We start from the raw sequence: 139,800 nt of genomic DNA, 5'->3' as shown, positions 1-139,800 counted from the left end.
GGACACTGCCCACCACAGACTCCACCAAGAGGATTTTTGGCATCACAGATCACAATATCGCAGTGGACAAAGAGCTGCGAGAGAAATTGATTGTCATTGCAATTTAGAAGGGAAGGAAAAAAAAAAAAAAAAAAAAAAAAAAAAAAAAACCCTTGTCAAGGTTACCTGGCCGTTCAAATCATCTTCGCCTTCTGCAAATGCAAACATCTGGACCTCAAAGCGCTTGAAGTGAGAGGGATACTGAACTCTTGAATCAGCCTGAACTGGATGGAAGACCACCTGGTATGTGTCCACTGGGTTTGGACAGCTGGAGAATTTCAAGGATAGTTACTCTTCAGAGGAAGTTCCAAACAACTCATTGCCTTGTTTGACAGGAGCACATGCTTCAGTGCTAGCTTTTAATGCAGCTGTTCAAAAATTATGCCCATTTGTCAAACACCCTGCTGCAACATTACCCATTAATGATCAGATTCCATCTGGGTTGGGAATTCCTGTCCTCATCCTGTGTTGCCCAACAATTTTCCAGCTCGAGCGATACTTTAGGGTTTGTAGACCCCATCAGCTGGACCTCAAAGTACAGTGGCTGTTGCAGATATTTTGCAATGGGATAGTCTTCAACTGTTTGGAATGTGCTGTAGAAGTTATCTGGAGACAGTATTATAGCAGGAGGTCTGTTAAAATTGACACTGGTATTTATTGCCCCATCAAATTTCTAGTAGTCTCCAATGTTTAGGGCACTTGTCCAACAGCCCCTGGTTATTTGAGGACGACAAATACTAGCCATGTTGTTAAAGGACAGGCCATTACACAGTTCAATGGCACAGTTTGCTCAGGATTACTAGACAAGGTATGCCTCTTACCTAAAGAGAGTCTCATTTCAATTTGTAGCAGGCCTGTTGAGTTTTCAGCATATGGTTCACTCCTGCGAAGTCTGGTGTAGAAGGCCACAGCATGGCTTGTGTTGATATCATAGATACATGAAATCTTTAACCTACATTTTAAAGAGGGTACAGTTATTGTCAACAGCAGAGTACAACTTGCATTTGAACTACAAGCTTTAGTTCTTTGCAGCTTTTAAAGCTACAGCTTGGTAGTTCAGAAACCAAGACTATATTAATCTTTTAAAAAAAAAAAAAAAAAAAAAAAAAAACTTAAGGGACACTCACTCATATTCTGGCTCCTCTGAGTCTGATCCTGGTTTCATTTCAAGCTCATCTGGTAGTGAGATTTCATTTTCATACAGCATGGAATCAGGCAAAAACTGCATGAAAGTAAAAAAAATTTTTTTAGAGCCATGAGTCACAGTAGTCAATGTTACCATCATAAAGGTATTCAGTAGCACAATACCTTCCTTGTGGTCCCACAAGAATTTACAGTGAACACAAAGTAAGCGTAGTGGTCGTCACTATAGACGGGGCCGCAGGTGGGATCTTGGAGGGTGAGCAGACGTGGGTTCAGAGCAGGAACAGAATCCACCTTTACAGCCAGAGCTGTCATGGTTCCATTTGGGAAACACTCTGGGGGGATTTTTAAAAAAAAAAAAAAAAAAAAAAAAAAAAAAAGCAGCCATTCAATACATCTACAAAGTTAATAAACCTCCCTCCAAAATCCACAGTAAAAAGAGGTAGGAAAGAACAAACCTGTCAGTCCAGAGGGAAAGTTGCAAACCAAGGAGAAGTCTTGAATCTCAGATTTAGTTTCTGGATTACTCAAAACCACATTAAGCCTGCTTCTAATAGATGAAGACTTCACAGCCTTAGAGATAGACAAGCATGCAAAGAGGAAAGTTAATCCAGTGATCATTTGTACTGGCTCCAGAATTTAGAAACGAGTCACACCTCAACTGCAACATCAGAGGCTGAAAATGGCACAGTAAAACTGAAGTGTGTTCCGTTCTCCATGTAGTTATAATGCTGGGCCAAACTGGGGGTCAACAGTTGTTTTCCCACTGTGGTCTGAAAGCGGAAGCTTTGGGATCCATATTTCACAAGGACATAGAAGTTTTGATGATCACAACCGCCAGAAACAGAGGGTGGTAATGCTGATGGAGGGAAGAAAAGTTTAGTAAACTTGTGGGGGGCCCTTTGGTTTAGTTGCAAGATTAATTTTTGAGTCAAAAGTAGGACTAAATTAGTCCAATCAGATAAGTACTGACCCATGTTTGGTGAAACAGCTTCCACATGAGCCGTGTGAGAAAATGTAACAAAACTATCCAGCACCAGCAAGCCAAAAGTCAAGTGAAGAGAGTAGGCGACAACGCCATCTCCCATCTGTTGGAAAACAGCAACCAAATTTGTGTCACATTTGATATACAAAAGTGATTGACACGAAGTTATTCATGCTGGCATGAAATCTTACCTTTGAGACAGCAGGGTCTGTGAAGGGCACCTGTAGGGCAAAGATCTTTGTGCTGCCGTTAACTGATATGTGCTCCATGATGTTAAAGCCTCTTGCACGGCAGTCGGTCAGGGTTAAAACCTCCGAGGGGAAGGATATGTTTATTAGAGCAACATCCAAGGCAAAGTGCCCCAGCACCAGTTTGAACACTTGCTCTGCTGGAACAGTTTCTGTTTTTTGGGGAGGCAAATGGAGATTAGAACTCAATCAGCTTGCAGTTCAAGATAAAAAAAAAAAATTATGATGATTAAACTCACCGTCGACAAGTTGGAGAGGTCGGGGCAGTAGGTGTGTTGCAATGTGAAAGAGGACTTTGTATCTTGTTTGCTCATGTGGGGAGTCTTCAGCCCAGAGCATCTCAAGCATTGGCTCAATCACATAAGAGACATGGTACTGATTTTGTTGAATATGACTCTAAAGAGGAACAGTTAAGAGTTGGTTCAGTTGCACAAGATTGGCATTTATGGATTATGCAAAAAAAATATAAATAGAATTTTACAGAAGAGTCTCAAATACTACAACCAGTCACCTTATAGTGGCCACCAACAGCCCCAATGGGAATTTGAACAACAATGTAGAGGTCATTGAGAGATAAAGAGTATTGTCGAGCATGCATCGTTTCAGCGTTGAGCCTTTGACCATCGAGTCCAAAGTGCACCTCAAGCAGATTAAAGTGCTCAGAGGAGATCATTGGGTCGATTTGCCGGGGAAGGTACCAGGTGATTGTGTCAGAGGTGAAGAAAACACTTCCTGTGTGCAAATTCAGAGACATGACATTTAAATATATCCAAGCCTGAAAGGGCCAAGCAAACTGCTTGCATGACACTGTACAGTTACATTAGCCAATCAGAGGGCACAGCTGCCAATAGATTTGGATTTCATTACCTTCCTTCATTGGGCAAGCAGCTGTGGCATCGATTTGACTTGCCAACCACTTCTTTTCAAAGATGATAGAAGTTTTGAAAACCCTCATTGTAACCCCTGCAAACTGTGGGGAAAAGTTGTGTACAGTTAAACGCTTTAAAACATAATGAGCCATACTGTGTAAACACATGCTCCCACCCTTACGAAAAGGTTGGTGAAGCAGCATAGTGCAACTTAAATATGCAGCCTAATAAATTTCAGTGTGCCTAGTCAAAAAAAAAAAAAAAACTTGATCACATTTAATCCAAACTCAGTTGATACCATCTCCAAGCAGCAAGTAATCTTATAGGTTAAGAGTCATTTAACCATAGTTCATTTGGATTTAGTTTAGTGAAATGCACCGACTCACATGTTGAGTGTACGTTTCTGGTGCCATCATTGGGCTTCGAAGAACCAGCCTCGTAGGAGTATTTCCAATCCCATACCCGTTTCTATGGGCATCAGCCACGCTCATCGTCTTTTCCCCGGCAGGTGTGAAGAACACCACTGTTGTCAGTCTAAATCCTGCATCTATAGGCAGTTTCTGCAAAGTAAACAGCAATGTGTGACTTTGCATCTAAACCATGGATCCAGAATGGTTTCAGAAAGTCAAAGTAATTAAAAGTTAACCTCTGCAGCTCGTCGAGAAGTAACAGATTGACCACTAGCCTGTGGGATGGAAGGTTTAGGCAGAGTGTAGTCATGTGGCGCTGCCCTTTTCACAGACACCTAAAGACAAAGCCATGTTGTCAGTTACAACCAATTTCTCTGCAATCAAGTCAAGCGCACCAGCCTCGACACTGAAACAGGCTTTAGAGCCATTTATGCAGACTGGAACATGGCCTTTGCTGCATTCCCTTACCTCCATAAAGTTTTGGTTACAGATGATTTCCCTGGAGGCCCAGGCAGTGTAGTGGCAGGTTTCAGTCACTTGGTACAGCTCATCTTCAGCAAAGCGGTTTCCGTGGACCCGAAGTTGTAGTGTGGTTGTGAACATTTTATCTTCCTACAAAGAAATTATTTTGAGGCACTTTTCTTAAGAGGTGCACATTTCATACCATTTGAAAATATCTAGCCTTATTACCACATTTTGAGCAAAACAGTTTGGGAGGGAAGCATAAATCATGGTGTTGCCAGGCTTTTCTGTTTTCACTCTGAAGCCACACTGAGATGCCAAGCTTGGCGTGATAACAACAACAGAGTTATCTGAGGAGAAGAGAAAAGAGGATTAGAAGTTTGCAACTCCTTCTGGGTCAAGAAATATAGAAATTAAGTGCCGTCTTACTTATGGAAGCAGCAACTTCCAAAAGTTTTCCTCCAAGAGGGCCAACATCCACACGCATGACATTCCCCAGACATATTGTGTCAATACCTGGGATTAAACAAATGTGAGTACCAACGCAACCAAATCAGAATTTAAATAAAAATAAAAATACTTACTTAAAGTGGGTTTTTTTTGGGTCTCAACATTTGAGAACAATAGCAAGAGAAAGAGCCACCTGAAAAAGATTGCAGCCTTAAAGAGCAAATGCAAACTTAAGTAAGGAGAAATGACTGAACAAGAAATAAAAGTACTCACCTCAATCCAAGTAAATGGCCCATGGTGCAATAGATAGGAGACTGTACCGCCAGAGTTCCCGTTTTAGTTTTAAGTTTTTCTTCGTTCACAGCTTCTGATGAAGTTTGTGCTGGACCTGAACTCTGCAGGCCTACTCTTTGGCTACACTGAGGATGGGTCCGGCTCACCAACAAATACAGCCAAAAACAGGTGAATCCAGTTACAGCCTGATGAGGATAATTGGGTGGAGGCCCTCATTTGCTGCCACGTTCAGTGCCAACAGGTGATCTAGGTTTCCAATGTTATGCCCATGGTAAATTTCAAACTCCTTGACTCATTTCCTATTTTGCACATCCTCTAATTCTTTCCTCACATTTTAGTCCCTCTCACTTGTGATATGAGTGGAGGAAGCAAGGAAATTTGCTTCCTCCAGTTGCTAAGCTCCAACATTTTTTACTCTCTGCGTCACACACCAGCAGCTCCTTTCAAGGACAAGACAGGACAAAATGAGCCAAAACAACAGATAAGACAATGCTCTGGTGAGGGCGCTGAGACAAGGACTGACCATGGAGGACAGCGGATCCAGAAAGAACCTGCAACGTCATCATCCTCACCCCAAGATGAGGAGTCTTCACCAGCCCCAACAGCCCAACAGGCGGAGTCTCCCCCAGCCCCAGTGAGAAACCCCCAGCCTTCGCCCCCCCGGACCCCACCCAGCCCCCAGCTCTCTCCACTCAGTCTGGACTCCTCACTTCTGGATTTCCCTGACAGGATGAAGAGCTTTCTCAATATTGGAATACAATTGACACCACGCCAAAATCCCATATTCTTCCCCCCTAACATCCCACCTCATCCAGCCCCTCCCATTCCACCACGTCCGTCACGTTGGAAACAACCCTCAAACAAAAGTCACCAAGCCCCCCCACCTCCTCTGAATCATAATATCTGTGAGTCTGACTGATATGTGCCGGGTCCAGGCTGTAATACTGATATCAAGAATGCTCTTCCCGGGGCGGTTGGTGGCGTAGTGGGTTAAGCAGCCGCCCCATGTACAGAGGCTACAGTCCTCGCTGCAGCTGGCCCTGGTTCGACTCCCGCACCAAGTGGCCCTGTACTGTGTGTCTTTCCCCTCTCTCTGCTTCCTGTCTCTCTCAAACTATCCTAACATTAAAGGCATTAAAAAAAAAAAAAAATGCTCTTCCCCAGATAAAGTCAGGGCCCTATGGTATTCAGACAGCCTTTTCAATCCCTGTGATGACAGGTAACAGAAAAGTGGTCAAACTGGTGAGAAATAAAAAAAGGTTCAGTTAAATCTACCAATCTATTGAATATAGTGTGTCAACCCAGAAACACACCAGTATCACCTGTTGTCTCCACGAGATTAGCCCTACTCAATATTAGATCACTAGCCAACAAATCCCTCTTAGTAAATGACATGATCATGACCTATAATCTCGACTTTTTATTTCTTAGTGAAACATGGCTGACTGAATGTAGCTGTGATACCATTCTCAATGAGGCAGCACCAACAAATTTCAGTTTTATCAATAAGTGTCGAAGTGGTAAGAAGGGCGGGGGAGTTGCCACCATTTTTAAATCAGTCTTTCAGTGCAAAGAAATTTGACTTGGTGATTTTAGCTCTTTTGAATATCTCTGTTTTTTTAGAACTTTCTTTGATGAGTTTGCTGAACTGCTGTCAGTTATCTGTACTGAGTATAACTTTTTTATCATAACAGGGGATTTTAACATTCACATGGACAATAACATGGACACAAATGCCAAAGGACTCTGCTCTCTACTTGACACTTTTGGCCTCCTTCAACATGTGAACGGACCCACACATACTCGAGGCCACACACTGGATCTGGTTATCTCTAAAGGTGTTGACATTTCTTCTGTTGATATCAAGGACTTGGCGCTCTCTGATAATTTCTGTGTGTTCTCTGACTTACAGTTAACTCCAAACAGTCAGTTAACCCGTGTGTCTGTTAGAAAAAGATACATAAATGAGAATACCAGTGCTAAGTTTATGGAAGTTATAGCTATGTCAACAACTGCGAGAGCAGAGACAGTTGATGAACTCTTAGATAACTTTAACTTGAAAATCTCAAATGTTATGGATACTGTTGCACCTGTTAAAAATAAGATGATCTTGAGCAAATCAAATCAAATCAAATCAAATAAAATTTATTTATATAGCATATTTCATGTACAAACAATTCAAAGTGCTTTACATAAAATAAAAGCATTGCAGCAGGGCGTGTAAGAAGCATTAAAATACATAAAATAATGTAAAGAGAAACAACTAAAATCATTTAAATTAATTTAAAAACAAGCAACAGTCTAGATCAGTTAAAAGATATGTCATGCATAGACACATGAGAACAGAAATGTCTTTAACCTGGATTTAAAAATGTCTACATTTGGTGAAAGTTTAATCTCCACTGGCAGTTTGTTCCACTTGTTTGCAGCATAACAGCTAAATGCTGCTTCTCCATGTTTAGTCTGGACTCTGGACTGGACCAGCTGACCTGAGTCCTTGGATCTAAGAGCTCTGCTAGGTTTATATTCTCTGAACATATCACAGATGTATTTTGGGTCACAGATGTATTTTGAGCAGAAAGCGGACACCATGGAGGAACACTATGATGGTAAAGGCCTTGAAAACAGAATGCAGGAAAGCAGAGCGTAAATGGAAAAAAACTAAACTTCAAATTCACCTTGACCTTTGTCTTTGTAATTTTAAATACGGGTTACTCCGGGCTAGACAGCAACACTTATCTGAAATGATTAATAAGAACATCAACAACACTCGTGCTCTGTTTGCTATGGTTAATAAGCTGACAACCCCCCCAAAACAGATAGTTTCAGAACTCTGTTCCACAGAAAAATGCAATGAATTTGCTTGTTTTTTCAATGAAAAAATCAAATCCATAAGGCTAAATATCAACATAAATGAGAAAAATAATAAAATGACGCAATCCTTAAAACCACCTAGGAATCAATCAACTATGATGTCAGAATTCAATACAGTTGACCAAAAAACCATAGAAGAAACAGTCCAGCATCTTAAACCATCGACATCCTGTCTTGACACAATGCCATCTGACTTCTTTAAAACTATTGTAAGCTCTGTCCAAACAGATTTGCAGCAACTAATAAACTGCTCACTTCAATCAGGCACGTTTCCTAAACCCTTAAAAGTAGCTGCCATCAAGCCACTCCTAAAAAAGACAAGTCTTTACATTTGCTCCCGGTCAGATACAGAATAGATTTTAAAGTTCTGCTGCTCGTCTACAAATCACAGAATGGTTTAGGTCCAGAATACATGAATGACATGCTAGTAGAGTATAAACCCAGTAGAGCTCTGAGATCTACTGACTCAGGTCAGATAGTGGAGACCAGAGTTCACGGTGAAGCAGCTTTTAGCTGTTATGCTGCACACAACTGGAACAAACAACCAGCAGAACTGAATCAGCCACAACTGTAAGCACTTTTAAATCCAGGTTAAAAACATTTCTCTTTCGGTGTGCTTATGGTTGTGTAAAGATTGGCGTTGTTCTTGGACATTATAAATTAAATAGTCTCAGTACTTTTCCATGATGACCTAAAGTGATCCAGGAGGGACACGAGACATGACCTTAACTGAGACTGACCCAGACAGAACAGGGGACCCTGAGAACCAGGTGCGGAAAGCACACACATTATTTGGGTTACTCAGAGACATTATTTGGCTTATGACGAAGAACCTACTCATATCCAATCATGTTTGATCAATAAGGGATCCAACGTGTGAAACAATGAGACATATAAATACAAAATGTTACCGGAAACGGGGACTCCTGCGAGAGTCCTGTCATACCGAGACCAGCGCTGAAATAGTTCACTTGTTGCCATCAATAAAGACTTAATTTTCACTTGAGTTACACCGGTCCGTTCTTGAGCTTCCAATTAAAAAACCGAATCTAACAGTTGAGTTTATATTTTTCTTTTTCCCCTCTTCTTTTGATTGCTTTTAATTTTTATTCTATTTTTTTCTCTTTAAATTGCTTGTTTTTATGCTGCTTTATGCTTTTAAATGCCTTGTCTTTATGTAAAGCACATTGAGTTGCCTGTGGTATGAAATGCGCTATATAAATAAAGACGCCTGGCCTTGCCTTACCTTGCCTATAAAAGAACCAAAATGATCACCAACTTGTACATGGAACATGGACTGGCCAACGGGACTATGCACTACAAAGAGATTTACCTTGTTTAATTTGGCTTTCACTAAGTTTGTATTATTAATCCAATGTAATTGGCAAAGTGCGTAATGCCCATGCAGTGGTAAGAATAAAGGAAACAATAAAACAAGCTTTGCCTATATGACCCTTTTTCTGCAAAGAAGGCAAAAATTGTAGATGAAATCAGAATACAAACACCCTGTATTTTATTGAAAATAGCATAAAGACCAGATATCAAACATTGACACTTTTTCATTTCAAATTTCATGCAAAAAAAGCATTAGGAAACTGAGTAGAACAAATCTGCATCTCATGGCTCAATTTGATTAAGGTGCTGTTTACACATACCCGGGTATTTTGATAAACGAAGACCTTTACCTTCGTTTGTGCCTTTCGTTTATACACAAACGGAGTTTTTTCCTCCGAAAACGAAGCTAAAAAAAAATTCTGGCAAAAGTGGAGATTTTTTAAAAACTCCGTTTAGCGTTTGTGTGTAAACTGGTTGAAAGAGACGAAAACGGGGTTTTTAGAATGGAATGCGGAGTTGTCGTCATAGTACAGAGCCCCGCCCCTATCCGCCATATTGGCAGGATGCTAGCGTGATAACGCCATTCTCTCCGTCCATTGTTTATCTGGCAAGCATGGAGGTACTAGCAGCAGGGGCGGATTGGCCGTCTGGACTTCTGGGACTTATCCCGCCGGGCCGGCCGGCCTAAACATAATGTCAACGGCCCTTGTAAGCCGACTGGCAGTACGTGGCTGGCAGCAGCAGCATTCACTTCTTCTTCTCCTCCCTGGTTCCCGTACCGCCCATATGCCCCCAGTATGCCAACTAGTGGCAATGCACAGAATACAACAAAAGGCTTTTATACGCTTTTAAATCTGCACTAGCATTAGGAGGTGGGTTTCACTTGACGTCACTTCCGTATTTTTCTAAGCGCGTGAACCCAGGTGGTGGGCAACCTGAGCTGGAGCCCATTGAAAAAACTGTGTTTTGTCTGCCGCTTTTTGCCCAAAATGCCTCAGTTTTGTGCCGTTTTTGGATGTTGCTTGCAATCGGTCTAACCGAGAGAAGGGAAAGGGTTACTATCGAGTACCTAAGGTAATCGCCCATAGAGGTGAGAAATGGAAAAAAAACTCACAGAACAACGCCGTAAAAAGTGGATAGTTAACCTACGTTTACAGACTGGAGGGGCTGAATCTGCAAATGCTCGTGTCTGCGGTGACCACTTTTCAAAGGTATGTGGGAAATCTAACTGTCTAGTAGTAGTGCAGTAAAGTATTATGTTGTTAAATGCCAATCAACAGTAATGTAATACGGGCTACGTTTGGGCTTTGTTTTGAAGGCTGCCCCAGCGCGTTGTTAGCTACTGAGTCAGTGGACTGGGCTCCGACGGTCAAGCTGGGTTACCAAAACACAGAGCTAAGACACCGTCATCGGTGTTTCATGCGATCTCTGAGAGTGGTTGATCTAAACAAAACAAATTTGTCAGAATCTTCACGTTTCAGTAGTATCCACAAAGTGCTAACAGCGCACATTAGCTCCCAAGTTCTCGACAACAGAATCGCTCACTCTCTCTCTCGTGCATTAGGCTAACAAAGACACAATGTCAGCATTTGGATATTTGGATCTCGGCATTTTATCAAAACATGAATGCCAACATTCACAGCTCGGCATTCAACATGTTAAGTTCTGCTTTACTGCCCAGCCCTGCACTACACACTGCATTTTCCATTGGGATAATGCACCATAAACAAACAAAACAAACTTACCCTGGCGAACACCAAAACACAATCATTCTGTAGACGTTTTACTCCGAGTTTGCTGATCCATCCGCTGTGGTAATAGTTGTATGCTTCCAAACTTTTGTGGGCCTTCATCTGTTGCTTGGTGTAGTAAGACGTCTGGAGAACCAGGTAGCTCGTCATGTCCACAGCCTCTATTTTCGGCAAATTGTTCCGGTTTTGCGAAAATTCGGACATTTTCATTAAGTATGTGTCACGCCCAATGTATTTCTCAACTAACGCCAAACATCTTTCCCTATGTGCCGGCTCCAAACCACTACAATATTCACTCATCTCCATATTCTCCATGTTGTTGCTATGCTGTAGTCCAGCTTCCTGCCCACCAGCTGAAATTCGTGCGCTCCCGTGATGACGTAACTGAAACCCCCTGTTACAATAGATTTTTTTTTGGTATGAGGCCGGCAAGGGAAAAATTGTCCCGGTGGAAAAATACTTCCCAATCCGCCCCTGACTAGCAGCATTTCTGTTGTTGAGAGCTATACTCGCTTGTGTGATTTTGAAAATTACAGTCATATAATGTATTGAACAACAAAGGCGCATTAGGGCGCGGGCAGAGGGCAGCAATTGCGGAGCTTCTGTAGCTCAGTCTCGCTATCAGCAGAGAGTCTCTATTATGAGGAGAGGGAAAACTGGCGGCTATTTCCGGGTGGTACTGCACTCTAGGGGCGCCAACGAAGCAGTGCAGAGCACGCCGAACTCTATGGTGGTACTATGAAATCCACCTTAGATGCAGCCATTGCTTTTGATAGAATTTTTTATATTTTTTCATTTTAATTTTCCTAAAGGCAGGATAAATTATCCTTTCAAACGGCACTTGGTTTGATTTTTTAGACTCACTAGATTTGTTAAAAATACACATTTATTGTCAGTATTGCATCCCGAGTGACGTCACGCATGTGGCATCACTTTACGGCATGGTCAGTCCTAGCGCTGAGCTAGCAGAGAGGTGTTAGCTCAAATAGTTACAGATTTCAGCACAGCCCTTTTACATACTCTCTGACTAGCCTCTGGTTTAGCTTTGGTTGTTGTTAGCGGCACCAGGTTAGCACTCTGGTACAGTGGACGAGTGCCGTAAAGCAGCCGGTCGTAATCAGCCGTGCGTTCTTCAGATTCCGTTAGCTAGATGCTAGCGGATACTGACTCGCAAATGCCAGACCTGTAAGAAAACAGAAAGCTATAACTCCCAGGTTATTGTACTTTCGATATAAATTCACATCCCTCTGTCAGAAATCACAGTATTATTTTCAGGTTTCAGCCGCTAGCGGGGACATTTTTTGAGTTATTAGCGCCAGCCCTATGGAAAATGGTCATTCTGCACTCGCTTGCCAGCGCCCCCAGAGAAAATCAACTGAACTGCAGCCAAATTTTTTATAATGGGGCGAATAGGAAGTGGAACGGCTGTCTGTAAAAGGGCTGTGCTATCAGTCCACACACATGAGCCTGGCGCCATATTTTCTTCTTGAAAAGGATCCGGAAGTTCTTCCTGTCAGCGGTTCTCTATTAGGCTTCTGATTGGCTTGTGTGGAATTCTCATTGTTCTAACACTGCCACCGTCAGGCTTGGCGTAATTTAACAGCTCCTGACAGCGTATTTATGCGGATCAATGTAGACGTGTTTTTTTTTTTTAAACGGGGCTGTGTGCATCTAGTTTTTTTTTGCAAACAAAGGTTAGAAAATGTGCGTTAATCAAAATACCCGGGCATGTGTAAACAGCACCTAAAAGGTAGTCTCAAAATAATAAAGAGTATATAGCCACCAGGACTGAAAATTAAAACTCTGAAAAGCATTTAAAAGTAAGGGGTCATGTACACAATCAAAATCAATCACAATCAAACAAATGTGATCTGAACTAAAGATTCATACAATTAAGCTCTTTGTCTGTCTAAAAATGTCTCACATGCGTTTGAAAGAACCAAGAAATAGTGTTTATTAGGTGTTTTACAAAGACGACATGAAAACATAAGAACAGAGATTTTGATACATAATCTATTTTCAACCTGTTTCAACTGCAGCAGACTCCTTACAAAACATAAAACTTGCACAAAAACTTAATTAGTTTATTCTACTAACAAGTTTTTCCTTGCGTGACGGAACACATTTTTGAAGTTGTGGGGTTTCTATACATTGTCCTCAACGAAGGGTATCAAAAATATTTAGCCCAAACGTCCCATATCCTGCAGTTTTCAGTGTTGACTCAGGATAATAGTGGCTGTGTAAACTCGGCCAAATATTTTCTTTGGGCATTTGGCCCACATCTAGCCCTTACAACACTTGCTGTAACCCATGTCAAAGCTGGCTTATGACATTTGGTCCACATCTAACCCACACAGCTCGTGCCCAAAATCTGAACTCATGACCACTCTGGCCACATCTGGTCCTCGTAACACCTGCTAGTGCCATAACTGAACCTATAAATATCAAAAGTAGCCCAGACTGAGCCAAAATCTGACAGCTATTTGTGTGGAGGAGACAACTTAGCTACAGCAGCCCATATAGATGCTGATTAAAATATGTGTGATTGACAGTTTGTCAAATTATTTCTTGGATGCAAATTTTCAATTGATTTTTTAATATAGAAAAAGATAGGTTATTGGGAGTTGTTTGACTCAACTTTTTTTCTTTTCTTTTTATTGTATGCTGTATTTCTCTTTTGCTGTCAAGAAGGGTATCAGAGCGTTTGGCCCTCAGCATGCCAGCAGCGCTTTAGATTAAGATGTCAGAGTCTGATCTTACTCCTCTTTCCGGTGTGCAGACAAGCTGCAGCTCTTTCACTCAAATGCAAGCCAAGATACACTTTACATTACACTTCAAGTGTTTGCAGGTGCAGCCTTCACAGAGGCACTCGTGAAGGGGGTAAAGAAAGCTTATATTTAGCTGTATTACTAATAAAATGGCAACATGAACTGTAGTCGTTATGGTGGGGGGGGTATCTGCACATCTTTGCAGCCTCCCTCCCTCTGCTCTCCTCTCGCCCCTCCCTGTTCCCATTAAAAGGGAACAAGCTGCCGCTGCGCCTCTGTCCCGCCTCCAGCTCCTCTTGTCCCGTCTCCGGAGCTGCGGCACCGCGCAGTACTTCAGAAGATTAAGAACACAAAACCAGCCGGATAAAAGTTATTTTAATGGAAAGAACGGCTCCAAGCACAGGTATGTTTAAGCTTTATATTTTATGCTCAGTTTTAGTCAATATCAAAGTGTTGACAATTAAGTATCAGTGGAAAAACCTTGGTTTCATCTTTAAGTCAGCACGCCTCGCAACCCAGCGACGGCTGGATGAGAGGCTTTTATACCCACAGAAAAATATAGACAAATGCACGTGCTGGAAATGAGTGTTTGCATTGCTTTGATAATGGATGTGTGGGTTTAGTTTCAACTTGTTGCCTCTCATTTCCTCTGAGTTAGTCGAGTTTACTCTGTAATTTGATTACTTTGGGGATAATCCTCCACTTGAGCCCTCAAATAAGTGACAGTACCTCACACCTCTTCTCCCCCCAGAACAAGCCATTTCCTGTGTGTTCTGTATTGATCTTTGTCCTACAGAGGATCAGAATGGTCGAAAAGACATCCATCTATGTAAATACACAGCATACGAGCCTGAAATGTTATCGGTTTTTTCATGGCATAAAAAAAAAATCAATAACAATGAAAGGCTTCACTCCTATTATGATGTTTTTGCATGTATCATCAGGACCATGGGATATGGGCAAATCCTCCACCAACGTGGGAATGAGGAGGACCAGGTCCATCTCAATGTGGGAGGGGTACGGCATGAAGTGAATCCAGACATGTTGCTCCGCTTCCCTCACACACGTCTGGCTCGTCTGCTGCACTGTCAGAGTGAGGCGGCCATCCTGGAGCTGTGCGACGACTACAGCCCGGCTGAGAAGGAGTACTACTTTGACAGAAATCCCCGGGTTTTCCTCTGCGTGCTCAACTTCTACCACACAGGACGCCTCCACATGATGGAGGAGTTCTGTGTCTTTTCTTTCAGCCAGGAAATCGAGTACTGGGGCATCCAGGAGCTGCATCTCAGCTCCTGCTGCAGCAACTGGTACCATGAGAGGAAGGAGTACATTGAAGACGGAGACTGGGACATCAGGAGTGATGACCAGCAGCAGGCCAGCTTAGATTCTTCCTTTGAAGAGCTCTCTGCTCTCGATAAAGACCTCGCCAAGTTCAAAGGTGCCTGGTGTGCAGAAGTGAGGAGCTACATTTGGCTAAGACTGGAGGATCCAGCTCATTCCACAGCCTCAAAGATCATTGCTGTAGCTTCCCTCAGCGTGGTGTTGACCTCTATTGTTGCCATGTGCGTCCACAGCATGCCTGAATTTCAGCGTGTGGATGACAATGACAGGCCCATCGAGGACCCTGTCTTCACCATCCTGGAGGTGATATGCATCGCCTGCTTCTCTGCAGAGTTCATCATCAGGCTGATCGTAACACCGTCTCAGAGGAAGTTCCTCTGCAACCCGTTAAACATCATTGATGTCGCTTCCATTTTGCCATTTTACGCCACTTTAGCTCTGGAGAATGCCGATGAGGTGACGGCAGAGGAGAGCAAGGACCTAGAAAACGTGGGGAGGGTGGTGCAGGTTATGCGCCTCATGAGGGTCCTCAGAATCCTCAAACTGGCTCGCCACTCCATCGGCCTGCAAGCTCTGGGATCTACCATACGCCACAGCTACCACGAGGTGGGTCTGATTATCCTCTTCCTCTCAGTCGGAATCTCCATCTTTTCTGCCCTTATCTACTTTGCAGAGAAGGACGAGAAGGACACAGCCCTGGGGACTATCCCTTCAGGTTGGTGGTGGGCCATGATCACTATGACCACAGTCGGCTATGGCGACACGTGCCCAGTGACACTGGCAGGGAAGATAGTGGCCACCTTATGCATCATTTGTGGCCTATTACTGGTGGCCCTGCCCGTCACTGTTATCTTTAATAAGTTTTCAAAGTACTATCAAAGAAACAAAGCCATGGAGGGACAGGGTATCACTAAGCCTGAAAGGCAAGACCCAGAACTCCCACATTATAACATCAGAGACTTGTTCACAGGTAGTGTTTATCCCTTTATAGGTAGCGTTGCCTTCAGGAATAGTGAGAGCAGTGGAGGGGATGTCACAGATGCCTCCAGTCTCCAGGACATCGAGGTGTTTGATAATGACACTTTTGAAAATGGGGCCGCAAAATGAGATTCCTGCCATTTCTCTAAGTACTTTATGTTCCTTTATGACCGCAGATCACTCCGTGCCTCAGAGGGCAGAGAGCTCCATCACTGGCCTTGTCTTCCTGCACTGTCTTCCTCCTTCAGTTTGACAGAGACATATGTTGGCCACGGAGGTCTTGTTTTTTTTTCTACTCGTGAAAATATACAGTGTTACTAAAAACCAGGAAATCTACAGGGAATTATCTGAAACTTGCTTGGAGCTTTGAAATCCCATTTTCTGCTTGAGAAAACTGCAACGATGCATGTAGGAGGCCATAATGTTAATGTTTTTCAAAGTAATGTCCTTCATTGATTTGTCTGCTCGCTGAAAGTTCGAACGGAGAGTTCGCCGTATGCGAGAGGCTGGAATGACAACACTGTTCGATGTTGTAAAATGCTGTTACAGATCTTTCAGTTGACTGATGTTACGCAGCCTGCATGACCAAATATAAATGCATTTTGAGAGCTAGTAATAAAAATAGTTGCATAGGATTGGAATAGAGATTACATGACTCTCTCAAAGCACCGTGGAAAGCACAGGTTGTTCTTAACCTTATTTTTTGGAAAGCTGTTTTGGCATGCTGGGGGGGGGGGGACTCGTGTGAACATGAAATAAAACTCAAAGGAAAGATGTTTCTTCTCTTTTGTGACAGTAAGTTTTAGATTCTGGTTTACTACTTTTACTTATGTTTATTCTGACAACATGAAAATATCTAATTTCTGCAGTGCTTGTAACACTTCCAGACAAAAAATACTCCAAAATCTAAGTAGAAATGGTCGATTTATGAGGTAGAATTCACTGAGAATGAATTCTTAAACTACTGACCCTCTTGTGTTCCTCACAGTATCGATTTCCTGTCCCCTGTTGTAATTTCCACTTGGATGAGCTGCTGCACTACAAAAAGCAAGTTAAGAAATAATAATGTCTCTACAGGGGTCATCATTGTACTCATGCAGTTGACTTCTCTCACAGCAAGATGTTACCTGAACAATTTGTTTTCAGACGGAATTTAAAGTTCAGCTGCTTGCCTGTCTCGGGGCAGTTGAAGAATGAAAGCTGTTAAAATAGTAGTAAAAGACACAAGAGTGGAAGTTGGGTTTCTGACTTGCAGGAGCCCACTTTCTTCACGTGGACAGATTATAAAGATAAACCCAGTTACTTTCAGGCTTTTCATTAACTTTCTGAAATGAGTTTCGATCCATGGGCTTCCTGTGTAAAGTGTGCATCATTTAGTAGATTAACATACTGCAAAATCTACATTTTCTGCTCATTGCTTTCGTCAGTTGCTATTTGTTGTAATGACAGACAAAGAACTGTAACTGTAACTTATTGATTATCAATAAAAAAAAACATGCAGGTGTGTTGTGCAGACAGTGGCTTCTCCGGTATGCCTTCCATATGCATTTTTATATAGATGTTAAAATGTGTTGTCTCAAGAAAAGTCTTAGGAATGGTATATAGCAAAATGAAGTCCTTCGGCATAGAATCCGATGGAAAAATTACACTTCTAACTCAGATTACTACGTCAGTGAACATTTCATAATTGTCTTATGGTATCAATTATTAATTTCATCATTTGTGGCTCATGATTACAGTTAAACAGATATAAATTAGGACACGCATTAGGACGGGGCTGCAAAGTGATTGACAAGTCACAGCCAAATGGAGTGCATAGTTTCAAGGCTTATAAAGGCTTCAAAACAGCCATCAAATGACCAAAAGCTAATGGACGTTTTCACAATGACTACGTATCTGGATATATTTTCTGATAATGCATCTTGAGATAAAAGTGCTTTTCTCACCATTACCCCCCAAAAAAAGCATTCACTTATTGTGGATATTTCATGATGTGTGTCTTGCTTTTCTCACGATTTTTCCACAGCAGCTGGTGTGTGTGATCTGACTTCCAAAAGGTTTGGTATAATCCCAGACCATACAAGAATGGGGACAAATTTCACTTTATTGCTTGATATACTCAGTGCCCCAACTCCAGAACATCTTTTACATTTTGTGAAAAGGAATGGGAACATGCCAAAGTGGCAAAAGCTTATTTTCTCAACAATTTTTTTTTGGAAAGTGTTGCAAGCCTATAATGCCAAAATGGATGTATATTTAGGGTTGTTTAAGTGTATTTGTGGTAGTTTGAGTTGAATTTAGATTTACTTAATTCACATTTGTGTAGTTTTTTTTTTTTTTTATGACAAAAGTGTTGCACCTGCAATACACAGTTTATTCTTGCACACAAAGCCTAAACATCAGATGCAGTCAGTGGCACATCCCAAAACTACATTACACAGAGAAGAACATTTACCATCAGCTCCAGACTCATAACAGTTTTTAAAATTCATTGCAAATTCATGGGTGAAACTTGACAACGAAGACACTCGGAGCTCTGCTTCAACCAGGCTATAAAGTCTGGGACTCAGCAAGTGAGTGTGACTACAAACAGCTGAGTCAATGTATGTCCCAGCTTTCCCAGAAGGTATATTTGACCCCGAATCAAACAATACAGCGCCCTCATGCAGTGTTTAGTTAGTTTAATTTGTAAAATGGCAATTACCTGTAAAGGTCACACAGAGTATAGGCTTTATTTTATTATTTAATTTTCTTTTGATTAAGCCACCTTCATTACATGAAGGCTAAAGAGAAGGCGCTTGCCTCAGTACTTCTGTAGGGTAAAATGAAAGCTGATTGGATGTGGTGGAGCATTAAACCGCCAAGATAAAAGATGTCACTGAACAATCGGCTTCCTGTCAGAAACACTGGGATCAAAAAACAAATCAATACAGTTTGTTTAAGCTGCCCCCCCCCCCCACCCCCCGACCCTCACCCTTTAGATTTATATTTGCATTCACCAAGCAGCATTTTGATGTTGATTTGATGTGAGCCGTGTGTGTGCAGCCAAGAGACAGGTATGTTTCATAGTTTGCAGTGGTGTCACAGGGAGACACGACTGCTGCGTCTGCTGAACACTGATGTTCAAAAAAGTCACTGCTGGCAAACATGGAAAGAGGAGAAGCAAAGCAGGCTTTTCCCCTTACCCATCTGTGCTCAGTACACTTCAGGTGTTTGAGGAGAAAACATAAATCTTTCCCTGAAAAGTCTGACATTTGTTTTCATGTAAGGTGTATGAACTTGTATATTACATAGAGCCTCAGGGTCTATAAAAGGCATTTGTCCCTGAAACTCACACAAAATAGAAGGTCACTGCATGCAATGATGAATGTGCATTTATGGGAATTTAGTTTTCAGGGGTTAGTTCTAACTTTGTGAATTATTTTGTTTGAGGTGTTTCTCCATAGTCGGCGTAGTTAATGCAGTGGATCGTGGTCGGCACGCTGTCCTCAGTTCAAAGAAGCAGACAGCAGCTCAAGCACTGGAGCAAAGAAATGTTGGTGGTGGCAGCCGTAAAATGAACACTGTTATCTTATCATCGGGTAGCCTTTGTGACAGGTCACTGAAGCAATTATACCCATCATTCTTCAAAGCCACCAGACTTCATTGGCATAAAAAGAAATGTTAAACCATGGTCTTGTTAGTCCACCTCAGATCTTTTATCTAATATGATAAAACGGTGGTAACTGGTAGACCTGCAACTCCTGTGTTCTGCAATGTGAAAGTTTATATTTAATTTCTTTATAGTGTGTGATGTTATATCGAGACCACCTGTTTCTTCATATGTCAAGGCCTGTTATTAAGGCTTAATAAGTGTAGATTTTGACATCTTGACTTTAAAGTCGGTCACTGTAAACACATAATGTAGTTCTAAAGAAGAAATTAGTTGTCACTTAATATGTTGATGAAGAGTCTCCGTCATCCAGGTCATGGTAATCATGAGAGCTTGAATAAGGGCAACTGGACCTCTTCTTGGATCTTGAAGACGTTTCACCTCTCAAAGTCTCCGGTGTGACTGTTAGATACCTGACAGAAGTATGTTAGCTGGTTAACAAACCCATTCTGATGGTGTTTTTTTCATCACATAGTATGGCACAGCTCTTTTTTTTTTCCTTTTGTATTTTACGTAGTGAGTGGTACCACATAACTCGTGCTACCTTTTTTTTTTGGTACTACTTTCAGTCAAGGTTCCAAACAAGCTGAGATGATGATGTGGACACACCACAAAAGGCTGATTGGTCAGAGAGAATCATCACCTGTGCGCAGTAAGAACATCTCTGCAGCAGCGCACACATTGTTTTATGAAGCTGTTTAAACATTCAGCTTCCAGTTTCCAACATAAATTAGTGATCTCATCTGACCACTCACACAGTCAACATATTGTATTCAAGACTAATGATTAAATGAACATGTTTATCAACCCGAGTATGGAGTATTAACCCGAGTATAACAGATGGAATTTTTTTTCTTGGCCAACGGGAACTGAGCTTCTTGGAGCTCAGTCGTTATGATCAACCTCAGAAGATACTCAAACTCCTCTGAACTGAAAGCCTGTGGGAAACTGAGTCATCGCAATAACAATTCTTTACTCCTTACTTGTAATTTACTTTGGATAAAAGCGTCTGCTGTAATATAATAGGCAAGTTTTCTCAGTGTTGCTGTAGCTTCACAGATACTGCAATGATAAATGGCTGATTCTGTCCACATTTGGGGATAATGTCTGTAGCAGAAAACAAACTATCTCAGAGCCGTGGTGAGCTGAACCGTATCATGTAATGGAAAAACACCTTAAGTGAGTTAATGATGTATCTGATAAAACATTAGTCCCAAACTCAGGACTTTAAGCAAGACAGCGTTGGGCAGAGTCAAACAGATTTATGACACAATTTCAATGGTTTCCAAACAAATAATAGAACTTTTTTTTTCAAATGACCACCCATAGATTTTTTTCCCGAGCTCTTGTCCTTGACCTTGCACTAAAACATCATGAGGTAAAGGAAAGGTGGCAGTAGAAAAAAAGTTAGGACTGAAGGCAAGGCAACTGGGCTGCAATGAGAATCCAGCCACATTAACACTAATCTGTCTACATGTGGTAAAACTACAGCTGTTGAAAAGATATTGTTAAGCTACTCAAAACTGCAGCTCACATGCTAACGCTCTGGTCTGTTCAAGCAAATTACTAAACTATTATGAACAGCACTATCAATTCTGATTTATGCACTTCAGCTTCAGTGAGCAGGTCCAGATGTATAAATGCTGTTTGTGTTGGAGTGAAATGTGGCAGTGGTTGGGTGTTATGTAATAGCTTGTGCATCAATGGTCTTAACATCGAATGCATTTTCATAGACCTGTCTGGAGAAGACAAGGGGATGCTGTTTTTGTTTCCCAAGTGAATCAAAGACTGAAGATGGGAGAAACAGTTTCAATATTTCCGTTAGTTTCTGCACTGAAACTGATACGAATGGGTTTCACCAGAGCTCTAACACCGTACAGCTGCTCTCAGCAGAGTGCAGTCAGACCACTTTCACTCAGCTTTTACCAGAAGCTTTGTAGTTTCAGCTCGGATCAAATGGAACAAAGTATTTGTATTCTGCCTTTCTCCTCTCATATAGCTTTATTCCAAGTAGGTCTGATGGGAGGAGGGATAAATCTGCTGGAATACAGTCAGACATACAATGCAGACTTTCTCATTTTATTCACTTGAAAATTTTTCCCTCTTTTCTTGATAGAACTTTATTTGTGAAAGTAAAATACACAGACCAGTGCCACATTCAACAGCATTTACAGCGGAAGGTATTCTGCCGAGCTCTTTGACAGCAGATGTATGCACAGAACTAACAAGACATTTGCTTTTTCTCTTTAGAATTTTGACTATTGAATTATTTATGACTGCGTGACAAATATGTACGCTCAGGCATTAATCTGTGTTGGAAATTCCATATGCTTCCAATGCTTCATTGATACACCTTGAGTTACTCAGCCCAAAACAGTGAGCTGTGCGGGTTCCAGTTTTACAGCTTTATACAGTTTTCTAAGCAATCCCCTGGATGTCTCAACATTACAATATCAAACTGTGTCATTTGTTACAGTTTGATTAGCTATGAATAAACCTATTCGATGCCCAAACTACATCAGAAGGCTAGTAATCACTATTTTGCTAATCTAACCTAAAACTATCAGGAGCTTTTATTAAAACTTGTTTCCTGCTTTTCAGCTTTTGAGTGCTGATATTTAAAAAAATAAAATCACATTGGCTCAGTTTGTTTATGCCTTGTCCTCTTCCATAGTTTCCAGTTTCAGTGCCACGTTACAGTTTTCTTTAAAGTGTCACACAAGTGTACACAGTAATGAGGAAACAGAATGTTTGATTATAAATACAGTAAATAGTAAAGACAATAAGTATCTACAACATAAATAATCTGGATGATTAATTATTTAAATATACGAATTCCCAGCTGAATTGTCCACTTCTAAGAAGAAATAATCAACTAAGGTCAAACTCACCTTCACCTCACCTTGGACAATGCAGTGTGACTTATCCCATTAAGAACATGGAAGGACTAATGCATTTCAGTAAGCCTTTTTCTGGTCATGCTTATTTTCAATGCTTATATTTATGCCAAGAAAATCCAGGGTAATTACGAGGAGAGAGATAAGCAGATAATTCGGTTCCCCGTGTGTAGCCGGGTGTCCCTCTCAGAGGGGCCTGTACTGAGCCCCTGGCTCCAGTTCACCACTCACTGCAGGATCAGCTCCTTTGGGATCTCTGCTCGCTGCCTTCATGGACAGATTGAATTAACTTTTATTTGGACAGGTTACACAAAGTGCCCACCTAAACACTGCAAGGTTGAAACAAAGCTTGAAACATCCCAGTATAGACTGTGCTATCTATATTTAAAGGGAAATTTAAACACTCTGCTTACTCAGATTCTGTATGTTAAAATCCTCTTCTTCTACACTATTTTACAATATTACAGTGTATTCTGTATTCATTGAAGCTATATAATACATTTTGAATTATCTCTGCTCAGCAATTCCTGCCACCAACAACTAAAAATTAGCTGGATAATGATGCACCTATTCTACCAAATTGAGGTATACTCGAAACTTTATGGGACGTAGATCCACTTCATATTTCACGCTAGTAAAAAGTGTGTATTCATACACAAATTCTTTTTTTTTTTTTTGGCAGGCACAAGAAAAGCAGGCATGATGTAATAGTTTGAGACTGTCCCACTGTTCATCACAGGCTCACAGGCTTTTTTTTATAAATTTAATTTACATTTCATTGATGTATTTCGAGTGACAGAGAGCTGAGCTGGACAGGGTTGGGCCCAAGTAAAAATGAAGAGTAGGCTGAAAAATGTCAACAACATGGCTGGTGCTCTTAGCCAGAATGATGAACTGACGTACTTGCTATCCATGGAGAGTTGAAATGAAGAGAGCAAGGATTTAATGGAGGCAGTAAAGGGCAGGAGGGTTCTGGGTCCTGCTAATGAATCAGGGGAGGAGAAAAGGAGAGCAGCAGGGGAATGAAGCAGAGCAGAAGAGGATAAAAACATCTCAGGTTCAGCAGATCGCCACTTTTTTCCAGACTCAAAGCTGATTCTCCACACCTTTCTTGTTCAAACAGCAGTTCATAACTCAAAACCTCACCTTTTTTTTTTTGCCCTATCACTGGATTCTTAAAGGAGACACATCGCATACTTTTTTTCCGAAGCTGACTCAATTTCCTGCGTTCTTAATGAAGTGTCTGTGACGTGTTTTAGGAGGCACTATAACAACCACTTTTTCATCCATTCACTTACACCTCTTTTAAAGCAGACCATTTTTAGACTCCACTCCATTCCAGTACTCTCTTCCTCAGTGTCTGACTCTTTTGAGCTCTCTGGTACTTAATGACCCTTGGGGTAACGCTATTGTTGTATCAGAGGGCATACAGTAAATATGCTGAGAGCTCGGACCACACACGCCAAACTGATAGAGAAATACTTGACATTATACTACTACGCTACTTGTCATTTTCATTCTCAAATGCTTATGTTTCCCTCATCTGCAGTTCAGCCATGGACAGCTGGTAGACAACTGATCGCTCTCTTTTAGGAACAATCTCATCAAAAGTTATATGTTTAATAGCCCGAGTCGTTAAAACATGAACCACATAGCTTAACATCCTCTTGCTGGTTGATAAACACCATTTAGAACTCACATCATAAGTCTTCCATCACATATTGGCTCCATAAACTCTGGACTACTCTGTTGGTTTTAGTAGCAAACTAAGAACTGATGCTTACATTGGCAATGCATCACTAATGTTTGTTTTTTTTAAAGGCTGTTAACCCACGCTGTACTGATGGTGCATTCCATAACAAATGGGAAATCAGAATTTCTAACATCCAACTCGTAGAAAAATGAAAGAATGCCAATCAGAAGTCAGATTTCCTTTCCCTGAAATTTAACATTGCTGGAGTGCCAGGAGGGAACCCACACATGCACAGGGAAAATATGCAAAGCCCCAACTGACATTTGAACCAGGAACCTTCTTGCTGTAAGAAAACAGTGCTAACCACCACAACACCATGAAGCCCCACTCTTAAACATGACCCATTTACCGATCCATATCTAACCTCCCTCTTATTTTAAAATCCTTGGAAAAATAACTAATTGCTCATTTGCAGAATGATAGTTTGTAGATGGAGTTTTAGTGTAGATTTAAAGTACACCATCATACTGAAACCATATTGAAGTTTCAAATTAAACTTTTTTTGGTTCATCATCTCTGACAATGGTATTTATCAGGAAGATTCAAAATTTAACATGTAAATCTTGATTGAGATCAGTTCTGCTCACTCTATACATGGTTTCGTTGTGCAGTATCACCAAGAAACACAACATACAATTCCATTGTTATGCAGACTTCGTTCTAAAAAAAACTCAATTGCTGTTGCTACTGCCTGATTTTGAAGACATAAAGGTTTAGATGAGCTGTGATTTTCTAGTTTTGCATTTAGGTAAAACTAGGGTAATTATTTATGGCCCTAAAAAACTTAGAGACTCACTATCAAACTAGAGTTATTAACCTTTGCCTCCACTACTTTGAGAAACCTTGGAGTATACCAGAATTTGTGTGGCTTTATTTCTTTCATGTCCAGATTATTTCCAAAATCAGGAGCCAAAATGATGTTGAGAAACTAGTCCATGCTTTTATTACATCTAGACTGGACTACCTTAATGCCTTTTAAGATTGGCATCTATATTATTTCTTGATCTTACAAATTATCCTAAATGCTGCAGTCAAAGTGGTTGACTGATTTCGCCAAGAAGGATCACATTTTGCCTGCCTTAGTCTCTCTTGTCTCTTAGAATATATCTCTATCTATTGTTCTCTATCACCCCAGAAGAACTGTTGGCCTGTTTGTTTTGCCCAGAAAACCAGGGCTAGAATGGGAGGTTGGTCCTTGCATGTATCACATCCAAGCAGGATTTTTGCAATATCACTTTAGTAAGTGGTCCAAATAGTTCCCTCAAAGACTTCTAATTGATCTCAGACACTGGGGAGAGACTACTGACAGATCCCTGCAAGAGAGATTATATCGCTCTTTTTTAACCTCTCTGTATTGTCTCCCTGTAAAGTCTGAAACTGAAGCATTTAGATATATACAGATGTATTTTTAAGGATTTATGACCAGAATGATGCTTTAAAACTTTTTAAATGATCTCATATTCAACCCACTCGTTTTCCTGTGCTCTACTTGTTTTAATATGCTCTTTTATTTTGTCTTTTACAGATTTTTAACTTTTGTTGATATATTTACCTTTTTGTATTCATTATTTTTTTAGTTAGATGTATAATGCATGTATAGTTACATTTAAACTGAATTCCTACAATTAAAACAAAAAAGTAAATCCACATGAAGAGCTCTACTTCAAGCCACTTAAATGTATGACTTTATTACTTCTAGCCAATAATCGTAAAATGTTTCCATGCAGTCATAAAATCCATCACCACTGGGCAGAAGAGTTACTGCAGTGTGGTATTCCCCCCTCATGCCTGCAGTTTATGTTAATTGCTTGAGATATGAAATGCATGTGCTGTGACTACTCAGCCTTTCAGGGCATAGATGAATGCAAATTGAAAATCATTGAGAATATTTACCTCTATTGATGTTTATTCCAGCTGTGCTTGAATTATGCAACATAATTGAACTTCTTTAATCAGCTGGCAGATTTATTGGGATCGTGTACGTTTGTTTTTACAATGACATCTCTGTGAATGACTGTGGAGATAATTTGGCAGACATCAGGGCGGTGGACAGAATAAAACAGATGGTTCATAGCATCCACCCAATAAAGTGAACATGTGAGTAATGTGACAGCTGTCCTTAAACCACACAGCAGTGTTTTTAAGGTTGAAAAAGAGAGACAGAACGAATAACACCAATGTCCCAATGTCTGTTTGGAAAATTATGAAAGTAGAAAATGTGTGAATTTTGTCATAGAGTGATAGACGTTGGACTACAAAAACATATCCCCCTGTAATGATCTGAGTGTGATTGAACCTGACGACTCAAATGGTGACAATCTATCAGGCATGACTGTTGCACCTCCCAACCAGCCAAAGCTCCAATGGTGGACGAGGGAAATGCTTCATTATTTCCAAAAAGTTTCTTTTATAGCAAAGTTTAAAAGCAGGTTAGCTGTCTTCTTGTTATCTTTCCCTTCTCTTTCTCTCACTGTCATTGCTGTTACAGGCTGATTGGTATGACACAGTGAGCTCTCAGAGTTGCTTTACATGTGTCAGGTGTCTGTGTTACTTTGTGATATCAAATTACATTAAAATGGAAATTGACTTTGCCATTGTGTGAGACCAAAAGCACTTAACAAAGGACTGAAGACATTATTCAGTGAGTAACTGGCTGCTGCTTTGCTCAGCAGGATTGTGCCCCAGTGATTGCTTTGATTAGCCCAAGATGACCTTGAGGATAATTGATTTGAGACTTTTATTTCTTACAAGACGATTAATGCCGCAACAAACGTTGCATGCAGAGGTGAAAGTATATGCGAATACTGTGTGTAAATTGCTCCTCTTTCTAATGTGTACTTGTGCATATTAAAATCTACTTGTACTGTCTTTCATTTATCTTTCACAAACCTGAGATAACTGAACACGTTTAGAATAAAGCAGTCACCCCGAACCCCTGTTCTGGTCTGATGAGCCAAAAAATTATCTTGGAGGAATCTTGCCAGAGTGAATAATCAAAGAGATTCTGCTGGCATTTTCTCACACTAAATCTTAAAGCATCTAACTTACAATGTCTTAATTAATTCGATTGATCAATTTGATTGATTTGTCATTGCTTTTAATCAAACGTTTTCCATAGATTGCAAAAGTGCAAACTGTGACATTATTTCCCCTTCAATTCACCATTGGCTTCAGGTTAAAAGTGACCTTGTTAAAAGACTGTATCTTAAAACTATTCTGTGGATTATGTCATGTATTTAACTCTAAACTGTGACAGAACTCAGTTTGAAGATGCTTTTGGGATTGTTCATTTCATCCTGCATTACTTGTTTCCGATTTCTTCTTGGATACCAGAATAAATCAGCTGTAGCTGTGGTGAAAGATTGATTGTTTATGTTGGAGGGCAGATACAGACTTTATTGAAGTTGTCAGTTCATTTCAAATCACAGCTCAAATAGCTAAACAAGAATCTCTCAGTATATTGGCCAGCTACGCCGTATTTACGTGAATGTATAAACATTGAGAGCGCTCTTGGATAGAGAAACTGTCTGGTCATAAACACACAGGGGCCAAAAAGCTTGCGAGCAGAAACTGAAAGTAACAGCTATCTGTGGGGTCATTAAGAGACAATATGTCTGGTTTAGATTGTTCCCGGACACCAAAAGAAACATTCCAGCAGATTGATTGTGCAATAAAGTATAACTGAAAGAGGATACCTGGGAAACTGTCATGTCTGCATATAAATGGGTCAAAATTAAGAAAAATGTGTGAATTTGCTGTCAAATTACTGTCTTTGTTAAGAGTGTTCTGTTGATTTTAGTCCAAGGGATATTAATTTATGACGAAAGAAACTCCATTTTCTAGGTGTGGGCCAGGGAAAAGCAGTTGTTTTCTGTCCAAACAGTTTAAAGGAAAGACTCAGTGAATGGAGGTGAGGAAATATTACATTAGATATGTAAAGAATACGTTAAATATGTGATGTGGTAGAAGAGCTCACATACATTCTCGAAAAATTCAGACCCTCTTGGATACCTTTGGGCAGACCATCTATGTATTTAAACTATGTATATAGTCTGGATATGTCAAATTATGTGGTCATCTCAGCTCACTTACCAAGTGTGTATGAGATTATGTTAAACGGTACAATTATGATCCTATAGGTATCCAAATGAGTCAAACTGAGCAAAAAGTGGGGTGAATATTGATGGTTTTTCAGTTTAATAGAGGGCTTGTTGTCACAGACTTAAAAAACAACAAGGAAATCAGCATCTACTCCCATGCCAAGTGACTCTGTTGTAATCACAGGTATTTATAGACTCCAGCTCTATCAGTAGTAATGAACAGACAATGCCTATACACACTAGTTTTCACCTCTATTTTAGGCACAATGCTAAGAATTATGGAGGTAATATAGGCTTGTTTCCTCCATTATTAACTTATGCCACAGATTCTTTGTTATCCCAGCCATCATCTGTTTCTTTCTGTTTACAAAAGGCATAATCAAACAAGGTTGCATATACACACAGAGACAGCTGTACGCACCACATGTGCATGGATGTTCCTATTATAGTTTCTCAATGGAGTTTGCTTGTGTGCCATTCATGCACAATGGAGAAGGATCTACAGAAGGAGGTACGCCGCTCATGAAAAAACACCTGGGGTTGTATTCATAGAAGATCTTGGAGCAAAGTTGCTCCTTGCAGGAAAAAATTGTTAAAACAATTGTGGGTGTTCCCCTTGAGTTAGATAGCAGAATTAAAAAGGAGAGCCTAGGAAAGATAAAAGTTGTAAAAAGTAGGGCGGACTTTTAAGAGGGAACATGATCACACAAACAATTACACTCTCATAACACATAATACAAAATCAACAACATGGTAAATCAAACGTAATCAAGTGTGTGTGTGTGTGTGTGTGTATGTTTTCTTGAACAACCAATCACAGTATTCAAAATACTGTGCCACACCCAGCCATGGGGTCAGCGCCTCCTCCTCAGTAAGATTTGAGTTGGATAGATTGCAGCACAATCATTTGATCATCATCAGATCATCATGCTTGATTGATGTTGATCAGATTAATCTATGCAATCCCAATGTTGGCATTCTTTTTCTTTTTTGGTCATGTTTTCTTCCTTATCCAGGTACAGCAGCTGTGTTGCTTTTCTTTTATTCTAGGAACACTGGGCCACCGATACACGACGACTCAACCAGCCTTACTGGGCACCCCGAAGGACGAAGCGCCAGCCCAGCAAACAAAAGAGGTGGGGTTGTCACAATGACCAACACCATCTTATCAAAAAATAATTCTTAAAAATTGAGATTATCCTTTAAAAAGTAGGCATTCCAACCCACTGAACAATGACCTTTATCTGGCTTTATTTTGTTGCCAGAATTGTATTGTTGTTGTGTCATACGCTGCTGATGCAAATACAATAAGGAAATTCTTCTTCAGTGATGTGTAAGGACAATCACTGTGGAAAAGGAAATATGGAAGAGGTTGAACGACGAATAGAATTATCACTGTAAAACATCAATAAACTAATTTGCAGATGTCAGTAAACACGGTTAAAATGTAAATCTAAACAACATGCTTTTTCAAAAAAGATTTAAACGTTTTAGCATCATTACGATTACCTCAGATGAAATTGGTATTGCAAATTCAAACCACACTAAGGAAGAAGACATTATAATATATATATGATATTGATATATGTGTTAAATTATAAAAAGAACGACAAACCCACACGAGAGGTGAAGAGTGGAAGCTGTGAGCAGACTGAAGTGGTCCGACAGTCCAAAACCTCTTTTAGCTAAGCCAGCTGTGATAGTTCGTGTGTGTTCTTTACTTTTTGAATACTCATTTTATTATTTTGCGTAATAGCTTTGAGTAGTTTTGCAGCAATGTGAATATAAAGTTTGACTACTATTACAGTTTCACATTTTATAGATTATTCACCATCCAACTACAGCAAAGTGTCACGGATGGTGGAGATGAGAGGATCCAAAAGCAGACACGGAATAAGGCAGGAGGTATAAGAAATCTAAACTTGATTTAATGTGAACTTTAACAATATGCACGGTCAAGCTGGAACACCAGAAAACTAAAACTGAAGAAACAAAAGTCAAGAAAAAGCAAAACCTGGCAATGAACATGGACATGGAAACAAAACTGAAAACACACAAGAATCAACCAGGAAAGCACAACGTGGTAACAGCAAGGATCTGGCAGAGAAAACAGGGAGCTTCAGTACTGAAGGTGAGCTGATTAGTGAATGACAGCAGCTAAGGATAACAGGTGAGAAGTGTGGCAGTGGAGCTAATGACCAGAACAGGGAAACTGAGGACAACTGCAGCTGAGAAGGTGGAAATAGAAACTAAACTGAAAAGTAAGGCAAGACAGGACTAACAGACAAAAGCAATAATAACAAAGAGACAAACAACAAGAGCAACTACAAGACAAATAAAGACGAGACTAACGTTAACAGAACAGAACCCGTGACTTAACACAAACGTGAAAACAGTGTGAATAGTGTGAAATTCCACAGACCATAACACAAAGTGGATTATGGTATAAAAGGGAAAGTTACTACCATAACCACTATGCTGTGTCCTACTCTCCTGAGATGCAATATCCAGATAACCTTAATGTATATTTGCTTCTACAGTGTAATCTGAATCTGTAATAAATAGTGTTTAATATAAAAAAAATGCAGAAATGCTGCTATTGTCAAGATCAGTCTAATCCAAATGAATTTCTCAACATAATTTAAGTAAAAATACAACAAAATGCTGAATTAGTCTTTGACATGAAGACGTAGTGTGTGTGCAGGACAAGTTACAAATCTAGAACATTTCCTTCAGCTCTCATAGCACTCTAAGTAATGAGATGGAGATAAGTGTTGTGCATCGTTTTTTGTTTAGCCTCTTTATTAAAACAGTAGATAGGCACATACATGATTTAATCAATTATTGTATTATTTAATGCTAAACCCTTACTTATAGTGTTACAAATAACAGTGAAGATGTTGGAGGCAAAACGAGGAAAACCGCTCCAAAAACAGCAGTGCTTCCCCATCATGAGGCTCTCAGTATACAGCATGTTCACTAATGGAGCTCTGGCTGCATGCCTGGATCGATAACAAGCCTGAAGAAGTTTTGATTTCAACAAATTAGAAGGCATCCTCCAGTTTACAGTGACCAACACTCCATCACGTTGGGATGCAGGAGAGATGCTTAATCGTGGTGGCGGCGGTGGTGGGGGGCAGGTGGAGGTGTGGCGAACAGGACACGCACACACAGTGGACTGAAAAACTGTGAATCACAAAGATAAATCTAAGCATCGTGAGTTCTACATCATCTGCCTGCTGAGAGGTGAGGGCTGCATGTTGATGACTTTATGATGGATGTCTGCTTCATTATCCATCACATCTCAAGACTGATCACAACTGGATTGAACAGGATGGAGACCAAGCTAAAAGTGTGAGCTCAGGGCTTTGAGAGACACGTCGTGATGCATGGAAGAAACAGGCATATGGTGTTACTCATTGGAGCAGTAGATTGGGGGGAATTTTTATACTTTTCCTCCCAAAACATTCTTGAGACTAGACTCCATCACATGTTTTTACACTGTTTTCTTTTCCAAATCTTTGTGGACTTAAAAATACTGCAGCAAAATCAAGTTAAGATTTAACAGATGAAAGTTGTGTGACAGCGAGGTTTATACAGCTTGAACATGATAAATGGCAATATGGTGGTGATCCATCAATTATGATTCCACCAACAAACACATTTAGTCTGTAAAGCATATCTTTTAGAAATGTAAAGTTCTTCATAATGCCTCAGAGACCATAGCTGACAGGGCTTAAAGCGACACTATGTAACTTTATTAAGTACATTTTATCTAAGCAACACTTCAGGAACATATGTAACAAAGTGCCTCACAAAGATAAAAAGGAAAATAACACATAAGAAACAAAATAATAGATGTGAAAGCCAATCGAATAAATCCAAATAGGAAAATAAAATAAAAACAGTGTATACAAAGGGGTCTTGAGCTACTTTTTAAAGGTAAAGGTGTCCACAATGTTCACAGATCTCAGTGACTTGAGAACCTGAGCCAATGTAAATAAATTAAGGCCCGTGTCATGTGAGACCTTCTGGATGTCTTTGTTGGCAGTCTGGCAGGAGCTGACTTTGCTCTCTGAGCAGTGGCAACTGCAGCAAACATTTGTATCCTTGTAGTTTTTACACAGTGGTTGCCCTATTTTGGTTAAAAAAGGATAAACTTGTTAAGCCATCACTAAACCAGTTTAATAGTTTAATAGCCAAACAGAGCCAGCATAGGACAACTGTCATGGTCTGTGGGTTTTGTTAAGTTCCGTATTCAATGGGTTATTGCCACACCTGCCATTCTTTTCTTTTTTAATAGCTGCCTGCCTGCATGTGAGTCTTCATTTGGGTTTTGGATCAGTGACTCATATCAACTTTGATCCCCCCCAGTTCCACCTCTGTGCCTTACAAATAGGATGTAAATGCTCAGTGAAAGCTGATCAGTCCCACCTTGAATGGGCAGCGTAAAAGTACCGCTGTCTTACGGGAATTTCATAAGATTGTCACAAAACGTTATTTTCTGAGTCCTTGATTTTCTTGTACGTGGACACAAAAATAACCAAATACAGGATTTCAGTCTTGCTGCATTTTGGGACACATGAAAAGAGTGTTTATCAGTTTGATAAGGCAAAAGTCCATGGCATCAGAACGGGGGGTTTATGGAGTGGAGTCTCTCACACACTGATGCATGTACTTACTTTCTTCATGTTCCAAAAAGACCTACAGTACTGAAATTACTTTGGAAATCCCATTGGGTGTTTAATGGATCTACAGAAATCGTGACAAAATTGATAAAGATGTTAATGTGAAACATTTTCTGCCTCAAGCAGCCAAAAACAGAACTGAAGAATTACCATTAAATAGCCATCTCAAGGCTACTATTCCCTGCAAATGTGCTTTGTGGTATTCCATTACTCATTTCTCCTGAAGAAAGCATTTTCTTATTGCAGCGTAAGCATAAATATGTCCTTGTATATGGAGTGTCATAGTTAAGCCTCCATGAAGGCAGGCCAAAAGCTCTTGCTCTCTCTTGGGGAGAAGGGCAGGAGTCAGGAAATGGGTCCTCAATTGAGAGCACTTACAGAGAGTGAGTGCATTTGGCAGGGCTGCAGCCACCACTTCTTTCACTCATGGATTATCATTTCAGATTTCAGCTAGGTGGCCTTCCAGTCGGCTTTATTTCTGCAGAGTCAGGACAAAGGAAGAGTCTGGTAATTTATGAGAGATGTCTTCATTGTGGAGGACAGGGCGAATGGGCACAGCTTCCCTGATGTTGTTGCTGCAGTGATTTAGATCTATCGTGGTAAAATATGTCCCACTATTCAAGAAAGATTACATCCCCATTCTCAGCATGGGTGGCATTGAGGGATTTAAATATCCTCACAGCACGTAACATCGCTGGAGCTTTGCAGTATCACATTAAAAGGAATAATGTAGCATTTTGGAACAAATGTATTCACTCTTGCTGAAATTTTTCAAAGAAAATTAATTCCACTCTCGTAGTGCTGCAGGAGTTTGACTTTTATGAAACCTACTCTGTTACCCCTGGCAGAACACTGACCCAACACCGGATTCTGGCTTCCCAGAAACACCTTGCCCTTTGGGCTAACGTTTGATACCTCAGCTGGATTTGGGTGAACAGGATTGGCATCATTGTCGTGCTCAAGCTCACACAGGAAAGGAAATCAGCATTTACTCCCATGCCAAGTGACTCTGTTGTAATCACAGGTATTTATAGACTCCAGCTCTATCAGTAGTAATGAACAGACAATGCCTATACACACTAGTTTTCACCTCTATTTTAGGCACAATGCTAAGAATTATGGAGGTAATATAGGCTTGTTTCCTCCATTATTAACTTATGCCACAGATTCTTTGTTATCCCAGCCATCATCTGTTTCTTTCTGTTTACAAAAGGCATAATCAAACAAGGTTGCATATACACACAGAGACAGCTGTACGCACCACATGTGCATGGATGTTCCTATTATAGTTTCTCAATGGAGTTTGCTTGTGTGCCATTCATGCACAATGGAGAAGGATCTACAGAAGGAGGTACGCCGCTCATGAAAATCAAATCAGCACAGTTACACCAAATATGCAGGGACAAAAACAACATTTTGGCACCTTTTTTTTGCAGCCTATTTAAAGTGGCCAGCTGCGAAAGAATGGCGAAATCAACAAGGAGAGTCAAATTAAGCTCACTTCAGTTAATTATGAAAGAGTGAATGTGAGAGAAGAGATTTGGTGTTTTTGATGATGCTTGTAAAGAGTTATTTGACATTTCAGGTGGTTAGTTTCACTAAACCACCTGAGGATTCCTCTGTAGCAATCATTCGGAAAGTCACAAGAGAACTTCAACTATTAAGGCAAAGAGTTACATACAGAAACAGTAAGCAGTCCATCTGCTTTGGAGGGGAAGAACATAAGAAGCACTGTTAACTAAATCTGTTTAAAAGCTTTGGCTTGATATTTAATGACTGAAAAGATCAGAATATTCTTCACATAGTTTTCTTAGTTGTGAAACCTTTCATGACCCCTCGTGTAATATGGGTGCGGACACATTCATCTTGGAAGAGAACACTCCCATTTGGATCACGCAGTGCAACTTTGTATTGACTGCAGTGACCCTTTTTTATGAGGGAACAAGTAGACCCAAAATGCTGCCAGCAAAATGTCTCCCACAGCATGGCCCTCACTTTAGAGGTTTAAGGGCTCAGGTTTGTCCTTCATTTTTCTCCCTCCTCTAGCTGCTGCTAGGATTAACAGTAAGGTTACGGTGAAACAGCCAGCGTGGATCTGTCAAAAATATATCTAAAAAAAAAAATAGGACAGTGGCACAGTGTTAGTTTATTTGTAAACTTGAGACATACTAGAGGATTGATTATGTCATAATCAGATGCGACCTCATTTTTCTTTCTCTTTGTATTCAGGTTTTGTGTCACCGGTCTTTTTTATCTAGCTCCTGGCAAGAAGGTAAATGCACATAATTCCTAAATATTGAGCTCTATATCTTGAAGAAGATTTAATAGACTTTGTACCCTAAAGAACATAAAAAAATATATATATATAATGCTGTTAAAGCTGACAACAGGGAAAAGAGCTTCTTTACTTTAAAACAGATGCAACACTTTATTCTGTTGTTTCAGGGCAAGATCTGTATATCTGTTAAACTGATCTATAGATCACAACATATGAGTGTGAATCACGGACAGCTCATATTTGCAAGGCGTCAAAACCCTGCTGCACTGAAGATAAATGGTCTGTAGTCAGGGGTTATTTGCACAAGGGGTAAAGAGTAATGTTGCTGACTCTGGTTAAAATACAGACAGATGGGTTTAATTCCATTAAGTGAGTTGCAGTGTGAGGATAGAGTAGCAGCTGGTCTGCAGTAGAGCCCGACACTCTTTCATGTTTGCTGAGCATGACCTGAACGTAAAGTGCTGGAGAGGTGTGTGTAAAGATGATAAGCATGTTACCAATCAAAGTGAGAGGCAGCACTAGTACAGAGGTCTGCAAGGCAGATTACATCTCCCAAGGCCAGTGGCTGCTCGCTGAGATCCAGCTGAGTGCTTTGTCACTTATATGGCCACTATAGTCATTACACGAAAATTATTTTGTTTCAGCGTCAAGGACAGCTGGCTGTGAGCTGTGCTGAGGAGGTTATGAGCATTAAATACAGCAGAATGGCTTCAGTTGAGCAGTCATCTCTGTTACATGGTGAAATAAGCTGACTGAAGGTCTTTGAGATTAAATGCTGTAAATCTGCCTTCTCTGAAGGATTTATCTATGCTTTTGTGGTTAAAACACAAGAAATGAATAGACTCTGTTGTTTTGTATTCACTGCAGATTATTTACCTTGTCAAATAAAATTAAAAGCGTATATATTTACTTTAATGTTACACTTTGTTGGTTCCATTTTACAGCCTCTGTAAAGAATCTCTAAGACGTTGCTAATGACTAGATAATCTATTAAAACTTTAGAGATGAGCTACATTAAAAGCCTGCAAAGATCAAAGTTCCTTAATCAACACCTTGTTAAGCATTAATCAATAGACTGCCATCTTTTATTATTGAATTACTGAAGAAAATTACAGCTAAACACTAGATTAAGAGGCCCATTTTTGTCTTGTGACTGATCTATAAAGATAAGCATCAGTCTGATTCTTTGAAAAAGGACAAAGAATGTTTTTTTTATTTGAGTGTATTGATTCGAAAAGGGACAATACAATGAACATAAAAAAGGTAAATGCACCCAAGTTGGCCAATGTAAATGTAATTTTCACCAGCCGTCCCTTCAGCAGACATTGAAGGCATCCAAAATGAAAACAAAAAAAAGAAAACATCATTACATCACTACATATCAATGCATCACTACAGAAAAGATCATTACGTCACAATTTCCAGTATTACGTCTTTGTACTTTTCATTCATCATCCATGGGTGCTGTGGGTTTTGACAGAGAAGTCTTATGTTCATGTGCTTTAGATTTAGGAAACAAAAGCAGAAACTGACAGTTAAATGACATTTTTCCCATTGTAAATATGACCAAATGTGTCATTTTAACACATAAATTGCTTTAATAATAGAAAGAGATGTTAGAGAGTTGCAATCATTTCATATTTTTTCCTTAGAACAAGGCTTTCAATGTAAACGACTGGAAATGACTCTTCCTGGTCAAGATGATATTTGACTTGAAGTCATAAAAATGAACAATTTCTTTGAATATTAGAATGTGGACATAGATTAGGTCCTTGTGTGATGCATTGGCTGGCATAATTTATTTGGTCTGTTTTTGAGGGCTGCACGGTGGTGCAGTGGTCCCCTCACAGCAAGAAGGTTCCCGGGGGGCCTTTCTGTGTGGAGTTTGCAACTGGAAGTTTGTTCTCTCAGTTCATCTTCTTCCCATAGTCCAAATACATTCATGTTAGGTTTATTGACTATGAATCAATAAGTCTGTGTGAGTGTGCATGGCTGTTTGTTTGATTTGTCACTATATCACCCTGTGATGGACTGGGGCCCAGGATGTACCCTGCCTCCCGCCCGATCACAGCTGGATTAGGTCCCCATCCTCACTGTGATCGCAGCTGTATAAAGTAGGTATGGAAAATGAATAAATGAATTAATGGATGGAGATCTTGAAACAAACAGTTTGTTTTCAAATTGAAATGAACAATATCGGCATTAATCTGAAGGAAACTTGAACAAAATGTTTTGCTGTCTTTGAGTGACCACAATTTTATGTCAAGTAAATATTGATAGCTTTATTATTTCGGTATTTAAATCCCACGCAGTGTCTGTTTATTATCTGCTGTGGCCACAGTCGGTGTACCTACAGCAGAATGTTTGGACATAAATGATTTTCTGCTGGACATTAGGTTTAACCTTGGCTTGCGGTAAGAGGAACCTTTGATCTTCCGATTCATCTTCCAGACATTTAGTGACAGTGATTCAGCTTTTCGGCCTTGTCTCCATCATCCACACCAGTCTGCCATGTAATATCCATGCAGCTTGGGTTTTCTAATAGGCTTTATAAGAAGGCCCTCTGCTCTTGGAGGACATTTGAGCTTCGCTGTAAACCTGCGGCACTTCATTAAACGCCCCAGAGCAAAACAGGCTCTTTGGGGGCATGAATACACACCCCACTGTCACCTATATTACACTGAACTTACAGCAGTGTGCAACAATCTGCCACCCTTTTAAACTGACAGTCATACACAGACTAGAATGTTCCAAAATTATCGGAAGGCCAAAAAGAAGTAAGAGTTTTTTTGGCATCATGCTACATAAATGAGGACTTCAGTCTGCAATCATGCGACATGATGGGCAACAATAATCACCAGAAAACAGAGTAGCTCTGGCTTAAGTTACATATTAGATTATTTTATTCAGTTTTAGATAATATTTCTGCTTTATGACTACTTACACTACTTAATGACCAGCCATTAGTGTAAGCATAGAGGAGCTTGTTGTTAGTTTCTCAGCCTCAGAGTCATTAAATGACAGGTGGGAGACACCGGATAGGGCCTTCTTTAGTTGCCGTCCATCTGCCTCAAGGCTGAATAAGTTCCCTCTAAAATGATTTTTGTGCTCACTATAGTTTTAAAATCACTACATTTTTGTTAGCTCCAACCAGTCTGACCATTCTCCTCAGACCTAATAAAGTGCACGACTTAAGCGTCCACATTTGACAAAATTAGGCAAAGAGTTTTCGAATGTGAAGAATGACAGACACAAATCGGCAAAAACATGGGTCACTGTGTAAAATGTAAATAAAATTAGAATCCAATATCCTATTAACAATAGAACATGTAAAACTTATCAAATGTTTGAAGGAGACATTTTACTATTTTTAGAACAACATTCGCTCATCTTGAATTTATTTGTAGCAACGAGTCTTTAAAAAGTTGGGACGGGGCATCAAAAAGCTGGAATAGTACGTTGTACTGCAACCAAACAGCTGGAGGAACGTGTTGCAGCTAATCGGGTTTCTTGGCAACAGGTCAATAACACGATTGGTCATAAGAAGAGCATCTTAAAGAGAAAGAGACTCTTAGAGGGAAAGATGGGCAGAGGTTCAGCCATCTGCAAAAGAAAAACAACAGCATCTACAAATTATGGAGTAAAACCTTAAATATTCAATCATCTACAGTACACAATATTATTAAGAGGATGAGAATCATTTGATGATCAAACTTTTTCATGAAATACTAAAATTACTGACTCTCAAGGTTTGATGTGTTTTGATGCAATTTCTATGTTTATGAGATTTGCAAATCATTGTATTCCGTCTTTATTTACGTTCTACATCTGTGTCCCATCTGTTTTGGAATTGGGGGTGTACAAAGGATTCTAGTTAAAGTATTAAAAATCAATATCGGATTTAAAGTTATGAAGATTTGGCCAACTGCCTTTAAACAAACCTAAAAAGGGTTTTATGTATTCTAAAGCCTTAATTCTTGAAGCCTCAATTGAATTCTGTCTATATTCATTATATAATTGCAACAGCAAGAGTAACAAAAATTGAGTTTCTGTTCAAATATATCAGAATCTAACAGCATACCAGAAACTGAAGATGTCAGTGCAGTACAAGGTCACCTGCAGGTTTAGACTGGATTTTAAGATAAAGTGTTTTTTTTTGAGTCAGTAACTCCGGGGATCACAAGCACATCTGAAGCACATCTCGACTCAAATATCATCCTTTTAAGTAGGAAGGGTAGAAATAGGGCCACTCTGTCCTCCCATAAGCTTGATTCAATATACTGTTCATCTCATCACCTGAGGGCAACATCGCCCTTTAATGGCCGAATCGTGTCACCATTGGTCAATGCAAAACGTTAACCACACCCTGGTGTCTGAGACGAGTTGGCTTTCCTGCCCTTAATCCGAAAATTATAGACATGTAAAGCCCGTCTGGCACACTGTATGAGACCAGTGACGGCCGCACTGTCGTCTAGGAAGGTACATTAAGATTTTAATGCGGGCCAGAGAGAATTTCAGCCAGATATCTTACTCAACAGAGTACAAAACTTTAAACACAACAGAAGTGACTATGAAGCTTTACAGTGAACATCTGTCTCCATCTGCTGGTTCATCGATGTCTTGCAAGAAAAAGAAAAGAGAAGAGACGACACACGCCTCTGAACAATAGACTTTTTAATATATTTTTCAACTCCCCAGTCATATTGCAGTCAACATGATTATTCTTTATACCAAAATCATTGCAAATGCGGTATCATAAATATATGGCAATCTCATATATACTTTTTTTTTTGTACATATTCTTTTCAAAAGGTCCCTTGTAAAAACTGTAAAAATAAAGTGTACAACCAACCTAAAAATCTGCAAAATTCAGCACGCTGGAGTTTTTAGACGCAAGCGCTTCCATTTTAGTTAAAAGGGTTGCAACTGTAAAGGTCCGATTGCTTTGATCTTCTTTTGTTACTAAAGAGAAATCTTGTGAAGTATCTCTTAACCATTGAGTCTTCGTAGTGAATATGTATGATAATTTGGCATATTTTCAATTAAATAAAGGGTATAAAAAGGCAATATTGGCAAAAGCAGAAGGATACGGTATAAGTGCATTTACAAAAATATCAATCTGAATATTAAACGGTGCATTTGTGAAAATGTGAAGTGCGACTGCCTGGTTGATGGCATAAAGCTCAACGCTCAAACAGAGACACTTTTGGTCAGGAAAGTAGAAGAAAGAATAACAGGAAGACTTGAAAATATTGTGCTCATTCGGCCCTTCAAAGGGCAGTACATGATATTTCTTTTTTAAACCCCTTTATCCCTGCTTTGTTCATCGTCTCTGCATCCCATCTCCTCATCAGTTTCTCTCTTGGTTTAGTTGCTGCTCAGTGCCAGTCTTCATCGTCATCGTCCTCTTTTTCAGATGAGTCTTCCTGGCTGCTGACTTCCACCTGCTGCGTCTCTCCGTTCCCATTTCCTCCCTGATGAGCCACAACTGCCGCCGCCGCCTTCTCGGCTCGAGCCTCAGCTGCTGCTTGCTCCTCCAGCTCTTTCTGACGCAGCGCTGCGGCCTTCTTCTCCTGCTCGGCATGACTCTTCATGTGGGCGCTTCGACTCTTCACTTTATTAAACACCCTATAAAGGGAAGACAATTATGCAGCGTAAGGCACCACAGCAATGGTTTGCGATGAAGCAGCAGATTTCCAATTTGCAACACGTTTTAATGTTATTGTAACATTCAACAGTCAATAAAAACTTCGAACTTTTCTAAATTTGCTTCAAAACTGCACCGGGCTAAAAGGGCCTTCTCAAACAGTTCCAGTTTTCCTGGACAGAGGTAATTGTTCAAAATCTAACAAGAATGGTATGACTGTACATTCCCCTTTATGCAACCGATAATGGCTCTTCCAACTTTTTCTCTTTACCAATTATATTGAAATGTAAAAGTGGGACAAATACATTTTAACCTGAAGAACTTAAAATGCAACCGTTTAAACATAAAATGTTTGCTATCGAGTGTCTGTGGCCATCACTGTGGGGGAAAGTAAATTAGCTTCTTGCATTTATTTACTGGGGAAATGGGAGGTACCATTTGCGTGATATATCTACTGACCCAAAAATGAAACCGGACGATCGCCAGTTAGAGCTGATCGAGTTGAAAATGATCCGATTCAGATAATTAGTTGGTCAACCTGTGCAGCCCCCCGTTTGTTTTAGAGGAATACGAGAATTTATGTTCATAATAACATATTCAAGTTTTCAGGACTGTTCAAGCTCATAAGAGACTGAAGTTAATTGGAGCATTCATCCGTGTCTCACCTGCTAAACAATACTTTACAGCCCACTATAAAGTAAAATGAAAACATGTTTACAGTGCTGATATAGCAGTGGCAAGGCAGATCCTAGTAATCTGCCTGACTAATTGTTACAATATTTCCAAATGCGGGCCATACACACATTCCAATATTAACATAATAAACATGTGAGTCTAGGCCAAAATTAAGAAATACAATGGTGAGCCTTCGACTTGACTTCAGCTCTTAAAATACAAGATATTTTGAGCCTTTAAACAGCAGCATTTGGCATGTGAAGATATAATGTTGTTCTTATGAGAAAGATGCAGCCAGCCAAATATAGACATAAAAGGAAATGTGTAGGAAAAATGCAGGAAATGAACTCGTTCTTATTTATCTTCTGTAAATTACGGTCCACACAACAGACACTAACTGAAGCAGAGCACGGCCTTGCCTGAGATTCACTTTGATGCGGTTATCTCAAGATCAAAAGTTGCTTATGTTGTCATCTCCTAACAACAAAGCTCATTCTTGCTTGTCAAGTTGTTTAACTTGAGAAATTGGGTCTTTTGTTTTCTTGAGATCCCAACCTGCCGTCTCTGGAAAACAAAGCTTTTCTTTCTGAGAATACCAACAGAAATTCAAAGATGATTATAGGGGGCTTGTCAACCGTTTTAACAACTCACTGAATCGTTCATTATCGGTGCCTTGACAGTTGGGGAGGATCTATCACAGCATATAAAGTCATTCTAAAGGAGTTTAGTAAATGTCTGCTCCTGAGCAAAGACAGTGGAGTCTGTGGGCATACATACATCGGGGTAGCTGCCCTTCAGCCCATACCATGGTCAGTGGTGACACTGCTCGGTCTAAATGACAAATTAGCTGGGTTTTCTCAGGATAACGACATCAGTTTTCTGTATTATACCGACAGCACGCGTCTTCTTATCTCGATAATGACATAATTAATCCGTCATCACTACAAAATGAGCTCTGTTATTTTCGAGATATTGAAACGATAAACTTCACGATGAGATTAAAAATGTTTTCAAGCATGGCCTCTCCCAGTTTCCGCAGAAGAGCACAGATTTTATGCAGAGAAGGAATAATTTAAAAATTCTTCTGAATGCGGTTTGGCACACAATCCCAAACTGAAACAAAGAAACAAAAAAAAAACATCTTTCCCCCTTTAAAGGAGCACTAGGTAGCATTTTCACCTAAAATTATAGCCTTCAGGAGTTTAACAAAGGTTAAACAAGTCAATAGTAAGCGAATGAAGCCTGTCTCGGTCCCAACAGGGGTCTGTATGCTGAAAATCCCATATGTAACTTCGGCAGGAGCGACCCGCTTCTGAAGTGTCGTGATGCGTGAGAAGAGTCGTTTGTGTTTACGGCACTTAGCTAGGTCCTGTATGCTAGCTGTAGTTGTAGCTATGTGTTCGCTTGCGTTGAAGAGTCAACACCAAGCGTTTCATATTCTGCCTTTCACAGACTGAATATGAAACGTTCGATGTTGGCACTTCCCATCTTTGTGAAATTTCTCCAAGCGTGATCTTGTTCATCTACCATAGTGATCTGCGTTCGTAAAGAGATAGGTGATGACGGTGCTCTAATTCCTCCTGAGTTCGAGACGTAGCCTAGCTTCAGAAATAATACGGACTGACCTGATTAGAATAAGAATAGCGTTTTGATCCGAACAAGAATTGTTGTCTACTCTGCGTTTATTGCGGCGTGTGTTGGTAGTGCCTGCGCGCATCTGTCTAAGATGTAATTTTTGTAAGTGTCTGCTAATACAAATGAATCACTCCACGAATACACCATGATGAGGGAAGAATCCCATTCAAGATCAGCAACAGTCCATCCATACATCCATTATCTGCCGCTTGTCCGGGGATCGGGTCGCGGGGACAGCAGCCTGAGCAGAGAAACGACGAGCTGTCCCCGGCCACTTCCTCCAGCAACAGGATTATAGCACATTATCTTGAGTTCTCTCTTCAGAAAATCTCTGATTATAGTATCTTATGTGGGCAGTCTACACTTGTGAATCAGATGACCTAACTGCACTGACTAAATAACACAACGGCAGCATTCGCCACGATGTTTAGTTAGTGGGTGTGTACAGGTGGGCATTTTTACGACAGTGTAGAATTTCAGTTTGACCAATAGAGATCGCTATACTGCCGCTAAACTACCTTGTATCCCTTTAACTGTATTTTAACATTTTTTCTTACAAAACTAAACTTTGTATTTCACGCAGCCACACAATTGTCAAAACAAGAACATTAGTTTTGTTTCATTCCATCGAGTTTTGTTTGAAAACATGAGGCGAGAATGAATACTGCAGTTAACATGCGAGTGAAAGGAGTTTTCTAATTTAGCCCAGCTAATCTGATTGTGTCCAAAGGATTTAATGTTGCCATATGAAAGTGGGCTCGTGGCATAACTGTGACATGTGCTGCAACAAAACTAACCATCTCTTACACTCCACACGTGGGTGTGCAAACATCACTCGGAACCAGTTACCTGTTACATTTCTTGCATGGAAACACGGCATCGGGATCCAGAGGCGGCTTCACCGGTGCCTTGACCTTTTTTGCTGCAGGTTCGGCCCGATGCCTGTAAGGTACTGACGGGTGATAAGCCTCCTTGCTCACAGTGTCCGGCGCTGGCTCCGTCCCTGCCTGAAGCAACAGTAATACACAGGCGTTCACTGTGGATGCACTGCATACTTAGCCCTCTCGATGCACATTCATGTCAACGTATCAGTCAAAACAACAGCGACACAATCACCGTTTCATCAGACATTTTTTTTAACCGATGGTGTTAGCAAACAAAAAGGATCTGAGGTGAGTTTCGCAGTTGTGTGAGGTGCATCATTAGTCCACGCTCTGGGTTGTGCAGTGAAATCCTTACATAGTCATGAACCTGAAGGGACCGAGCAACTCTTGCTTGCTGGCTGCTCATGTGGCCCTCGTCATAGGAAACATCCTTCTTGTCTTCTTCAACTGCCTCCACTTTAATCAGTTTTGAAAGCTGGGAGCTCTGTGATGAATCACAGCAGAGATCAGATCCTTGTACATATTGTCAAGCATTGAAACAGGTTAAATAGGGAAGATGTGGTTCCCTCAAGCTCTCTTTAATCCTGTAGATAATTATATCCCGTTCTTGACAGTAATTTATTCGTCACTTCTGCTTTTCCACACTGTCTCTGTACCGAAAATCTTTCTGCTACGTTCTTCTAGCTCATCAGTTCCTAGTCCTTCTTCTTTAAAGAAATCATACAATGTCTATTTAGAAGTCAATAATTTCATACTTAAGCTTCAACTTGTTTGATTGAGATGTAATAAAAAATAAAAAAATAAATAAAAATCACTTCTGGACAGGCAAATGTACATCATGTTAACAGAGGTAAGTAATGGAGGAAACATGGGGTTTCAGGCAGTTCAGGAGCCGTGTCTTCTGTGGTAAAAAGCTAACTTTTTCCAACACACACACACACACACACACACACACACACACACACACATACACACACACACACACACACACACACACACACACACACACACACACACACAAAAGAAAAAGATAAAAGACCCCAAGACCTCCGCCTTTTCAGACCAAGTTATGTACAACCCTTCAGTCCTCCTCATGCCTGAAGAAGAAAATGAAAGACTCTGCTGCACCTTAACATCCACCACAGCCTCTGTATGCTTGTCCATGGGTGAATCTGGAGGGCCGAAGGTTAAAATGCCGTTGCGACCGATCTTCACCTGCTTCTTGTACGTATAGTAGAACTCCACGCACTGGGCCACAGTCTTAGTCTGCACCTTTAAATGGTCCAAAAGACATGCACAATGTGTTGGAAATTAACAGAACAATTTCATATAAACTCCTTACAGGATGTTTTTTTGTTTTTTCCCCAACAGTTAACACATTTGTTTACACATGATTTAAATATATAAATAAGAAAAGTCTCTGGCTTTGCCACTGCTATTGTTATTGTTTCAGTAAACCAGACTTCCTGCCACAGAGAGGATGTGATTTATTCAGTCTGATTGTCTTCTCTTTTGAACTTTTGGGAACTTTTTAAAGTTTTAGCCTCCGTTTGAAACAGCATCCTCTTCCTGTCTGCAAAAGCACATTTTCCATTACATCTGAATACGGTACATGTTGATAATCTTAGCTCCCAACAGCACTGTTTGTTTGAGGTGATCACTCAAATGCCTCAATGAGTCTCTGAAGGAAGTATCTTTCATTCTTTACTCGGGCTGCAGGATAAAATAAACATGCATACCAGTTTCTGCACCATGAAGAAATCCTTCCTGTAGGCAGAGATCCCCTTATTGAAGTAACATTTTTCTTCTGGAGTCCAGTTGTCCGAGCCTGGAAAAAGCAAACGCAGGTATGCTGAACATACACTCTCTTATGCGGAAACATTTCAAGAGAACTTTCAAGATACAGGCAGGCGGAAGAAACAAAGATAAAGATGTTTTGGTGAACTGATAAAGCTTTTTTACCCGAGTAGTGATAACCTGACAGAAGATGGCCGTTGGGGAAAATGGGATCCTGAAGCATCAAACGCTCCAGTGTTTCCTTCAGATTAACACAGCAGTGAGCAAAGCTTCAGCTACAAAACACTTATGTGTGCAAAGTGATGCCAAAGTAATGTCTGACAAATGCACTGCCACAAAGATGTTTCTGCATACTGATACGTCACTCACAAGGAAATTGCCTCCACTTTCATGTAAACAGTGCAAAACCAGCTCCTGATTGGTTCCTCCTCCACGGAAAACACTTGAACAAGCCATGCTCATCAAATCCTCCACTGAAAAGCAAAAGTGAGGAGAAGTTGGGGAGAAAAGCTCGTACAGAATAAAGAAACCAGCAGTCAGCTGATCATGCATGATATGCGAGACACTAACTGCTCTCCTGGTCACCATGTTTTAGGCTGGAGTAATCCTTAGGAAGCCAAACCAGGTCAGCTTTGTGCTGGTCAAACTGGGAGGAAAGTGGTTCTTGCAAATCCGGAATTTCTGCTTGGTAGTGCTGCCCGATGTTGATACGCCTGGACGCCAATGCAAAGCTTGGAGTTATGAAGCAACACTAATAAGGGAACCTCTATAGATGGATGAAGTGGTACTCACGGTTCAAGGCTCACAGGTGTGGCATCAGTGATCAAAGGCAAGACTGGAGGAGTAATTTCTGAACTTGCTGTAAGATACAAATGATAAAAACTTCTACGTTATCTGGAAAAGCTTTACTTTTTCAAAACTATAAGTGCACAAGACCCGAAGCAACAACCATGACTTACAGGAGCGCAACAGGCTGCGTGTTGCAGACTTTGGTGTGGCCGGAGGTGGCAGGATTTGGTTGCTTACAGCTATGTTGGTGAGGAAGGTGGAGAAGTAGAGCCCTGTGCCCGTTCGCACAGGAGACAGGATGGGTGGAGGCGTGTACGGCGGCAGGGCATGAGGGTTGTCTGGCAGGCGAATAGGAGAGCGTAGGTTACTCTGGTAGGAAGTGATACTGGAGTAGACAGATGGAGCGATGAAGGTGGATGGTTTGGGAAGAGGGATGATGAGAGGCTCAGGACGAGGCCGGCGCTTTACTTTAGCTTTTCCCTCTTCATCCAATCCTGGATCGTTTTCCCCATCCTGAATGAAAGAAGGATCGAAGGTGCATGTTATCGTCAAATCCCATCTCCATTTTGTTTATTTTAAAAAGTTACACTTTTTGCTTTCTTCATCTACAGCTGAGCATGAAATCGGCCACAACATTAAAACCACAGACAGCTGAAGTTGAATATCTCCCTTGGCATCTGTGGAGGAGTGGATATATAAAGCCGCCAGTGAAGCGTCGGTTCTTGAGGTTGAAGTTGTTAAAGAGCAAACAGAAATGTGCAAGACTGATCAGAGTGACTTTGACATGGACCCAGCTGTGATAAGTGCATTTGGTTGGTACATAACAAATATGGACAAATGAAGGACATCTGCAAAACCATCGGCAGGGCTAATGGGAGTCTAAAGCTCACTGTGAAGGAGTGAAGGCTGGTCATTTTGGTCTTATCCCACAGAAGGACTTCTAAAGTACAAAAAAAATAACACTGGCTTTGCTGAAAAGGTGTCAGAACATATAGTGCTTCACAGCTTGCCAGTCAGAGTGCCACTTACAACACCTTCTCACAGCTGAAAGACCCTCTAATGAGCATTTCATTGACAGAATTGGAGCACGGATCATATAAAAAAAAAAAGATTGTTTGGCCTAATGAGTCATCTATTCCTTTACATCACGTCAACGGCTGGATGGATGCATCATTTAGCTGAGAAAAAGCTGGCAGCAGTGTGCACTATGAGAAGAAAGCAAGCAAGCAGAGACGGTGTGATGCTCTGCATTAGTCTCAGATTGGAAATCCTACTGAAGTAAATCTGTATCTGAGATGCTGTGTGCCGTGAGGTTTTAATGTTGTAGCTGAGCAAAGTACTTGGATGTGCATAACGGTTACAGGTCTGTTTGTGGAGCAGCTTTAAAAACTCTGTAAACAAATACCTCCCCACTCTGAAAGCAATGCACATCTTTCCTCCTCCGAGAACAAACCTGTTCAAAACTCTCAGACGCAGAGTTTCGGCGGGACCGCCGACGAGCCACGATGACGGAAGGTTTGCGGTCCGGCTCTCCTGCAGAGCGCTCGCCCTGACCGAGACGCGCCTGATCCCAGCAGCCCTGGCTATCTGCTGGGCTCCTGTGCACAGGCACAGACACGGGGATAACCAGGGGCACGATGGCGGCTTGTTTGCCGGGGGGACCATCCTCCTGCTGGGACACAAAATCAAAAGAAGATGAGAAGAAACGGGAGAGAGAAAGTCAGTGGGGGGGTCAGGGAAGTGGAGGGGAAAATTAAAAGAGGGAGTGAGAAACAAAAAGAGGAAGATGGGCTGAGTGCACATCATCTACACACAACAACTGTGATTCATTTTCCTCCAGAATAAAAACACTCTCAGTATGTTGTTCTTAATGGCACAAGACTGCAAGTTAAAATCTAATATTAAAGGACTGGCTCCTTCATTTTTTTGTAAACTGAATATTGAAAAAAATTGGGAAATAATATAAACTTTTAATGTTATAGTTGAGAATTAAAAATCCCAATTCAACTGCTGGTTTAACAAGTTGAAAGTCTTTGTCAAATGCAAAACAAGGATCCCAATTTTCCCGTATAAACATATGAACCACCTTGTTGCTTGAGTGCACATTTACTGTAGTCGCTCAGAAAATTGCACCCTGATACTTCTGGTTTAGCAAATACAGTTTTCAGCAATCCTAAATCCCACTGGTGGCAGTGAAAAGTATGAATCGGTTTTAAGATTTACATTTGAGGCAAAGCAAAAGAAAAACACATCTGAATGTTGTCTCTTGACCCAGAAAAGTGCTGCTCGCTAACCACAAAACAGCAGCTCAGGGCTGTGAAGTGCAACATTAAACCTGTTTGGGAAGAATAGACGTGTAGCCATGCAGGTTGACAGCTCGGCCCCTCCCTTCTTCCATTGAATGACTGGTGAAAGGCCTGAGGAATGTGGAGGTGTGCAGACTTGCAGCTGCTCCAGACTGTACATCCACCCTGCACACTCTGCACTAAAACCTACAATATGTCTCTTAACAAGACTGCTTACTTCATGTCCCTGTATTTACAGTCTGTGCAAAAAAAAAAAAAATCTGCAGAGAAAATCTAGAAGAATCTCTCAGTGGGTGTGCCACCTCCAATGTAAACGTTAGAAATCCTTAGTAACGAGGGTATCGTCTTTCTTACAAAAATGATATCCTCGGTGTGTTTTAAATCCATAAGGGGAAATCTTGAATTACAGCTGATATTACTGGTTGCAGCACAATGTGGTGCAAGATTCTGCAGCGCAGAGTAGGACTGTGCGTTGCTGTAAAACAGCCTGCAATAGCTGGGACTCGACAGCTGTAGGAGTCGAGTAAACAGACGCAAGAAAGGGATTTTGTAAACCATAGGGAAGTTCTGCATAGAAACAAAGCTATTCCTCTTTTTTACAGCAGATTGTCAACCCCCACCAGAAGAGAAAACTCATTCTCACTTGCATAACTACGAACCTTTGCTATTCACTCTTATAAGCAAGTGTCTAAATTGTTGTTTCACTATATTTGTGCTGTGGTTAATAATAAATTAGGTATAGCAGCAGTGTGATGAGGGGATTTTTTATTTATTTTTTTTTTTTTTACCTTGGCAGTTTTAGCAGGCAGGGACTCCATTTCTGATGCCTTCTGGGCAAGAGTCTCCAAGTTGATCTCCTTGGATGCTCTCCTTCTCCTACGGGTGATCTGGATGACCCCCCCAGTTGCTGCTTGGCCTTCGCCTCCTTTCGCAGGTGGCACACCGGCTACTCCATTCTGGGATGGCTCTTTGGAGGCTTGAGACCAGATGTTTGTCGAAGGGGGACCCAGTGGGGACTGCCCCTCTCTGGAGAGGCGACGCGAGCGACGAGGGGCAGCTGGTGCTGCGTCTGCAGGATTCGTGGTGACCTTCTCGGGGCATGGATCGGGTACAGCTGGTGCATCCCTGGCTTGAGCCTCCGGTTGCAGCTGCAGCTCCACTGACTGGGCGTCTTCTTTTTTAGCCCCAGTGTCAGGTGGACGAGGCTCGGGAGACTGATAAGTTCCAAAGTTTTGGGTCTGCTGTTGTTTTGGCTGTCCTTGGGCCTGTGCCGTTTCTTGCTGTGGCACATTTTGATGCTGCAGCTGCTGCATTTGCTGAATTTGTTGTTGTCGCCCCTGTAGCTGTTGCTGGTGATACTGTTGCTGCATTTGCTGCATCTGCTGCTGCTGTTGCATTTGCTGCTGCTGCTGGATTTGCTGCTGCTGCTGTTGTTGTTGCTGCAAATGTTGCTGCTGCATTCGAAGCTGATGCTGCTGATGCAGCTCTTGTTGCTGCTGCTGTTGGTGATGATGGATTTGTTGATGTTTCATCTGGTGAAGAAGTTGCTGCTGCGTTTTAGGCTGCTCGCCGTAGGCCAGGTTCGGCATCGGCTTGCTTCCCGGGAAAACAGAGTAGTATCCGGGTGGGAACTGTTGCTTGTTAGGTCTAAAAGAGGTCTGGAAGGGCTGCAGCATGGGCCCCTGCAAGGTGTGGGGTGGCACATGCGGCTGGCCCTGGAGCTCCACGCCTGTGTGGCCGTGTTGATAAGCTTGTAGTTTAGCCTGATGCATTGCAGCGGCAGTATGCTGATCCCACTCAAGTCCCCTCCCTTGAGCTTGAGCCTGGGTGGCATCTCTGTAAACATCCACAGGTGCTGGCAGCTGGTTTTCACCTGCCATCGGCATAGCGACAGCTTCATGAACCCCTTTGTGGAAGGCCATCTGACCCCTGACGTTCACCCCACTCACGTATGGGCCGAAATTCTGCCCCCAGGCTGCCATTGGAGCTTCCTGTGACCAGTTAGACGCCGGTGTGGGGTCCTGCAACCATTTTACTTGCGCACCCTGTTGATAGTGCGGAAGACTTTGGGGCCCTTTCTCGGGATTATAGACACCCGAGCTACTAACTGGGTCACTGTGGCTTGGCTTTAAAGCTGGAGGTCCCATACCATAATAAACATCACCTGAACGCTGCACAGCCTCTTTCATAGCTGCAGTCTGATGCTTACTCTTGTCAGTATTAACTTCAGAAGGAAGACTCATAGTAATTCAATAAGAGAAGAAAATATTGACGTCAAAGCTCTTAGTCTGGGTCTTTGAGCATGCAAACTTGGTTGCTTCCTCTGTAGTGTGCTTTTCTCTGCCCGGGGTCAAGAAATTCTTTAATTGTGTTCACAGAGGTAACTGGGAGGAAACATAAATCCCAAAGGAAAGTGCAGGGTGTGGAACATGCAGCCCTCCTCCAGCAGTCAAATCTGAGGTCCGCTGTCCATTCTTCTCATCCTCTTTAGGGAGCCAGACCTTATGACAGAGAGGTCAGACATTTGTTTTTAGAGGAAAAGCATGAAGAATTTGAAATCGATTTGCAGTCGCCAGAAGCAAAGAGGAAACTGAGGCCTACACCAGCAGACAGCCCTTTCTGTAAAGTGAAATGATTAAGTAGAGCAGAGGAAGCCATTACTTCGATATATACGTCCAGGTGCGTGCAGAGAGCAGATTACAAGCCGAGGTTTTGGGGCAGCAGGCAACTGCAACAAGGAGACACGCACAGCGTAGCTGCCATTTGGCACAACAAGAAATACAGGAAACGAAGGGGCTCGTGCAATCACCCGAGCGATAGCCAGTAATGTAATGTTACAAAAAAAGCAATAAGGAAGCTTCGGAGGAGCCAAGTGTTGTTAATCAATGCGACAGATCAGTGAACATTACTTAGACAGTTTAGATACCTTTTCAATGGTGCACAGAGTTCTCCATGAACAGCTCCATGGAGTCACTTTGGTTTCGATCAAAGTCGACTGCATGCAGCTCCATGAAGGGATTGTGCGCAGCAGATGTCATAACTCTGACAACTTTCCATCGAGTTTCACTGCGCGCAATATGGCGAACAGGCGACCTAACAGACCCACGAAAAGGTACTCCAGGGTCCGGGCGGGATCGAAAGCCTTTTTAAAGCTGTAGTTACAACGTTGCACACTGGATCCGTAAAACTGTTCACTTCCAGGAAAACATGTCCACAACTTTCCCCCCTCGCAGCAACGGGTAAACCACACACGGAGACGGTGAAAGTGTGAAAACGATGCCGTGCTGCGGCCTGCGCTGGTATTTTCTCAGATTTCCAAGTTGCTGCTGAGCAAAAAGCTGCTGTTTGGGTTTGTCCGGAGCGTGTTAAACACTGCGAAACTGCGCAATCGCTCAGAAAGTTTTGCAACCACAAACGCAGCGCCTCACCCCAAAACAGCTCAACTCACATCCTGTTATCCAATCCGATTGTCTGACCACGCCCATTGCCGTATCCGTGTACGTTTGTTTTGCTCTACTCGCTGACGCGGATGCGGAGACTAAGCACACGGACGCGGGTCGTCGTTGGGTAGAATCAAGGCTGCGGCCGGGAGTTTCCACATGGTGGGGTCAAATTCAAGCAGCTCCTCCCTTCACGTTATTTATGAAAGACCCTTAAATTCAATCCAAATGCTCCATGAGTTTAGAGGTTATTTCCCTGACTAGATTTAAATTATCTGCAACATTTCATCCATTTAAAGGGAGGTTTACAACAATAATAAAATCTAAGGGTTCTTTACTTTCACAGTGTCTTTCATCTAGAAGTCTTAAACATAATGCTCAGATTCCTTATATTTAATCAACAGTGGGTTCTACGTTACTGATTGTACTCATAGACAGTGAAAAAGATGAACGTTGCCACCCTGATGTCGTCCATTGGCTGGTGGACTGCTGTTTCAAAGTGTTGACTTTCAATTTTGCTGCAACCATCTTGGGTTTTTCCAACTCACTGCACATCAAATGGGTGGTAGCCACAATGTATTTTATTATGCATGACCTAAAACGTTAACACAATCTCAAAAAGTGAGCATTAAAACATTAATCCTAAAGTACAGCTATTACTAGACAGGGGAAATTAGCTGCATTAACAGTTTTTGGGGGGTTTCTTTTTTTGCAGCAGCAGGATGTAAAATTGGGTTTGTTGGGGGATTAACTTGCTTTAGAAACCAGTCTCAAGGCCTATCGGTTTCTGTCACCTCACTGAGGTACAACACTATATTTGAACTTAAGTGCTGTCATGAATTTAAGTTCTTGTTATATGATGGGTGGGCCCTTAATTTCTTATTATTCATGAGCTATATTTAAATTAAACAAAAGAACGACAACACATCAGATATTGTAGTTCTGAACTTTTTTCTTAAATTTATTGTTAAGTTCACTTATGATTTGATTTGATACAAACACGCTTTGAAAAAAAAATTGGGAGAGGAGCAACTGCAGGTCATTAGTCAACAGGTCAGAATTGGAAAGTTGATCTGAGATCTGACCGATAAAGACTGTATTTTATTTTTCAAATGATGAATGCTGCATCTTCAAGGCTAAAGAAGAGAAGGACCAATCAAAATGTTAGCTTCCCACAGGTCAAAAGCCAGCATACTTGATCATGGCCGTAGCGACATTAGAGGACAGCGAGGCCTGGACCTCCCTTATTTCATCCAAGGTTTTTTTTTTTTTTTTTTTTGGACCGCCAAAAATGCCCAACTGAATCAAACATAAAAAACCTCAAAACCTCTGTGAAACGTGCTTTGCAGATTGTGGTTAACATCCATGGGCTTTGTTTTCGTTTTTGCCTGTGTGAGTGAAAAAGACTGTGCGAGCGGAGTGGTGCGACTCGTGGAAGAGAACGCAATTCAGCAGACATCGCAAGTGATTAAGCCTGCGCAGCGCAGCACTTGGGCGCAACAAAGCCAACAGTTTTAAAACAGTAGCCTATGCATAATGAGTTATGAGTAGGCTATGATGTCTTCTTTGACAACTTTGTGAAGCAATTTGATAAGTCACTGTTTTTAAGAAGCCGTCATTTGGTTAGTGGAGAAAAATAAAGACCTACTGACACCATCAGCTGCATAAAATATGAACATTAAAAACATGGTGTACTATAAAAAGATGTAAATTTAGTACAGTACATTTAAAAAATGAAATGCTGGTTTATACAATTAAAACACATTTAAACAATACAACTCTTGTGTGACCTGTAATTTAATAAATACATTAAAAAATATAAATATATATTGTACATATACATAAATGTAGGCTATATATTAAAAACTATATAATTTAAAACATATATATATATATATATATAGTAAAAATTTCGGGGCGCGCTGTGCGCGCATCATGGACCTCACCTATTCCAAAATCCTGGCTACGGCCCTGTACTTGATGCTGTAGGGGTGCATTAGTGCACATGGTGTGGATAACTTGCACATCTGTAAGGGCACATGTGTCTACATGTATGCATGAGTAGGAGTCCTGGTGCTAAAATGGCCTCTCTCAAAGCCTTAAACACCAAATTTAGTCTGTGACTGATACTGAAAAGAGTTGCTGAATTATGAAATGGGTAAAAGACTACAAAGCAGCTGAAATTTAATTTGGGAATACACCTTTCTTTCTAAACTACTAAACAGCAGTCCCACCTTTTATAAAAATCTAAATAGCACATATATTTTAAAAAAAGAAAGAAAAAACAGGTTTAACACCTGATGTAATGTCATCATGTTTTCAATTGAATATTGGGTTTAAATTATTTGCAAATCATTGCTCTTATATGTCACGGGGTCTTGCAGAGTGTGCCAATCTTCTTGAATGGTTGTATTTTCTTTGCAAAATTACAGGAAAAATGTTTAAAAGAAAACAAAAATGGCTCAAGATAAAAACGTAGAGGATAGATCATGTACACACGTTCCAAAATGACTTGCACAACTAATTGTGATGCTCTTCACGAGCCTCCTCTCAGCCTTAGAGCCCTATGAGTCCAGTTATTTGGCTGCATTAAAGGAACTGTAAACCCGAATAAAACAAAAAAATCATTTAAAGCAGACTTACAAGGCCAGGGAGGAAGTTTTACTTGCAATCTGGTGGGGACATTTCCTCATTGAAAAAACTAAAAGGCGTGTGAAATGTGTGTTTCGGTGGTCGTGTTGGTGATGCAGGGTGCCGGGGAGGTTAAAAGGTTTATGAGGGGCACGACAATTTGCTACTCGGATGCCTCTCGCTGTATTTATGCGCCATCACATTAAATGCTGCTGGTGAATGCAATAATAAGTCGCAATGAAACACCAGTGTCGAGGATGCAGGAGTTTGCGGATCAATCAGGAGACACGAACCATGTGACGTCAACAACAAGCCTGTGAGGAAGCGCAGGGGGCATCCTTCCCCATCCACAAGCAGCTAGCTGGCTAACGGTAGCTAGCTGCTAGCTATGGTCCACCACCACTGTTCAATTTCTGAATTAAACAACTGCTTGGAATGACTTGCCTGGCTCGGAGCAGATTGGGGGCATGGGGACAGCTTGGATTTTACTCTCTACCTGGTATTGCAAAGGTGCAGCGAAGCGAGGTAAGAGGCCAGAGAGGTTTGCCGCTTATCGGTTATCCATTGGGAAACATGCTAATTAGCTCCTTAACAGGACCACCGGAGCTGCCGCATTGAATTCCGCCAACTACCACGATTAGCTTCTTAACGGATTATCCTTATCGACCACTTGATAGTCATGTGTGGTTCGTGATTCCCGCTGCGCTACGCTAGCTACGTTGTGTTTGGGTTTCCCTTTAATTTAATTCAAATGGTGCAATCTGCTATCATTTGACTGTCAGCTAGCTAACGTCTTAAATCAGCCTTGGAGACGTGAGGTGCCGTTTAAACGGTCCACATGTGTCTGCCAGAGCAGTAATGGGAAAACCACATCAGTGTTGGCTCTTTTCACTTACTGCAGGCTAAGCAACATGAAGTATGCATTGTAATGAGAGAGAAAACCTGTGAATATTTAGGATCTCCTGCTTGTTTTCAGTGAAGTGCTTGCGAAACTGATGCCAGGTGCAGGCTGTAGCTGAGATCACTCAGGATGAGTGGGGCTGGAGAGCACACAGACATCCTGTCAGTAGCAGATGTGGTCAGAGACAGGTGGAAAGTGGTAAGTTTCTCTCTAGTAAGAGGCATCACAAAATCACAACTCTGAGAAAAATCAAAGCTCATTGCTCTACACAGGCTTTGGAATGACTATCACCTCGATTTCAGGTGAGGAAGATCGGCGGAGGTGGCTTTGGGGAGATCTATGAGGTTCTGGATCAGCTGAGCCAGGCCACTGTTGCCTTAAAGGTGGAGTCGGCTCAACAACCCAAACAGGTGCTCAAGATGGAGGTGGCGGTGTTGAAGAAGCTGCAGGGTGAGTGTTGCGATTGCTCTTGAACTGAGACAGAAACCGAAGCATATTTCTCTGGTCGTGATGAACCATTCAGCAGTTTTCTCTGTTCATTTTATGCCTCTGTTAGTTATACATTAGTTTAAAACCATTATGTTTCCCCGGCATTGCAGTTGTATTTGGCTTTGCAACCAAATGAGGATAATTTCTTTGAATTGCAGTCTGTTTAATTTCAGAAGTTAAATCCTCAGAGCTGGTCCCACTAATCATAGCAGCAGAAGATTTACAAATGATGGATGAAATTAAACTGTTTTCAGGCTGCTACATGGAAACATTTCTAAAAACAAATGCAATTTTACAGATGTAAGCAGCTTTAGTCTTTGTTCCAGTCAAACTGGTTCCCCTGCTCCACAAAATAAAAAGATATCTCCAACTTTGTGTCCTAAATGCTTAATTACTTCACTTATGATTAAATTAATTCACGTAATCAGTTTTTGTGTTTACAATATGACTAAAAAAATCTCCTGCAAATATAATCATCTGTAAAATAAAGATTTAGTCTTATATGAAGTGTGAAGAAGGCAGTGATCAGACAATCTAACTGTAAATCTTTGTTTTATAGGTAAAGACCACGTGTGTCGCTTTGTTGGCTGTGGCAGGAATGATCGCTTCAACTATGTGGTGATGGAGCTCCAGGTAAGATCCAGTCGGTGCCAGTCCAGTTTTTCACTCGCCTCCAACTGCACATTACTTTGCATCATGAATGTAACGCACAACCTCGATTTCTGAAAGGGGAGGAACTTGGCAGACTTGCGGAGAACAATGACCCGCGGCACCTTCTCCATCTCCACCACTTTGAGACTTGGCAGGCAGATTTTAGAGGCCATTGAAAGCATCCATTCTGTGGGCTTCCTGCACCGTGACATTAAGCCGGTAAGTTGACCTGTAGGTGACATGTAACCTCCTTGTAAATTCCGTGTAATTAACTGGATTCTTTTAATTGCTTCTCTCAATCAAATACAACTTAAACATGCGATGTCATGAAGAGTTACACTTGTTTTTGTTCACATTGTAGTCAAACTTTGCAATGGGAAGGCTCGCCAGTACCTGCAGATGCTGCTATATGCTTGATTTTGGTTTGGCCCGTCAGTTTACCAACTCCAATCAAGAAGTCCGTCCAGTAAGTAATCTGTACCAGCTTCTCTAAAGCATTGTTTTGGCTTCTTCAATCAAAATAATTTAGCAAGTCACTTCTAAGAAATAGTTTTAAATGATAATCTGGTGGTTATTAAAGGCTTTATCTAGAAGGTTGACACCGAAAAGTAGGCGACCACAGCAGGTCATTATGCAACATCAGAGCTGAAATCTGTTCAGGAGCCAAAGAGCTAATTATTTTTCCTTTTATATAGTTGTTGCAAATGTACCTGAAATATTTTGGGCCTTAATACCCAATTGATAGAGATCTGTAATATGTGTTTCAGTTTCTGTTGTAGCACTTGCTTTCCATCCATCCATCCATCCATCAATTTTCTATACCCGCTTAATCCGTTGGTCGGGTCGCGGGGGGACTGGAGCCTATCCCAGCAGTCCCTTGCTTCCCATTCAGTTAAATTTCTATTCTCTTTCAGCCTCGTCCTGTGGCAGGTTTCAGAGGAACTGTGCGATACGCTTCAATCAATGCCCACAAGAATAAGGTGAGCCTCGACCATGGTCATGCACCTAGCATTAAAGCAAACTTCCTAATATATTGTAGATTCCCTCACACCTCCGGAACAGCTCTAACCTGTTGTGGCACGTAAACAAGACATTTGGCGGCATCGTGTGGTGTCTGTCTCTGGGATGTTGGTGGTAGTCAGATTTTTGTGGATTTCAGGGTGTGGCAGCTGTGGATCTGGGTTTTTCTGGCACATTCTGCTGCTGCTTGATCAAACTAAGATTCAGGAAATGATTAATCTTACTCACTTTACCTGGCAGTGGTTTTAGTGTTGTTTATGTATGCAGGTGAGCAGCCTCCCACCATTGTTTGCAGTGTATGAAAGGTAATTGCTGCTGTTTGAGACTTTATGGGTGTGTTGTTGTGAGCTCGGAAACTAAAAAAAAAAGAAAAAAAGAGAAAGATCTTCAGCAATGAGTGCACATAAGTCAGTTCTTCATTTGGAGCTCTGTTTCAGTTTCAGAGCACCTTGCGTGTAAATGTTGAAACACTGGGCATGATAGTAAATTTAAGGTTCTGGGATTGTATACAGTACCAGATAAAAGCTTGGACACACCTAGCCATTTATATTTATATTCACCTACCCATTGTGTCCAAACATTCAACTAGAACTGGTTGTTCTTGGCATGCCCCATGTCATTAACTCGTAAATTACCTTTTTCTTGTCCAATTGTGCGTCTGAATCTGCAGGAGATGGGTCGTCATGACGACTTGTGGTCCCTCTTCTACATGCTGGTTGAGTTCATGGTTGGGCAGCTTCCCTGGAGGAAAATTAAAGACAAAGTATGTGCTTTTATGACTTACTGGATTTAAGTTTGTAATTCTTACAGAGGTCATCGGCTCACATGCTTTTTTTTTTGCCCCGCTCGTCTCAGGAACAAGTAGGAAATCTAAAAGACACATATGACAATCGACTCATGCTGAAGCACCTTCCCTTAGAGTTCAGCACTTTCCTGGATCATATCTTGGCCTTGGACTACTTCACTAAGCCTGACTATCAGGTTCAAACTGTTTTGTTTGAAGTATTTTGCATTCTGTTTATTCCTCTCCAACTATCAAATGCTGATGCATGCGTTTCTCTTTTTCCCTACGGCAGCTCCTGATGTCAGTATTTGACAAGGCCATGAAGAACCACAATGTCCTGGAGAATGACCCCTATGACTGGGAGAAATGTGATTCAGAGGATATGCTGACCATCACTGCCGCAGCAACCACTGCTCAGCAGCTCACTCGCCTCACACCAGCTTACCTCGGGTATTTAAAGCTATCGCTATTTACATTCAGGGCTTTAGTTTTTAAATTGCTGTAGGCAGTTGTCGCAGTTTCACTTGTGCTCTTCAAGCTTTCTTCACACTCTGTTGGATATGAGTTCCAATATAGAGCTTTTTTTTTAAGGCTGTAAATCTGCACAGTCAGAGATCCCTGTGAAATCACTGCTCTAAATTGTGTTGTGAAAATGAGCTGCAGGGTGACCTTTCCTCCCTTCCACAGTATGGCCAATGCTTCAGTGCTGCCAGGCGAGCTGCAGAGAGAGAACACTGAGGATGTCCTTCAAGGGGAACGCCTCAGTGATGCTGACAACTGCCCCCCCATCCCAACACCGACCACCCCTGGTGCAGATGTATGGGAAGAGATGGACCGCAACCGGAACCATAAACCTGCGCAGCCGGTGTTCAGGAAGGTCAGCGGGATGTAGTTCACTGTAAATGCTCAAAAGGATGCTGTTAGATACTGCTGTGATATTAATGTAACTGCTGTGTGCAGTGAGACACATATATGTTAATTTCCCTGGAGTCCTGAATACATTACCATGGAATCTCTGCATAGGTTTAAGTTTATTGGACAAAATTGCCATGCCTGGCTTTGTTTTCAAAGAGGTCGGTGTCTCTCCACAGTTTTCTGTGATACAGCTCCATTATTTCAGTGTTTTAAGCCATGTCATCATTTATTTTTTTCAGGTGGTGAGTGAGGATGAGCACAGTCAGAATCAGGGGAACCAAAGTCCAAACACTGGCTCCATACAGAGTTCACCTAGAAGGGTGCGATCAGAGACCATGTTCTTGGACCGGGCTGCACCGCTGCTCCGGAGGATGAGGCACAGCCAGAGCTTGGCATTCGAAAAGAGGCTTGCACCTGAACCCAAGCCCACCATAGAACGCTTCCTTGAGGCCTAGTTAGTGCTCTGTAAATTACAATAAACAAAATCTGAATTTTTAAAACAAACAGAAGCTCATCTTTAATGCATTTAATCCCTTTTTTCCAGTTTGGGCAAACAGCGTCCCGTCCTCTCCCACGTTGGGGAGAAGTGCATCCCTGAGAAGGAACATGGGCAGCAGGAGCACTCTGGCACAGCAACTCCCGACCCAGAGGAGGGCGCAGCAAGCAGTGGCTTTGTTGCAGTAAACTTCAGCCCCGTGCCCCATGAGGGAGACTCTCAGGAGTGGGTGATGCTGGAGTTGGAGCAAGGCAGTGGTTCAGGAGGAAGCAAGCCTCCAGCAGGAGCCCAGCATGAAGACAAGCCTGGGACTCGCTCTACTGCTGAAGCTGAGAAGCAGTCCTCTGAGCCGCAGGAGGGCCAGACGAGTCCTGCTGTGCCCAGCAGCCCTGTCTTGTCGCAGATGGCAATGCCTGGCACGTGGTTACTGGGCCACCGGCGGCTGCCGGGGATGCTGGGACAAATGCCTTCAGTCATCATGGGAAGACCCCAGATGGACCAGGTGGGTGTAACAAAAATGATTTGTTTAAGTACTGTGAGCAGCACTGTGATAGTAAACTGTACAAAACCATCGGAACCCAAGGTCGACTCCACAGCTTATTTTCAGTTACATGCCAATATTGATGATGAAAGTATTTCTCAGGGGATGTTTATCCAAACATGATTTAAATGATGAATATGCAACTGGTGGGCAGCTCACGTCAGATGAAAGCAGCCATCAAAGAAATCTGACCTTTAAAAGCCAAGGCATGCCAGAGAAATGTAGCACTTGTTTTGACGAAAATAGTCAAGACGTGGCCAAAAATACATCAAGAAGAGACTGTGCAACATCACAAGACTTGAAAGAAGCATTACCAGGAACCCGCTGTCCTGCAGTGACACTCTAATCCCGAACTGCAACTGTGAAGTGTACAAATGCCCAAGGTGTTTTAAAAAAAATAAATAAATAAATAAAAAAACGCCATAACACAACCAGAACTGAAAAAACCCACAGCAGTAAGAGAAGTAGAAGTTAAAAAACAGACTGATGGATTGGGAAAACTTGACGTAATAAATCTTAATGCCTGATAACTGTTCATACCGTATTCCTCTGAGGAAAAGCTTCCTCTCTTAAACTTCATAATGCCAGATGCTCAAATCAAAGAGAAACTTAACTATCAGGTTAAGTGACGTTGCTGTTTGTCTTATACGTCCTCCCTACCATTTTTTTTTTTAAACATTAAAGATCTGCTTGCCCTTAAATAATCAATGAATTCCTTTTAGTCTTCCAGCGGTGTGCCACAGTCATCTGCACAGAGGAGCGATGCAGTAACACTAGAGGAACCATCTGGTAAACTGGAGGAACTTAAAGAGGAAAGCTTGAAGGATGGGAGAAGGTTGGACTTGGCCCCAGTATTAAGCCCAGCCAAAGGCCCCATTGTTCAGCTGACCAACGACAGAGACCCAGAAAGTGATTCCGGTCTTCCCGATCGCTCTTCAGAACCGAATCAGCAGCCTCAGGCTGACACAGCAGGAGGTGCTGTGGAGAGCACAGTCACCGTCTCCTCTTCCCCCCCTCCAGCTCTGCTCAGGAGGAAAGACTCTCCCTCCTCCCCGAGACAGAGTCGGATCCCCGTACGAGATCCCAGCAACCCCTTGGACTCTCCAAGCAGGGACCTGAACATGGAAAGGCGACATCGCTGGAGCAGTCCGGCCCCCGGCTCCCCCACACACTCACCTTCTCCATCTCTGTCCTGCGACAACCTGCCCTGCGCTCTGCCGAGAGACAGGTTGACCTCCGAGCGAGTTTCCAGGTCCGACTGTGTAGGTGAAGACCCTCTGTCCTTGTCCTCCTCGTCGGGGAGTAAAAGTAGGATCCCACGTCCCATGAGTGCTTCGTTTCTACCGGAGCAGCTCGGGAGCAGGTTTCTGCCTCGACCACCTCCTGGGAAGCCACCTACCCGCCCATGTGTGGATAACAGGTATGTGTGCTGCACCGCTGGTGGTATTAAAAGGAAATGAATTAAAAAATTCATTAATTTTTCTCCTCCAACTTGGGCCCTTTTTTTTGCGTAAAAATCTTTACGGTCAAACAGCGACTGCTGCGATGTGATCTAATGGGTCAGACGTACATGGTGCACTTTTAACTTTGTATAGGTTCTACAGAGTCCTTTCCATGTGTTGTGCATTCACGTAGACACTCAGAGCGCTTCTAATATACATGTAAACGTACAGTCTTAGTACAGTATGCAGTACTTTATCTCTACAATCCCAAACTAATTACCCTATCGGGGGCAATGTGCGGTTCAGTGTCTTTCTCAGAGACACTTCGGCAAGTTTTCCCGCTGACCATCCGGTTGAATTCAACAGCTCTAGCAGCCGATCCACGGCCGAGCTTGTATTTTCACCTGCCAGGCTCTGATTGCTGTTAGAATTACCTGACAACATCATGGAAATCATTTCTACGGAGAAAGCCTTGACGTTTATGTTCAGTCTGGGCTGTGTCACCTCTTTCAGGGATGTTTGTGCAAGGTTGTGTAATGTTTACAAAAGCAGCATCAGGGCGTATCAGACCTGAGCGTTTATTTTAATGACAGCCTCAGATACAGAGAAACTGCTCGCATTAGTTTGTAATGGCATGCCAGTGCCAAATATTTAGCTCATTTCATATTTTTTGTCAGCTTTCCACCATTTCTTTGAACATACATAATGTACAGAACTATTTCTAGAACTCTAAGAAATGATTGAGGGGCTTAACAATAGAGGGAACCACAACAGTGTGAACTTGAGTGAATAAAATTGTGCTCACCAGTCTGCATTAGGTCTCTCCCCTCTTAGAAGAACATGTTTCTTATTTCTTTTGTCTTTAGCATTTCTGTCTCTCTGACTTGGATACCAATGACAATGTTATGTGGAAACACCATCTTTGTTAAGATCCTGTCCATTATGTTGTATCACATCTGGCTTGGTTGTTCCTTTAAGCAACAATTTCATTTCTCAGAGTCAAACAGATATATGTGAGTGTTAAAGTTAGGGTGTCAGCACTACTTGACATTGTTGCGCATATCGTTACTTTCAGTATCAGTGAATGTGTCTACCACAACAAAAACTGTTTTTAGGGATGTATAACTGCATAACACTGTATAACATCAGCCAATCAGACTTGGTTTGGCATGTTGAAAAACCTTCATGCTTTTTTCTGTCATTCAAAAATCATTATGCTAAGGTTTTAGTGGCCTGTGTGCCAGAATTATAGAAACAGTCATTTAATTTTAAACAAAATTTACTGAATCTGGCCGCCACACAGAGAAGTAAATGGATTGAAAAGCATTTGCTGACACGAGGGGAAAAAAAGTGATTCTCTTCATCCTTCTTTGCTCCAGACGGCGGCGGTTAAGGGTGCGTGCCAGCAGCACCAGCGACGCAGACTTCCTGGCAAGCCTGACCCAGCTGATGCAGGACCGTAGCGGGATGCTCTTCAGCCCTCCTCCTCGCCCTCGCAGCTCGTCTTCGTCCCTGCAGCGCTCGTTAAGCTCCTCCCCTTCCCGGCAGGAGCTCCGCGACGGCGGGACACTGCCGGGACGCAGCCGCTCTCCGTCCAGCCTCTCGGGCCCCCCCCCTCCTCGACTCGCTCATCCACAGGACCGCGCCACAGGGCTGGGTCAGTGGGGCCACAGCTCCAGAGGGCGAGGTCCGCTCTGCGAGGGTAAAGGCCTTGGAAAAGTGACTCGATGACTGCGTTTTCTCACAAATGACTGATCCTGATTGTGCAGCTGTTGCGAGAGGCTGCCTCATCTTTAGTCCCTGACAGCATGTGTAAATATGGTATTTACCCAAGGGAATGTACTGTATGTAATGTAAAATGTATGATAAATTGTATTTATTTATTTATTCATTTGTTGGATGTGGAGAAACTCTTGAGATTGCCAACTCTTACCTCTCATTTCACTCCTCTACTAAAACTCCATATAGGACTAATATGAGACCAAAAAGAACGTTTAATACTTGAGGGATGTAAAAAAACAAAAGAAGATGTTAACTGTATATATGTACCATTAGAGAAATGGTAATTGCTAAATATAGAAGCCATGTATTCACATTAGGAACACTAAGATAGTATAGAACACCACGAGCAGTATATCTAAATCAGCATCCATGTACAAAGTCAGGGCATGCAGCCCCATAATGACCTCATTTTAATAAAACTGCTAATTACTTATAGTATTTAACAATGAATTGCTTTTTTTGGCATATCAGTGTTGTAGTGTGCTTTCATGTTGCTAGAAAATATCTGTCGCACAACAAGCATCAGCATATTTAGAATGTACATGTCCAGTGCACTCATACTTAAGTATCGTAAACGTGCATGAGTATCGCTGCAGATGGTTTTATTTTTATGTATTTATTTGTCTAATTGGCTGAAGCATCTGTATTTTTATTGAACCGCTGCTGATGAAAATACATCATAACGTCGACCAGCAAAGACTTGCATTTTTATTTTCTCATAAAAAAACCCCCAAAAAAACAGGAGGGGTGTCTTAATTTATCCGGATCTTGTTGATTCTGCCCATGACAGACATCGACACGGAGACTGCCGACCGTGTGGCGGGCAGTTGGAGCTGAGAGGTTACAGGTGGCATCGCTTAGGCCTTCCTGGTCATTAAATGTCAACTCAGTTGGAACACTGGAAATATCCTCTGTCTCTTAGGAAAATGGCCCCTTTACTAGAGCGTAAAATTAATATTAACATACACTGAAGCTGCTCTGATGGTATATGATGTAATGCATGATGGATAAATGGAAAAAAAATAGTGGGAGAAAAAAAGTTTATTTACATTAAATTGTCAACTGACATACAGAATTATTTTGCTGTATTCATGGGGAAGTGTACAAAAAAGCCTACAAATCTACCGTTAGCACACATAACAGTATTTCAGAACAACTTAAAAGCTTGCTACAGAGTATGATGTGGCGTTTCATACAGATAGATAAAACTTTGCATGGTTGATTTAAAAGTGGCTGGAGCCCCGAAGGGAGCGGTCCACATCACGTCCATGGTGGGGACAGTCAATCTAAAAACTGCAGGTTGAGTGTCGTTTGAGGTCTAGAAGAGAGCGGACTGTCTGGGGTCATCTGGTAGCACACTGATGGAGTCCTCTGCCTTTCCACACAGCATGCAGAGCATAGTATACTCCTGGAGGACACAACACAGACCTGTAAGACTACACCAACAACTTATTGTATTAAAATTTGAGCATGGTTAATAAATAGGACACAATTACTTGCCTGATATTCATCAACAACTGAGAAAGTATACTCATGCCTGGAAATGACGTGGTCACAGTTTTTACAAACATCTGGAAAGACAAATGGAAATTAGGAATTCATTTTTATCATCAGCAAATTCAAGACATTGAAACAACCAATGAGCAGGAATACTGTTTGTGGACACTCAAAACTATTGCTACTGACATGCAACTACAACTGTCTAAAGTCTTTTTTAAAGACTTTCAATGCATTTGGGGGACCTAGGTTGTATAATCTGATGCCAAGGCACGGTCTCTCTATCCTATTTAGAGCACAAAAAGAGACACTAACGATCATATGTGACAATTTCTTCCCCATCATCATCCTCAGTGGCTTTATTGCTGATCAGCATGAAGTCTCTCTGATGGCAATTGGCGCAGCCCAGGTAGTTCATCAGATAAGAGCCGTTCTCCAGACAAGTGTTACCCTGAACGAGAAATAAACACTTGTGCCATCATGTTGAACTCTTTTGGATCCTTCGGAAAATTTGCACTTAAGCGGTACAGCAGTGTCATGTTTGAGTTGGTGAGCCTTAGCTCTTTAACTTGTTCATTAAGTTAGCATTCGCACGTCAAAAACAGTCAGTGGGGTCCCTCCTCGGCAACGTCGACTTACCCGGTCGGGATACTCTTTCTGCACACAACCGTTGCACATTTTCACTTAAAACTATTTTTAATTTAACTAAAAATTCACTGGTACTGTAACGCCTTGTAACAGTTAGCCTTTAGCTAACTACTTTGTAGCAAAAACTCCTTCCGTACGGAGCGAGGTTCCTGACAGCCTTTCAGAGCTGTAAATCTACAACGACGAAAATCATTGTAAGAACCTCAAACTGCCCCGTTCCTATGTTTTGTAGATCTACTGTCGCCGTCAAAAACTTCCGGCTTTGTCTTTAACGAACCATTGGCTAACGTAGACTGGGCGTAATTTACGTAGGGAAACATGGCGGCGTTTTAGCAGTGGGTTTGTTGCCATGTGAAATTTGTCAGGTATTAGTAATCTAGTTTTATCGTTAGGTTAATTTCTGTTCCATAGGATAAGCCGCATACGACGACTGAAGTGGTCTGTGTGGACAACGTTGCTGTGAAGCTAACTTCAAACGTGTTCAACCTCTGAGTGAGCGCTGGCTTGACAACCACGTTGTCCTACTTTTATTATTTTGGACTCAATGTTTGCTGTGTTTCATAGGTTATAACTTGCTTTTTACCATTTAACCGATTTACATGTGACATACTGAGAGTGTGCTGGCGCAAGGCACGTTAATGCCTTGAAGCATATGATGAGGATATGATGCTGAGACACTAATTGGGGCTCTCCTTTTATCTCCTCTGTCCTTGTTTCAACTGATCAGAAATGGCAGACGTCCAACGCCCCCGTAAGAAGGCTCTTGAAACACCTGTGAAAAAGAAACCTCCCAGGAAACTCTCACCCCAGCCTGACAAGAAACACTACTGTATTTTGTGTCGCACGTATTATTTGAAGCATGTAAGTGGCTTTGATTGTTACCCCCGACTGTCTAATTTGCAGATTTTTGGCACTTATTACAAATGAGTTAAAACTGCAAAGATGTGTCTGTTATCTGCAGGAAGCACAGGACCATGTGCATAGCATGCTGCATCACAAAGAGCTGGAGAAATTGTTGGGCAAGTAAGTATCCGTCCTTCACACACACACCAAAGAAGAAAACAAGAACAAAAAACACAGATAATCAATGTGATAAAACTGATGGCAGTTGGTATGGTGTGGCTTGAGTGCATGCAAATATTTTGCCACCTTTTGTAAAAAAGTTAATGCAAATGGAAGTAAAAGATTACTAGATCTACAAAAGCCGCAAAGATGAAACATTTCTACCAATCGTGATTAGTGTTTAACTTGTATTTTGCTCAATGTAAGAGCCTGAATGAGGAAAAGAGCGAGATGCAGTTGTTTGGAAATACAAGGATATTTGATTGAGAATTTTCTGCTGAAAAGAACATTTCTCCAACTGTTGAGCACAGAGGTGGGTTGATCAAGCTTGGCCCGTTGGACATTTTACTGCTAGAGAGAAGAAAGGAGAAAAAAGAGAAGAGAGAAAGCTATCGCAGTCCATCAATGTAAACTAAAAAAAAAAAAAGAAATAAATCTATGGATCTCAAAAAAGCATTTCATGCAAAATTACAAGCCTTTTGTTGGGCGGCCGTGGCTCAGTGTTTAGAGTCGGTTTTCCAAAAACCGGAAGGTTGGCAGGTTCGATTCCCACTCTCGCCACTCCAAATGATTGGTGGAACTGACAGCTGGAGGGATGTTAGTCCACCTCCTATTCACGGCCGAGGTGCCCTTGAGCAAGGCACCGTACCCCCCATGCTCCCCGGGCGCTGTGAACGGCTGCCCACCGCTCCAGGTTGGCATCTGTCTCTGAGTGTGTGACCATGTGCATGTGCATGTGTGTGTCAACTGGTGCCAACCTGGATGGGTTAAAAGCGGAGGACAAATTTCATGTGTCTGCATGACAATAAATCTGATCTTAATCTTAATCTTGGAAGAATGGACAACTATCAACTACACAAGCATTTAGAAACCGTTTGTTTGCCACAAATATGTTTACAAGCTTTGATTCTTGACATAGTGCTGATTTGCTTCAGATTTGTATTTATTTCATTTTTTCTGGTTTTGAAAGGTTAAGAAGAGTAATGTTGCCTAAAACATCTATAAAATTGTCGTTTTTAAAGTGACTTTTGGAAATCTGGCACTCTTTTACTTGCTTAGCTGTTTACTGTTGTAGAAAGTTTGGGTTTTGACATCTAAAATGAATTCATTTCTTACTTTTTTGTATCATTTCATAAACAGGGATGCCTCTCATGACTGTCAGGCGTGTAAGGAAAAGTCCCTGGGTTTAAACGAATACTCCGAGCACATCTCCACATCTCAGCACAAGGCGAAATTGAGGAGCTTGATGACCAAACACAGGAAGCCTCTCGCTTTGTGTAAGACTCTGAGCACAGCGAGCATCTCGAAGATTAAGGAGAGAAACAAGGCACTCAAGAGAGAGGAGTAAGAATTCCATCTGTTCGTTACTCACTGAGTCTGAGGACAGCCGTTTGTTTCTTTTATATTTCTCATTTTTCAAAAAATGCTCTGGTTGAATGTGTCCGTTTCCAGGAGGAAAGCAATGAAGAAGAAAAGAAAGAAGCAGAAGCAGCAAGCTGGGAGGAAGCGTGTGGAAATGCAGCAGGGAGCCATTAAAACGAAGACTGTGGCATCTAAAGGAGTTATACCAGCAAAGTCCAAGCAAGTGCAAGCGATGACGTCCAAACAGAAGCAGCAGGCTCAATGCGAAAGAAGCAACTCTGTGGTTGTTCAAAACAAGGAGAATAACTCGTTGAGAAGTGATCACCACGGAGAATTCACTCAGCAGAATCAAAGTGAGAGACCAATTTACCAGCCAGGAGGACCAGTGGATCAACATCACCACTATGCTCATTACCAGTTTCCCCAATCAGCTCCTCACCACATGAGGTATGATGGTGGGTACCCTGGCAACGACATGTACAGTGCATATAACTACCAAGCCGCTTACATGCCAGCGCAGGTGCCATATCCTGTCAGACATCCCTACTATTACAACAGTCAGTATAATCATGCAGCAGATAGAGAGTTCACCAGTGATCAGCTCCCTCAGAATGGAGCGCTCGCATCTGATTTCCACCAATGTGTGAATACTGGGTCCTCTCAGCCCGAAAGCTCAAATTGTTCAGCTCAGACAGACTCTGCACACAAATCTGTCAGTACATCTCCCATACGAGACGTGGATGTCAGCGCCATGCTGAAGCAAATCAGGAGGACGCTGGGTGTGAGGGAGCCCTGCAGAGCTGACCGAGAAGCCCGTAAGCAAAACGGTGAGGCAGGCGCCCGGGCGGCTGATCATAGCACCCCCCAACAAGCTGAGGCGGAGCTGCCGGCAGGCTCCACCCCCAGAAGCCGCTCCACCTCCACCCAAGCTGTGCCAGCTCCACAGGTCAAGACCTCTGCTCCTTCAGCTCATGCTGATGTTTGTCCTTCTGTGAAACCAAAACCGACAACTTTAAAAAAGACACAAGAAATCAGTAAGAGCTCTGAGAAGAGTTCAGTAGCAGTAGAGAGACAAACAAACTCTCAGCTGTCTGCCGAGGGCTCGACTTCTCTCACGGGCAAGGCGGCGTCCTCTGAGCCTAAGTTGAGCAACGCCCGTAAAGTCCGAATTGCCCACAAAACGTGCACCACTCAGGGGAAGAAGGAGGCTGTGAGTAAAGCAACCCTGGATGGGCTGCACAGGTTATCAGGAGCCAGAAGTAAGTTGAGCTGGAAGGAGATGTATGATGGCATGAAAAGCGTGAAAAAGAAGGACATAAGAGGCCCGCCCAGGTAAGAGCACCACCATCACGTGAGGTGTTTGATTTTAGTTCTTTCCCGGTTACAGCTACATCTTCTCACTGTTTTACAGGTTTGGAATTGAGTTGGAAAACCGTCAGACTGACCATGAAAACTCTGCACCGAACAGTGACCTGCCTCTGTCTGAGGGTTTCCACTGGGAGTCGATTCCAGAAAGTCCTGCAGGCTCTCAATCGACCTTACCTCCTCCGCCCCGTGACGGTCAAACAGAGACTCGGGCAGACTCACAGACACCGACATCTTTGGAGCAGCCCGATGCAGCTCCGGCCCCCTGCAGCAGTGGGACAGAAGCTAGAGTCTCTGTGAAAGTGGAACCCAACTTGGAGGATGGAATTGGAGATTTAAGGGCAAACATTAGTGCCAGCAAGAGAAAACACAGTGTGGTGACTGTAAGTTGGACTTTCTGTTGTGGAGCATAGCTGCAACTTCAGTTTGCTCATACGATTTAAAGGTGGAATTTCATCATTTTGTATTCTTACAGGATGATGGCCTGTCCGACAAATCAACTAGTAAAAAGAAGAAAACAAAGCCAAGCCAAGGTAATTCGGATATTTTTCTGACTCATTTCTTTTATTATTAACTAAGAGTCCTTATACTAAGGAGGCGTAACTCATGGTAAATTAAGGTGTAGTGGTTGCTCAAAAGCTTGTAGTTTAACACGACTACAAATCTACAAAATCTCTGCACTGAAGGATCAAGGCAAAAATCTGTTGGATCTTTGGACCATCGGGCGATACTGCATTAAAAACAGTGGAAGTCGTGTATGGGCTCAGTAACATTTCTGCTGAAAACTATTTTCACTGGATGCAGTTCATCACTGCATCCACACGTGCAAGCAGCTAGAAAAAAACGACCTCGTCCTACTGTGCAGGCATGAGCTGCATTTAGCCTAATACACTGGGATCTCACTGAGATCTGCCATATTGCATTGTGGGTAATATAGGTGTTAAGTTTTGGAAGAGGGATGAAAGCTTTGCAATGATAAAAGACGATCCCTCTGAATCTGTTTCAACAGTTTTTATGTGTTGCACCGGTTCCCTTTTTTTCCAGCCATTTTTTGCTTCGAAGTGAATATCTTAGCTGACTAACAACATGTGGAAGTTCCTTTTTTTTATTATTTGAGGGCTGACAAGCATCTCTATAATGTTTACAAATATTTCCAAATGGAATCCATCCCTTTGCAGACCAGAACCAGATGGACCAGCTGTTGGCGGTGTCTCTGAGGGAGGATGAGTTGAGCCGCTCGTTGCAGGATTTGGACAAGTCTCTGGTTCAGGCCCGCAATGCCCTCCAAGCTGCATACGCAGATGTCCAAAGAATTTTGCTACTGAGACAGCAGGTGCCACCACTAAAGGAAAAAAAAAAAAGAATAAATACTTGTCTTTTCCTCATGCATCCATTTGTACAGAAGGTTTATGTTCAATGTTCCTTCTGCTGTTTCAGTTCACAGCTGAGGTCAACACTCTGAGAGCAAAGCGCATTGAGATCCTGCAGGGCATGCAAGGTACAGTGCACTTACTCATACACTTCAGTGCTGGAAGGTTTAGTAGGTTACAAATAGAAATACAAATCAAAGTTTGTTAACCATTTGGAAATAGCAGTAGGTAAGGACATACTTAATGATGGAGTCCTGACTGGCATTAATCATGCCCAAAGCTGGAACCGACTACAAAGAGCAATTCTTGAGACCAGAAGAACATGGTGTAATTCTAAATGGTGAAAATGAAATCTCTACCATCTTTTAATGTGTCCATAACAAGTAAAATGCTGAATTGTAAGTAAACTGAAGTCATGATGGATGACACTGCTCTCAAAACAGGCAAATAGTGGGGAAAAAAGCAAGACCCAAGACCCTAAGCACACAAGTAAATTAACAACAGAATGGCTGAAGCAGAAGAATATTCGGCTTTAGGCATTGCAAAGTTAGAGTGGAGACATAAATGCATTGAATAAGACATCCTTCCAAACTTCCATGCAGTCCTCCTCTATCTTACTGAATCTTTTCCAGAAGGATATGCTGGAGCATCTAATGGAGCAGGGAGAGCCACCAACTCATCATCAGGTCCTACTTCTACTGCACCTTCTCTTCCTTCCTCGAGTGCCTTTTCCACCTCCTTGAGCCAGCAACCATGTGCCAGAACCTCTTCTGTGACCACGCCTCACCCAACACCCCTCCCTCTGCCTGTTGTGTCATTAAAGCAAGAAATCAGCCATTCAGCCACAACTGGACAGGCTAGCCTTTTTTCCAAAAGCTGTAACTCTGACACACTTCAGGTCCCTCTAAACCAGCCTGTGCCCTTGTTTTCCCCTGATCTGCTCCCCCGACTGCTGCTCGGACCATCACACTTAGCTGCTCCTACAGCTGCTGCGTCTGCTAAACAACCAACAGCAGAGAGCTCAACATCGGTGAACAGAACTTCTCCTGATTTATCTGCCAGGCAGCAGGAGCAGGAGACGATAGAGGGCGTGATAGGCAGAGTAAAGTCAGAGATGTTAGTAAAAAAAGCTCAGAAAGTCGAGGGTTCGTCTGTGGAAGAGACGGCAGGAAATCTAAGCAAAGGGCAAGTCAAGGGAAAAGAGCCAGCGGCAGATAAGTCTGTCCCTGAACGAGGTCAGAAAGCATCTGATGTGTACGACAAAGGGAATGAGAGCGACGACTCTGTTGAAATGGTCAGTGCCTCCAACATGGAGGTCATAGATATTGATGAATCGGAGAGCGAGGACTCGCCTGAGGCAACTTCTCCAGCTCAGCCAGAGACTCCTCAGAGGTCTGTGAGCGTGGAGTTCAGTGCTGCAGGCACACAGACTGCTCAGCAAAGTGAGACTGAGAGGTGAGATTCACTTGGGATCAAAACAATTTAAAAAAAAAAATGTTTCAGATGAGAAGCAATGTTACAAACGTCACTCTCTTGAACCCACAGGAAATTTCAGCCTCCAGCTATGCCGGCAAAAGATGCAGGTGAGAAGTTTGACTCTTGTTTTTTTTTCTAAATGTTGCATGAAGGAATGAAGTGCTAAAAAAGCTGTCATTTCAGGGTCTGTTGAGGAGGATGAGCCATCTTTAGGAGCCTTTTCAAGTCACACCGGCCCCGTCCACGGCCTGCAAGTCCACGGCGGCGTCTTATACACATGTTCAGGGGACAACACAGCCCGAGCCTACAGTCTGGTGGTATGTTGCTGGAAATTTAAAAGTAAAATTCCATCAATTTGTTTTTTAAAACAACCGTCGGATGATGGCATCCCTGACATACTTTTAGGCAAGCTCTATAAAGCACATCATTATGCAGAAGTTTGTATTTTTACCAGCTTTCCTCCGACACACCTCGCTTATTCAGGAGAGTTCACATTGTTGTTTTTAACTTGGAGCATTCTATAAATCACATGCTAAATATCATATGCTACACATCCTAACCCATTATTAGGATCGTCCTGTTTTTCGCAAACAACAAGCAATATATATCCCCTCTGTATTCAGAGCAGAGAATGCCAAGCAGTGTTTGAGGGTCACACAAATAAAGTCAACTGTCTGCTGGTGTCGTCCCGCCCGAACATGCCAATTCGCCTCTACACCGGATCCAGTGACCAGACCATCCGCTCTTACAGCATAAAGGTAAAAATATCTGTAGAAAACTAGCCGTGCAGAAAAAGACTCGTGCATGTAGATGTAGTTTTGGGAAATTATAAGAGGAGGACTTTATTCTGCTGCTGCTCTCACCTATAGTGTCTGTAGTGTAGAATCTATGCTCACTCATGTTGTCATCTGAATTTGTAAATGCCCGAATAGATATGGTCTGACTAATGTCGTCCAACATTAACTTTACCCCGCTTTACCCCAGATGACTTTCTCTAAATCTCACTTGTGTTCCTATTGTCGTCACTCCTGTTTCTTAGAAATACATGCTGCCTGTTGATTTTTTTTTTTTTTTGCACATTTAGATCTCTTCATTTACCAGACATTTTTCTTCACCTACAGTCCAAGAAATGTCTGGAGCAGATCTCCCTACCAGACAGAGTGTTGTGTTTGCACATAGCCTGGAATATTCTGTACGCAGGGCTCGCCAGTGGAGCTGTCGCCAGCTATGATCTAAAGGTGAGTGAGCTTATTTACATACAGGGGCCATAATCATCATGAGTGAGTTGGGTTTTTATTTAGTTATATCTTAAAAGCATCTTAATTGGGTTAAAAAAAAAAAAAAGTCTTTATTCTTTTTTTTTTTTTTCTTTCTTCGTTTTGACCTGGAACCAGAGTCCTCAAAGCACCAGGAGAAAACTGTTTTCTTGGGTCATTTCTTCGTCCTCACGCTCGTATTTCCTCCAAATGTGTCTTTGTTAGACTTTGAAGGAGCTGGATATTTTTGAGTGCCATGGCCCGCGGGGAGTGAGCTGTCTGGGCACAGCTCAGGAGGGTGCCCGCCGGTTGCTGCTGGTCGGATCTTATGACAGCACCATCAGCGTACGCGATGCCAAGAGCGGCCTGCTGCTGCGCTCGCTGGAGGGTCACACCAAGACTGTGCTCTGCATGAAGGTGAGGAGATCGTACTCTACGTTTAAAGTTGTTTTCATTCGTATTGTGAGACAAGTGGACAATCAGTGGACATGTGTGGTAATGTTAGACTGGACGCATTCATTAGCATGCATCATCTTTAACTTTGAGGTCCACCTACAGACCTGACGTGACTCCATGCGAGCAGCGTTTCCAGTAGGCTGTTTTCAGGCTTTACTGGCTTCTGGAGATATTACATTCTGTTTTAAAACGGAGCCCAAACTCACAGGATGCATCATTCACTGGAAACCTGCAAGCAGCTGTGAGCGCAGCAACTAAAGTCTTTATCTTGTACACATAACCCACAGATATTTCAGAGGCACTAAAGCTGCAGTTCACTGTGAGCGAGAAACCGGTTGAAAATGAAAAATGCAGAGTTGAAAAGCTTCATTTTGTGTGGGGTTTTGTTTTGTTTCTTTTTGTCGGCAGAGGAGAGCTGACGCATGATACAAATCTGAAGGTGTAAATGTCTGAATAATGACAGAGTTACGTTCCTATATCTTTCCTATATCTGTCCACAAGTGACCGGATGACCCAAAACATAATAATATCAGGTCTGAACAGGCTTTTGGTTTATTACTGATGCAGCACATTCCCACAGGGTTGTGTGGAAATGTTTGGAAGTCTTGACTTGCTTTTTTAAATCTTAGATTAAATTTTTAATTCATCTAGCGTGGGAGTTTGAATTCAATTTTCTTTCTCGTAGGTCAAGTCCACCTAACTGTATCGTTTTTATTTTCAGGTGGTAAATGACCTGGTCTTCAGCGGCTCCAGTGACACATCTGTACATGCCCATAACATCCATGTAAGTCGTCCAGATTTCCAGTCATAATATGAATAATGGACAGGTAAATGATTGATTTACTGTTGATTTATACACTGTGTGCCTCTGAATCTTCTTTGCTTTGTACTCAATACTTACATGTTTCACCACTGTTGTTTTTGTCGCTTGCAGACGGGTGAGTTGGTGCGCATCTACAAAGGTCACGGTCATGCCGTCACATCGATCGTCATCTTGGGGAAAGTGATGGTGACTGCCTGTCTGGATGAACTGGTTCGAGTTTATGAGCTGCAGGTAATTAAGATTTAATATCAGACTGATATTTGCTTCCATGTGACAGAATTATTTCTGAATGGAAATATTCAGGATAATTCATTTGGCTTCTTTTGAATCTTGGCATACTGCTCTGCCAGTACTTTATTGATTGTTTTATATCTTGACGAGGAAATCTGACTTCTAATTGGCGTTATTCAATTTTTTAGCAATCAGAAGTAAAAAATTCCAATTTCTCATAAGTCAATGAATGCACCATCGGCACAGCATGGATAACAACCTTGACAAAAATGACTAGAGTTTAGTTGTTGGTTTTTGTTGTTGCTAGTTTTTGATGATCTTCTTACATTTTACGTGTAAAACTGTTCATTTATGTGTGTCGGATGTAAAAATTTCTTCCTTAATTCCCAGTCGGATGCTACTCTCTTAACCTGTTGGTATTTCAAGGCTGTGACAACAGACAAGACGGCAGATTGAGAATGATTAAATGTATTTATTTTTTGCAGTCCCATGACCGTCTTCAGGTGTATGGAGGTCACAGTGACATGGTGATGTGCATGGCTGTACACAAGAGTGTGGTAAGCAGACTGAAACTGGGCCAACCTCAGGTTTTTTTAGTCTAATGGCAGATGCTTACACCATTAAAATGCATGGATACAGTTGAATTATGTATCTAATGTTGGTGGTTCCACACAGATCTACACAGGCTGTTATGATGGCAGCGTTCAAGCTGTGAAGCTCAACCTGATGAAGAACCACCGCTGCTGGGTAAGAACTGGAGACTGACGGTGCCTTTAACCCACTTGCATCATCCTCTTTTTTAAGACACTTGATGAATTAAAATTTTTGTTGGTATTTTCTGACTCCATTTGCTCTCTGTTCAGTGGCAGAGTTGCTCTCTGATTTTTGGCATGGCGGAGCATCTCCTACAGCACCTCCTTGGAGATCACAGCAGCCCCAATTTGCAGACGGTCAAATGTCGCTGGAGAGGCTGCAACACTTTTTTCTCGACACAGCAATCAGTTAGACAGGTAGGTTATTTCTAACATGTGTTCTCAAGGTGTACAGATGCATGATACCAGATATGTGTCCATTTTGAAAAAAAAAATTTTGTGAGTGGGTCTCATTTCCTTGAAGAATGTCTGCTTTCTAAGTTCCTCCCTCCTGTTTGGGACTCTTTTTCTGCAGGAGTTGCCTGAACACATGCAGAGCCACGTGGTGAACGACAGTAAGCTGCAGCCTTGACAGGAGTAATGGTGAAGCCACACATGATGCAAGGACCATGAAGTTCACCATTTTGTTTCCAATTAGTTCAATTTTTGATTGGATAGAACCCTATTCTGTTCATTTTTAATGACAGATTCAGTGACTGATCACATCCACTTGCTGATGTCAGTATCGAATAAGACGGGGAAATTCTTATTGATCCCCTGGAACTGTTGATAATGTTAACATTTTAATCTGTTTTCTGCAGTCGCTTTATGTCAACTTCTGGATCTGTTTATTTTATTTTGTTTGTTCCAACTGTTAAGCAAAGTCGGGCAACATGCAGCCATGAGTGAAGTTGGTCACTCAGAACATTTCTGCAAATATGGAGCTTTTGTGTTTACTGTGAACTTAAAACAGCCGAGGCCAAATGCATGTCATATATGTGCGTACATCAAATGTCAATCACTTAAAGTTTTTTTTTTTTTTTTTTTAAAGAAGCACTCAAGAAATTTAGGATCTCACCTGTGTAACAGACAAAGACTCACAATCAACTGAAGGAAATTTGATGCAGCAGAACCATATTCTTTATTTCTTCAAGGAGTCTTTGCCCCAACAGGTGCTTATATTACCCACAGTGCAACTCGGCTATCAACATTTCAGAAGCTTCAACTGTCCCGCTTTAAGTCAGATTTTTCCTTTTCGAATCATAATCCATATTCCATGTTTCTCATCGCATAATGTTTTTCTTCTTTAAAGCTGTAAAAAAAAGACAGATTTAAATATTCACATGTTTGCATCCCTGACACTGTAACACTCTACACAGTTCTGTTTCTTTGTGTGACTTTGTGAAACCAAACTGTTCAGAGAGTAACTTTTATGATGCCGCATTAAGCCGTGCATCAGTTTTGTTTTGTACTGTGCAGTATGTATTTAATTCGATACCTACTGCATGTGTATGTGTACAGAAGTTAAAAGACATTCACAATGTACAATGTCGGCCTCCACTTTATTTTAAAAACAACTGATGTGATGAATTTCCATTTGTCAAACAGAATGTGCTTTACAACACAGGAACTTTGGAAGGTAAACTGCACTCTGAATATACTCTGGATTTGGTGTTGTCATAAATTCTACGTGAAATCAACTTCCACCTTAAACTCGGACCATCGAAAACCTGATTGTTGACAGAAGTTTAGGTGTTGAATCAAAAGTAAAACTTGAGAAACGTATGGCTCATCAGTCACAGCCAAAGTGTCCACGCAAGACACTGAATGTCTCGTGGACAAGACGGTGACCTAAGAGTACATGGTCAGCTGAAGCCACTGAAAAGGATGAGAAGAAAAACAAATGTTAGCACAAATTGTTTTATTTTAACTATAAAACAACAGTCATGTTAACAATTCTGTGAGATTTTGAAAGCTGTCGATTCAGCTCTGTGTGCCAATGTTGGGCTATTGATGGTGTTATTTTCTGATTGTCAGTGTTCTCTGCTCTGAAAGTCAACTTTTTATATATAAGGAAATAACTTATCAGTCAGTCACATGACAAACTCGATGCCATTTAGGTTTGTATGGCATGGTCAATAAACTCCAAGAAACCAAGAATGTCAGTCTGACTTGAGTATTGCATTAGCTGCTGATCTGCTGGGATTTTCTTACAGTCATTTCTAGGGTTTACAGAGCGCAATCTGAGAAAGGGAAGTGGCAGTTCTCTAAAATGCCTCGTTAGAATCGGAGCTCGGCAAGGAAGCAGATGTGCCATTTGTGTCCGTGAAGAACAGGAAATTACGGCTGCAGTGGACACCAGTTCACCAAAATTGGGCTAAGATCTGAAAAATTCTAACTGGTCTGATCAGTCTCAATTTTAGCAGTGAGATTTAGATATAAGCTCAGAATTTGGTTTTAAAAACATTAAAGCTATATCCACCCTGTCTTGTATCAACTATTTTTTTTTATGGTCATGTAATGGTGTGAATGAGTTTTTTTTCTGGTTCTTTGGACACCCTTTTGTACCAACTCTGTTTCCTTTAATCTCCTGCCTGAGCATTGTTACTGTTTCCATCCCTTTATGACAGTGGTCCCATCTATTAATAGCTACACGATGACTTCACTGTGCTCAAATGCCCTCCAGAGTCAATCAAATCTCGGATGTGCTGAAATACACATAAAATAGGTCCTGCCCACAAATCTGCATCTACTGTGTGATGCATTCATCTCAGTCTTTACCCCACAGAATCAGGGCAGTACTAAAGGTAACAGGTGTCTGATCTAATACAGTTAGAGTATTGACAGGTTATTATGATAACCATCGAAAACCTATAATTATTACATGATACACTATTTTTCTATTCATATCTTTAGCTGTCAGAACTTTGAGTTGTGAATGTTTTCTCAAAACTAATAGTTTTATGAATTGTGCTGCGAAACACCGAATGGAAAGCGACTTACCTGCAGGACGTTGAGCTTGATTATTCCATCTCCATCTTTATCAAAGGCATTGAAAGCCCCTGCAAGACACACAACAGGGGACTCGTCAATAGTTTTTTTTACATGAAGCTTCTGCTCGCACAGCTGGGTTTTGTTGCAGTGGCTTATTCTGATTCATTTAAAGCCTCAAGCTGTGCGAATATTTAACATTTTTCCTTTGAAAATGTAAAAGTCAGCCGGGTAAAAACATTGAAGTACTTGGCATCTTTACCCCAGTGAAACAGGTGTCATCAGTGACACTCTCTTTTTGGTCAATGCAACATACAAAAGAAGTTAAGTTTAGTTTTTAACTTACTGAACATGCCCTCTAGCCTCACAAAACAGCAGATGTAACTGTCAAAATTGATGTTGAGGTGTTCATCTGCATAGCGCATGGCAATGATGTCGTACAACTGTTTGTTGAGGTGAAACCCTGTGAAGACCACAAAAAAAAATATTATTTTCAGCACTGCAACTGCATAGCATCTGAAACTATCGATGTAAATATGGAGCCAAAGACCAGCAGGCAGAGTTTCTGTTGTGCTACCCCACCTGCATCATTAACAGCGTTTCTCATCTCAAAACTACTGATGGAGCAGGAGTTGTCCTTATCGTAACGTTTGAAGATGAGCTGCAAACACGAGGAGACGATCAGATAAAACTTGTTGACATGAGCAGAAGTTAAAGCTGAGGCTGAATCTGTCCCACAGTACCTGCCACTTCTTGATCTTTGTCCACAAGTGTTTAAACTCCTGCAGATTCAGTTTCCCTGTGCCATCAGTCTGGGAAAGACTCAGTCACAGAAAAAGCAGCTCATTTAACTGCCTGATCAATTTGATTTCAAGGGACATTTGGCACACTTTTGTAATAAAAAACAAACTGGTTGGAAAAAGGTTGATCTCATCATCAATACAGAAGTTTCCACTGTTACTATGATATGAAAAAGTTAGGTTGATTTTCAATATATTTAAACAATAGAACATTCCAACCTCTTTGAAACTGTGCCGATAGATAATGTGGAAATATCAAACACCTTCCAATTATTGTCACCTGCTTCACAAGAACATGCACAGGGGTTGTTCCTTGTCTCCCATCATCCCAGATGGGATCTGCGGTAAACAAACCAGCTCAGAGCTCCAAATGATTCAGTGATATTGGTCTGAGCTGTGTCTATATTATCAAACACAACTGCAATGATATGATAATGTCGCTTTTTCAATAATTTATTCAATCAAAAATATGAATAAGGTGATATTTTCATCTAAAAAAACTAATCACACAGCATTAAAAGTGAGTTTTGCCCCATTTTGGCAGAAAAATAATCTCGTGCGTTGATTGGTTACAAACATGGCTTACTTAAGTTTTTGACCACTCTTCCTTGCATAAGTTTGTCAGGTTCAAATGATTTTTTTCCATCATCAAAATAGGATCCAAATCCGAGCTTTGTATGGCATTTCCATGACCCTTCATCTCCTTCCTTGGAGGATTTGCAGCCAGAGTTGTGAGAGCCACTACACTTTTGAAAAGTCTACTTCTGGTTCAGTTTTACCTCTCAGACAGATGGCTTCACACTTCCCTCAACCATTCTTTAATACAATGCAGAGTTCATACAGGAATCATAGACTTTGAGCTACTGACCACCGTGCTTCACAGGTGCTATCAGATTCCTCTCTTGAGAAGATGTCTTTAATCTTTGTTGATTTGTTCACTGGCAAACTGGCTTTTATTTTCCTTGAAGATAGCAAAAGGTTTTCATGTATATTTTCAAGCATGTGTGATCTATTTCTGATTGTTTACACATAGAAAACTAACAGCTTCAAGTTGCCTCCAGATGCAGATTAAGATAAATCTGCAGTTCTTTAAATCATTTCCTTACAACACTGGGTCCTGGATATCAGAGATTGTCACACCCTGAAGAGTTTCCACCATAAGAAATTCATTGGCTCCTTATCTGGAATCCCTGATTGTAATTCTATTGATTTGAAGGTGTGATAAATAAATGAGTCCTCTTACTTTTTTTAAAAACTGCCTGAACTACTACTAGTACTAAAACTACTAAAGGTTACTTTTACTCTATGTGTAATTTGTACAAGTGAATTCCCTTTTTAAGAGGCACTGAATGCAGCATCAGTATTGTACCTCTAGTGCAGTCGTCTGCAATCTGTGATTATTATCAAGTTTGTACATTTTTGAGTCACATTGCAGCTGAATATCAGATGTAGTAACCATTTTTTGTTTTTCAGCATAGAGTATTTAAGAAAATTGTGTCTACAACCGAGAGTCAATATTACTGGTTGAATTTCCTCTGTTCTGTTGTCTATGTGCACTCTTGGAGCTTTAATCGGTTGAAAGGATACATCCATTAAGGCGATCATACTCCGACACGTCTCCAGGCTGAAACCTTCTGTCTTAATTTCAGTATCTACAAGAGAGAACAGTTTCATGAGAGCGATGAATACACAAGCTGTGACAATGATCCTGATCGTACTCACGTTTGGAAAGCACGTTCTTCATGACCGTCTTCAGCTCATTGGCACAGATCTGCATGTCCTGCAGGACGAGGAGGGGTTTGTTCAGCCATAGCTCAAATTCACTCATGAGTGACATCCATGTGTCGCCTACGCATACGCACCACGCCAGAAATCTGTTGGTAAATGGCCCTGAACTGCTTTTCCTCCTCGGTCTCTTCCTCTTGTTGGAGCAGTTTTTGCTGGAGGACAAATGACAAAAAAATTATTTGCAAAGAGAGACTGATTATTCATAAAACTTCAGAGGAGAATCTGTGTCTTATTTATTTTTTTTGTAAGTTACTGTAACACTAAGAAACACTAAAGTTGAGGGGGAAAAAATGTGTAGGTCAATTTAAGATGATTTTACAGCTTAAAGGCCATTTAAGCTGTAAAATCATTCTTCTTCTAATATTTTTTAAGTTGATTATGCCGGTTTATGTGAGGGTGAAAAAGGCATTCGGTCAATTAGCTTTACTTTTTTATCAGAATTTAGCAGAACCAGAAGGTTGGCGGTTTAAACAGTTTATTGTCATGCATACACACGAAATTTGTCCTCCGCTTTTAACCCATCCAGGTTGGCACCTGTTGACACACACATGCTCATGCACAGGTTCACACTCTCAGACAGATGCCACACACTGGAGCGTTTGGCAGCTATTCACAGCGCCCGGGGAGCGTGGGGGTACGGTGCCTTGCTCAGGGGCACCTTGGCCATGACAAGGAGGTGGATTGACACCCCTCCAGCTGTCAGTTTCACCAATCTCTTTGAGTGGTGAGAGTGGGAACCACCAATCTTCCGGTTATTGGACAACCGACTCTAACCACTGAGGCATGGTGTCCGATGTGTGCCCGATGTGAGCATTTTGATCTATTAGTTTACATAAAGATTTTAGAAGATGGATTTTATTCATCAGCCTCATTCTGTTTGATCACCCCATGTTTTGATTACCACTGTATGTGTTTCCTTATGGTGCCAGAGGGGAGCAGTAAATGAGAAAAGACTGCGTGGACGATGAGGCTTGTGAGCACAGAGGCCTTACGATAAAACAGGTGGAGCAGGGAACTTGAGATCAGTTGGCTTCAGACTCAATTACTTTATTCCCAGTGATGTTATTTGACCTCTGAAAGGTGTCGGCAGAAGTGATGACAGGGGGAATTTTCTGCATGACTTTAGTGACAGTGTTTTGGTTCAACACTCAGCTCCTGGGTCCAGGAAATTACCTTAGGTTTCTTCTTTTCCCCACGAATGCCATCGTGCTCGATTTCTTTGTTGGCATGTGCTCTGTCTGACACAAACACAATAGGCTGGCAATATGGGGGATGACATGGTGGGCAAAGGGATGAATGCGTCATAAAAGACAAACAGAACAGAAGAAAAAGTTAAAGTCAACTGTTATAATAACGCCACAACAACATATGCTGCTAGCTGACACATGATGGAGAGGAGCAGTGGGTCTAAAAGCGAGATAGAAATGTCACTGCCACATGCATTCATTACCTTGTCTTTCGTTTTCTGGTCTTGCTGTGGCCAATAAGACAGGAAAAGACAGAGGAATGATGTGAGATAAATGGAGGAGGAAACACTGAAAGTTTAAGTCTGTTAGTAATGCAGAGAGTGACTTTGAGAATGAAGTTAATTAAATAAGTAGGATATATAGTTCAGATATGATACTGCAGTGTGAGAGTCATTTGAAGGGATCAGAAATAGATGCGGGATGCTCAATATTAGAGACACCATTATCTCTGCTCCATTTTGTACAGATTAGTTTTTAGTTTTCAGCCTCTCTCAGCCTTTACTTTTTATCATCAATACTTATAGCAAAATCTCTCTGTGTAATGATCTGTGACTTTGTCTGTAAATGACTCCTTCTTCCCTTTTAAATCACAGTGTCTGATATATTACAAATGCCCTCAAGCAAAGAAAGCGTGCTGCATCAGAGAGCTTGTCTTTTAATTTCTGCAGAGGTTCCCAGTGTTGTAAACTTGTAGACCCATTTCACAGCTACAGAATCAGCAAGATTTCCTCAAGCTAATTTTTGCTCCACTACATCTGCCATGAGGTTACTAACCTGTGTATGGTCAGATTCAATGGTGTTCTCTGCCTCCCTGCGCAGAAAAACAGACAAACATAACAATGCTGCCATTCATTCCTAATGGCCTTTCTGTGTTTTGTAATGTTAACATCGATTTTGTCCCAGAGTATAGCATGAGCTGCACTACCAAAAGTGGCCGGTGCCCCACGTGAGAGATCCTTACTCTGATGTGCTCTGCTTCTCAGAGAAGACTCTGAGAATAAACTCTCCCTCTTGATGTTGTTCAAAGGTTGTGGGGATGATGACATACTCTCCCGGAGGCAGACGGAAACGCTCCGTCACTTCGCGCAGGTTAACGTAGGTCTTGCATTTAGCCTTGGAGGCTGTATAGAGGAAGAAGTCCTTTTGGAGATGTTGATTCTGGCCCTGCATCTGAGAGTCAAAGAGTAGAAACAGTGATTTATAAAGTGTGATGGGATAGGGAATGAACTGTTCATCTAAAGAAAACAATAAAGGAAACAGGAATAGTAATATTGTCCATGTGCTTGAATTTAATTTACTGATTTTAAAAATTGGAAGCCTGTAGCTTCTCTATGAGGTTTTAGTTCTTTTTGTTTTTGTTTTAGACAACTAAGAATTAATATCATTGTGCTTTGAATGGATTGTCGGACACAATAAAGCAATTAAAAAAAATTAGGGAAAATCTTCTGGAAAATGTTGGTAGCTTTTTAAAAACTATTTTGCATCCATTTGTAGACTTAACAATCACTATAAAAAAAACTGATAGAACTCTGAGAAGGGAATAGGTCTAAATACTGTTTGAGGTTTAATAAAAGTTTGACCATCAATTCCAGCTATTGCATATTGCTTTGCGTACTGCTGAAGTCAACACACGCAATTCTCTGGAGGAACAGGTTAATACAGGAATCGCACTGACGTCATCAAAATAAGATCCTTCATCGAGTTCGACATACCTCCTTTGGCACCTGCAGAAATACAGATGAAGTAACAGGTCATATCGACTCTTGGGTGCACACAAGTTCCCTCTGGGCTGAAATCTTAAGTGTTTGGTGTCATGCAATCACAACCTCGTAGAGGGAAAATCCGATGGTGAGGAATTTGGCCCCTTTGTGGCGCTGCATCCTCCGACCTTTTTGCATCAGAGCCACGACGACAGTGCAGGTCTCCTGTCCATCCTCTGGGTCATCATCCTCCTCATACAGCTGCATCCGATACTGAGGGTTTGTCCAAAATGTGTCTATAAAGAATATGCATGTGTCATATCATAGTTGCTTGGCTTTTAAAGTTTCCCTCCAATCTGATCTGAAAACAAAAAAAAAAACAAGGCCTGCCTGGGAAGTTCCTGCAGCCACCAGCAGAGCTGCCTCTCACCCAGCGACCCTCATTGACTGACACCGACCAGCTTTGTCTTTCATCACCCTGCAGCGCGTCAGGGGTCAGGTTGCACATCTCCAGCTTGGTGAAATTCTTCTTGAAGTCATCAAAGGACATCCTGGAAGAAAATGTGCAAGGAGGACATTTAAAGAAGGATTTATCAACAAATTGAAACCGTTCACAAATGGAAACAAATCTGAATAAATTGTTCCAGTCTGACATCAGAGTATACATGTTTTACAACATTTCTTATTAAAAATTATGATTGATATTGTTGATTCTTTTGTACAATATTTAAATAAATAACCACACTGGATTAACATGTGGTCTGGATTAGGAACAAATCTTATGTGAACTGCAACTGCAACAGCCACAAGTGAGGGTTGTCAAAACTGTGGAAAGATGAGAGGGTCATGATTTACCAGCTCACCTGCCATCTGTTACATGCCACTGCAAGCGTGACAGGCGATTGATAAACATTACCAGACATTACAGACGCACCATCTGGCGTTATAAAAGTGCAGTACCAGGTAGCTGTATTAAACGCCTGGTGACATTTGATAATCATTGCTAACCTTAAGCTAATCAATTCTAGTATTTCCCAGCAAACAAGTATACAGTATAATCAGACCTTACTAAGCAGGAACTTATCTTGGTTTTGCAGTTTGTTTGCAGCCCATAAGCATGTTTATGTTGTAGACCAACATGTGAGATGTTTTGGTCTCAACATTCAAAGTTTGAAGGGCAGTGAAACTGCTAATGGTGGGGACACAGCGCTGGATTGTAAGTGTTTACACTGATACTTAAGGCCATCTCCTTTGTTGGTTTTTATCTCAGGTATCACCTACATAACACTGAAATACAGCGGCAACCCACAGCTAAAAAGGACCTAAACAACCCAGAGGATGGGCGGGTAGATCCCTGATATGACACGGGTGACCTCATCGACTCTCAAATTGCAGCTTAGTAGCCCGTAACTCCCCCAACAGACAGTAAAACCTGAAGATATAAGTACACTGTTCATATCCAACAATTGAGTGAATTCATTGGATTTTTTCAATACTACAAACAAACTGCAAAGCCAAGGTCGATTCTTGGCTATTAGAGTCTTGCCTTGTTACTCAATGGGTGAAAAGAATCTAATTCGTTGGCTGAGGATACTATCATTATTAGAAAGCACAAGTTAGTGCAATCATTGCATTTTATAAACACCTGGTGGCACCACACTTTTCTAACACCAGGTGGTGCTGATGAAACATGTGGTTAAACTTGTAACTTGTGCCCAGCTGGCAAACTGGCAAGGCTGAAAAATGATGACCTTCTTGGTTTTCCATAACTGCCTGATGTGACTTTCTGCCTGATGGGAGATGTGCATGTGCCAACACTATGAGGTGACAAAGATCTGTAAAGCCTAGATAATGATTACAGATTTGGTAACCAATGGGGAAACAAAATAGTTTCAATAAACAATGTTTGTAACTAAGTTTGTGTCTCCAGGCTGCAGAAGTGGGCTTATTATATTTGTTTCAGGGTGTTTTGATTTAATTTTTGAGTGTCTTTCACTTTAACAAAGTTTAATTAGCCTATTTAAACATTTTCAAGCAACCAGGTGGAAGATAATTGTGCAGAGTAACAACATACTAAATAAATGTTGTTAGAAGAGCTCAGCTCAGCTCATACAGTTTTGGTATATCTCTGCAAGGTAAGGGATAGGGGATGGGTTAGCTCACTATGGCATATGTGTGAGTCTTATCTGAGCGTGTGTCTCACACCAGGCAGCAACTCGCATTGGGTAGTGACAAGGTCCCATGAGTGTGTAGAGCTTTTTACAAATATGGCAAAGCCATCTCAGATGAAAATAGAATTTCTTCCTATTTTTAGACTTCTGTCCATATAAAGTGATGAGCATAGTTGCAAATGAAAGACATTTCAGAGAAAGATTGAAAGGTCCCTTTTACACCGGGTGGCCAATGTTGCACGTGGACACCTGCAGGGAACACAATCGTAGTTCCTCTTAAGTGTCTGAAAATAGGGTAGTGTTTCATTGGATCAGCATCGAGAGAAAGTCTTTACAACATGGGTTCATGGCAAATCTGCATGGTCACAACAGTTGTCTGCAAAGAGCCTAAAACACATCCTCTGATCCCACTCAAGTTCGTGGATTGGCAAATGCGCAACTTACTGAAGGCTATAACACCCCCAAAATAGTTATTTTCCCTTAAAGAGGCTGTATTATGCTTTTAATCAAATTTAAATCCTCCAGTCTGTTGTATAACGACTGTGTATGTGAAAGGTTACAATAAAGAAAAAAAGTTGCAATGACGTAGAGTCACAACAGTTGCACTCACCAGAACTCACTTGTCTCTACAGTCTGTTTGTTTAGATTCTTCTTGTCTGCAATGGAGATGGTCGACCACTCCTTTGAGCTACAGAAAGATTGAGCAGGACAATGTTAAGTGTCCTGCAAAGTGTAAAGGAAAAAGCCAGTAAACTACAGGATTAGATGCCATCAATCCCTCACAGTACAGGACTTCAATTAAGCTGTCAGGCCTGGAGGGCTTTCACATTGTTATAATGCAATTAAAGCAATCACAATTTATAAATACCGTACAACTTGATCTGTTTTAGTACAAATATTGGCTAGTTTTTTAACATCATATCTGACTTTGCACTCCAGGGTCCCTTCCAGAGTACCAAGCCCCATGGATTGCGCAAGCGGATCAGGCGAATTCGGGTGTCATTTGCAACCTCGTCACACTACGAGTGAAAAGATAAAAAGAGGAAATAATTTAGCACGAGTATTTCTTGAAACTATGTTGCAAATCTTTTGTAAGCAGACATTTTACTTCACCTCCTCCAGACTTATAATGGAGTAGGCATGACCCCTGACCAGCCCATGTTCAGTCCGAGACTCCATTTCACTGGCTGAAAAAACCTGACAGACACAGCTCATGTCAAAGCAAAACACAGACTGAATTTGAGAGAACTTCTGTATGGAGATCATCTTAAAATATGACTGTATGATGACCAATTCTCACCTATCTAATACAGCTTTTGCTTTTGGGAGAAAGGTTTTGACACAAGAATTTAATGCAAATTTAAGTACTGCAAAGCCATTTTGATGATTTTCTTCTTTATTTTTTCCTCTATTGTGCTGTCATATGTAGGTCACTTAAATATACACTTTCCTTTGATACATTTCTGCATCACTTACATCTATGGAGCAGCCCATCAGTGAGCCTCTCTCTAGAGCCTTCCTCAAGATGCTGTAGAAGTCTTTGGGTGCCTCAGACAACTCAAAGAACTCAGTTACTCCACCTGTGAAATCCTCCATGGCTTCCAATGTATTTCCCCCTTTCAGTGCCTCATAAGAGCCGTGCAACCTGAGAGAGGTCAATCATTCTGATCATTACGCTGACACATCTGTGCTCTAAGGCTTTTCACAAGGTCTGCTGCCAATTTAGGAAACATGAGGAGTTGCACAGCTTGTCTTGTGACTGCACTGGAAAAAATAAACACCTCAACAAGGTGTTCGATTCAACATGGGGTCATAAATCCCGTTTAGAGGGAAGTTCAGTTAAGTTTCTTCCTATGTCTCCACAGTCACTTCTCAAATAGAAATATTTATCAAAAAGTTTGATTTGACATGTAAACCATGAGAAATTTTGTAAAGTAAAGAAAGAAACTCTCTATTTTCCAGTGACAGGACTGGAAATCTGAACCAGACTGAATGAATAAATAGCAACACATCTGAGGTGAGATGCAGTGCAGTGACATCTGCATGACTTCAGAGTGCAGGGCACATTAATAGACTCATTACTTACTTGGCATACGCTTTTTCCAAAAGCGCGCTCCAGAACTCATTATCCCTAAAAGATTTGGTGAAAACCAGGTGATTTTTGGAGGTGGGGATGCGGTCATCCACAACCACATCGACCCATTCACCATAGCGCCAGAACTGGAAAGCAAAACAAAATGAAAACAGCAAGTAAATCATCAGAAAAGGGAAAAGAAAATCTGTTAGATAATTAGCAGATTAATCACAGCTCAGTAAGACTGCCAATAAATCACACGACTTTTTGTGAGATAGAATCATTAAAAAAAGATTTTAATGTAATACATTTTCAAATAGACATGCAATTTGTGGACATTATGTTTATCATTTTATCATTTAGTATAATCGTAGGTGAGTTAAACCAAACATCATCATGTGTGACGATCACTGATTTGGGGGTAATTTTTACCTTAAAAATGGAATAGTACTTTATGCTCTACTCTACTCTATTACAATTTTGTGTTCAGAACAATTATTTGACAACTTTTGTTATGAGTCACATTGCAGAGTTAAATCATGACAAAATGTAACTGATCTGTGAATAATGGTGCATTGTTATAAGATAAGAAGGTTCCAGGTTCAACACCTGTTGAACCTTTCTGTGTGGAGTTTGCATGTTCTCCCCGTGTATGCGTGGGTTCTCTCCGGGTACTCCGGCTTCCTCCCACTGTCCAAAATATCATGCATGTTAGGTTGATTGGCATCTCTAAATTGTCCTTAGGAGTGAGTGTGAGCGTGCATGGTTGTTTGTCTCGTTTGTCTCTATGTGGCCCTGCGATGGACTGGCGGCCTGTCCAGGGTGTACCCTGCCTCTCGCCCATTGACCGCTGGGATAGGCTCCAGCCCGCCCGCGACCCGATCGACGGATTCAGCGGTATAGATAATGGATGGATGGATGGATGTTATAAGATAAAGCTGTATATTTTGCAATATATAAAGAAGTTAAAAATGAGCTCAATCTTAATCAATAGTCACAGTAAAGAAATGCATAATCATCCATTCATCCATCCATTTTCTATATCCGCTTAATCCGTCGGTCGGGTCGCGGGGGGGCTGGAGCCTATCCCAGCGGTCATTGGGTGAGAGGTGGGGTACACCCTGGACAGATCACCAGTCCATCACAGGGACACAGAGACAAAAGAGACAAACAACCACACACACACACTCACACTCACTCCTAGGGACAGTATCTTTAGAGACACCAATAAACCTAACATACAAGTTTTTAGATGGTGGAAGGAAGCCAGACTACCTTGAGAAAACCCACGCACACATCTTAGATACTCGATTCGACAATAGTTGACTAAATTTGAATAACATGAAAATGTATTTGCTCGTGACTAAATGCCTGAAATGTTCATGTAAGACCTGAAAGTGGAAGATGCCGGCGTAGTTTTCGGTGAAGCTCTGGTCTGGGGGAATCACTCTGTACAGCAGCTTCTCATTCAGTGTCAGACAGGCGATGGCAGCTAGTAGCCAGCAGTCACCTGTCAACAGCAGACTCATCAGCTTTGAGACATATTCCATATTTCATCCAAGCATACAACCATTGAAAGTTGTTACAGAATGAAGGCACATTGCTACAGGTGTTTGAAGTCAACAAAAGCTCATGCTCATAGCCAATAAAGTTATAGTCAAATTGTCACTGTTAGTCAGTTTTTAAACTGTCCATGTTTTCCTTTTCTGGCTCTTCTTTTGTGCTACTGAATGCATAATTTGGATAATTGTACAGCAGAAAGACCCAGAACCTTTTCCTCACAGCTCATGTTCTGCACTGAAATACATTTTGCTCTAAAAGGCTGAGATAGTGTCCTGATTTCATCATTTCTGCAACATCAATGTGGCTTGTGATTGAAATCATCTCAAGAGATCAACAAGACTGTAAAAGCTCATATAAATCCAGAGACTTTATGTATTGTTTTTTTACAATCAAACCACACGCAACTGGTGTTATTGGGTTTCCAATCACCACGTCTTGGAGGCATCCTAAGAGTGACCACATTTCTATGAGCACCAGGACTCTCTCAGACTAGTCTCCTATCTGCACCATTATGAAAAAGAAGCTGGAGACAGTCAGCCTCTTTGTGTGGAATAAAACCATCACTCATCAGTTGATTTTATAAATGATTATTACTATAATCAAGACTCATGAAACTAGTTTTAATAATTGCTTCTCAGGTATATTTTGTGTTTGAATATTTCCATACAATGATATACATCCCTTCTTTTTATCGTAATAAAGTATAATTTTGTTAACATTTTTTATTATTTTACAGGATTGATTCATTTCCTGAAGAAAGTACTTAATATTCAGGGTTACAAATCATTTTGACCAGCACTGCATGTTCTCATTGGTCTTTTCTTTTCATCTTTTCAGGAGTTTTTTCTGCATGTATTTGCACACCAGTTTCCATGTTCAGAAACCCTGATTTTTTTTTATTCATTTAATTGTATTTTTTTTTTTTTTGAGCAAGCTCAAGCAATGTCACACCTGGAAGCACAAACAGCTTAAATGAAATGACATTACCAAGTTCTCCTTGACAGATGTCTGTTCTGTTGGCTCCATCTACGATGAACTGAGGGTTTTCACAAATTTCCTAGAAGACAAAAAGGGTTTGAGGGGACTCTGAGCATTGTTTTTGATGATTTTTGCATTACCTCAGGGACCTGAAATTCCAAATGTATTGATCTCATAATTATAACAAGAAAATTTAGTCTGGGTTACCAATATTTTCAGAACACCTCTTTGCAAAACAGGACACATTGGATGAGAGGCAGGATACACCATGGACAGGTCGACAGTTCATCACAGGGCCACACAGAGACAAACGGACACAAGTACTCTTATGCCTTTAATTCCTTAAAGAGAGTAAACTTAAAGCTGAATTTGGATAATATTACTTACTTTGGCTCCTTTTGGAACATGTACATCTAATGAAAACCTACTTATTTTGTTGTAGAGAGACACATCCTCTTAATCAATTCACACATCACAGATATATGTGCTCAATGTAATTAAAGGAGCAACAACACCAAATAGTTTACTTTCAAACTTTGGAAACTTCAAACATTAAGTGATATTTAAACAAATGAAAAACATGCAGACATGTGATTGCTTTAAAACTGACAAACTCCGAGTGTAATACATAATCATCAAGTATAAATCAGCACAGCATATTCAAGTCCTTATTCATATACGTAGATGTCTATATATCTATTCATATATATATATAAAAATACATTTATATGTGTGTATATATATACACATATAATGTGTGTATATGTATATGTTTTTCAAATATATATATTTATATGTATATATATATGGTGGAGTGAAAGGAGAGTTCTCTTAAATCAGGGGATTCACAGAAGTAACTGTTCCCCTCATGATTTACATGATTTACCACAACTTAGGTTGTAAAAAACGCAGACTCATGTTCCCAGTTTAGAGCATGCTCAACTGACGCTTGGATTGGAATCAAATATCACAAGGCGGGCGTATTTCATGTATCATTTGTCATGGGTGGCTGTAGCTCAGGAGCAAGAGCAGTCGCCCACCAATTGGAAGGTTGGTGGTTCGACTCCAGCTTCCCTGGGCTACATGTCGAAGCGTCCTTGGGCAAGACACCGAACCTACTGATGCATCCATCAGTGTATGAATGTGAATGATTAGAAGTGTGTGTAGTGTAGACATAGTGTGTATAGATGTAGATATGCTGTGTGAATGGGTGAATGTGGCATGTAGTGTTAAAAGCACTTTGAGTGGTCAGCTAGACTAGAAAAGCGCTATACAAGTATAGTCCATTTACCATAAATCTCAGCCAAAAGTTTTAAACTGCATAGGTTTCTACCCTGAAAGCAGCAATCATGTCAAAAATTAATGTTATACTTGATTAAGAAACAATGTTTTCTAGTGACTACATATAACAATTAATTTATGAGGGTTATTTGGGCCAGTTGGACTGTACGCTTAGTAAGAGTAAAATGTGGCTTTGATAAGTGGAATGAAAAGTATTCTTATTGTAAATGAATAGATAAAAAAAATATTCAAGTTAAAGAGCAGCAATAAGCTCTTATTTTTATGTTCATGTATGTGATGTTAAATCTAAAGTATAACATACCTCATGTGACAATAATTGGGCTAATTTTGTATACTTTCAGCCATTATCTTTATAACCGTATCAAATCATTTCTAAACCTAAGTAGTAAATGAAAGCAGTCGTGATATGAAGCACAAATTATTTCTATTTATTGGCACATAAATGATCAGGTCGACATGCTGAGAAGTATGCTTTTGCAACAGTTTCCTGTTAAGTTAACTTGGCATAAACACTGAAAAGGAAGGAATATATCCCTGTATTTTCACCTTTAGTGGAACTTCTGGTTGTTGCTTGATATCATCTGAGCAGAAGTGAGACTGGTGTCAGTGTTCTCATCAAACTCTTTCAGCATAATTCTCTAAAACGTGTATCTGTTCTTCAGTTCCTCTACTTGTACTCCAATACATTTGTCATACATCTACAACCCCTTGTGGCGTTGCAAACTCTAATATGCAATATCATTATCAAGAAAAAAACATTATATATATATATAAAGCTTTATCAAAGATTAGATATCAGCTGCAGTAGTTAAAGTATCTTTGCATGAAACATCAGCTGTCTTTTAGATGATTAAACATCAACATAATAAGGTAATATGCATTGTATGGCCAAAAAGAATAAAACAACTCTTAGCAAAGGGTCATTTTGCATTTTGAGAACTTTTGTGTACTTGTAATACAGGGCTTTTAACTGTAACGTGTTGTTTCCAGCAAGCGCAGAACACTCAATGAATATTAGCCTGCGGTTCTCCTAAGGTTACATTGAGAGGAACCACAAAGAAATGTGTTGAAAGTGTTCACACAAAGTCATGCTGTAGCACAAAGATTGCAATGTAAAGGTTAGGAGAATATTGATGAAATCAAAATGGGAGGACTTTTCAAAAGTGGCCTGAAGGTTTTCACATTAAAGACATTAGGATAACATTAGGGGCACCAAAACATGCAAATAAAAAGTAATGTTATATTTCTGTCACACAGAAATAGTCCTTGCTGGTAAATCACATGACAATCAAAACATAAAAACAACATTCCGGAAATGTTCTAGGAACCAAAATATGTTTGCTAGGCTGCTACTAGTCTTGAGTATTAGGGGGGGTCCTGCCAGTCCTGGATTTTTATTTTTTAGTATGTGCATCTGTGTCAGTATGTTAGAAGATACTGTGAGTCAGAGACATGTGTCCCTGTATGCCAAATGAAACTCTCTTTTACCAAATGTTCCTATCACTCCTGCTACTGAAGTTACACCTGTTCTCAAAGACAAATTGTTGGAAACATACAAATCCTTCTGGAACTGTGTGTCAGAAAACTCTCTGACCATAAGGTTTCCCAACGTGGACAATGCCAGCTGTCTGTGGGATTGTAGAAGGTGATAAGCCAGAACTATGCAGTCCTGTTCATGCAGCCATAAAAACCCGACCCTCCACTCATGTGCTGTGGAGGAAGTGTTTGGATACACTGGGATTTTAGTGGAGAGCTTACACAAACATGTTAGAGACTCTTTTGCATTAAGTGCAACTTGACCTAAAGGATACGATGACAAGAGTGGCACTCACCGAGGGACGTTTCCACTCAAACTTCATGGAAGGTTTCTGGCTGTAGAAGAGTGAGGATTCACTTGCAGGGAAGATGGGGTCTTCAAACAAAACCTTCTTCTTCACATATTTGTCTCGCAGTTCCAAAAAAGTCTTCAGACGCTTGGCATCTTTGACGGCCTCATTTCTACTTAGAATCGCAGAGTAGATCGAGTTTGTCCCAGTTGGTTGATAATCACTTCTTCCATCAGGCTCAAGTGAAGCCTCAGTTTCATAAAGCACTTTAACCTTTGTTTCCTCAACAAGATGCTCTTTCCCTTTATGCTTCTCGTCCCCCATCACCTCAGTCCTTTATGTCAATGTTCTACTCTGAAAGAGAAAATCAACCGTCTCTCTTCTCACAAAAATTGCACATAAGATTGCAAAACAGCCTTGAAGAAACTTCCTGTATCCTCTTCCTTTTTTGCTGGAAAGTGCTTTCTCTGCTCGTGGGCATTCAGCAACAAGGCTCTCACACCAGAACTGTGTCCCTGGAGTTGACTGCTCCTAAATATAGGCTCTTTAAAAGAGGGGAGGAGGCTTCTCAAAGGAAGATCAAAAACACTTTCAGCTCACAGTGTGATGGTTAGAGGTCAGTCTATGGTCTGTGAAATAAATCATACACAACAGAATACACTTGTTGTTTCCTCAAGCAACATTTTCAAGGTGATTATCATTAGAAAATTAAGTTACGCCTGTCCTTCGAAACAGATTTGAAAGATTTGACATTAATATCTGGACTAAGCTTCCAATTTGACAATAGCTTGTTATTTTAATATAACTTTAATTCACCAAATATCTCTGTTTGACTGACTGTATTGAAATGACTGCAGTAATGACTGTCACTATAATATTACTGTGAATTTAGAGGTTTATATATTAAATTATATTAAGATATTGCCCTGTGTTTGAAGACCTATTAAGTATGCTTTAATACTGCTTTAACACTTTAGATTCTAATACTGGTTCTAAAATGTATGTATTAAATGTCTTAACATTTGACTTATTATATGGAGGTAGCTCTTAATGATAACATTACCACAAAATCAGCATATCTGATAAAATAAATGAATTAATACAACTGTGGGGTTTCTTTGAGTATGCATAAAGAGTTTGAGAGTTTGGTTTGTGCACTGGAGTCTCTTGCAGGGGTTTGGACTCATGAATATCAATCTTTGTCACAGCCACAAATTTAATTTAAAGCTGCAACGTTGAGTACGTTGACACCTAGTGGTGAAAGAAAATTGCACGGCTTATTTTGGCTGTCAAACCAACCATTCACGATGATTCACCATCCAGTTGGTTGAATCCGCCGTCATTCTGCTGCCCATAACAAATTAAAACGTGAGTCCGTTGAGCGCAGGGTTGCCAGGTTTGACTGATCTTATATTCTTTCCTCTAGTTTTCGATTAGATTAGATTCATCATGTAAAGTTACATTTTGGTATTCACACAGCATTCGGTATAATTGTAGTTACCGAGTGAATAAATAGAAATACAACATGGAAAAGTCATACATTTAAAGTGTCAAATTAACTGAACCCCTCCTCCATACTAGTTTTTCCAAGGACACAAATATCAATAATAAAAAGGGACACAAAATAACCACCATGGAGAAATATTTGCTGTTGTTTTGTGTCTCTGCCTGTCTGTTTTGATTTAATTATTCCTTTTTTTGCATAATTGCATGACACAATAAGATTGATTTGTGTCTATTTTGTTATTTGTGTCTTGTTTACTAATATATTGTCTCTGTCTGGAATATTGATAATTTTTCATCACTTGCCTATTTTTGACTATTTATTGTAAATTTAGCAGTATATTGCACACTGCAGAGACCAGATAATTTCTATCAAGGGGATTTTTTTTCTCAAATCACGCTCATGTTTAAATGTAGTTTTATGATGACACTGAGGCCTGTGAATATTTGAACAGCGTAGATGGGACATCACAGAAACAGAATCTGGCAACCTGCCTCCGCTCTGACGTACCGAGCTCACAGTGCAGTGTGCATCTGGAAGTTGTCGCCATCATAAGTGGCTAAATAGTAAGCTAGCTCTCAACCCAGTCAGCCGTTGTGTTCGAAATTATATTGTTAATGATATCGTTTAACCTCTAATTGTCGCATATCGAGCTTTTGTTAAAAGCTGCTGTGATGTTATTAACTAGTAAACTCGTCTAGGCCTTCTGAAGTGCTGTGTCGTTCACTTAGACCAGCAGCAGAAGCTATTTCAGAGCACATATTAGCAGGCTGGAGTCTTGAGAAGCAGCGAAGGGGCGGTGGGTCTGCCACAACCAGCTAGCGAGTCCGCTAGTTTGCTGGCTAGCTGGTGAATAAACCAGCAGGCACTTGGTGTTTAAGTGAGTAAAGTCACGGTTGTGTGCTTTGCTACAAACTCAACTGCTGTCAGCTGTTAAGTTATTAACGGACCGGAACCAAGAAGCTAACATCGCCACAAAGCTAGCCTCAACTCCGCTGAGGAACCTACTAGATTTGAAGCTAACAGCTTGGTAGCCTGCCAGAATTGGTCTGTGACGGTGAGGTCTGGTAAACTGGAGCTGGCATCGTCACATTTCCGTCTTTAACAGGTACGTTCAACCATTGTGGGGTACCCCCACTTATATAGAGACATGTTTTGTTGTTACCTTTTCTGCTGAAGCCACACACTTCAAGTCTCAACGCTTACTCCCACAAGCCAGATCTCTATTGTTATAAGTTCTTAGTTCTCCATCAGAGGATACGCCGTCGTTTATGTAGTTTGTTATTAATCTGTTTGAGGGATTTTTCTGTATCATGCAGCAGGCTGCTGGGCCTGACAGGATGTCTGAAGGCGAGAACAAACAGGGCCTGGACAGTGCGCAGGAGGTGAAGCCGGAGCCCATGGCTGCTGCACCCACCGGCCAAGGAGTGGCATCGGTGTCCCCACCAGTGTCCATGGTGACCCAGCCTCCTGCCGCTGCTGCCACAGAGGATGAGGAAGAGGAGAGTGAGGATGAGTCAGAGATTTTGGAGGAAAGCCCATGTGGACGCTGGCAGAAACGCAGAGAAGAGGTAGGGAAGCATATTCGTAGAAGTTACCTGGCTCATATTGTCATTCGTGTAGTTATTTTTGGTAGTTCAGATAAAGTAAGATGGCATCTGACCAGTATTTTGATCATTAACTGTAACTTGGTCACTGTGTTTTTTCAGTGGCTGGAAAAGATCATTTGTAACATGTAACTATTAACTTCCCAACATTTGGTGAACATGACACCTGATGAATTTTCTTTTCGTCCCTAAAGGTGAATCAGCGCAATGTCCCAGGGATCGATAATGCCTACTTGGCCATGGACACAGAGGAAGGAGTTGAGGTGGTGTGGAATGAGGTCATGTTTTCAGAGAGGAAAAACTTCAAACTGCAAGAGGTGGGTGCAGAGTCAGGCCAGTGCAGTAAAATACATCCATGGCATATCTAGGCCATCTCTTAAACTCGTTAGGAGTGAAATGTGCTAACAAGGTTTTAAGGACTATTTTCTTATGTGCTTTGTTTCTTTTTTTTATGTGACCTTATTGTGGACACCTGCTGGTTTGTATTTTCCTCTGTCGATTTAAGCTCCTTATACAAGTGGTCAGACTTGTTTCTGGCAGCACCTTAGCAAAGTGCACACTGGAGCTGCAGAAACAATTCTCAGTCATTAGTTTGGATGAAAGTTTGCAGACCTGAGGACAATGGCATGTTTTTTTTCCCAAGGTTTTTACTTGTGCATACTGTTTGGTATTCTGGGCAGATCTGTGGTTCTTCTCCTTTGAGTTATCCTTAACTACTGTGTAAAGTGTTCCTCAGGGACAAGTTGAAAACAGCTTTTTATTGTGCATTTTCTATAAGTTTTTATATCAGTATGGTGTGTAAAGCCCAGAAATACCTTTTGATCTCACACTTCCAGGCTGTCTAACCATTAAGGCCGTCTGGCCAAAACAAGGCCACTCCATCAATGCTGAAGTATGATAAATTAATTTAAGTCTAAATGTCCAGATCTTTTGGAATAAACGCACAAGTTCTTGATTAGGTTCTTCATTTGTTTCTTTTATGTCACCCACAGGAAAAAGTCAAAGCCGTGTTTGACAATTTGATCCAGTTGGAACACTTGAACATTGTGAAGTTCCACAAGTACTGGGCTGATGTCAAAGAAAACAGAGCCAGGGTAAGAGATCGTATCAGGGAAAAACAGTTCCTTCCTATCTCGTGGATAAAATGATGATGATGATGGTGGTCCTCATGCTTTTTTCTCTGTTTATTTATTTGCAGGTCATATTCATCACTGAGTACATGTCATCAGGAAGTCTAAAACAGTTTTTGAAAAAGACAAAGAAAAACCACAAGACTATGAATGAGAAGGTGTGTAAACCTCACACACAACAATTTCTGAAATGTACTTACTTGGAAATTACACTGATAAGATGAGAACTGTTGATGGAAATCCTCTTCAGCTCGTTTTGTTTCAGTTTGTCTCTTTTCTGTCGACAGGCCTGGAAGCGCTGGTGCACACAGATACTGTCTGCTCTCAGGTTAGTTTGGCTCTGTGCTGCTCTGTGTTACTGAATGAATTGTGTCGGGCAGGGCGATGAGTCACAGCTCAAATGACAGGATTTGTTTGTACTTTGGTGTAATGATTCTTCTCGTCTTAAAGTTCAGTTTAGACCTCTTTTTAACAGCAGGTTTCACCTCTCAATAAAGAGGAGAAATAATAAAACAGTGATGACGCAATCACTGCACTCTCCCTGCATTGCACCTTGTAATTATTGTTCACTTTTCTTTAGTTACCTTCATTCTTGTGAACCTCCGATCATCCATGGTAACCTTACCTGTGACACCATCTTCATCCAGCACAATGGCCTCATCAAGATTGGCTCAGGTGGGCACAAGAGTTTTCAGAAATTAAGATAATTGTAGACTGTCAAACTAGTTCTACACTCCCCTTAAGTCGTATTTAATTTTACTTCCAACCAATTATCATCATTGCTATTTTTAAATAGTTTCCCTTCATTCTTTCAGTTGCTCCAGACACCATCAATAACCATGTGAAAACCTGTAGGGAGGAGCAGAAGAGCCTTCATTTTTTCGCTCCTGAATATGGAGGTAAGATCCTGCTGGTTTAATGTTTGTGTCTGTTACCGCTGAGCTTTACGGCTTTTTCTGTGATACTGATTTGCGCTTCAATGCTTCCAGCTGTTGCCAATGTCACCACAGCGGTGGATATCTATTCCTTTGGAATGTGCGCCTTAGAGGTGAGAATAGACCTTATTTTACTCTTAGCTATTGGTCTCACAATAACAAATAAACTTACTAATTCTGTCAACAAAATTTGAGGGTATAGTTTGTCTGAAAAGCAACTTCTTGTTTTGAAATGTGCTGGACTAAAGGTGATGCAAAAATCCAACTTTAGACAGTGTTGTTATTTAATAGGAAATTAAGCGTTTTTAACATTCAGGCAAATGGAAATCAGCACGGCTTCAGCCTAAAAGTAAATGCACAAATACTTCATCCCTGGTTTTAAAAGTACCTTCAGTTCTGAAATATTTACTTTTGTCACATGACACTAGATGCAGTTCACTTATGTTTTGTGTTTATGACTCTATTCTTTGTCCAATTACATCATCAGATGGCTGTATTGGAAATCCAGAGTAATGGAGATTCGTCCAATGTGTCTCAAGAAGCCATAAACAGTGCCATTCAGTTCCTAGAGGACCCATTGCAACGGGTAAGTGAGGAAGAAGCAGGGTCCGGAAGTCCAAGTGGCTGTTCAGGAGCAAAAATGAACAAAATCTTGTTGTTTTTTTCCCCCCGCACTGAATCATTCTCAGGAATTCATCCAGAAGTGTCTAGAGGTAGACCCGAGCAAGCGGCCTACAGCCAGGGAGCTGCTGTTTCACCAGGCCTTGTTTGAGGTGCCCTTACTCAAGCTGCTGGCTGCACACTGCATCGTCAGCCACCAGCGTAAGTCTACAAATACACAAAATGTGTCCTATACTTAAATACTGTCTTCACTTCAAAGATGCAGTTACCCCTTTGTTGCAGAGGCTTTTGCTGCTGGCACACCGACGGCACATTTGAGCTCAGCAGTGTATCTGCAAGCTTCATGCTGCAATCGAACACTTTAACTAACTGTTAAAGTGTTCGAAGAGGTTTGCTGTCAGTAAACATCTTGAGTCACTGTCTCTAGAAACTAAAGACCAAGTCCGGAACCTCGGCGTGCTGATAGACTCAGACCCGACCTTCAACAATCATATCAAATCAGTCACCAAATCAGCCTTTTATCAACTTAAGAACATATCCAGAATTAAGGGTTTCATGTCCCAAACAGATCAGGAGAAGCTGATTCATGCTTTCATCTCCAACAGACTTGACTACTGTAACAGTCTTCTGACTGGACTCCCCCAAAAGAGTCTCAAACAGCTGCAGCTCATTCAGAACGCTGCAGCCCGAGTTTTAACCAGAACAAAGAGATCAGATCACATCACCCCAGTTCTCAAGTCTTTACATTGGCTCCCGGTCAGATACAGAATAGATTTTAAAGTTCTGCTGCTCGTCTACAAATCACAGAATGGTTTATGTCCAGAATACATGAATGACATGCTAGCTGAGTATAAACCCAGTAGAGCTCTGAGATCTGCTGACTCAGGTCAGATAGTGGAGCCCAGAGTTCAAACTGGACCCGGTGAAGCAGCTTTTAGCTGTTATGCTGCACACAACTGGAACAAACTACCAGCAGAACTGAAATCAGCCACAACTGTAAGCACTTTTAAATCAAGGTTAAAAACATTTCTCTTTCGGTGTGCTTATGGTTGAGTTTATATCTCTCTTTTTCCCCTCTTCTTTGATTGCTTTAATTTTTATTCTATTTTTAGTTTTTTTCTTTAAATTGCTTGTTTTTATGCTGCTTTATGCTTTTAAATGCCTTGTCTTTATGCAAAGCACATTGAGTTGCCTGTGGTATGAAATGCGCTATATAAATAAAGATGCCTTGCCTTGCCTTGCCTTGTTAATGCATCTTAGAGTTTGACATGCTTCTAATGGCTAACACTGAAATATTTTCTGTCTGTGAGGACCATATTGTCCTACCAACTGAATACCTACCAACTGCCACTAGACAATGATGGCTGTAAAATTTCTACATGGATACACATGACCTTAATTTGCTAGTATTACAGCTCTGTACTGTAATGCAACTTATTCTCTCCAATAGTGCCATGTCTTTTTTTTTCCCGTTACTTATGAACATCATCATAAAACATATCGGCATAGTGTTTGCTTAGCGGTTAGCTGGGTACACCTCAAACAAAGAATATGCTGATCAGTCAGAGCAGGCTGGGCTTTTTATTGAATGTTGGCCTTAAAGTTACATGAGCTAGAACACAATATTTCAGTGTTTAAAGAGATGTTGCAGCACAGTATGTCTGACAGAATTGATATATTATTTCAACACTGTTTTGTTTCTTTATTTGTAGACATGATTCCAGAAAATGCTTTAGAGGAGATGACAAAGAACATGGATCCCAACCTGGTAATCGTCGAGGCCAAGGAGGGAGTTCAGATGAAGTAAGTCTGTTAAACAGTAGACCACATCAGTTGGTAATCTTTGATCAACTTAATTTCATTTCAGTCACAATGAAATACTGAGATGACAAAATCTTTTGAGAACCTTTGGATATCCTGATAAAGTTTAAAGTTTTATTAAAGTATGAATTTCTAGTGATCTGACTGCTAACTGCGTACATGTGACACTTCCCTTACACCAGGCTCTCCCAGTTCCCTGCGCTTGAGCTGGACAAGTTTCTGGAAGATGTGAGGTAAGAAAATATTTTTGCTTTAAGAAGAAACTTATTTTGAATCATATTTAGAAGCTTTTTACTGGAATTAGGTGGTAAAGTTGAGTAAGATTTGTTTTCACTAAACTAAAACAACATCGAGGGTGAAAATGGGGAAACCGAAGTTGCAATGCTGCTGAATATTTAAGGCTGTACTTATAAACATAGTTGTTTACTAATCAAAAGCAGTTTTTGGAACCTTCTGTAAATAGTAGCTGCTACATTTTAAAATAAAACATTTTATATCATGTCCCAAGCTGATGTTGTAGTGCTTTCTCACTCTGTTTTTGCAGGAATGGGATATATCCTCTTACTGCATTTGGGATCCCGTGTCCACAGCAACCTCAGCAGGAGGCTGTGAAGTCGCCCATAGTTCCTCCCTCAGAGAAAACTCCGACTCCTGAACCTGCAGAGGTTGAGACGAGGAAGGTGAGAGCTTAAAGTATGGAGGGAGTTAAAGCACAGAGGGCCAATGTATCAGATGTCCTTTTTTTGCATTTACTGTATAATCTGCTGTTTGTTATTCCTCCAGGTTCTTCAGATGCAGTGTAATATTGAGCCAGTTGATGAGGGCACGAAGCATCATGTAAGTCCCAGATGAGTGATTGAGCCTTTTTACTCTTTAGTATCTCAGTATATATTTGTTGTTTGTGAAAAGCTTTTGTGTCCAGTTATATTTTTTATTGACTTTTTTTTAAATTTTTTTTGTTCTCCACTCAGCTGACATTGTTGCTGAAACTTGAAGATAAACTGAACAGGCACTTGAGCTGTGATTTGTTACCAAGTAAGTATCTTGACTGCAAAGTAATAATTCACCATGCTGTCACACTCGGTTTTAAAAATCATTGCCTTTTGATGTGAAGTTACGTAGGAGTTGAACTGCTTTGTTAGTACAACGCAGTGTCGTTGGTTGGCTGCAGAGGTTGAACTCAAAGTCATTCTTTTTTCTACATTTAGTGTATCTAATTTAAAGTGATGTGCGTGGTCAGTGTAGTCTTGTGGTCTTCCTCACTTCCACCTGGTGTTTTTGGCACATAAATACTGCCTGCAGACATTGGCTTTCACCAGTGATTTTATAAAAACAAACAAAACACCTCTGACACCGACTTCATTACCTTTAAGGCATTAACATTTGATACTTAATGCTGCCACGTCGGAGCTGTGACATACAGGGACAGATACCCGAACACGTCATCATTATTTAAGTGCTGTTTATTTATTTCTTTTTGCTCAGATGAGAACGTGCAGGAGCTGTCTGTGGAGCTCGTTCAGCTGGGATTCATCAGTGAGGCAAGTGGAGCTCATCTTTCTGACCCGATCAAACGCTCGGGCTGTTAAAGAGTTGTTGTGAAACCACAGTCGAAGGCTTTGTTTCACCTTGTCTCTCCATTTCAGGGAGATCAACCACGACTCGCATCCGTTCTTGAGGAGGCCTTCTCGAAGTTCTACAGCCGGAATGGTTCTCTCAACCCGGTGACGGTGTCCTCATAGCCGAGGACTCGCCGGGCCTTCTCTCAGCCCTCCTCGTCATCTCCAACAGGACTAGCTTTTGCTCCATGTCTGAGTTGCAGGAAAGCTTTGCGAGGACAGAGGAGGAAGCCTTGGTCTGATTGCAGATCCTGCAGCCTGTCCTTGAATCTTCTTGTGGGAAAAGCTGCCACTAAGTGGTTGTCGCTTTTTTATCTATTTTTGTTTCCCCACACAATACAGCCATCTGCTTCTCTTTTGAAAGAGGAAATCCTAGTTGCAACTTAATGGAAAGTACAAGTGTTCTCACTGTTTTGGCTTATTTCCTCCAGTTCTGAAGTAGAAAAGAAATGTTAGAAGTAAGCAAAATCATACAGATAACAACAATATCTCCTTAAGTCAGTGTTAAAATTGTATTTTAAACATTTTTACTTAAAACTGTTTGATAGCTGTCTGAATGTATGTTGTCCCAGCATACTGAGGTGTGTGTATTATGTTGTGAGGTGAATTCTGGTTGTCTGATCCTTCAAACTTTCTCTAAAGCAGTGATTGAGGTATCTTCTGGCCTCATATTAGTTCTGAAAGACTCTGAAATGCATCAGACTTGTACAGAAACAGAAGCAGCTTCAGTTTTAAATTAAGATCCTATTGTTGTACAACATAGTCATGAAATATTCAGCTGCAACACAATCAGATGAGCGAGTTAAAATGTTCAAAGAAATCAAAACTATTTATTTGTGTATTTCTTCCTAACTGTCTGATGTACTTCACTTCCAGCACCAAGGCTGGTAACTGTTTGAATGTATGCGTTTCCATTTTCTTTAAGTCATGCTGTTATTTTCCATAAAGAATTACTGTGGTCCAACTGCTATAAGTAGAACATTGCAGCATGCAGTCGTCAGTCCTGGCTCAATGAAATGTCTTTTAGGTGGCATCTTATACACAAGAGGTTGGTTGGATAGTTGAGGAATTATGTTTGAGCACAATATGGAAACTGATGTATGGAATAAAGTTGCTTCTGGACTTGGTTCAGTTCTCCATTTTAGGATTTAGTGTAATTCATCACGGAGAGAAAGTTCTGTCTGCGTACGCCTAGACTTTGTGGAACGTTCGGTTCCCCTCACGCCGAGATGTTCTGCCCAACACTGTTTTTCCGCCTCTTTGGCCCAGTTCAATCTTATCTGTTAACTATTTTAGGATCTCTGCTAGTTTGCACACCTGTACCCTTCTGTATCCTGTTGGAAATGTCCTGCGCACACCAACAGGAGGAGCGTAGACTATTTGGAAATGGTGTCGTTGGTGATCCAGTCTCGTTGATGCTGCGACTACCTGCTGACCGCGGTCTGTAGATACAAGTGTGGGACCGCCTGACATGCTTGTACCCATCTCGTGCACTGTATGCTGGACACTGTTTTCACATTGCTTTTACCTTTTTTTTTTTTTTTTTTTTTCCACTTCCCAAAATAAAATAAAAAAACACATTATCAGCAAACCTGTCTTTGTTTTGTCTTACTTTACAGCAAACTGATAATCTTTCATGATTAAATATGAAAACCTTTTCAATTGTGGTTCCATGAGTTTTGAATCAGGTGCATTTATGCTAAAACATTTAGCTTCAATCAGTTTTGATCTGCTCACAATTCGAATTTAACAAAAAAATAACACACTGCAGAGGAGAAATAAGGTGCACACGGACACAAACGTCAGACAAAATTCAAGTTTAAATAATTCATACAAAACCCCGTCCTGCTGTGTCAGGAGAGTGATGTCTAACTTTAGAGCATCACTGAATTAACAATTATTTGTTCAAAATATTTACAAACCGTAGCCCTTGTACAAGTATGTCCATGTACATGAAGTCACAATGTGTGCTCAAACAACAGTTGAATAAAACACATTTCATGCTGACAAACACGTTGCTGTACAAAATTACAGCAGTAAAATTGAAGTACAGCGAGACTAAAAAATAGCTTTCATATAAAACACTGTAGAAACGCACTCTAAATAAAAAGCTACCAAAATGGCCACATCCTGTTTGTGAGTGTTTTTCAGCTGCGTGGCTATTCTGTACATCATGAGTCTCTAAAAAAAAAAGAAAAGAATGAAACAAAAACTACAAAAACAGTACGAAGCACTTCAATTCAAACACATTACTCTTTCACATTAAATTAGGTTTACTTCCCAGTTTGAAAGTAATGTATATAGGCACAGCAATTCAATCCGTGAGCCATGTTTGGTGAATACCTTTACTTTGTTTTTCACAAATCTACTTGAAGTCTTGGACAAAGTGGCAACCGGCCAGTTCTTTCTGCTTGTGCTGGACCACGAGCGGCATCGAAATGCCACTTGAAAGGGATCTGCAGCTCCTTTCACTGCACCTCCACACTGTTATTAGGTCACCATGACAACAAAACATCAAATAACTAACTGTTTTCAGAAGAGTCTCCTGGACTTCAGCCAGGAAGCTTCATACAAAGCTGTTACATAGGAATAATCCAAATCTGAAGGGTGTCCTTCCAAAACACTCAGCATTTCAGATTTTCTTTCTTTTTTCTTTTTCTACATAAAAGAAGCACAACTTCCATCTGAATTTCAGCACAATCCAAATAATTCTCTATTTACAAACAAGACAAGCAGACAAGAACATCTTGTTGCATACCTTCCTTAAAGAATTATATGTTTAATAGTTACATTTACGCTTTCAGGGACACGCATAAAGAATATTGTTTAGTCCTAATATTTGTATTTTATCCCATAAGACATTTCATATTCAAAAGTCCATGAACTTAACTTACTTTGGACTGGGATCATTCAGTATATCTATCATTGTTGACGATTCGTAAATTTACATCAGAGTTGCACAAGTGTAAACAATGAACTAAATTATGGCTGAGTTCCATTTAGCTGCATCAGTTTCACTGTCCTGATGCTGAGCGTGACGTCCCAGTAGCATAGCTTACGGTGATGGTGAGATGTGCTTTTCTGGGTTTTTTTTCCAATTAATCATTGAGCTCTACACTTTTCAATTCAATTCGTTTGAAAGAAAGGGATAAACAAACATTTTGACAGTGTTACTTTGAATTCTTCAATCAATATTAAAGCAGATTATTATAATTCTGAAAGAAAATGAAACAAAAGGTGAACCTTTTTTAAATTCTTACACACTTTTAAGCATACTACTTAACGTAAAACCACTTGAATAATGTGTAATGGTTAGTTTCACTTACATGCCAAGATTCCCACTGTGCAGACTGGCTGTCAGATGTGTAACAGCTGCAGTAAGAAAGTTATTTGGTTGCACCAAATGAAAACTAGATAAATCTTGAAATAATATTTGATCATGTTTGCTTTTTCAAAATCATTTTTTTCCCCACACATTTAGGTCCAGCTCTCTCTGAACATGTACTCCCTGCTGTGTATTTCACTCTCTTTGTTGTCACTGGAGTGGAAACGTCCAAATCCAGCCTCAAATCTTCACAATGTTAATCTACAGGATCTGAATGAGCAGCGATGTTGTGCTTTCCTCTGTAGAATGCCGACGTCGCTTTAATGATGATGGATAAAACTCTGCCTTAAGCAGCTCTGCATATTAGATACCTCGTTTTAGAGTGAAACACTTAGAGCTTCGATGTGGGAGGAAACAGGAAAAACAGAAGAATATCAAGTTAGCACCAACTGTGCGGCAGAAGGCAAGCAGACTTGTGGAGGCTCGTTCCGTCTCACTTGTGACTGGAAGTAGGTGTCTTCACGATGTAATTTCGCTTCATAGTAAACTCCTCCGGTCCTGACGAGGAGATTTGAGGATTCATCGAAGCTTCACGAAGTCCTTTTTTATTTCTTCAGACACTGGTACATCAGTGCTCGTGGATTCAGCATGTAGCGCTCAGAGTTGAGTAACTTGGTGAGATACTGAGGCACCTGGGGCCGAGGAGCCATGTAGGAAACGCCGGGGCTGACTGCCATCACCTCTGCAATCTTCTGCTTCATCTCCCGGATCTCCCTGTCCTGCTTCTTCACTTTTTCTGTCAGACAGGCAAAGGTATATATATATGAGGACTGGGGGACAGGGATCCCGGTTGGAGCTAAAATCAAATAGATTTTTGTTCATATCCTGTTTTTCCTACCACAACAACACCAATTAGTATTAAATTAAGCAGAATAAACACTGAAGACTATAAACAAGCAAGAGAGACAAAAGTCAGAATAATTTAAGTAAAAAAAAGCCAACGTAATGTTCTTTCTTTGATTATCTTAGGGGTTCAGACATGTTTTTCTGCTGCACTTCACAGGCACAACACAAAGTTACTAATTATAGCAGAGCGGCATTGTGTGTGATTTCACCACGGCTGCACAGAGACTTAAAGGGTTATGACACACTCTGCAACATAGGTGCCAGGTACAGAAAAACACTAAATTCACAGGTGTTTTGAAAATAAAACACACGCACAAATACACACAGACACAACACATTTTCCATTTTCATACTTCGCTTCAAAAATGTTCTGACCAAAAGACGATGCATTACAAGCTGCAGTGATGTTATGAAATGTACAGTGCTTCCAGTCTCCTTAATGTAAAATGTTGTGAAGACTGTACAGATGGATTTAAGTAGACTGGGATGTGCTTGTGGGATTTTATCTATCGAGAGAAGTCGACGATGTAAGCTGAGAGCAGCCTTACCTACAGTCACTTATTTATTTTGATGCTGTTACTTCGAGGACACAAGTTAATTAGTCTGTCCTCAAGATAACAAATCCCGTTTTCATGTGATAAAAAGTTCACTTATCTTATTTTCTTGAGATCGTGACTAATAGTCAGTAACCTGTTATCATGAGAGAACAAACTTTGTTTTCTCGAGATCACAAGATGAAATGCTCGAAAATGAGTGTTTCCTGTGGTAACACCTAATTCTATCCTTCATTAACGCTATCATGACAATTGGAGAGGGCTTATAACATTGAGTCAAGACATGTCTGTGTAATCTATTTGCTGCAATGAGTTTGGTAAATGTTCTCAAGGACAGACAGAAGCGTTTGTGCATATAGAGAAGAGTTCAACCAACTCCACTTCAGCCTAGCTGCCCTTTAGATGGTCGGTGCTTTGATCCCCCGCCAGTTCACTTGTTGAAGCACCCTGAGACAAGTTACTTATACCCACCTTACTGCTGATGTAAAGCACTTTGAGTAGTCTGCTAGATGAGTAAAGCGCTACTTACATGCAGTCCATTCCAAAAAAAAAAAAGAAACCAATGTGCTACAACAAAGAAAGTAAATTTTGTTTTTAAAATGCCATTTTAGCATCGGAGTGTTTGAAAGAGATTTGTCTTATAAATAAAGGATCCAAAATTTACTTTGGTGATTGCAGAGCACAACAACCTGTCAGAATCTGTGTTCATCCAGCAAACAGCCCCAGCCTCTGTCTTAGTATACAAATAGCAAACAATGTTCTTTTCTTGTAAGGTTGCTAGATTTGTAGCTATTTTCTTTAGAAAAAAAGATGGTAAACTGTTCCAAAACTCTAAACATCTAGCACTAAACTTGACGCCATGTCCTCCAAGTACAGTTAAACTGGCTCATGGCGTCAGTTGCTTCTGTCGGGGGTGAATCGCTGAGCTTTTGTACAAGATTCTCAGCACAATCATGTCAGAAAGATTGTGCCAAAAGTGCTATACCTTCAGTTTGTATTTGTAATATAAATTGCTGAAGTGAGTAAATTATGTTCTTTATCTGGGATCTTCAAAGCATTTGCTAGGGAAGTATTGGCAGAAAATGTTGTGAACAAGTACGACTTATGTAATGCTTGGTTAAGTCTGGAAAAATTTGCAGAATCACTGGTCCACACCCTTCTGAGCAGACGGTGCTACAATCTTCATCTTGAAGAAGTAAAGTTTGAAGGAGTGGAGCCAAAGTTATCCCACATTGGACTACTGGATTCTAAAGCTCCACCAAATCATCAACTCTTCCTTCCATGGTCTCCCTCTCCTCAAAATAAATGTCTAATCTGAAGCCAGCTTTTAGAGAACTCATACAGTAATCCTCAGCACTTAAGATGAAATGAATAAAAAGTCTTAACAGGATTTAAAATCAAATTTCACAGTTAAACATTAACTTAATCTCTGAAACAGAATGTTAACCTTGAGCGATTTCCAGCTGTCTGCGGGCATCTCCCAGCGCAGAGAACAGATCCAGCTTGATGCGAGTCTCGGCGCTCAGGTTGTACTCCAGATGTTGAGCCTTCTCCTGCATGGCTGACAGTGTAGACAGCAATATGTCTGTGTCTTCCTCCACACAGCGGTACTTTCCCAAAGCCTGAGTCCATAAAACACATCAGCAGTAAGAACAAATGCAGAACATCAAAGTTTCCTGCTCTGACCCCCTTAGGGAGTCAATGCTTTGGTTTCCCAAGGTTTTTTTTTCTTTCCTTTCAGTGGATTTGCTCAGGGGAACCAATGCACTACAGAGAGAATAGAGTTTTCAAACACTGATGACAAACTGGCCAGCCGTTCAAAAAACCCGAGCATTATTTTTGGGGGGGTTTCTGAAAGTTGAATTTAATGAAAGGTGGCCTGAATCCCAGCTCTTTCTAAAGTAAGGCAATGTTTTGATGAAAGACCTGGCATGTTTGTGCATGCATCACGGAGAGACTGTCACTAAAATGAGATCAAATACCACACAGTACAACAATGTACACACCAGATGTCAGACAAATAATGACCATAGAGTAAAACTGCATACTGATGTAATGACAAAATGCAATACGTTCACCGCAGGCCAAAATAAAAGCAAACACACTAAATGTCACCCAATAAAAAAACATTCAGTTTTCTGACAAATTTGACAGAAAAAACAACTCAAACAGCAAAAACTAGATCATGACCAAACTCAGGATGACGAAGCACTGGATCACTTGAGACTCACAGACAGTTAAAACTCACAAGTTCATTCCCAAATAAAGTAGAAAGATACCTCAACATCTCTCTCTAGATCTACCACACGACTCTCTTTCACTTGATACTCCAGCTGTAGTTGTTTGTACTCTGTCTCTAGATCTTTAACTCTTTTCCTTAACATTTGGGTTTCACAGTGTTCCTGCCTGGTGTAGGAGATGGAGAAAATGTCAGTTTTGAACAGTAAGAGTGGGCTTTCATTAGTAACGAAGACATTTCATTTGCATTTTATACATTACCTTTTTCTCAACCTAGCATATATAAAATCAAGTAATTACAAAAGAAACAAGTAGACAAAAAAATAAAGTGTGGAAAGAGGGATAAAGAGTGAAAAACAAAATGGATGACAGTATGACATCTCACAGTATGACTGCTGCTACAAAGTGTTTTTGATTATCCACCAGAATGAATGCAGCATGAAATGATCAATGATCACCGATCAATGCCGCATTGTTAGAGGAACAAATCATCCCATAACCAAGCAGATTAGACAGAAGTAAAACAGAACAAATAAGAAAATCTTGCTCAGATTCATCAATGGAAACTCGTTTCTATTTTTCCTATTTTGTTGCTCGTATTCCAAAAAAATCAAGAAAAAATAGAACTTCAAAAACCCTGCACGGCTCCTGATTAAGAAGGTATCATAAGTCCACAGTCTACATAAATAAAACGTGATAGTTTAATTTTGTCAATCAGGTCCATGTTGCATAGCGCAGTCTGTGTTAAGTCTCAGTTTGTGGGGAATTTCATCGAGGGGTATCAAGAGACTATCAAAACACAGAATTTAAACAAATGTGTAAGCTTTGGGTCTGTCAATAGCTCTGTTACGTTTGTTTTGTTAGGTTTCCAATGTTTATTTAGAGCTAAGCTATTCCAGTTTTATAGTAAGACCAAAGACATCAGAGTGGTGTTGATCTGCTCCTGTAACCTACAGCATGAAAGTAAATGAGTATAATTCATAACATCATATCATATGTTTGACCATGTGCTCTCAGCTGGAAGCAAATGGGGATGCACGTTTATTTTTAAAGCTCTGAATTGCTTCAGGAAAGCTGAAGATCTGGCAGGAGTCATTTACCTGTTTGTTAGACTGCGTGCTGCGCTCGCTGCTTCCTCCAGTTTCTGAGCCTGAAGCTCAGCCAACTGTTTCTCAGCAGAGAGCCTTGCCTCTGCCTCTGCTCTGGTCTTTTTCTCCAGCATCGTGCTGGTCTGCTTGTCCCTCTGCTTGGTTTTAGTCAAGCACAGAATCCTTGCAGGCAAGACAATATAACTGACTTTTAATGATGTCAAAAAAGACCACAAACACAGCAAAGCAAAAAAAGACTTGTTTGAGATTGGCATCATCACACTTCAAACACTGACAAAAACAACCTTTTTGCTCATAATCCTTGTGAAAGCTAAGTCACCGGGGAGCGTTGTCCTTTAAAAAGTGGAGCATGTCTTATCAAAGCTGCATAACATGCTCATCTCACGCACAATTTGAAGCCTCTGGCTGGTGGATGTGCTTTGATGTGGTAAACGTGTTGGGAGTACCTCTGTGACTGCATGAATTTGTCAAGTACATTTTTCATTTTTGAATGTGCTTAGACTGGTACTGAAGTGGGTTTGCCTATAGTTAAAGCAAAGTTAAAGCAAATGTGGGAGGAACACTGACTAGCAAAGTCAACATAACTTAGCTCAACAGTAAATGTTGGCCATAACCCCAGATTTAAAAATACCTTAACACGGCTAAATCTTTGATGAAAATGTGTCTTTATGCTTTCAAATGATGTACCTATTACTTTAGCAACAGACTGGATGGCTTCTTATTCAGTCAACTTGCTGATTTACATTTTAATTACTGATTAGTCTTTTTTTTAAGAAACGGCAACATATTTTTCCCACATCTATAAAAATCTGTAAAACCCTATGCAAGTATTCTAGATGAAAAAGAAGCATCTTTCTTCAATTCTGTTTGCATGACTAATACATTTAGGAAGCGTTTTTGTCTGCATTTATCCCCGTTTGGTGTTTATAGATGATGCGGTGTGTACGGAGCCAGAGACACAGCTCTCCCTCTGGATTTGGCGGATCACTCACTTGCTCTGCAGCAGCATGTTGGACTGTCGGAGCAGTGAAACCTCTGGTCTCAGGCTCCTCTCACTGTTAGTCAGGTTGCAGATGTGACTTCGCAGCTCCTGTTCGCTCTGCCTACTCGTCTGCAGGTCGCCTTTCAGCCGCCGCAGCTCTGCCTCCAGCCTGAGAGATGAAAGAAAAATGAGACTTTTCTGCACAGATTTAAACATCTAATACTTGACTGAGCTCAGCTGAATTGAAATTAACGGTGGCTTACTTGCTTATCTGTTCGGTGTGGTAATTCTGAGCTGCCGTGGCGCTCTTGTCTGCTGCGTCCCTGTTGGGGCTGATAGTTTTTGAGCTGTTCCTCTGTTTCTTCTCTGTCCTTCCTGCAGGTGGTGATGGGGTGTTTGTGCTGCCTCTGCGAGCCTTTGGCGAGGAGCTCTTGGTCGGCCTTGGGTTTTTGCTTCCCTGCTCCTCCTGAGGTAGATTTTCTGGGACTGCAGATGATTCTGGTCCTCCTGCTCCGCTGTGAGGCTGATCTTTGGACTCGGCCACACCGGGTTTGAATGACGTTGGTCGCCGGTTTAATTCAACTGGCCTCCACTCCTGTGATGCTTTCTCTGTCGCTCTGTCATCGCTGCGGATCTGGAGGCAATCCACAGTGTGTGCATCGTCGTGGGTCACCACAGCACCATTCTGACAATGATACTGACCCGACTCCGGCCTGATCTTCCATTTAGAGCCTGCAAAACACAAGAAAAAATAAACTTTATATCATTACTCTATAGGGGGGGGAAACAAAGTCTGCTATAGAGGAGAATTTTTTAGGTTTTATTATAACTGAACTTTAACTCAACTTTCTGCAACATCAAAACTATCTGTTAAGTTATTGATAGCAGCCTTGTTTCTTACAACTGACCTTCTCTGCTGTTAAACATGTTCTCTACTGACTTTACACATGAAATTAAGTCATCACAAGCATTTATTTTGTAACTTATTTTTATATACCTTTTTAAAAAATGTTTGTAAGACTTTTCTGTATTTGGCTGATCCCTCTACTGAAAATGAGGGACAATTAACAGTTATGGTACTTCAATCAATCAGATTTAAGTAGCTGAGACATTTGGTACATCAAACTATTTCTAGCGGCAGTAACAATACAGAAAACCTATCAGAGTTGAAAACACTCCAGTTCTGATACAACCGATGCTACAGTAGCATGATGATAAGTAGCGCCTGATAAGGACAAATCACTGTTGTGGTGGTCACTCCTAAAATCTGCCTGTAGCTTCGGCACAAACAGACAGTTAGGAGCTTGGCAGGATGAATTCTCTCATGATCTTTCCATCTGCCTTCTGGAAATGGAAAATGTGGCTTCCTCAATAAAATAAATTAAAGTCTAAAACAAAACAAAATAACTTTTTATGAATGTCACATGTGAATCACCTTTCTCTGAAGGCAGTCTTACACAACATGAGACTTTTTCCTTTTTTTTTTTTTGCTGAATGTGCAGAAACTCAGTACAGATTTCAGTCCCCAGAGTGGCATCCTGGTCGAGCGCATGGGGATGCAAAACATGACCAAAAAGTACATCGGGAAAATTGCTGAGTTTTATTTACAAGAGCATCCAGATTGGCAGAGGAGTTTCACCAATGACCATTCTTGGGTTGATACCAAATATATCTAGACGAGTGAGCGGAAAGTGGCCTGCAGGTCAGTAGGAAAAGATTATGAAGCATTAACTGTTATCAGCATGCAGACTCGATCATTGAGAGTATTTGCTGCTGTATTTACACTTGGGCACGCTCGCTGACCATTGAGATCACTTACTTGGCAGCTGGCCGGGTAATCGCTGCCAGAAGCCAAGACCAAATGTTGCAGACATTTGTGTTCTCACACGTAACCCGCCACCCTCCCCAGAACAAATCTGGTAAATTTCAGTACATGTGTGAAAATGACTTATGTAAGCATTATAGTAAATAAAGAAGCACAAAAATGCCCAAAACAGATTATGCTGAATGATATTCTGTCATCTCAGAATGGTTTTTTGCAGCAACATCAGTTTTGTTATCTTCACTTTCATCTCAATTGACCACATGTTAGGTGTAAATTGTCCTCCTTTCACCAAAACTCTGTCTGTCTTATAAAAAAGCATCAAAACAAATGGATTTTTATAGATTTCTACATCAAGAAATGTAGGGGTATTTAGATTTAAATAAGTTGGTAGGAACAAAGTATAAGTTCGACCGATAGGTATAGGCAGAAACAAATTTGATCTATCAGTGTATACTATATAACTTTAGCAGCTCTTATGTTGTCTCTAAAAGAAAAAAGGAAAAAAAAAACAGCATAAAAGCACCACAAACAGAGACAAAGCTGTAGTCTCAACAAAACAAAGGTGAGAATAAAAAAAAAGAAGGGTGAAAAAGCTGCAGGTTGTAAGGATGGCAGCTGGAAGTGTAGCTGAGTGGATGGTGCAGGTGCACAGACTTACTGCTGCTGCCATCTGTGCCGGTCTTGGAGTAAACCTGCAGGCCTGGTGGGAGCGAGTGCTGAAGGAGGTGCATGTGGAAGTCATTGTCATTCTGCACGGCTTTCTGTATGCGCAGCTTAAAAATGTTGGTGAAGTAGCAGGTGGCATCAAACCCCAGATAGACTACAGGATATCCAATACTGAAAGTGAACACAGAAGGAAAACAAAGGAGTTAGAAGAACACTGTAAATTCCAGGGTCTTAAGATAAAAACACAGCCTGTTAAATCACTGAAAACACCAGAATCTGTAATTTCTTTAAAGATTAATTCAATCCATCGCTCTTAATTGATTAGATTTGAGTGATAAACAAGCACCAATTTGTCATTGTAACACGTTATAAGGATGCAATGAATTTCTACTAAAAGGCATATTTGAGTCAAATCAACATACCAGTGTGCAGCAAAAAGATGTGACAGGTTGGGATTAGAGGTATTAAGATCTTTGAGTCGAAGCGAAGCCTCCGTGTACACAAGCAGAATCCACAGGGACACCGTCGATATACAAATGCCCTTCTCTGAAAAGAAAAATCAAACAATCGGAATGGAGAAACACTGTTTACAATCGCATTTCCAAGGAAGTTGTCAAGAAGTGTAAAATGTAACTACTATGAAGGCTTAGACTTAAAAGATTTAGAGAATTCAGTGTGTGTAAGAAATAGAGCTGAAAAACTTTATTTTTTTAAATGATCGTAATCTTCTGGTCCTGAGGCAGCACTGTATTAAAACCAGGATTATGCAGTGAAAATCCCTGTATTGGTTGAGGAATAATTAGATACAATAATGGACACTTCTGTCAGTGAGCACAAGCTGTTTTATCAACAATAAATTGCAAACCAAATGAGTTCTTTTTCAGGACGAGAGAATGCCAAACCACATTGAACACACAGTGCAACCCTTGGCAAAAAACATGGGATCACTAATATTGGAGGATGTTTATTCAGTAGCTACATTTTGTTAAATGCATTTTTCATATTATAAAAAAAGGGCAGTTTCTTTTGTCAGATAAAGAGGGGAAAAAATATGGAATCTCCTTGTCTTCTGCTTTTCTAAAACAAATACTTGATACAGTCTAAATATGCAAATGAGCCAGTAGTTAAAAAAAAGAGAAAGAGATCTGTCGGTGGAAACAATGGAGAAAAATTTCTAAATATTTCTTTAAGAAGGTAATTCAGCTTGGAGTGTGGCAAAAGATGCCGGTTGCCCCCAGTCAGTTGTGTCTAAAATGTGGAATTACACAGGTCGAAGAAAGAAAGATGTCAAAGCAGCCGGAGAGATGACACAAAGCAAAAATAGAAAGTAGAAAATAGAAGCCAAGAAAATAGAAGATGCACAACAAAAGAAATGACAAACAAAAGCAAATTGGCAGAAACAAGAGTCTGTGCTCGTGACAGTAAGAAAACAGTTCAAAGAAATGGGATTATATCCAGGAAAGTCAATTGTATGCCTCACTAACACTTTGAAAGAAGAAAACAAGGTTACAATGAGGTGAGAAGAAGGAAACATTCTGAATCTCAACGTGAGTTGAGATTTAGGGCGGAAATTGGAAACAATGGTCAGTGACAAGGCTCCATCCTGCAAAGTTGATCTATCTTGTCACAAAAAAACGGCTGAATGAACATCCTGCAAGAATGGTGATTCCACCATTTCTGGCAGCGGCTGTAAAAGAGCAGCGCTAAACTGGCCTCCCTGCAATTCAATCAGGTCCCCCCGGGGAAAAATATTTGGTTCAAAACGGAAGGAAAACAACAAAGGAGGCCCATAACTCTGCATCAAGCAAAGATTTGACCGTGTTCACTTTCAGAACTACAAAACTCAGTCCCCAAACGCTTACAGCAATTTCTTCATTTAAACATTTGTTATCTTGTTTTTATAAGGTTCTAAAATGAGTTTAATATTATTGCATTCTGTTATCCCTCACATTTTAGACAGCATCTCAGTCCTTTCAGGAATAGGTTTCACTGAGTCAAATTTTGTGCAACTCAAGACGAGCAGCACATGCATTACAAGTGGAGATCATATGAGCAAAACAGAGTTTGGTATATTTTGCTGAATGTACTCACCTGTGTGCCAGATATAATTGAATAACACATAGGTGCTTGCCACAAAAAATAGCCAGTGCAAAGGGACAAAAATTAAACAAAAGATATCCAGTGTGAAGGCGGCGCAAACAAAAACAACACAAATGACCTGAAAAAAAGCACAAGAAATAGAAAGAGATTTGAGTTAAATGCACAAAATGCAGTCATTACCACTGCACTGAATATTAAATCACACAGCGGGAGACCTCACCAGCCCATGGCAGTGAAAAGTGGTGTACACGCTCCCAAAGAAGAGCCAGCAAGGCCACAAATACTCCAGCCTGAATTCAAGAATGAAATCTGCCAGCAGCACCAGCGTCCACATCACCATAAACTTCAGGAAGGTGTAAGCACTGCGAAGAGATAACGAGCAGCTTAAAATAAACTCAGTTTTAATTGTTATGACAGAATGCAGTTGGATTATTCTCTGTGGGATTAGTGGGAAACAAATCACTCTGATTTTAGAACATAAATAGATTTCAGATACTGTCATGCCACAGTCAAAGCATTACATTAAAAACAAAACAGAGTAGAAATCAAACACACAAAGCTGAACCTATAATTGAACAGCTGCATCTTTAAAACGCAGCACATGCTTTAAAATAGAGGCAACAAAGAACAATGACTGTCCCCTCATTCATTTTATTAGGCAGTCACAAGCCAAAGAGAAGCTGTGGTTTCCTCCTTTGTTCTGCTCATCCATAGGCTGCCATCACATCACCCCTTCTTTGTTTGGTAACCATGGCAATATTTCATCTGGAGGAAAGAGGGAGCACCACAGCATCCCTCTGCTAGCTCCCAATCTGTCTATTAATCTCACTAACACCTAATGCATTTTAATTTAACCCATGTTATGTTTAGAACTGAGAAATGTTCAGTTGTTCCACAATATTACATCCAAAAATATAATTATCTGGAGAAACGAGACAGATGGAAAAGGAAAAGCTTATCTAATCACTCCTACAAGTTAGGCTTTAAATGTCTCTGAAAGGGTGTATTTTAATAACAGTAAGTGGTATTTTTTTCCGGCATAGGCTAGCCTACAAGTTTACAGATAATGGAGAAAGACCAGCAAAAAATCCTAGTTTGTTCATGAAAGTTCAAATACACCTTATTGGAAGAATATATTTGGTTTATTGGTACATAACGGACCAATAGTGTGATCAAGTCATGGAATATAATTTATTTATTTTTTTTGATAGTAAAAAAAAAGAGGAGAAAAGGAATCAACAGAATATCCTATATTCTTTTAAAGAAATCAGATTTGTAATATTTCTAGTGGAGTATAAAGATCACGATTATTTCCTGATAATCAGACAACAATGAGCTCACAAAAAGAGAACAGAAACAACAGCAATCTTACATTTTGCCATTTTTGCAAATTCAAGAAGATCCCTTCAAAACAAGGCAGCGAGTAAGATTCCACAATAAATAACATAGATACACAAGGTGAACAATGAAAACATGGGATTTCTTTGTTTCTTTCTCCTGTGACAGACTTTTCTTGTTTGGAATCCGTCTGGTCGCTTTTCACATCCTGCTTTTAAATGGAAAAACAAGCTGATTTATTTCAGCCCAACGGTACAAAACATATGTATGTTTTTTTTTTTTATATATATATATTATCCTGAGCAGGCACAGGACTGTGCACTTAATAAGGCAAAAGGAAACGGGAGATAAAGAAAAGACAGACTGAGGAGGCTGAAGGGAAAGCAGGCCGACGTCAACTTGCTCAGCTGCTGCTTTTTTTTTTCTCTCTGTAAACAATGTATGCTGAAGTGAGTCGGCACAACATTTCTCGGCTCCTTCTGTATATTTCAGCCGCACTGAGGCTTTTTTTTTTAAAAAAAAGCTTTGCACCGGTTACATGAAAATGTGAGCCGCGGATGAAGTGATGGGAAGAGGCAGACAGGTGAGCAGGATGACGATGGCTGAAATTCACACAAAGACGGGCACAACAACAAAAGCAGCCGCCAGGCGCTCAGCTACCTCTCAGACAGCTTCTCCGTGATTTTCAGCTTTTTCATTTTCCGAAGCCTGCTCGCGTCCACATAACGTTTCTTCATCTTATGGCTTCTGCTCCCTCGGCGCTGTTTTCAGACACCGCAGCCGCAGCGGCAGCGACGGGGGGAGAAAAGAGGGCAGAAATAAATAAAACAAACCGGATCCCTCCCTCCCGTATGGAAGAGGATGCTGACTCTAACCTGTGATGGTGTCTGAGACTCCAGGCGAAGAGCGGCTCTGCGCATGCGCAGTGGTGCTTGTACCTCCAAGTGTTCATCGCAGGAGGGGAGCAGATGAACACAGTGTAGCTGCACAGAACTAAAGTGTAAGTGTTCATGAACACCAACCTCACAGACACACAGAAACCTCACAGAATAAAAGAACGCAATCATGCCGATTACTGAGGTGCATTTTATGGAAGCCCGTTTCCGCCACTTAATAAAAATAAATTTAGAAATACTATCTCATAATTTCGACTTAGTATCTCATAAATTTGACTTAGTATCTCATAATTATGAGATAGTATGTCTAAATTTATTTTTATTAAGTGGCGGAAACGGGCTTCCATAGCATTTACTGTTCACTACCAATCAATATTTTTAGACCAACAATGGAACATATTATCATGAGCAATGTAAAGTGGCTTTCTACAGTAGGCACGAAGCTACAAAGACTTATCACCTCAGTTCCAAACCAATTGTCATTTTTTTTCAGTTTCGTTTTAAAGATTCCCTCACCACAAATAAACAGTTTTTGTCATCTCTGTCCCTGTAAATGAGGACGTGAACCCTTCCATCACTGACCGTTATCTCTCATGCTTTAAAATGCAAAGCAGCGTTTTACAGTTATCACTGAAGCAGCTGGAAATCCCTTTTTCGTTGTGTGATGTTATGTAGATACGCCTTCAGTCAATGACGGCATGGATTCATCTCTCCTCCCTGCAGTTCTGTAAATAGTGAGAAAAGCAGATCGCAAGTCACTTTGCACCATTCGAAATATTTTACAACAAATAAAACCTATTAGGAGTAATTATAAGGAAAAAACAGCAACTCCACATATTTCACAGACTTATGATAATCAGTTATTTGTATACATATACATAATGATTGCATATATTTTGGGGAAGATTAAATAGAACAACTTTTAAAGTAGAGTACATTTCCTCAGATACTGCACATTTGTAAATGTTCTGCTCCTTTATAGTATTTCTCATTGCAGTCCAGACCTAATTATTTTACCTTTACATGCTTGCTGACATATAGCAGATTTAGATTGACAATGCAAAATATACTCAAAGAATAATGCTCGAATTTAACTATAAGGATCATGGAAATTCACCAAGTCATCCTACAGAATGTCACATAATTAGAATTAGCAAAGAGATTTCTCTTTGACAAAGAAAGCAGCTGCATCTTGTGTAGCCTCTGCATGTATTTGTGTTTGTTAAAAAGTTCCCCACAAACTGTCAAGGACAAACAAGTTAAAGGGGAAATGTGATTAATATCCTCATTCTTAATTGAACTCTTCAATGCTATTTATATTTGATGGTATCAGGGTTTGATTTAGAACTGCGCTCTGTTTGATTTTCCTCATATTCACCTTGTTAACCTTCCAAAGAGAGATAACATACAGTTTACCACCATGTTTAACAGGTGCCGTGTTCACTTCAGTTGTTTTTTCTCGGAAAATGGGATGCCTTGAATTTGTGTATTCAGTACATATTCAGACCATGTGAGTATGGTCCTAAATATAAAAGTCTGTCCACCCTCAGTGGGTTCTGAGGGTGGACAGACTTGGATTTCAACCACGACCATGTACACTCTGTCTTTCCTGTGTGTCCTGAGCCTCGTTGCTGCCCTTCAGGTGCCTGTCACCTCGGCAGATTCTGAGCCCACGGAAGTGAGTAAAATAAATAATCAACAGGGGTGTGATATTGTGTTTACATTTTCAAGCACATTGGTCTGTGATTTATTTAGCGAAAAATTAACCTTTATCTTTTTTCTTTCTTATCTGAAATCATACCAGAAGGATGGACGTGAGTGAAACTGCTGTTCATACATCAGTCCTTATTAAGATTCTGTATATTCATTCATACTCAGCTGTTTGTTTTGTTATGCAATTGTTTTTCTTTAGCCACCATCCTGACCACCGCCACTGAACAGAACGAGATTGTGAACAAGCATAATCAACTGAGGAGAGGTGTGCAGCCCACTGCTAGCAACATGTTGAAAATGGTAAAACACTATCCACATATACAGCATTTCCATGATTTCCTCATTACAAAAGCAAACTGCTTCTGAAGGTCTTTCTCCAAAAATGAACTGTCAGGTGTTCTCGCATCTAAGGCCTTTCTCAGAGCATAAAAATTGAATGAATTCCCACACAAGCACAGAGCTCCTGCATTTCATACAGGATGTATTCTGTAGTCGACTGTGTGTGCAGACTTTATGGCTGCTGTACCCTCTGCTCCCCACAGAGCTGGAACAGTGAAGCTGGAGCCAACGCTCTGAAATGGGCCAAGACCTGCTCCATGTCGCACAGCCCTTCCAGCTCCAGAGTGATCAGCAGTAAGCTCTTCATAGCACTTTTTATTGTTTTTTAAAAAGTTCCTCATTTTAAAGAACATTTTGTAATCTTTTCATAAACCTCCCAAAAATAATGTCATCTCATATGCACAGAGAAAGCTTGTCTGTATAATTTTTAAGACTAACAGAGACAGAAGTATCTCGTTCTCCTTCTCTTTAAGTGCAGCCAGCGGCTGTGGGGAGAATCTGTTCATGTCCACTGACAAGAGAACCTGGTCTAATGCTATCCAGGCCTGGTACAACGAGGTGAAGAATTTCCGCTACGGAGTTGGATCCATCAACGGAGGAGTGGTCGGACACTGCACACAGGTATTCAGTTTTTTAGAAAATATCGCTGGATAATTCTGACTCATTCACATGAAAACTGGCCACTGTCTGCTTGGAAAACACAATACTGTTACATAACTGGAATGAGTTCAGCACTTTTGTCCCTGCGCAGGTTGTTTGGCACGATTCTAACAAGATTGGCTGTGCTGTGGCCTACTGTCCCAACGCTAAATACAAGTACTTCTACGTCTGCCACTACTGCCGACCGTAAGCATTTTGCACATCTGACATCTCCTCTGTCAAAGAAAACTGCGTGCTGTCTTATTTTAAGTGAACAAACATGACCGTTAATGTGTTCTTGAGTTACACTAGTTGATCAAATCTATCTGTGAGCAAAATTAATATCAGGAAAGAAATATGCGTTCTATTTCCTATACCCTTCTCTTCTCTCTATCACAGTTATTTTGCACATTTCAAATCACAATGGGCGACTCAAAGTGCTTCAGACGATGCTGAAATTAACTGATGCACTTTCTCAATGACCTGCAACTCTGTAAAAGACAAATGACGAAATTAATGCAACAATTTATCTTTCTGCACTCAATAAATAGTGATTGAAAGGTGCTTTGCATTCTCAGAGGAAATTTCTGACATGTTTGGGATGATATCCAGAGTCAGTTTTTGCTGTTATGTTTGATATTTGATGGTTTGGCCTCCACTCCATTTTCTTTAACCCATTTTCATCAACGAAGGCAGCAAATTGTAGTCATGCAAAACACACAGATTGTCGTACAGTATATAAAGAACATCTGAAGCTGAAAGAGAAAATTTACACCAAGTTGCAAAGTGTTACGCGATCAAATTTGAATGAGAGGGCAGAAAACTGGGAACATCACAGTACCATCAAACCAATAAAATACCTTTGCTCTCATCAATAAAATGACAACAATATGTCAAAGAAAGAAAAACAATGACATAAATAAAGAAACAAATGTATTTCATCATGTACGACATATCACAACATTACTCCCATGAACGCAGTCATTTCTGAGGATGATCAACAGAGCTTGATAATAATTGGTTGTTGTAGACAGGAGACTGTAGACAGAATAATGAGTAGAATTTCCTCCTGTCTCCACATTTGTTATTTTTACGGCCTCACTGTGTAGATAAGAAGTATGAAAAACACATTTTTTTGCCACTTAAATTCAATCTACTTCTGGAATACTGTTAAAAAGTATTTGCACAATGCACATATACAGTCACAATAGTGAACTCTTGAGTTTCGTTCTGTTATTTATTTGGGAACTGTACAAAAGTCATCAGTCAGTTATTTGTCATTTTACCTCACAGTGCAGGTTTTATAGAAATCAGAGTAAATAAAGGCGTTCATTGGAGGACATCTTTCATCTTTATTTCTCAGGCTGTAACATGCAGGAGCTTTTTCTTCAGATAACCATTGCCACAAAACTTACATCTATTCTGTCATTGTGTTAATGTTTGGAAAGCCTGATTTTTATTCAGTCCCTTATGCATCCTTCTCTGTTGTTTTCTCTCTCCAAACCCCTGCCCCTCCACTCACCAGGAAAATAACTGCCCTGAGCTGAGGCATCAGTCGGGCCACAGCATCACCAACATGGCCTCTTAGTGTCCCACCTCCTGCAAGTGCAAAAATCAGATAATCTAAATGCCACATGTCCAAATGTGCTCTTACTCATCTGTCAGTTTCAATAAAGACGCTTATCATAAATACTTGTGTTTGTGTTCCTCAGTTTGCTTATCTAACATAAAAAAAGCTACCTTTTTGTGCCAACAAAAAGTAAAAAAGTGTGGTTTAACACTACTGGCTGTTTGACCCGTTCAGTAATTAGCAGGGATTAAAGTGGATATTCATTTTGGCGCTCCGATGCTCTGGAGAAATACAGCTTGGAGGGACAAGTGCCCTTTGACAGTTTGTGAGGTGTAAACTCACAGGGAGAACAGATCAGAGGGTGGATTTGGCAAAGGTTGGGAGGAGAATTTTTTTTATTTAAAACCACACCCGCTGTCACTGGCTGAAAACATTCATCATTGATAATCACAACATCTTTATGGAATCATAAAAATGCAGAACTTATGCAGTTTTATCATGACCTTCTGCAATATTTTGTATTGTGTTTTCATATACATCTTTCTGAAGCAAAATTTTGAGCCACTTCTACATTTTTCTATACTATTTCAGGAGCCATTTCATACATACATACATTTTCTTCCTCTATTTCTTCTCATTTTAAAAAAATAGTTACTGCAAATTTATCAGACAAATCCTCCGACATAAATTTGTATGATACAAATACTCGGCTGCCTTCACTGCTGTAAACATTGGGCAAAAAAAGCTTTCTTTCTTGGAGAGAATTCTCCAGTTCACTAAGAGCTGGCGAATTCAAACAAGGAACCCTGGCTATCTTGTATAACTCAACTGGTTGGGTGGGTCTCCCGTGAGCAGAGGCTGTGGTACATCAATGCGACCAGCCCAGGTACGAGTCTCATCCTAAGCACTTTTGTTGCATGTCTTCCCCCACTCTGTTTGCCCCTTTTCCTGTGTACCCACTGTTGAATAAAGTACACTAGCACCCCCAAAACCTTAACAAGAACAGGAATACGGAAGTTCGCAAAAATCCAGCAAAAAGTCCCCTTTTTCTTTTAAACTGCATGTTTTTACAAAGTCTGCTCATTTGAAATAGATGTGTCTCTCCTCAGGGGTCAACCACACATGTTGTGGCTGCACAGTGGGCTCTTTAAAATCAGGCACTATTTGATTTAGGCTTATTCAGCCTACATTTGAAAAGCACAGATGGATCTGCAGGCTCATCTGTTAGGAATTTACTTTTTCTGGATCTCTTTTTCTTCTGTGTAACCTGGCTTCAGTTTCCACTCTGTACTTCGAGTGGAGGCTGTTTTCATTTTCACATTTTCAAAATAATTCACTCTAACTTGAACATTGGAGTTCCTAATGCCGCATTGGCAAGCACATTTTGCTGAAATTAATCCGCTTATCCGTGTGATAACAGACTTCTTCCATTCAAAATAAACAAAAGCGCTAAATTTCTCTAAACTTGTCTGCTTGCCAGTAAAGTATTTCCCCACATATCAACAACATGTAGAAGTTCAAGCAAATACAGTGGCCTGTTGTTTTTGCTTCGCCCCTGCAATGCTCATGAGTGTTTATTTTAAACAGAACAAGTCTGAAAAGGGAGCTAATTTGAACACAATGGCAGTGTGTGTTATAATGCGGCAATAGGAAATCTAATGCTGAAGTTGACAAGGATCCTTTTATGAGCTAAAAGGAAACAGCTTACAGACAATGTGCAGAGTGGAAACTCAAGACAGCTTGTAAAGATGGGATAAACTGCCAGCAGACGAGCCTGAAGATCCATCTGTGCTTCTCAAATGTAGACTGAATGAGCCTAACTCATACAAACACCACCTAATTTGAACCAATTGCCCGCTGTGTAGCCACAACATGTTCTGTTCACCCCTGAGGAGAGGCAAACTATCTCGCTTCAGATGTTGGTAAGATAGTGCATCTTTTTCAAATGTGCAGACTTTGTCAAAGCATGCAGTTTGAAAGAAAAGGCAACTCTGCCAATATTAACGACAACTTCAGTCTTCCTTTTTCTTAATGTAATTTCTTCCGTTTTTTTGTGCTCCCTGTTTATGTTAATGACAGGGGCAGAGTGTTTGATGGTAACAAAAAATGTACATACATCATAAAAGTGGACTTTATTGTAAGTTTACATGAGTTTATCCATTGTAGTAACCGCTAGTTGTCTACTATATATCATAGAATCATTAATATGGAAGCATTATTGCTCAAACAACATAAAAAAACTGAATATTTATGTCAGGATTTATGATTGGATGATTTTATTGAAGATTTTATTAACTATTCAAACCAGAAATAACAAAAAATATAGGAGTAAACGTGAAATATTCTCAACTAAAATGTTACAAAGTATTAATGAAATGGTGCTTGGAATAAAGTACAAGTCCTCGAAGATTGTGCTTGAGTATAGTACTTCAGATAATGGTGTATTGAAGAACAATACAAATGAAAGCCGCCAGCAGCCATGAAGGCCCTTGCACCGTAATGCTGCTCCGGCCTGTGTTGCAATAGAGATATAGATAGATAATGTGTCGACTGAGGCATATTGTATTATTTATGTGGTGGAGTGGCTTTTTACTTTTGTAAAACATATGTATTGACTGGAAGAACTTGCTGTTTCAATGCAATGTCCTGTTATAAGTGGGCGAAGCAATGGGAATGTCAGAATATTGGCTTGTGCATCTGTTCAGGAGCTGATGATAAAATCTGTAGGATGAGTTTTTCCAAATGTAACATCACCAAAACGGCAAAATGGATGACTTCCTGTTGGGTTTAGGTTTTGGCTCCAAGAGGATTTATTGTGTGGCTTTGCATGTTCCAACTGTGTGCCAGCTTTGAGAGATTGCAATGCCCTGCAGTTTTGGGGTTGCCACAACAAGTGGTGCTCTTGGGCCATTTAGGCCTCCAAAAAGGCAATCGATATGCTGGAAAAATAATGTGAAAAAAAAACAAAAACAGAGACAATAAGCCCTCGCACCAACCTCAGCGCTTGGGCTTAAATATGGCAGAAGGTTTGGATAAAACTGCTTAAAGGGATATGCCACCCCCAGGCCAAATTAAGTGCATCCCCGCATTCCCGAGACATAAATAAGTGTGTGGGAGCGTTTTCCTGGCGACCCAGGCATTGTCTGAATCTCACAGCACTGACCACTGCTTGGTTGCGCGTAATACATACATGCTGGCGTCACCAGCGTCGCCAATCAAAATATTTCGCCCAACGTGAATTAATTTACTTGATTTACCTTCTAATTACTGTGTGAGTGGTGTACTTTCACATCGAGTGCAAATGACTGTGTAAATCTACACGGAAGGCTTTGTTTGCTCATGTCGGTTTGGGAACTAGTTTCCAGTGCGGAAAACACAGCCGAAGCACACTCCCCACTACGTCTTTGGGAATTTATGATTCCATAAAGATATTGTGATTATCAATGGGGAATATTATTAGCCAGTGGCAGCAAGTGTGGTCTGACACTGTGGATATTTCTTGGCAGAACTTTTGGGAAAAAAAATTTCCCAACCTTTTCCAAAATCCACCCTCTGATCTGTTCTCCCTGTGAGTTTACACCTCACAAACTGTCAAAGGGCACTTGTCCCTCCAGGCTGTGTTTGTCCAGAGCATCCGTGTGCCAAAATAAATTTCCACTTTAATCCCTGCTAATTACTGAACGGGTCAAACAGCCAGTAGTGTTAAACCACACTTTTTTACTTTTTGTTGGCACAAAAAGGTAGCTTTTTTATGTTAGATAAGCAAACTGAGTAACACAAACACAAGTTTTTATGATAAGCGTCTTTATTGAAACTGACAGATGAGTAAGAGCACATGTGGACATGTGGCATTTAGATTATCTGATTTTTGCACTTGCAGGAGGTGGGACACTAAGAGGCCATGTTGGTGATGCTGTGGCCCGACTGATGCCTCAGCTCAGGGCAGTTATTTTCCTGGTGAGTGGAGGGGCAGGGGTTTGGAGAGAGAAGAAAATTAGAGAAGGATGCATCAAGGACTGAATAAAAATCAGGCTTTCCAAACATTAACACAATGACAGAATAGATGTAAGTTTTGTGGCAATGGTTATCTGAAGAAAAAGCTCCTGCATGTTACAGCCAGAGAAATAAAGATGAAAGATGTCCTCCAATGAACGCCTTTATTTACTCTGATTTCTATAAAACCTGCACTGTGAGGTAAAATGACAAATAATTGACTGATGACTTTTGTACAGTTCTCAAATAAATAACAGAACAAAACTCAAGAGTTCACTATTGTGACTGTATTTATGCACTGTGCAAATACTTCTTAACAGTAGTCCAGAGGTAGATTGAATTTAAGAGGCTGAAAACATGTTTTTCATACTTCTTATCTACAATTTGTTGTCATTTTATTGATGAGAGCAAAGGTATTTTATTGGTTTGATGGTACTGTGATGTTCCCAGTTTTCTGCCCTCTCTCATTCAAATTTGATTGCATAACACTTTTAGCTATAACACTTTGCAACTTGGTGTAAATTTTCTCTTTCAGCTTCGGATGTCCTTTATATACTGTACGACAATCTGTGTGTTTTGCATAACTACAATTTGCTGCCTTCGTTGATGAAAATGGGTTAAAGAAAATAAATTCCAGTACTGTATTTGTCACCTACTGCACAGTTTGTTGTCACAGGAGCCGGGGCAGTCGCCACAGGAGGGTCCTGACTTGTAGGGTCGAGTAAGCTGGTAGTTTCCACTGCAATGGAGGCCAAACCATCAAATATCAAACATAACAGCAAAAACTGACTCTGGATATCATCCCAAACATGTCAGGAATTTCCTCTGAGAAGGCAAAGCACCTTTCAATCACTATTTATCGAGTGCAGAAAGATAAATTGTTGCATTAATTTCTTCATTTGTCTTTTACAGAGTTGCAGGTCATTGAGAAAGTGCAAGTAAAATGGCACTTTGAGTCGCCCATTGTGATTTGAAATGTGCAAAATAACTGTGACAGAGAGAAGAGAAGGGTATGGGAAACAGAACGCAAAATTTTATTCCTGATATTTATTTTGCTCACAGATAGATTTGATCAACTAGTGTAACTCAAGAACACATTAACAGTAATGTTTGTTCACTTAAAATAAGACAGCACGCAGTTTTCTTTGACAGAGGAGATGTCAGATGTGCAAAATGCTTACGGTCGGCAGTAGTGGCAGACGTAGAAGTACTTGTATTTAGCGTTGGGACAGTAGGCCACAGCACAGCCAATCTTGTTAGAATCGTGCCAAACAACCTGCGCAGGGACAAAAGTGATGAACTCATTCCAGTTATGTAACAGTATTGTGTTTTCCAAGCAGACAGTGGCCAGTTTTCATGTGAATGAGTCAGAATTATCCAGCGATATTTTCTAAAAAACTGAATACCTGTGTGCAGTGTCCGACCACTCCTCCGTTGATGGATCCAACTCCGTAGCGGAAATTCTTCACCTCGTTGTACCAGGCCTGGATAGCATTAGACCAGGTTCTCTTGTCAGTGGACATGAACAGATTCTCCCCACAGCCGCTGGCTGCACTTAAAGAGAAGGAGAACGAGATACTTCTGTCTCTGTTAGTCTCAAACAGAATGAATGTTGGCTCAATTAATGATCACACGTGAGAGGAAATTCATGGTCTCCAGCCTCATCACAACTCATTTCTGTGGACATGCGGCTGCTTTATAAAAGGAACACATCTGTAAAACTTCACCATAGCAACAGAAAATAACACCTACAGTTTTGGGATTCGGGCATCATGTCAAAATGTCCTGTTTAAGTCAGTAGAAGCTGAACTGATCTAAAAGATTTTTAAAAAATCAAACATTATGTTCAACATTGTAACATTTGTACAACTTCAGAATTAAAAAAAATAAAGGAACAGAAGCAAAAGTTTGTACATTAAATGAACCATGAGCTTCAGATGAATTGAACCAAGATCTTGAATATTGATGAGCTTCTTTGAGCTTTGGCCACAGTCACCACTGGGAAAGATTAAGTGATACAGATTCAAAGCTTAAGAAGTTCAGTGGCCATGGCCTCTTATAAGTAGACGATTTTATTGGTCAAATCTGTCATCTTACCCTTATGTTTCTCAGAAGTACGGTCATTTTTTTACTCAGATATTCATGATAATAATAATAAGACTATTTAAAATTTATCTACTACAAGGCCTGATGTTTCTCGGAATTCTCTAACAAGAGGTTGATACAATGCTTTAAAAAGCTGATGACTGCAAATAATTGAATAAATCCTGGCTGCAATGGAGAGTTAAGTGTCACATGATGGTCTAAATCCGTGTTCCAGTTGATATTATACTCTAATTACTCCTACGGAAGTATGAATTTATTGTAATTTCTGGAGTAAAATAGTCTAAAAATTATACAGACAAGCTTTCTCTGTGCATATGAGATGACATTATTTTTGGGAGGTTTATAAAAAGATTACAAAATGTTCTTTAAAATGATAAACTTTTTAAAAAACGATAAAAAGTGCTTTCTGCTGATCACTCTGGAGCTGGAAGGGCTGTGCGACATGGAGCAGGTCTTGGCCCATTTCAGAGCGTTGGCTCCAGCTTCACTGTTCCAGCTCTGTGGGGAGCAGAGGGTACAGCAGCCATAAAGTCTGCACACACAGTCGACTACACCTGACAGTTCATGTTTGGAGAAAGACCTTCAGAAGCAGTTTGCTTTTCAAATGAGAAAATCATAGAAATGCTGTATATGTGTTGTATATAGTGTCTATATACATTAGTCTATATACATTACAGATGTATATAGTGTTTTACCATTTTTAACATGTTGCTAGCAGTGGGCTGCACACCTCTCCTCAGTTGATTATGCTTGTTCACAATCTCGTTCTGTTCAGTGGCGGTGGTCAGGATGGTGGCTAAAGAAAAACAATTACATAACAAAACAAACAGCTGACAATGAATGAATATACAGAATCTTAATGAAGACTGATGTATGAACAGCAGTTTCACTCACGTCCATCCTTCTGGTATGATTTCAGATAAGAAAGAAAAAAGATAAAGGTTAATTTTTCGCTAAATAAATCACAGACCAATGTGCTTGAAAATGTAAACACAATATCACACCCCTGTTGATTATTTATTTTCAAAATCTTTCAATTATAAAACTGCATGAAATATACGATCTCATGTATTCATCCATGAGCATTGGATATAAAAAGTGGAGGTGAAAGTACATTTCCTACATCCAGGGTGTACCCTGTAGCCTGGGCGAAAGCCGACTGTTGACTCTGTCAAACAGTCTGGGAAAACCCAAGAGGAATCCGTTTCCATGGAGGGCGGGACCTTACCCAGCAACTTAAATTCATTGGAGTAACAGAGTTCCCTTAACCAATCATAATGTTTAGAAATGACGTTGGTTATGCGCCGAGGTTCATGCTTACTCTCGCGAGGCTCTAGCTCGCGAATCACGCTTCCCACATCCGCTTTCATTATACCGGTAGGATTTGATAAATCAAACTTTTCCCAAAGCCAGTTGGAAGGAGAGCTACGACATCCTTGCCACTAACAAAATTGAAGAGGCATTCCTCTTGCTCTCGTTTTAATTGTGTAATGATCTCCAGAGTTGAGACAACTTCATGGACAGCTTCTAGCGTTCTTCCGTCGCCATGTTTATTTCCGCTGCGGTTGAACTACAATTATATGGACTACAATGGACTCCGCGCGTGAGTTCTGCGTCACCACTCGCAACTGTTTGCTGATTGGCAAAACACTGAGCGAACCGAGGTAGGGGGATTTGGCCAGACTATGTGCGGAGCCAAAATCTTTGGGCGGAAGTACGTAGGATGGCGTCGCCAGGCTATGTACCCTGGGCATTTGACCATGAATTTTACAACAATGCATATATTTGGGTAATGAGAATAAACCAAAACAAGAAAAAAAAAGAATAATGGTTTGTAGTATTCTCAATTTCTCAAACATTCTCAATTCTAAAAGCGTTACAATTGTCACTGTAGTGATAGTAAAAGTTGTGCGTTAAAAACTTTAACCAAGTAAAAAGTTTAAGCATCAAAATATGTTTAGTGCCAGATGTAAAGCACTGAGAATGCCAACATCATCAGAGTGAAGTTGCTGTTGGTAAAGATTGGGCTAATTATAAGGATCCATCCATTTTCTATACCCACTTAATCCAATTTAGGGTCACGTGGGAGGGTGGGAGCACTTTACGTTACTCTTCTTTTTTTAAGAACTTTATTTGCAACAAAGCAGAATAACGACATATAAATGTGTACATAACGTCAAAAAAAAAAAAAAAGCCAGCCAAGGGGAGCATAAGGATAAGAATAATAATAAGAGAATGACAGTCACAAAACTGTTGCAAAAAGAAAACTATTGAACAAACTGACATATGTGCCAAGGAGTCTCGTGTAAAAAAATAAATAAATAAATAAAACAAAGATTTAGTACAACAGTTCGTCCATAATCCCAAGTTGGGAACAAGCCCATATTGTTGTTTTTGCTTTATGATTAGTTGAAGGTTTAATTGTGAGCAAGTATTGCTTTAAATCAATCAAAAAAATATAGAAATTTGGTTTTCTTTTCAAAAATTTGCATTTGTGTATGTGAAATTTAGCTATTAATAAATGAATAAAGAAAACCTTCGGATACTTTACGTTACTCATAATAATTAGTTCCACTGTGTACATCTGCTCCCCTCCTGCGATGGACGCTTGTAGGAACAAGCACCACTGAGCATGCGCAGTTCCGCTGTTCGCCTCTACTCGCAGACACCTTCACTCTTCCATACGGGAGGGAGGGATCCGGATTTTCCCCGTCGCTGCGGCTGCGGCTGAAGAAGTCATAGCAGAAGCCATAAGATGAAGAAACGTTATGTGGACGCGAGCAGGCTTCGGAAAATGAAAAAGCTGAAAATCACGGAGAAGCTGTCTGAGAGGTAGCTGAGCGCCTGGCGGCTGCTTTTGTTGTTGTGCCAGTCTTTGTGTGAATTTTAGCCGTCGTCATCCTGCTCACATTTTCATTTAAAGTGGATGTGGAGGATGTGAAAAGCGACCAGACGGATTCCAAACAAAAAAAGAAAGAAACAAAGAAATCATGTTTCCATTGTATATCTTTTCATAAAACATGACAGATATGTTATTTATTGTGGAATCTTAAGATGTTCTGTTGGTTATTCTGTCTCCTTACTTACTATATAAATAAAAAAAGAAAGTTTTTTTTCTCACGACTTAACCATATTTGTTCATTGTATGCAAAATATATCAAATTTACTCCACCAGTAACATCATCAGGCTTATTGGCAATGTAAGATTTTGTGGTGTTCCTCTTTTGTTCGACCCCATTGTTTCTGAATTATTTGCAAAATCCTTGACTAACCTGTTCTGACAAAATAAAAATAAAAACACATAGATAGATAGATAGATAGATAGATAGATAGATAGATAGATAGATTTAAGATGCAGTTATGATCCCTTTCCGTCTCTCTTTCTCTCTTGTTTTCTTGATTATATAAATATAAGTTTTCATTTGTTAATGTGGATTAACTTCATGTTTTTCAGTAATTAAAACTAGATGAGATAAATGTAAATACATCAGGTCTAAGTCTAATTAAAAGGCAGAGTTGAGCTATTTGAACTAATCTTCCTTATGTGAGCAGTCAGTGGAGCCAGAGGGAGCAGAATGAGATAAGTGGAATGAGTTTTTTTCGCTGCCAGTGGGTCCAGCGATAGCAGAGGTCCTCTGGTTTGGTTGAGCTCGATAAGGCTGGACTTGCCATCCTGTGTGGCTTATCAACTGCAGCAGCAATCCTCAACAGTTGGTCCCAGAGCCAGAAAATGTTTATCACAGTGGCGTCAGTTTGGCGTCCTTAACGGTGTAGTTAAATTAAAATCTGATATTTTCTGCTACTAACTCTGTGTGTATAATGGCAGAGACAGACAGTCATCAAGTGGAGGGGATACCTTCCACCTATTTTAATGAAACTGTGTTAGAAAATATAGCATGAAAAAAAAAGATAAAAAGACATGATGAACGAGTTGGAGGGAAATGAAATGGCGGAAGCGCGAAAACACATCTCCATGGGCAGGAAGACACACAGATCCGTTACATCATTGTGTCGAGACTAAAGACAGTTAATTTAGTCTGGCTTGTTATCTCACCACATCGACGTCCCTTTGGATTAGAAACAGGATGCCACAAAAAAATATATTCAACTAACTTGAAAACCAAGATTAAACACCCAACTGCAGCAAGTACAACTAGCTTTCCAAAGTAATAGCCTGTTTTATGTTAAAGGAGAACAAGTTTGCTCTGGAGTGCATGGAAAAACAAACAGGAGGGGCTTATTGCACCGAAAATAGTGTTGGATATCACTTGTGATAAAACAAAAGAATTGTTTTCGTCACTGCAATGTTTTATAAAGAAATCATTTCTGTGTATGAAAAAATGTTTGAATTCGTCTTGTATTTGCAGTCATGTGACTATAAATGTGATGACTCCAAACTGCCTCAGTTAATGAGCAGCTATGCTTTCCATTCAAAACAGGAGCCAGCTGCAGGACACAAATTACAAAAAGTAATTAGTGAGCTTTAATACTTTAACTAGCTGATAGAGAATACAACAATCCTGGCAGTCAAACTAAGCACAGGAAGATGAAAATAAAAAAAACAAAAACACAAACCAAGATTACTGGAAGCCAGGGTGAGAGGATCAGAGGTGAAGAACATGAGAGAGACGTACTGACGCCTGTAACACCTGACAGAGTGGAAACACTTGGGCTAAAATACACAAGGGAGGTAAAGAATAGAGGTGAGAACAATTAGGGAAGAACGGGCAATCACATGGGCGGGAACACTAACAAAGACTGGAAGCATAGCTAACATAGAAGAGAGTGATTCTCTCGAATTAAACTAGAAACAATACATGGAATAACTATACTGAATAATTGGACAAGTCCCTGACAAAATCCTACACCATTACAGCTGCACTGGAATCAGAGTTTCAGGTCCCATGATTACTCCTCACTATTCTGAAGTAACACCTGTGCAAAAGGAGGTCCTGTTACAGAAGCAATCAGATAGGCCTCTGAGTGCTGGGAGTGATGTAAACGTACAGCTTCCTTCCTTTTATTGAGTGCTTTTAAATGCAAGGCAACAAAACTCGCTAACAGGCCGCTTAGCTCGCCTTTTAAGCTGTCAACACACAAACAAGGACACATGTGAACCACAGCCAACTATAAACAGATCTCTTCTGCGACATGCAGAGGCACTGACAGATCACTTTCATCAATAGAGACTTTAAAGAGGGGCTACTATAGCTTTGCAAACACTTGATTTCAAATCTGAATATTGTAGCTGGTGCTACGGTAACCACAGACTTCCTTATATTGTCCTGAGAAGCCGATAACCTATGGAATGAGTGCACACTATGGGGCCTTTGTGTACCCAGTGCTTCATACAGTATACTGCCTGTTCGTGTGGGATATGGTTGTTGTTTTACAAGTGAGCGTGATAGCTACGAGTTCAACCAGTGGCCAAAGACTGAGCTCTCCCAGCACACCAGGCTTAATACAGCAGGACTGGTTCACGTCAACCATTAGGTGTTGTTCTTTCTGTAAGCCACTGCCTGTTTGATGGCTAGTCAAACTCAGTATTCCTTAAACAAATGTACGTTAAACAAATATATGGAGAGTGGTTTCTAATAAGCTGCAGGGGAAATGGTTAAAGCGTGTGGACCCCAAACACAATATACGTACAGCCAAACATTAATTCATACAGAAGCAGTGCTGGGGAAAAAAAGGGAATATTCAAGAACACAAGAACAAAGCAACAATTTGGAAATTTCATCCAGTCAGTTTATTTTCAGACAAACAGGTGAGTACAGTCTGTAAGATTTAGGTAAGATACTTTTACCAAAGCAGGGTTCCATAATAATTTTTTGATATATGTTTTTGCCAGGTTGATAAACTTTATTTTACTGGTGTTTATACATTTTAATGCAGCTATAAACGTACATTAAATCATATGATTAATAAGTTTCCCATGAGTGGATTAAGATTTGCTACAGCTCTTTTTTTATAAAGTAAGATTGCATATGATGCTGTTTATATTGAATTCATTACTTATTAAAGAAAACACATTATAGCCTGAATATGTATGTTTGTATATATATACATTCAGTTTGAGTGTGTATGCTTCAGTGTGCAATATGGCTTTTAACGTGTTAAGGTGTTCAAAGGTGTTCAAAGACGACATCCTTTGACGATCAGAGTGACTGAGTCGTGAAGTAAGTCTTTGCAAGAGCATTCAAGTACGGCACACATGAATTGGAAAGATTGGAAACATTAAAGGGGGGATTTATAGAAGAATCAGCTGATTGGTTTTGGCCTTTTCATGGAATTTGTGGATGTTGAGAAAAGTATTGAAAATCCTCATGTACATCAAAACCAATCATATTGAGTCAGAATATTATGAGAACTCTGTCATACATCCTATTTTAACAGAGTCAATGAAAGGTCATGAGACTTTCATTTATTCTCAGAGTAGTTTCTCTGTAATCTAAAGAATGACTTTTGTGGTTTTTGCAAAGTTCCGTGACAAATTTCATCCTTTCATTTTTCCTGAAATATATTTCTGTATGAAATGTATGAAAATTGATATTTAGAAAAATATGTATGAGCCAGGTATTCGTAGGTGTTATCACAAGGGGGAGGCTTAAGGCTCTGACAAATGTTGCATGAGAACGAGGAATTATTTTTTCCAGAATTGCAGTCTTGTAAGTACTATTTCCCACTCTTTGCCCTAATAATAGATAAGCCCCATGAGTCTTTACATCTGCTTATCACTGCTGCCCCCGTAATCTGACACAGACATTTGCCATGCCCGACTTTTAAACTGAAGACAGGGCAAACATTCCTCCTTCTCATCCTGGTAAATCTGTTCGCTATTAAGCAGTGTCAAACAGATGCAGGGAGCAAATCTATATGCTTCACTCAGGAATGGTGTGGTCATGCGAGGGTCACACAGTCATGGGTCGTTATTTCAGCAGGCAGCAGATACATTCCATGTACGGCACTTATGTGATGCAAGAAAATGTCCTCTAAAAGGTCAAGCCTTCTGGGTAATAGTTTAGGCCTAGATTCCCCCCGCTAATTGTAAATCAATTACATTCATTCTATGTGAGAAGTTCATCCTGTTCTAAATGACATCAAGCTAGTTTCAAACTAGTGATTTAAAATGACTTCCTACATATATATGCATATACATATATGTATATAGATATATCTGAAGGAAATAAAAATCATACACCAAACTTAACCTACTCTTTTAATTTTTGAAGAAAATTTGAAGTGATCTTTGACACATTTCCATTGACAGATTTAATAAATTAAGTTGCATGGTGTTGCTAGAGTAATTCAGTAGAAGAAGTAGTTGTCTCAACAGGAAACCAAACTTGAGGAAGAAAAAAATCAGCAAAAGCTGAGGTGGGCAAAATGGAGTGAGCGCCTCTTCAGGAATCACAGCAAGAAAACTACAGTCATTTTCATGAACCTTAGAGGGTAATTGGAGTGAAGACTTAATAAGAACACATTATTTGCAGTTTATAGCACCTTATAGCCCCCTACCCATTATTTAAATCTGATCTCTTCCTCCTTGGCTATGATCAACATGTTTTTTTTCCAATTTTCACCAAAAGTGGAACAAATGATCAGACCGAGCCTCAGAATAAGAATCAGATGGATTTAAGACTTTTGTTACATTACTTTCTTGTATGCAATCTTGCAGCTCAGTTTCACAAGACAACATGTAATGAGTAAGATTATCAACATGTCCAAAACGTAGTAGTTTTGTAAACTGTGTGATCTTAACATTTTCCATTACCAGTTATTTTGTGTAGGCCAGCGTTCCCACAGTGACAACAGAAAGCCATATACTCATTAGTATTCAGGTCAAACTATGTTTTTCTCCCTAACCCTAACGTGTATGTATTGTCTAACTTGAAAGTTGAAAGATGAAAAGTCGGTGGGTAATATTGGGTCTTATGGGGCTCAAACTCAGCCCTGTGGCATGGCAGTCAGCGATGTAAAATACATGATGTATCATCCATGCTCCTCTACCTTGTTAGGAGCCTTTTTTTATGTTATAGTGTGTAGAGTAGAGTGAAGTATTGGTCTTCGTAGAAGTCTGTGTTTCATGTGTGCCCTTCTAGTTAGAACAGTGTTTTGTAACTTGAGATTATTTGCCTTTTTTTTTTTATTGAATTTACAGTATCTCAGTCTATACATGAATCTAAGCCACATTTTGTCTTTATCCTTCAATCTACATTACATAATATGATAACACAGTAGGTGATGTGTAATGAGCCAGGAGCCTCACCCGCAATAGAAGTGAAACATTGATTTGACCATTTATTTATAGTTTGTTAGACAGATCAGGTTTATTTCACAACTTCCATGAGTTTATATTGAGACTTGTAGAAATTCCTTATGTGTACCTCTAATGATATTCTCTGGCTGAGGGAGAAAACATATATTTCCATAATGACAGGCTGCAGTTTCACAGCGAATATAAATGATGAAGCTTGAGAGATTCATAGTGGGTAATTATGTCCACTGTTGCATAATCACCCGTCTGAATGCTTTAAAGTTGTAAACAACTGAGAACACTGATTTGACCAACAAGTTGTTTTGAAACGTCATCGTAATCTTCTGATTTATTGTTCTGTCACAACCAACCACAGCTCTTACTATGGATTTGCCCACAGGCATTTGAAGTATTCTCAGTGTCCTCTAAATTAGACTGTATGTTATTTAAAGTGTACTTTCTCATTTGTCTCTTTTCTGTTTAGCCACACGCATTTTTGTTTGCTGAAGAAGGTTGCAATATACAGAGCAGTCATAAGTCTGGAAAAGGGTTTGAAAGAGAATCAGTTTGAATATTTTAAAAAATGATAATAAAGAATTGTTTGTATGGCACTCCTCTTAACAATGTTAAGTGTTAAGGTGAGTTAGTCAAATAGATGTTCACAAAACATGATAGTAAAATGTGTGATAAATGTATCAGACATTGCCAGAGGCTTTCTTAAAGAGAAGAGTTTTAAGATGGGATTTGAAGGTGGCTAAAGATGAGGTATGCCTGATTTCAGGGGCAAAGAGTTCCAATAGGATTGGAGACTCTAATGGAAAAGGATGGATCTCCCTTTGTCCCAAACCATGATCTGGGACAAGTTGGTAAGGTAGTGTCTGCCGGGAGGGGACAATGAATAAGTCTGTGAAATATATGGGGGCAAGGCCTTTGAAAGTTCTGAGGATGAGAAATCAACAGGAAATCTAATATGGAGCCAGTGCAATAAAGCAAATAGAGATGATGCATACATGCCTTTTTGTCCCACGAGTCTAGCTTCAGTATTTTAAATCAACTGGAGAAGACAAATGGAGCCGTGGAGGGGGAATGGAGGGACGTGCATACGTTTTACATTTTATTTATTGAGAAACTCACAACACACTGTTTGCACTTTGCAAACCTAAAGGTTTTATCTATTTTCAGGTGGCTTGACATAACTGCTTGTTATCACGTCCATCACAACAGCCTTCTGGTGACCTTGGCTTTAAAC

The 139,800-nt window shown here is 40.6% G+C and overlaps 11 protein-coding genes across 19 annotated transcripts in view; 5 read left to right on the top strand and 6 right to left on the bottom strand.

The window, feature by feature from the left end:
* Positions 1–5,463, bottom strand: part of LOC142375650 (zona pellucida sperm-binding protein 2-like) — a 5,628-nt gene extending 165 nt beyond the window's left edge. Inside the window, exons 1-19 of the mRNA XM_075459795.1 lie at positions 5,424–5,463; positions 4,586–4,672; positions 4,385–4,506; positions 4,163–4,306; positions 3,931–4,029; positions 3,671–3,844; positions 3,283–3,385; positions 2,927–3,147; positions 2,655–2,811; positions 2,359–2,567; positions 2,156–2,270; positions 1,839–2,041; positions 1,641–1,755; positions 1,348–1,517; positions 1,167–1,261; positions 861–991; positions 456–645; positions 166–307; positions 1–74 (exon numbers count right to left, since the gene is read on the bottom strand). The exon at positions 1–74 is cut by the window's left edge and continues 23 nt beyond it. Coding sequence (XP_075315910.1) covers positions 1–74; positions 166–307; positions 456–645; positions 861–991; positions 1,167–1,261; positions 1,348–1,517; positions 1,641–1,755; positions 1,839–2,041; positions 2,156–2,270; positions 2,359–2,567; positions 2,655–2,811; positions 2,927–3,147; positions 3,283–3,385; positions 3,671–3,844; positions 3,931–4,029; positions 4,163–4,306; positions 4,385–4,506; positions 4,586–4,672; positions 5,424–5,463 — 2,591 coding nt within the window. The remainder of the gene's footprint in view (positions 75–165; positions 308–455; positions 646–860; positions 992–1,166; positions 1,262–1,347; positions 1,518–1,640; positions 1,756–1,838; positions 2,042–2,155; positions 2,271–2,358; positions 2,568–2,654; positions 2,812–2,926; positions 3,148–3,282; positions 3,386–3,670; positions 3,845–3,930; positions 4,030–4,162; positions 4,307–4,384; positions 4,507–4,585; positions 4,673–5,423) is intronic.
* An 8,504-nt stretch (positions 5,464–13,967) lies between these two features.
* On the top strand, positions 13,968–16,614 carry LOC142375190 (delayed-rectifier potassium channel regulatory subunit KCNS3-like). The gene is made up of 2 exons (XM_075459135.1): positions 13,968–14,031; positions 14,573–16,614. Exon 2 carries the CDS (start codon positions 14,577–14,579, stop codon positions 16,074–16,076), a length of 1,500 nt encoding a protein of 499 aa, XP_075315250.1. The 5' UTR covers positions 13,968–14,031; positions 14,573–14,576; the 3' UTR covers positions 16,077–16,614.
* A 23,360-nt stretch (positions 16,615–39,974) lies between these two features.
* mideasa (mitotic deacetylase associated SANT domain protein a) lies at positions 39,975–52,447 on the bottom strand. Of its 3 annotated transcripts, none has more exons than XM_075458452.1 (13): positions 51,975–52,447; positions 49,837–51,549; positions 48,196–48,411; positions 46,913–47,255; positions 46,746–46,812; positions 46,524–46,666; positions 46,323–46,426; positions 46,119–46,194; positions 45,896–45,984; positions 45,285–45,428; positions 44,512–44,640; positions 44,122–44,279; positions 39,975–40,943 (listed from the first exon to the last, which is right to left on the bottom strand). In XM_075458452.1, exons 2-13 carry the CDS (start codon positions 51,289–51,291, stop codon positions 40,694–40,696), a joined length of 3,174 nt encoding a protein of 1,057 aa, XP_075314567.1. In that variant the 5' UTR covers positions 51,292–51,549; positions 51,975–52,447; the 3' UTR covers positions 39,975–40,693. The 3 variants fall into 3 exon arrangements, with proteins under 3 accessions (XP_075314567.1, XP_075314566.1, XP_075314568.1); XM_075458451.1 differs by having other exon boundaries at positions 48,196–48,414; positions 51,975–52,446; XM_075458453.1 differs by having other exon boundaries at positions 46,539–46,666; positions 48,196–48,414; positions 51,975–52,446.
* Positions 52,448–55,255: 2,808 nt separating this feature from the next.
* On the top strand, positions 55,256–64,876 carry ttbk2b (tau tubulin kinase 2b). Its single transcript, XM_075459233.1, has 15 exons — positions 55,256–55,644; positions 56,096–56,218; positions 56,323–56,470; positions 57,069–57,142; positions 57,239–57,379; positions 57,522–57,626; positions 58,075–58,140; positions 58,851–58,943; positions 59,036–59,161; positions 59,257–59,414; positions 59,652–59,841; positions 60,119–60,333; positions 60,424–60,877; positions 61,639–62,336; positions 63,738–64,876. Exons 2-15 carry the CDS (start codon positions 56,150–56,152, stop codon positions 64,087–64,089), a joined length of 2,889 nt encoding a protein of 962 aa, XP_075315348.1. The 5' UTR covers positions 55,256–55,644; positions 56,096–56,149; the 3' UTR covers positions 64,090–64,876.
* A 287-nt stretch (positions 64,877–65,163) lies between these two features.
* Positions 65,164–66,473, bottom strand: churc1 (churchill domain containing 1). Its single transcript, XM_075459234.1, has 4 exons — positions 66,277–66,473; positions 65,953–66,088; positions 65,641–65,711; positions 65,164–65,548 (listed from the first exon to the last, which is right to left on the bottom strand). The coding sequence occupies exons 1-4, from the start codon at positions 66,313–66,315 to the stop codon at positions 65,459–65,461; spliced, it is 336 nt and encodes a 111-aa protein (XP_075315349.1). The 5' UTR covers positions 66,316–66,473; the 3' UTR covers positions 65,164–65,458.
* A 118-nt stretch (positions 66,474–66,591) lies between these two features.
* On the top strand, positions 66,592–77,978 carry znf106b (zinc finger protein 106b). 4 transcript variants are annotated; one of them, XM_075459627.1, is made up of 21 exons: positions 66,592–66,650; positions 67,013–67,146; positions 67,247–67,308; positions 68,488–68,691; positions 68,800–70,041; positions 70,121–70,457; positions 70,550–70,607; positions 71,253–71,407; positions 71,512–71,572; positions 72,077–72,899; positions 72,990–73,027; positions 73,104–73,237; positions 73,544–73,678; positions 74,042–74,158; positions 74,402–74,593; positions 75,354–75,416; positions 75,567–75,686; positions 76,172–76,243; positions 76,362–76,433; positions 76,550–76,696; positions 76,854–77,978. In XM_075459627.1, exons 2-21 carry the CDS (start codon positions 67,015–67,017, stop codon positions 76,908–76,910), a joined length of 4,221 nt encoding a protein of 1,406 aa, XP_075315742.1. In that variant the 5' UTR covers positions 66,592–66,650; positions 67,013–67,014; the 3' UTR covers positions 76,911–77,978. The 4 variants fall into 4 exon arrangements, with proteins under 4 accessions (XP_075315742.1, XP_075315744.1, XP_075315741.1 ...); XM_075459629.1 differs by having other exon boundaries at positions 66,594–66,777; positions 72,080–72,899; XM_075459626.1 differs by having other exon boundaries at positions 66,594–66,777.
* Positions 76,144–95,288, bottom strand: capn3b (calpain 3b). 2 transcript variants are annotated; one of them, XM_075459630.1, is made up of 23 exons: positions 94,765–95,287; positions 91,640–91,709; positions 90,481–90,599; positions 89,102–89,235; positions 88,492–88,660; positions 88,129–88,212; positions 87,943–88,034; positions 87,626–87,703; positions 85,235–85,395; positions 84,971–85,140; positions 84,857–84,868; positions 84,106–84,314; positions 83,919–83,955; positions 83,348–83,371; positions 83,071–83,154; positions 81,972–82,049; positions 81,832–81,889; positions 81,697–81,761; positions 80,053–80,121; positions 79,892–79,970; positions 79,656–79,772; positions 79,322–79,380; positions 76,144–78,196 (listed from the first exon to the last, which is right to left on the bottom strand). In XM_075459630.1, exons 1-23 carry the CDS (start codon positions 95,080–95,082, stop codon positions 78,170–78,172), a joined length of 2,313 nt encoding a protein of 770 aa, XP_075315745.1. In that variant the 5' UTR covers positions 95,083–95,287; the 3' UTR covers positions 76,144–78,169. The 2 variants fall into 2 exon arrangements, with proteins under 2 accessions (XP_075315745.1, XP_075315746.1); XM_075459631.1 differs by lacking the exon at positions 83,348–83,371 and having other exon boundaries at positions 94,765–95,288.
* A 1,492-nt stretch (positions 95,289–96,780) lies between these two features.
* On the top strand, positions 96,781–105,586 carry nrbp1 (nuclear receptor binding protein 1). The gene is made up of 18 exons (XM_075458486.1): positions 96,781–97,370; positions 97,582–97,833; positions 98,064–98,186; positions 98,862–98,963; positions 99,068–99,157; positions 99,287–99,327; positions 99,580–99,674; positions 99,815–99,898; positions 99,989–100,047; positions 100,422–100,520; positions 100,624–100,756; positions 102,268–102,358; positions 102,559–102,609; positions 102,921–103,056; positions 103,160–103,213; positions 103,348–103,411; positions 103,862–103,917; positions 104,023–105,586. Exons 2-18 carry the CDS (start codon positions 97,603–97,605, stop codon positions 104,116–104,118), a joined length of 1,605 nt encoding a protein of 534 aa, XP_075314601.1. The 5' UTR covers positions 96,781–97,370; positions 97,582–97,602; the 3' UTR covers positions 104,119–105,586.
* A 212-nt stretch (positions 105,587–105,798) lies between these two features.
* On the bottom strand, positions 105,799–119,923 carry LOC142374716 (macoilin-1). Its single transcript, XM_075458485.1, has 11 exons — positions 119,699–119,923; positions 117,921–118,062; positions 117,692–117,818; positions 116,023–116,146; positions 115,593–115,771; positions 113,373–113,841; positions 113,120–113,278; positions 112,119–112,289; positions 111,060–111,186; positions 110,228–110,402; positions 105,799–108,116 (listed from the first exon to the last, which is right to left on the bottom strand). The coding sequence occupies exons 1-11, from the start codon at positions 119,773–119,775 to the stop codon at positions 107,926–107,928; spliced, it is 1,941 nt and encodes a 646-aa protein (XP_075314600.1). The 5' UTR covers positions 119,776–119,923; the 3' UTR covers positions 105,799–107,925.
* Positions 119,924–121,525: 1,602 nt separating this feature from the next.
* LOC142375649 (cysteine-rich venom protein TEL1-like) lies at positions 121,526–122,836 on the top strand. The gene is made up of 5 exons (XM_075459794.1): positions 121,526–121,616; positions 121,847–121,947; positions 122,190–122,280; positions 122,465–122,607; positions 122,738–122,836. The coding sequence occupies exons 1-5, from the start codon at positions 121,526–121,528 to the stop codon at positions 122,834–122,836; spliced, it is 525 nt and encodes a 174-aa protein (XP_075315909.1).
* A 5,164-nt stretch (positions 122,837–128,000) lies between these two features.
* On the bottom strand, positions 128,001–131,418 carry LOC142375322 (cysteine-rich venom protein TEL1-like). Of its 3 annotated transcripts, XM_075459314.1 has the most exons (6): positions 131,189–131,418; positions 130,990–131,090; positions 129,595–129,742; positions 129,370–129,464; positions 128,845–128,927; positions 128,001–128,149 (listed from the first exon to the last, which is right to left on the bottom strand). In XM_075459314.1, exons 3-6 carry the CDS (start codon positions 129,709–129,711, stop codon positions 128,142–128,144), a joined length of 303 nt encoding a protein of 100 aa, XP_075315429.1. In that variant the 5' UTR covers positions 129,712–129,742; positions 130,990–131,090; positions 131,189–131,418; the 3' UTR covers positions 128,001–128,141. The 3 variants fall into 3 exon arrangements, with proteins under 3 accessions (XP_075315429.1, XP_075315428.1, XP_075315430.1); XM_075459313.1 differs by having other exon boundaries at positions 129,595–129,737; positions 130,990–131,418; XM_075459315.1 differs by lacking the exons at positions 130,990–131,090; positions 131,189–131,418 and having other exon boundaries at positions 129,595–129,839.
* Between the last annotated feature and the right edge of the window lie 8,382 nt (positions 131,419–139,800).

Source organism: Odontesthes bonariensis, chromosome 24, assembly GCF_027942865.1.
Source record: "Odontesthes bonariensis isolate fOdoBon6 chromosome 24, fOdoBon6.hap1, whole genome shotgun sequence".
Lineage (NCBI taxonomy): Eukaryota > Metazoa > Chordata > Actinopteri > Atheriniformes > Atherinopsidae > Odontesthes > Odontesthes bonariensis.
This window is presented reverse-complemented; position numbering and strand designations above follow the sequence as displayed.

What these genes read in the sequence shown, in the direction of transcription:
- LOC142374716 (XM_075458485.1), bottom strand. Translation starts at nt 119,775, where the DNA reads ATGAAGAAACGTTATGTGGACGCGAGCAGGCTTCGGAAAATGAAAAAG. An exon ending in CATCTTTTTGCTGCACACTG is followed by an intron (nt 115,772 to 116,022) that starts GTATGTTGATTT and finishes GTTCACTTTCAG; the next exon opens with TATTGGATATCCTGTAGTCT. An exon ending in ATCTAGAGAGAGATGTTGAG is followed by an intron (nt 110,403 to 111,059) that starts GTATCTTTCTAC and finishes TTATGGACTCAG; the next exon opens with GCTTTGGGAAAGTACCGCTG.
- capn3b (XM_075459630.1), bottom strand. Translation starts at nt 95,082, where the DNA reads ATGGGGGACGAGAAGCATAAAGGGAAAGAGCATCTTGTTGAGGAAACA. An exon ending in CCGGCATCTTCCACTTTCAG is followed by an intron (nt 89,236 to 90,480) that starts GTCTTACATGAA and finishes TTTGCTTTCCAG; the next exon opens with TTCTGGCGCTATGGTGAATG. An exon ending in ACCAACAGATTTCTGGCGTG is followed by an intron (nt 81,890 to 81,971) that starts GTGCGTATGCGT and finishes CTCGTCCTGCAG; the next exon opens with GACATGCAGATCTGTGCCAA.
- mideasa (XM_075458451.1), bottom strand. Translation starts at nt 51,291, where the DNA reads ATGAGTCTTCCTTCTGAAGTTAATACTGACAAGAGTAAGCATCAGACT. An exon ending in GTCAGGTTATCACTACTCGG is followed by an intron (nt 45,985 to 46,118) that starts GTAAAAAAGCTT and finishes TGCTTTTTCCAG; the next exon opens with GCTCGGACAACTGGACTCCA. An exon ending in CCCTTCAGGTTCATGACTAT is followed by an intron (nt 44,280 to 44,511) that starts GTAAGGATTTCA and finishes CTGTTGCTTCAG; the next exon opens with GCAGGGACGGAGCCAGCGCC.
- ttbk2b (XM_075459233.1), top strand. Translation starts at nt 56,150, where the DNA reads ATGAGTGGGGCTGGAGAGCACACAGACATCCTGTCAGTAGCAGATGTG. An exon ending in CGCAGCCGGTGTTCAGGAAG is followed by an intron (nt 59,842 to 60,118) that starts GTCAGCGGGATG and finishes TATTTTTTTCAG; the next exon opens with GTGGTGAGTGAGGATGAGCA. An exon ending in GAACGCTTCCTTGAGGCCTA is followed by an intron (nt 60,334 to 60,423) that starts GTTAGTGCTCTG and finishes CCTTTTTTCCAG; the next exon opens with TTTGGGCAAACAGCGTCCCG.
- LOC142375322 (XM_075459313.1), bottom strand. Translation starts at nt 129,711, where the DNA reads ATGTCCACTGACAAGAGAACCTGGTCTAATGCTATCCAGGCCTGGTAC. An exon ending in TGGTCGGACACTGCACACAG is followed by an intron (nt 129,465 to 129,594) that starts GTATTCAGTTTT and finishes GTCCCTGCGCAG; the next exon opens with GTTGTTTGGCACGATTCTAA. An exon ending in GTCTGCCACTACTGCCGACC is followed by an intron (nt 128,928 to 129,369) that starts GTAAGCATTTTG and finishes CCTCCATTGCAG; the next exon opens with TGGAAACTACCAGCTTACTC.
- LOC142375649 (XM_075459794.1), top strand. Translation starts at nt 121,526, where the DNA reads ATGTACACTCTGTCTTTCCTGTGTGTCCTGAGCCTCGTTGCTGCCCTT. An exon ending in TTCTGAGCCCACGGAAGTGA is followed by an intron (nt 121,617 to 121,846) that starts GTAAAATAAATA and finishes GTTTTTCTTTAG; the next exon opens with CCACCATCCTGACCACCGCC. An exon ending in CAGCTCCAGAGTGATCAGCA is followed by an intron (nt 122,281 to 122,464) that starts GTAAGCTCTTCA and finishes CTTTAAGTGCAG; the next exon opens with CCAGCGGCTGTGGGGAGAAT.
- znf106b (XM_075459627.1), top strand. Translation starts at nt 67,015, where the DNA reads ATGGCAGACGTCCAACGCCCCCGTAAGAAGGCTCTTGAAACACCTGTG. An exon ending in TATGCCGGCAAAAGATGCAG is followed by an intron (nt 73,028 to 73,103) that starts GTGAGAAGTTTG and finishes CTGTCATTTCAG; the next exon opens with GGTCTGTTGAGGAGGATGAG. An exon ending in TACATGCCCATAACATCCAT is followed by an intron (nt 75,417 to 75,566) that starts GTAAGTCGTCCA and finishes TGTCGCTTGCAG; the next exon opens with ACGGGTGAGTTGGTGCGCAT.
- nrbp1 (XM_075458486.1), top strand. Translation starts at nt 97,603, where the DNA reads ATGTCTGAAGGCGAGAACAAACAGGGCCTGGACAGTGCGCAGGAGGTG. An exon ending in AAGTTTCTGGAAGATGTGAG is followed by an intron (nt 102,610 to 102,920) that starts GTAAGAAAATAT and finishes CTGTTTTTGCAG; the next exon opens with GAATGGGATATATCCTCTTA. An exon ending in ATGAGGGCACGAAGCATCAT is followed by an intron (nt 103,214 to 103,347) that starts GTAAGTCCCAGA and finishes TTCTCCACTCAG; the next exon opens with CTGACATTGTTGCTGAAACT.
- LOC142375190 (XM_075459135.1), top strand. Translation starts at nt 14,577, where the DNA reads ATGGGATATGGGCAAATCCTCCACCAACGTGGGAATGAGGAGGACCAG.
- churc1 (XM_075459234.1), bottom strand. Translation starts at nt 66,315, where the DNA reads ATGTGCAACGGTTGTGTGCAGAAAGAGTATCCCGACCGG. An exon ending in AGAAATTGTCACATATGATC is followed by an intron (nt 65,712 to 65,952) that starts GTTAGTGTCTCT and finishes TTGTCTTTCCAG; the next exon opens with ATGTTTGTAAAAACTGTGAC. An exon ending in CAGTTGTTGATGAATATCAG is followed by an intron (nt 65,549 to 65,640) that starts GCAAGTAATTGT and finishes TGTGTCCTCCAG; the next exon opens with GAGTATACTATGCTCTGCAT.